Raw genomic sequence first — 144,179 nt, forward strand, 5'->3', positions numbered from 1 at the left:
ACTTTCCTCCCTTCCTCCCTACTAGTCTCCTGCACCTTCTACCCTCCCTCCACCAAATCAGTCAGAAGCCCTTGAAAAGCTAATAGCACTTTGTGTGCATTTTCTTTCAAAGTTGCCCTGTTCATTTCTGTTCCAAGCGGGCTCAACTACGGGAAAAAGTTTGACTCCTCCTCTCAAGCAGTTTGCCACACCTGGTTCCATGATCTGTTCTGGCACGGTAACTGGTGTTTGCTAAACAGAACTCTTACACTAGACTCTCAGGGATAGAAACATATCCTAAGCGTGCACGAGAAAGTTCCGGCAAGAGGCAAAGCTTAAGAGGCTGGCAGACCTGGGTCAGTACACTTCGGTCTCTGAGTTTTGGCTTTCTCACCCCTAAAATGGATGTAATGTCTACCTACGGGGTTGTTTGAGAGGAGAAAATGAGAACGTGTTTGGGAGGTGTCTAGAACGGTGCCAGGCACTGATGAATGAGGAGAGTTCTGTTCCCTTCCTCCTCTCTATGAAGTTATTTGAGATCTGAGGGAAAGAAAGTGATGCGTTGGAAGCGGGACCATGAAAGGATGGAGGCCCTTCTGGCCTAAAGGATACAAGTTTACTTAGCTCTACACAAAAGATCTGGCTCAAAGAAGCCTACGGATGAGAGAGAGAGAGAGAGAGAGAGAGAGAGAGAGAGAGAGAGACAACAGTCACCTGGGTTTTTGGATTAGCTGAACCCCGTATAAAAGATGCTTGTAAAAAGGAGTTGGTGCGAATCCAGAAAATTATTTAAAATGCCCAGGCTCTGCCATGGCACATTCCCCACTTTTTTCCGTACAGCACACCCAGAGTGAGCTCGAATTTGGCCGGAAGCCTTGACTGTTCCCAGGACGGCAGCAGTGGAGAGGTCAGACCAACAGGTGTGGGAAGCTGCAGGGTAAGGGAGGAAGAAGCAGGTGTCGGAGGAGGGGGCCCCCCTTTCTCGGGCACAGGGGCTCCAAGGCTGCCCCCCGCATCGAATGGAGGGGTCCTGCCCGCCACCTGCGCGCGTGGGGTCTGCAGCCAGGGAGGAGGCAGAAGGAGGCGGTGGATCAGCCACGGGTCAACCCTGGTGGGCTTCCCTCCCCTTTGCTGGCCGCAAGCGGATGCCTGGAAGTTGACGCGAACTCCGAGCCTCTGCGAAGCCCCCGGGAGCCAGGGCGACTCCCATTGCGGGGCAGGCCTCCGCCGGCGCTGCCGGCTCCGCCGGGCCTGGAGGAGGGGCCGCTTCGACCCTGCAAGGCGTGAGGGCGGGGACCGGGGCCAGAGATCCGCGCCGGGAGGGAGCGCTGCGCCCGCCGCCCTTCAATTGGCCGCGCCGCCCCCTCTCCAGAGACGCGGGAGGCGGCGGCCCTCCATTGGTCGGGCTAGTCGGCCAATCCCTGGAAGTCCGGGGGAGGCGGTGGGGGGCAGTTCGTGCGGGACTCCGGAGCCGAGCGGGAGCGTCTGGGGGACCTCGTCCGATCGAGTAGCCGAGGCACCGCCCGCGTCCCGCCGCCGCGTCCCGGCGACTCCTGCGCCGCCCAGGAGAGCGAGCTCCGAGCATCTTGTAGTGCGGCCACTCTTCGGGGCCAGGAGCGGGGAAACCGAGTGCAAGAAACCCCCGGACCCGAACTCAGCCTCTTCCCGCCGCGCGAATCATCATGACCCACTTCAACAAGGGCCCTTCCTATGGGCTCTCGGCCGAGGTCAAGAACAAGGTACGCCTGGGCTCGGATGGGGCGGGACCCTGGGGCCAGAGGTGGGATGCAGGGCGCCGCCCCGGCACCCTGAGACCCGGGTGGCTGGGGCCGCGCTTCTCCCCGCGCGCCTTTGCTGGCGGGCTTCGCGGATAGTAGATGTCGGGGCGGGGAAGGGGGTGCGCGACAGTTTCTGCGCGTCCCCGTCCTGTCCCCGGCTGCAAGCGCAGGCTCCCGGGCGCTCAGCTGGCTTTGTTCCAGCGCCGCGGGCCGAGGCTAGCGACGGGCGGTGGGTTCCCAGGCTCTTGGAATCCCTCAGCGCCGTCCCTTGGTTCCAGGAGCGGGTCCGCGGCTGCAGGACGCACCCCTCCGGCAAGGGGGCGCTCCTGCCTGGTCATTCGCCCTTAGGTGGGGCCCGTCGGCACGGCTGGGGACCCAGCGAGTAGCCTCCGCTATCCACCCCGGCCCGGGCCCCTGGCAGACCCTGGACCTTCACCCACTCTAGCCCCCGGGCGGAATTCAAAGCCGCGAATAAAGTTAGGCGGTTAGTGGGCAAACTGGGTCCCCATTGTTCCTCGCCTCTTGCGGGGTGGGAGACCGCTAAGCGGCCTGAGGCAAGGGCCCTAGGACCACCGGAAGGACGGGAGCCGGCCAGAACCCTTCCTGGTTTTCGAATCCCGGTGCCAGTTGCTGCTGCTTTTGCGGCAAGAGGAAACAAAGCCTGAGCGCGCCGCTTCGGGAATATCTGCTGTAGACTTGAGCTTTTTTTTTTTTTTTTTTTTCCTTAAAAGAAAACAAAACCAAAACACTAAAGTTTGTAGTACGTTAGACTTTAACGGTATCAAGGAAATCTTCGTGCGTTGCTTTTGTTCAGGGTTTATTTGCCGAGGTGGACTGTAGTTTGGAGTGATTGGGCTTTGGTAACCCTCGGTTTTGCCACTTTGCCCAGCATAAGAATGCGTTGAGTTTATCTTTGGGACTTTCGGTCTGGGAAAGAGATGAGAGGCGTCCCCCTCCCCAAACCCTCTCCTTCCTTCCTCCCTCCCTGCATTCCAAGCCCATGACATCAGGGGTTTCTGGGGGGAGAGAACAGCCAATCCGCGCGGAACTGCGCACAGAACGCTCATTGTCTCCTTTCTGCTGTTCTGGCCAAAGCGCCACAAAGGAGGGCTGCTGTGGTTTAATTCCCATTAACCTCCCGGGAGCCGAAGCATGTCAGGATTGCCCCCGAACCGTCCTACCTCTGGTAGAATTCACCGGCATTGTCAGAACTGTAACATCCCAGCGTTGGGGGTGTAGGAAGTGTGGAGGGAATTACCCAGGGACTATGAAGCGCACCATTGTCACACCCCAAGGGAGAATTGTGGCTCTGCCCAATCCCTGATATAGTCTCCACATCATATTATTAATTCAGTTGTTACTAAATTCTAAACAATCTCTGAAGCAAGTAGTTGATTTTAGTTTGTGTATCTAAAATTGAAATCTAGATCTTTTACCTTGTCAAGTGTGTTGCCTGTATTAGAAAGCGGTTTCCTGAACACTGAAGAACAGAAAAGTGAGTGGTTTGTGAGTACAAACCCCACCAACTGAAAACCCCTAGACTATTGTGCTGTTCTTTCCAAGGTTTGCAAGTGGACCTTTAGGAATCCTTTCAGTGGAATCAGCGTGTCCAATTTACTGGATGTAATAGCCTGGCCTGGCTTTGTGCACGTTAATTTTAATTTGCCCTTGAGATACTTGTATGGCAAACCTTAAGTCTCTACCTTTTCCGTTGTAAATGAGGTACTGACCTTGGCAGTCCTTCAAGTGACTGACTTTTCTTGGCTGTTAATATCATCTTTTTGCTGATTAATGAAGCAACTTCTGCCCCTTTCCTACTTATTATTGAGTAGACTGAAGGAAGTGCATAGACTGAGGCTAGATCATTAATAACTGTAATTATTATACATTTTTAAAAATAGTAAAACCTCAGCTTTCAGGATCTTTGGAAAGTTGGTTTTCACTTTTGGTTTGTATAACTGTGGGTTTATCCCTTTAAGCATCAAACCAACCTTTAATAACCCCTTTCATTTATATGGTTCTTTCAGACTGTATCCTTTCATAGGAAGTCTTTTGATCTCCATAGCAGAGCAGCCCTCTGAGATGGGGAGGATTCCTGGGATTATCCAACATCATTTACAGATCAGGATGCTGAAGCTCAGAGAGGTGTGATTTGCTCAAGATCACAGGAGAAAGTTGGAATATTCTAAGAATTTAAATTCGAAGAGTGATGTCTTAGTTCAGTGCAGTACTTAAGGCTGTTCTGTTACCAGTCACTATTGTCTATCCCCCTCCCTGCTATTTTTGCTGTCCACCTGTCACTTCCTGGCATCATGATTATTCATTTAATGCTGTTTTAATTGGGCTTGGAAATCAAATATCCCTGTTTGCTAATTCTTGGTATGAGATAATGCATTTCAGCTGAGGGCTCATAACCACCTGATGAGTGGGTCTGTGGAACTTGAACCTTGACACTGCTTCATTTGGATAGCTTTTGATTTCTTCTTGCTTTTTTCTCAATGTATTGCATAACGTAACTTGCTTTTTCTCTATGATAGGTTGCTTAAATGTCAGTTTTTTTTTTTTTTCCTTAAAACCTCATTTAACCATGTGGGGAGTGGGAGTGTGGTATGGACCTTGGAGTGAGGCAGATGTGGGTTCTAATCCCCCCCTGCCACTTACCTGCCTTGAATGATGTTGGGCAAGTTATTTGACATTTCTGTCTTAGTTTCCTAATCGGTAAATGGGGGAGTAATAGTTACCACCTCTAAACTCTGTGTTACTGAGATGTGTCTGGCTTGTAGTAAGTACTCAATGAGTATGTTGTGGATATTAATTCTTAATAATAGAAAATTAGCATTGGTATTATATGTCTTAGACTTGTATGTCACTGCCTCTTTAAATATTCCATTTTATTTTAAAAAGCCTTTAGTCTATTTATATTTGAGCTGCGAAAGCAGTTCATCAATGAATTGAGGAAGCCTTTGATCTTAGATAGGATGGGGAAGCCTGGTGGGCTGCTGTCTTTGGGGTCGCACAGAGTCGGACACGACTGAAGCGACTTAGCAGCAGCAGCAGCTTTAATTAATAAAATTTCAAGGGAAAATTTAAATTTTAATTTTAAATAATAAAATTTCAGTCAATTTAAGATACTTGTTTGAGAAGATAATACATGGCAGAATATACAATTTTTTTTTTTTGTTTTTAATTGGCTAAAAGATGTTTGAAAACAGCCTAAAAAAAGTAGAATCCTTTAGCCTGCAGTATAACAGTCTCTCTCTAATAACAAGAAAAGGATTATAACTTGCAATCTACAAAGACTATATGTAGTAGAAGGTCCAGGAAAACATAGAAGCTGCTGTAGATAGTTCAGTGAGAGACGGAAACATAAAGTAGAAAGGTCTTACATGGATCATACAAGTTGAGCCAGGCCCTTGGCTGCATCTAAGGGACCAGAGGTAAATACCCCTGTGCCTTATGAACCATGGAAACATGACAGGCCCCAAAGGGAAGCACAGCATTTCCGACACTTGGTTCTGATGTTGGAGTCAGGGTGCATGCATGCATGCTCAGTCGTGTCCAACTCTGACCCCCATAGACTGTAGCCTGCCAGGCTTCTCTGTCCATGGGATTTCCCAGGCAAGAATACTGGAGTGCGTTGCCATTTCCTCCTCCAGGGGATCTTCCCGACCCAGGGATTGAACCTTGCTTGGTCTCCAGCAGCCCCTTCACCGGCAGGCGGATTCTTTACCACCACGCCACCTGGGAATCCAGGGTACTTTCTTGTAAAGCTGAGGATTTAGTGAAGTATGCCCTCACCAGTCTTAGAGCAAGTGCTGCAGGGGGCACTTACAGTTCTCAGGGAAGGGGAGGAGTTAGCTGTGGGGGAGGAGTTAGCTGTGGGGCAGGAGTGAGTGGAGATGCAGTGATCTTACCTGGGTATGTTTTTGGGGAGGGGTCTAATTGAGATATTAAGAAGAATGGAATTGGAATGTACATTCTCACAGTTTCTGCTCCCAAGGAATGTCTGATTTGAGCAAAGTAGCTTCTCACACAGTCTTTTTGGTTTCAAGATGGTATCCCTCAACAGACAAAAACCACTTTGGATGATTTACTACTAAAATTGTAAGTCTTTAAAAAGTAAATTAACCAATCATAGAGTAATAATTAAATATCAGTTCAGTTCAGTCGCTCAGTCGTGTCCGACTCTTTGCAACCCAATCGCAGCACACCAGGCCTCCCTGTCCATCACCAACTCCCGGAGTCCACCCAAACTCATGTCCATCAAGTCGGTGATGGCATCCAGCCATCTATCCTCTGTCGTCCCCTTCTCCTCTTGCCCCCAATCCCTCCCAGCATCAGGGTCTTTTCCAATGAGTCAGCTTTTCGCATCAGGTGGCCAAAGTATTGGCGTTGCAGCTTCAGCATCAGTCCTTCCAATGAACACCCGGGACTGATCTCCTTTAGGATGGACCGGTTGGATCTCCTTGCAGTCCAAGGGACTCTCAAGAGTCTTCTCCAACACCACAGTTCAAAAGCATCAATTCTTCAGCGCTCAGCTTTCTTCACAGTCCAACTCTCACATTCATACATGACCACTGGAAAAACCATGGCCTTGACTAGATGGACCTTTGTTGGCAAAGTAATGTCTCTGCTTTTGAATATGCTGTCTAGGTTGATCATAACTTTCCTTCCCAGGAGTAAGCGTCTTTTAATTTCATGGCTGCAATCACCATCTGCAGTGATTTTGGAGCCCCCAAAAATAAAGTCTGACACTGTTTCCACTGTTTCCCCATCTATTTCCCATGAAGTGATGGGACTGGATGCCATGATCTTAGTTTTCTGAATGTTGAGCTTTAAGCCAACTTTTTCACGCTCCTCTTTCACTTTCATCAAGAGGCTTTTTAGTTCCTCTTCACTTTCTGCCATAAGGGTGGTGTCATCTGCATATCTGAGGTTATTGATATTTCTCCCGGCAATCTTGATTCCAGCTTGTGCTTCTTCCAGCCCAGCATTTCTCATGATGTACTCTGCATAGAAGTTAAATAAGCAGGGTGACAATATACAGCCTTGACGTACTCCTTTTCCTATTTGGAACCAGTCTGCTGTTCCATGTCCAGTTAAATATTATTACCAAATGTCCCATTGAGACCCTGCCGGCCTGCCAGCCCAGTGCCATTTGGACAAGCAGGTTGCTCCACCGATCAGAGTAACCCCAGGGTGATAGTGGACTCCTGCTGTAAATTGTGCTGTAACGTAGTCTGCCTCGTTTTGCTGCTAGAGAATCCTGATAAAAATGTATGGATAGGTTTAGCTTTAGCTTTTTTTTGACTTTACAGTTCAGTAATAGCTTTTTAATTTAGAACTTTTTGTTTATTATCTCTTTATACCAGCAGTAGGATCTCTGTCTTATTCATTGGTGAGATATCTCAAAAATCTATCTTTTAGAATACAACTTGGCACATAAATGGATGCCCAATAAGTATTTATTGATTTAATGAATTTATTCGTCAGGAATAGATTTTACTGTCTCTAGAAACTGGAAAGTAGCAGTGTTTGAGAAATCTATGTAAAGAAATTCTGTGGTACAAGTGTGAAGTTTTTGAAGGACGTGGAGATTTTTATAGTTCATTTTTCTTCAGTTTGTTTTCATTGTTAATACTACACTGAAAATTTATCACTGAGATAATTCCTTCTTGTTGAAGTTCTTTCTTAGGCTCCAAGGTTAGGGAGGAACAGTAGAGATCCCCTCTGCAAGACTCTGTCGGTCATCTCCCAAAAGGCCTCCTGTGAAGTGGCCCTTAAGCCCACTGGATATGTGCCAGTCCTGGTAGGGGTGTACCATTGCAATTTGCCTGCTTTGGGGGTTTGTTTTCCTGTCTTGACCAAAACAATTAAAGGAAAAACCGTTTGCTGAATTGAGAAGAGGTACCTACTACCCATTTAAAATGGTGGTTGGTGGTTTAGTTGCTAAGTCGTGTCTGACTCTTGCAACCCCATGGACTGTAGCCTGCTAGGTGCCTCTGTCCATGGGATTCTTCAGACAAGAATACTGGAGTGGGTTGCCATTTCCTTCTCCAGGGGATCTTCCCAACCCAAGGATCAAACCCAGGTCTCCTGCATTGCAGGCAGATTCTTTACTGATTGAGCTATGAGGGAAACCCAAAGAAAACACAGTTTGCTGAACTGAGAAGAGGTACCTGTTACCCATTTAAAGTACTCAGACTTGTTTACTCTGGAATATTAATGAGGATCATTATCAAACTCACTATCCTATGATCTATAGCTATTTACATTCTTTTCTTTGTGGAAATAGTGCTATTTGTCTACCTCTGTCCTTTAAAATTCCCAAAGTGAGCTTGACAGTGAAGACCTTGCTGCAACCATCATCAAGAGTCAGATCCTCTATTTCTGTAGGTGTTTTCCCTTTCCAGGTGGGATTATGAGATCAGTAATTGTTTTCTTTTCACTGAACAATGTATCAGGGACCCCAGTTAATATTATATATTACATTAAAAAAAAAAAAGGACAGTTGGGTGGTTTTGGTTTTTCAGCCAGTCATGACCATTATATCCAAGAGAGAGGGGAAATGCTTATTTTTCATCTCAATATGACTAGGTCATGGGAAGGAACTTGTTAAAATTTTTTCACAGGTTTGATTTTCTTCTAGGCATCCTTCTATGGTGTATACTATGTGCCTTGGCTTTCCTGAACTCTGAGCTCTAGCCATGTGGGCTCTTAACTGTTACTCATATGTACCTGTGCTCAGGTTTTTGTTAAGGGTTTTTTGAGCCTGCAGTTGATTCACGCTGTTTGTGGGGCCTGAAGCTTATACAATTTAGAGTTCATCAGTACAAAAAAAAAGTATTTTGCACATTTTATGAAAACATGACCATGGGAATCTTTGTGAACTTGAAGTTGTCAAGTTGTCCTCTAAGTTCTTCTCCATGAGAAAGTAGAACCTGGTGGCCCTGGAGGCTCTGACTGGCTCCTAATCTTGGTTCTGCCTCTTACCCTGCGACTTTGGGCAAATAACCTCTCAGTGTCTCATCTGTAAAGTGTGGGTATGCTAGTACCTATCTGTAGTGTTTGGGGTAAAATAAGCAAGATAATCTATGTAATATGTTTCAAATAATACCTAGAACCCAAAGTACACATTATGTACATGTTAGCAATTATTCCATTTTGCTCTGCTGGTTAGATTCAGTCCTGTGTTCTCCCCAGCTTCTTTTACCTTCTGGATTTTGAGATTATCTCGAGAACTCGAACATTCATGCACCAGTCTGTGTCTGAATGAGGCTTCTGGCAGATAGGGGGCTACAGAGCCAAGCAGTACCTCCCTATTTCTAACTCAGGACTGTGCTCTGCTCCCTGAGTCCTGAATCACACCTTCTCCCCCGGCAGCCTGTAATGGAGTCCTGCAGTGAACCCTGGGCTGTCTCTGTTCACACTGCCCTCAGGGCCGTAGACTTATGTGTAGAGCTAAAGGCCTCACTTTCTGGCTGTACCAGTACTTTGTTTTTTCTTCCTAAGAAATCGATTTCTGTTAGACAAGATACACCTTTCATTTCTGGATTTCAGACAGGGTGGGTATTCCTCTGCATGGACTGCTAAACATATTTATCTTGTAGCATTGTCGCTGGAGGCCTTGAGTCCTAAATGGTTTTAGGAAGGCTCTCCCTAGACCTGTGTGAAGCAAGTCCGTGAGGAGAAAAGACTTAATTACTAGCTTCCCCCAGGTCTGTAGGGAGGGAAGCTCTTCCCTCCCAGGACCAGGAAGCTTCAGGGTGTGAGTGTGAGGCAGGCATATCCGCCCTGGGAAGGTCAGGAATTAGGGATGCTAGTATAGAGAGGAGGCCTTCTGGGCAAGTCATAGTCAAGCATTTATGGCCCTTTCCTCTCTTCGCCCACACGTCTTCCAGGGGATCCCGGCTGCTAAGTGGCTAGGCACACTGCTATGATATCATTGTTGTTTCTTCTTTCCTCTTCTCAGATGTTTGCACACTAATCTTTCATCATTATCTTAAGCCTCTCTGCCTACCTAGTGCTGCAGAAGGCGCCTCAATTGGATGGGGAGAGTGCTTTATGATTGCAGTTTTCCCTCCCTCCTTTTGTTTCACGTGGGAGGAAATAGAGAAAATAATCAATACCATGTGTAGTGAGTCTCTCATAACTCCAACATGTGATTCTACTTTGGAAGCAAAAATAGCAACAGCAATCATACTTCTAATTGAGTATAGAAACTCTACTTATATGAAATAGCACATTTTGAGCTTGTTGGAGTCCTTGGCCCTTAGGAGCTGAGCTGGAACCTTAGGGCTGCTCTTCAGAGTGTTCCCACAGCCAGATCTCTTCCCCTGAATGGACATGCATTCGTCTCTGTCTTTCTCTTTCTTCAGAGGCCTAGATGTGGATAAAACCCCCTCCCCCAACCTCACCTCGGACACACGCACGCACGCGCGCACACACACACACACACACTTTGCCTGCCAGGTTTTGTTCCTAAATTTCTTCCTCTCTGGGCTTTGTTTTTTTCATTTTCTGTTTCTCCTTTCAGTGACAACTCTGCTGTTGACACCCTTTCCAGCATTTTCTAAAACATGCATGTCCACATGCTTGTGGAAGCTACTTTTTATAGGGGCCAGTGGAAGAACTGAAATGTTTTTAGTCTGAGGCATCTCTGCCAAATCTCTCATTATGAACTTTTGAACCACGCTGGCAACACCCTTCGAGACTGCAGATTCCGGGGCTGTTTTGAATCGAAGCCGCAGCAAGTTCACGGCGCACCAATCTGCTGCAGTGATGGTGCTGGTTGTTGTTGCATGCCTTCTCACATCTCCCTGAGTTGGAAGGACTTTTAAGCCACCGAGTCTAAGCCACCACCCTGTTCTCGGTTCTTAATCCTTTGTCTGCAGGCCGCAGAGTTGCCTGTGCTAGCTTAGAGAGTTCCTGTCTCAGCTTAGTTAGAAGGGTGGGAGTGGGAGAACATTCAGGGGTGGAAAAGACTCAGACTTTGGAGCCACACGTGGTCCAGATGAATCCCTGCCAAGCCGGTGACCTTGGCCAAGTCATCACTGCGTGAATACGATGCACCTACCTTGGGATGCCATCCTCTTTGCCTATGAGAAACTCTTTTCTTTTTTGATCCTTATTTTATGAATGAAATATTTGTCAGGAAGAATGCAAACTACCAAAATATGAAAGTAAAGAAGCAAAAGTATTCTGTATCCCTTACCCCCACCCAACTGCTTGTACAACTTTAAATATCATTTGGACATTTTAGAAATTGAATTATAGTCTATCGTGTGGACTTCAATTATGTATTTATTCATTACTTCCCTACTGGTGGATATTTCCTTAAAAAGGCACTTGTGTGGAAAAGTGTGTAACTTCTGATCCAACATTTAAATGTGCTTATGGATATTGCCAACTTGCTGCCTTAAAAAACAGTTGACTAGTTCTCACTAATGGTTCAAAAAAGAAGGGAGATCTCCTCTTGATGTTAAAAACAAACAAAACTATCAGAGAAACCTTGTCGAAATTCAAGTCTCTTGCTTTAGTTCTTTATTTTCAAGTCTTAAGTCAGTGACATTTGTGGCCCCTACTCCATCTGTCACTTCCACCAGACTCAAGTAGGAGTTGGCAATGAGATGAGGCTAAAGAATGGAGTGAGGGCATCTCTTTTTATAAATTATTTGACTGTAATTTTTTTTTTAAATAGCTCAGTTGGCATCAAAATGATAACCTTATCAAAATACCTACCAAAGAGTACCTGGACAGGAATGGCCAGCAAAATGTAGATAGAAAGTGAAGGGTTAACATTTATTGGGTTCTTAAGATTTATGTAAATGAAGTCATTGATTCTTCTCAGCACCTTCTGATGTGAGTGTTATTAATGATCTCTGATTTACAGGTGAGGAAATGGGCATGGCGGAGATGGGATTCTAAATAGAGCATTCAGTTTCCGGGGCGCATGCTCCTAACCATTTTAATTTGAGGTCAGAACTCAGGGCAAATTGGCATCTCTCAGGGGAGGAGGAGAAGGCAGACCAGAGGGGGAAGCTCCAGATCTTTTAACAAGAAGTCAGAAGGAAGAGAGGTGGGAGGGGGCCCCAGGAGTGCTGCAGAGAGGCCCGGAAAAGGAAACAGGCCACCGGACTTGGCCACGGAGAGACCACTGGTGAGCTTTTAAGAGATCATTTTCAGTAGAGCAAATTTCTGATGGGAGTGGAGTGGAGTTTAGGAATAAGTGAGGAAATGGGGAGGGTTGTCTTGATAAGAAGAGAAACAAGACAGTGTTCGAGGCTGGCAGCAGGTTCAACTGAAGATGCACTTGTTTCATTGCGCTTCCCCATTGATGGACTAGATAAAGGCCAGGGCTCAATACACATGGCGGGTGGGAGCAAAGCAGCACAGAGAAGAAGCTTTGCCATGAAAAACGGGGAAGGTATTGGGTTGGCCAAAAAGTTTTTTCAGATTTTCCCGAATGAACTTTTCGGCCAACCCAATATAAAGGATGAGGACCAGAGAAACAGAACCGAGGTGGATAAGACATCCCTTTTTCTGTTGCGAGTGCTGTGTTGCTCTTCTCACAGACCCCCTGATATCTGATGGCATACACAGCAGTAGCAGGAGAAGAGGGTCCAGGCCAAGGCCTACATGTGGAAAACACTGTTGATTCAGCCGCTTCTCTGCTCAGTCCTCCTGGAGCCCCCTTTGCAGCCTGGGCACTGCTGTCTCTTCATTCCCTTCCTTGGCCCTTGATTGGAAAGGATGCGAAGTTGGGCTGATTTTGTTATTTGTGCCTGGGTGACCTGCAAGCTTCATGACACAGCATCCAGGATACCTTGGTGTTTGGGTGCAGCCATCTGATGGAGGCTTCCGTGCTTCCAGAGAAACTCTCTTTCTCCCTCCCTTTCTGTGCTCTCAGATTGCATTACAATCAGGTACAATGTGAAGTTAGTTTTTACTGTTGAGATGCAAGAGTGCCCTCATGGAAAATTCCTTCCCTCTAGTTTTCATGGGGGAAAAAAAGGCAGTGATAGCTTGCACAGACAATACATCTTAAGACTCTCAAGACATATCTCTAGCCAGCATCTATACTACATGTAAAATAAGATGTGTCAATCCTATTCTGTGCTGATTGTATAAAGCCATTTCTCCAATGGGCAGACTCTATCATAGTAAGCAGAAAGGGACCCCCAGGAGGAGCTCTCCTGAGAGCTAATGAGATGGTGGGGTCTGTTTCTCCTTGGTCTACTTTCCACTGTTGTCCATCAGAAGCTCAGAGTAGGGGCAGTGTGTGTGTTCTGACTCTGTGCCAGGGTAGGCAGCTGGGAACACTTGGGTGTGCGTGGTCAGTGGTCTGGAAGTGGAGAGGGCTTCCAAGCTGGGGAGGGACGAGTTTACAGTTGACACTTGGGATGTGAGGGTGGATTTCATGCTTTCTGCCTCAGGTCATAATGGACTCCGAAACTTATCCTATGAAGCAAACTTGCCAATGAATAGACATTCTCAAGCTACAAAAAGACTACTGCCAATGATACTCCTTGTAATTACAGAAAAAGAAAGGAATCATCTTCAGTACTGTTCACATGCCCGACTCAGATTATTTAAGAGGCTTCTTGGGTAGCACAGTGGTAGAGAATCTGCCTGCCAATGCAGGAGATGTAGGTTCAATCTCTGGGTCCGTGAGATCCCCTGGAGTAGGAAATGGCAACCCGATCCAGTATTCTTGCCTGGAAAATTCCATAGACAGAGGAGCCTGGAGGGCTACAGTCCATGGGGTTGCAAAGAGTCGGACACAACTGAGTGGCTGAATACGTGTGTATGCACACACACACACACACAGAGTCCTATGAGGAGACAAGTGCCTGAAAATCTTGTTTGGTCTCTGAGTTGTGTCCTTGCCACCTGTGCTGCATTGGTGCCCGTCTCCTCCCCTCCTGTGGGCCTCTAGTCGGCTCCCCAGGATTTCTGTGCTTAATCCAGGGTCTGTGTGGCGTTCAGAGTAAATCACTCCCTCTTCTATACGACGTCCATCTACATAGTTAGACGGTACTAGTCTGTTCGTGGGCCCCCAGAGACCCTTCTAGGTCAAACGTAGCCGCTCCCAGCTGACGGGTCTCATGATAGGCTATATGCGGTTTTCCTAATCTTTTCCCCACCTAGTTTGCTCCTTCTAGAAACTGATCCTGGTTTGTCAATGTCTTCTTTTAGAGTGTGGCACACAGAACTGACTACCAGGGCACAGTGGGATTATTAACTAACTCTTTTGTTTGCCTACAGAGCACTAACTCATTCTGTTTTGATCAATGTCATCACCTGATGAGGTGGTTTGAAGGAAGATTCCAATCCGTGCTTTGGCAGGTTGATTTTTTTCAGTCTCTAAAGTAGGGGTGATGATAATTGCCTGAGGCTTTATAGTTCACATACTCCTCTCACATTTGTTTCATTTAAATAATCCTTTCCTTGATTTACCTCATGAGGCTGCTTTCATCAAACAAATAAGATGAGCAATAGTGTGTATTTTATAAATAATTGTAGACCTCTGCAGACCAAAATAGCATTCACTTTTCTTAGGATCACTGAGTAAGCATTACTAGTTAGTTCTAGAATTTGGGGGCAGGATTTTACATATATCTTAAAGAATTTGTTTATTAAGTTAGGATCTTTCAGAATTCAAAAGAATTTTAACTATTCCTGATTTATGTTTTGTAAGTTTAATAAGTGTGTCTAATAGTTTCAAATCATTAATTACCAAAACAGAAGAGCAGAGATCTCACTCTTAGCCTCTGGTTGCCTATCCCTGGGAGCCCCTCCCGCCTTGACGTAGATCAGCACAGTGGGCACGTTTGTTGCTTCTGACCTGGCCCTACTTCTAGGGTTACAAAACTGGGTTTCAGGAGTGCCATAGACATAAGGGACTTTTTATCAGAAAGTAAAACAGATACGTCCCTAGCGATCCATCTAAGATGACTAGATTGGTAGATCAAGGAGATGTGATGCCCATAAGAGCCAGCCATTCAAATGCTGATACCTTTTGGTAACAAGAGAGATTTTTTAATCTGTGGCATTTCCCTAGTCCGGTAATACTCTTGGTGAATAAAAAACCAATTTGCTGAGTATCCACTATGGGCAGGCACGGGCTGCAGATGAGTGAAGCCTGTTCTGCCATCAAGAAGACACAGGCAGGTGTTCTTAGATGTGCCTTGCATGCTGACACTGGCTCCTGGTGGCGACTGTCCTGCCCCCTAAGTGCCAACACACCTTTTCTGGAGTCCACTCAAGCATGACAGCCAGGCTCTTCAGCCTGTAAAGGAGAGGCCCTTGTCTCTGGGTGAGAGTGGGGAGGAGTGGGCTCCTCTCTAGGTTCCTATTAACTGTTTGCCAAGATTCCTTACATGGGAAGCTATTCAGTATGCACATCTTTACTCATCATTATTTTTGACTCTGGATTTTTCTGGGAATCCAGCCTCTATGATTACTTCCTCCTTGTTTTAAGTTTTAACTTTCTAAATCTACTTTTTAACTGTGTATATTCTAAATTCTGTAGTCTGATGGTCATTTTCTAGATAGAGAAGACAAAGTTGACATTCTGTTGTTTCTGCATTTTCCTGCCATTCCCTAGTTATACTGTTTGCTTTAGGCCCTGGATCAGGTCCTCTTATTTTAAAATCTCTAATTTTTTGTTAATTTCACAGTATTCATATGTTGAGTCATAGTATTTTTGTATTTGTTTGACTGTACATATTTGGAGGGGAAATTTTGTGCTGGTGCCATATGTTGCTACCCTGATCTGAAGGTTCAGCTGTACCTCTCAGAGATGGGCCCACATTTAAAACGCCCTTAGATGTTGCTCTGGTTTACCCCAGGCAGATGTGGATTTCCATAGCTGGGGAATATATAGTCATTTCCTGTAAATATTTAGTAACTTCAGGCCATAGGATGAGTCTCAGATTCTATAGTGAACTTGAGGAAGTTGCAGTCTACCTTGATATCAGTGTAAAGTGATTTTCTCTAGAATTCCTACCCCCTACTCTCCATAAGATATAAACTTGCCTTTAATTTAAGTAAAAAAAAAACTTCTTTTCCCGTTTAAAAAAAGTATGTTAAAAGTACAGTTGAGCCCCTGATCCCATGCTTCTCTCTTCGCTGGAGAAGCTGTTGTCTTGCACTTGGTATTTATCATTCCCACAGGAGCCAATTTTAATCCAGTGTTTAAAGCTGAGGATAGTAGACTGAACATTTGTACTAGCTACTTCTTTTTTTTTTCCTTCAATTTTATACTTTTTACTATTTATTCAAGAAATTTAAAAAAAATTTTATATAACTTTAAAGGTTATGTTCCATTTATAATTGTTACAGAATCTTGGCTATAATCCCCATGTTGTACAATACATGCTTGAACCTACTATACAACCAACAGTTTGTACCTGCCACTGCCCCATCCCTAAACTCTTAAATTGCTCCCCCCAAGGTGTTAACTACTAGTTTTGTTCTCTGTGTTTATGAGTCTGCTTCTTTTCTGACAAACCCACATAAAAAAATACTTTATCCCTTTTCACCAGCAGTAATCTGAAAAGAATGAGAATTTGGAATGCAAAGACAGGCAGGAAGAAGAGTGGAGATGTGTGGTGATGGGAATGGACAGGAGCCATGGGCAGTGTGTGGGATGAGCCTGTCTGCAGTGGCATGTTGTTTTTGAATTGTGAACGGTAAAGAGAACAGGTTAGTGTGGGATTTGGTTCATACAGGTCTGTACTCAAGCTTGAAACCGGAAGGAAGGGGGCAGGGCACACCTTTAAAAGAATGACGTGGCCCGAGGACACTACCTAAACTGACTAGAACCAAATGGGGTTGACTTCCGCTAGATCTTGAGCCTTAGGGTGTGTTCATTGTAACACATCAGCAAGCTAGATGATACACCCACAGGTGCCATGACTTACAGGCCTGCAGTCCCGCAATAAAGGTCAAAAGTGGCAGTGGCCCGATTCCTGGAAATCCCCACCCCTTCCCCAAAAGAGCTAGAATACTCTTTCCACTAGTTCAGTTCAGTTCAGTTCAGTTCAGTTGCTCCGACTCAGTCATGTCCGACTCTTTGCGACCCCATGAATCGCAGCACGCCAGGCCTCCCTGTCCATCACCAAATCCCAGAGTTCACCCAAACTCATGTCCATCGAGTCGGTGATGCCATCCAGCCATCTCATCCTCTGTCGTCCCCTTCTCCTCCTGCCCCCAATTCCTCCCAGCATCAGAGTCTTTTCCAGTGAGTCAGCTCTTCACACGAGGTGGCCAAAATATTAGAGTTTCAGCTTTAGCATCAGTCCTTCCAAAGAACACCCAGGACTGATCTCTTTAGAATGGACTGGTTGGATCTCCTTGCAGTCCAAGGGACTCTCAAGAGTCTTCTCCAACACCACAGTTCAAAAGCATCAATTCTTCGTCGCTCAGCTTTCTTCACAGTCCAACTCTACATCCACTCATTACCCTATGTAATTGTTGTTTAGTTACAGAGCTGTATCTGACTCTTTTGCTTCCCCATGGCCTGTAACCTGCCTGGCTCCTCTGTCCATGGGGTTTCCCAGGCAAGAATACTAGAGTAGGTTATGCCATTTCCTTCTCCAGGCGATCTTCCAAACCCAGGGATCAAACCTGCATCTCCTGCATGGGCAGGTGGATTCTTTACCACTGAGCTGCCTGGGAAGCCCGCCTTATGAAATTACCCACCTCTATAAAAACTGACAACCCCATATCCTGGGGCCACTCTTCACCTTCTGAGATAGCTCACACTCTGTCGAGTGAGTTTCTAAATCACTTCTTACCTATCATTTTGTCTCTCGCTGAATTTTTTCTGTGATGGGACATCAAGAACCTGAGCTTCATTAACTCCTGAGACCAGATGTGATCTCAGTTAAAAGATCAATTTGAGTCGCCATCTGAGTTGCACAGTTTCAAGCTGATATAAATGGCTAGTGTTAATTAGGAGATGTGTGTGTGTGAGGCATTGAGATGGGCTTCCTTCTCACAGTGATCTTGGAAGGAAGAAGACTACTTGTAAGAAATGAGGTCTCCAGAGTTAAGTTACTTAGGTCACTCTGGAATTGGAAACACAGTTTTTGGAAGTTGGACTTTTAAAGCATGTGATCTTTGGTCTGTTGTATCCCCGACGTGAATAAAAAATTTACCAAGGTGTTTTACATGCTTGGAGGATCTGTTGGGGGAGGGGTTTAAGGTAGGTAAACCCTGTTAAAGCCTGTTCATTGTGTTGCATGAGGTATCGATCAGAACAAGTGAAAAGCAAAGGAAGGGAAGCGGCATCTTGATACTTCAGGTGGAAGTTGGAAGGTGGAAATCGACTATTTGTTTCTTGTTTTGAGGCTGGTGGTCCCCGTCTTTCTATTCTCCCTTTAGTTTAAATACTCTATTCTTTTAAAATACCCTTCTTTATTCTCCATGGGGGCGCAGTGAGTCAGACACAACTTAGCGACTGAATAACAATAATTCTTTTTTTGGTGAATGTCTCAATACACCTTGTTTAGTCGCACAGAGTCAGATACGACTGAAGCGACTTAGCAGCAGTAGCAGCAACTAGAACTTAAGCTTTTAGGGCAGAGTCTCTGCCTTTGAATCATGCCTGTTACACAGTCACCATTTGAGTGAAAGGAAAAAGGAATACAGAAGGAAATTGAAGGAAGAATCCGACACACACTTGGATCACTTTAAAGAGGGAAGCTGACATTGAATGTGATTTTACATAGAGAGTTTGGGGTAATGCTGGATTGTCCTGGTGGCTTGAAACAGTCTAGTGAGAGTTCAGGAATAGCTGAAATTTGGGGGATGCTATTGTAACTACCAGAGATAGAAACCTGTCTGTCTACTTCAGGTTTTAACAACAGGGAAAGAATAGAGATGCAGACATAGAGAAACTGACATGTGGGCACGGACGAGGGGGTTGTGATTTGGGGAATTCAGTTCAGTTCAGTTCAGTTGCTCAGTCGTGTCCAACTCTTTGCGACCCCATGAATCGCAGCACGCCAGGCCTCCCTGTCCATCACCAACTCCCGGAGTTCACTCAGACTCACGGCCATCGAGTCAGTGATGCCATCCAGCCATCTCATCCTCTCTCGTCCCCTTCTCCTCCTGCCCCCAATCCCTCCCAGCATCAGAGTCTTTTTGATATATTTACACTACCATGTGTAAAATACATAGCTAGTGGGAAGCAGCTGTGGAGCGCAGGGAGCTCAGCTCAGTGCTCTGTGATGACCTAGAGGGGGTAGGATGTGGGGTGGTGGGAGTGAAGCTCAAGAGGAAGGAAAGTGTTGGTCGCTTAGTCTAGTCTAACTCTTTGCACCCCCGTGGACTGTAGTGTGCCAGGCTCCTCTGCCATGGAATTCTCCAGGCAAGAATACTGGAGTGGGTTGCCATTCCCTCCTCCAGGGGATCTTCCTGACCCAGGGATTGAACCCAGCTCTCCCGCATTGCGGGCAGATTCTTTGCCATCTGTGCCACCAGGGAAGCCCCAAGAGGGAGGGGATATATGTATACATATCGCTGATTCATTTCATTGTACAGCAGAAACTAACACAATATTGTAAAGCAAATATACTCCAATTTAAAAATAAAGAAGAAACTGTACAGAAAAATAGGAGTTTCCAAAAATATATATATATATTGTGAGAAGGAATATATGGGAAAGACACGCCCTTATTCTTTAGTCGATTCTAGGATATCCTGGGTGTAAGTGGGCCCTCAGACACTTCTTGCACGTATATAATCATCACTCTTCCTCATGCCAGCTACTGCTCCATCTTTCTACTAAATCGCCTCTTGGCTGAATGCTCCATAGTGCAGTGTGGGAACAGCACTTGCAGGTCAGTTGTTGAGATGCTTTTGAGGCTTGGTTTCCCTTGTTACTCATTGTCCCCTTGTAGGGATTCCGAGGGAAACTTCTCAGACTTCAGTGCCAGGAAGGGCTGGGCAATTCGTGACAGCCGGCAGGAGCAGGCGTTTATCTGATCTTCTGTCTCCCTTTACTATTAGGAAGTGTAGGCCCTCAGGGCCTGTGTTTTTGAAGGGGCTCTTTTTCTAGTGCTGTTTTGCACACTATTTATTGTAAGATAAATGCGATCTGGAAGAAGACTTGCAGACAGGACAGGCGCTTACCCCTGGGGAGGTGGGAAGGATGTGGGATTTGGGGGAGGAGTGAAGAGAGACCTGTACTTTTAATTCTGTGTGTGTGTGTGTTTGCGCTTAGTTGTTCAGTCAAGTTCAACTCTTTGCAACCCTTCAGGCTGTAACCCACCAGGCTCCTCTGTCCATGGCATTTCCCAGATAAGGATACTAGAGTTGGTTGCCATTTCCTTCTCCGGGGGATCTTCCCAACCCAGGGATCGAACCTGAATATCCTGTGTCTCCTGCACTGCAGGCAGATTCTTTATCCACTGAGCCAACAATTTGTTTTCCTCACCTCTTTCCCAAGGAGTCTTTTTAGATGTTTTTCCTAATTGCCTCCTAACCTCCCCCAAATTTAATACAAAGGAACAGAGTTTGTTGAGGGAGGGTCACAAATTATTGTAATATCTAAGAGAATGCATTGCTCTACATACTTAATTTTTTTAAACAAGTTATTTTAGAAATCCAAAAGAAAGCTCACACAGCTGGAGGGCTGTGCTGCCTTTGAACTGTAGGGTGACTCCACACTGGAGCTCTTGGCTGCTCTGTGGAGAGCGTGGGAAGGAGCAGGGGCTGGAGCCACTGTGGGCCTGGCCTGGCTCAGAAGCACTGTAACAGGAGGATGGTCTACACCATCAGATGCCCCGGAGGCTTTTTTCCAGTCTTCATTTCTGCTTTTTGATTGTATTTGGCAAGGTGGGGGTGTTTGGTGAGCTCCTGAGAGAAGCCTCCAACAGGTGTTCTCTGCAGTTGTAGGAAAGTCATTTGCAAGAGTGTCTTGGTGTGAGAAGAGTTTGTAGGCCCTGCTATAGAGAATCGGAGAAGGCAATGGCACCCCACTCCAGTACTGTTGCCTGGAAAATCCCATGGACGGAGGAGCCTGGTGTGCTGCGGTCCATGGGGTCGCTAAGAGTTGGACACGACTGAGCGACTTCACTTTCACTTTTCACTTTCATGCATTGGGGAAGGAAATGGCAGCCCACTCCAGTGTTCTTGCCTGGAGAATCCCATAGACGGGAGCCTGGTGGACTGCCGTCTATGGGGTCACACAGAGTCAGACACGACTGAAGCGACTTAGCAGCAGCAGCTATAGGGAATTCCTGGGTGTTTAGGGAAGGATAGGTGTTTAGGGAAGGAGGCAGGGCCATATGAGGAACCAGGGACTGCTGTGGACTTGAAAGGACCAGGCAGAAATTCTGAAAGCTGCCTAGGAAGGTCAAATAAAATAAATCTTAAAGACTAGTACAGAAGTCAATGTTTATAACCAACTTAGAGGAGTGATTTTTAAACAGACTAAAATAAAATTTCCATAAGGTATTAATGAGATAAGATTAAGTAATTTTTCAAGGTAACTTTTTTGGTGCAAGGGAAAAGAATGTCAGCATTTGCTTACTCCCTGACATTTAGAAATGAAAGATTTTTAGACAAAAATAGTAAGTAAATTTTATTGGCCAAAGCTTACTTTTTATTTTTAATTACTCTCAGTCCCTTGATTTTAAAAGATGTATATAATAGTTTAAAAATAACCTGTGTAGTTAAACAACATAAACATTAGTTTGAGGCGTATTCTAGTATACTTTTAAAGGAAATGTATGATTTCTGCATCCAGAGGAACAGAGCTGCAAGCTGCAAGCTAAGAGACAAATTGAAATAGATTTTTCTCCCTGGATGATTTCATAAATTTGTTATTTTAAACTTAAAAAAAAAGTGCACATTCCTAAGTTTTGAACTCTATTAAGCTGACATGACTGCAGAAAGCAGTCACTTATTAGCAGTATTTGGGCAGAAAAATCCTTGCTACTCCTTCACTTAAAGGAAAACTCTTAAGTGAAAACCAATCATTACATGATGCGGAAGCATACCTAGTTTTCTTTTTTAGTTTATCACTTGGGGTGTTGAGCTTTGCACATATGAGCTTATGATTTTTTTCTTTGCATGTGCTATTATTACATTAAGTCTGTGTCTCAGAGACAGTCAGCAAGTGGTCTAGAGCCCCACCTGTAACTAGTCAGAGTAAGGGTTTGAACCCAGGTCCCTCTAAGTCCAGTCCTTGATTTTTCTCTCATCACTCTCTTGATAAGAACACTGACTGCTGCTGCTAAGTCACTTCAGTCGTGTCGGACTCTGTGTGACCCCATAGACGTCAGCCCACCAGGCTCTCCTGCCCCTGGGATTCTCCAGGCAAGAAAACTGGAGTGGGTTGCCATTTCCTTCTCCAATGCATGAAAGTGAAAAAGTGAAAGTGAAGTCGCTCAGTCGTGTCCAACTCTTAGCGACCCCATGGACTGCAGCCCACCAGGCTCCTCCATCCATGGGATTTTCCAGGCAAGAGTACTGGAGTGAACAGAGGAGATAAAAATTTCTCTCTGGTGTTCCTTCTGGGATATTTCATGTTACATCTGTAACCACTCTGTGGTTTGGGACATGGCACCAAACCTGTCAGAAACATTTTGAAGGCAGGAAATGTAAATATGCTTTTATGTTTTTTTGGTTGAATAATAATTGGTCTGATTTGGTTAAGAATTACCACCACCACCCCACAAGAAAAACAAAACCCCTCCAACATAATTCCATCTCTACAATTGAAAATATGAAGAGAAAGAATTTCTTTTTAAATTTTATTTTGGAGTACATATAGTTAACAATATTGTTAGTTTCACTTGTATGGCAAAGTGATTCAGTTATATCAGTACGTGTATCTATTCATTTTCACATAAGAGAAAGAATTTCTTTACAAATTTTGCTGATTAATCAAATTATTTAACAGAAAGCTTAGCATGGGAGCAGACCTGGTTCACTTATTCAGCCTTCCTGTTGTATGGACAGGAAATGGTTTGGAAGTGAGATGAATTAACCAGTGGTCCCTAGCAAAATGGGTAGAGCCAGGCTTTAGCCAAGGTAGAGCCCCTCATAGCCGAGGATATTGTGTTTCTTTGATTCATTGAAATGCCTCTCCCAGTTGAGAGCGCTTTGCTTTTGAAAAAAATTCAACTCACTCTTAGATATTGTTTGTCATAGCTGTGCTTAAGGAGTACTACTGTCTAGCTTTCTTCTTTGCTTGTCCTTTTCTGTCCATTTTCCCCTTACTCCCAAATTTATATAGAGAGGACTTCTTTTCTAGCCACCTAGAACAGGATTTCAGTGTGAAAATAGAGCCAAGTCTTAAAATTTTCCCAATTTGTTATTTATTCCATTTTCTAAAGGTGCCATGCATAAATAGGTATGTTTGGTATGTTGGAGGAGATGCATTATCCAGGAATATTTGTCTGAGGTATATATAATAGGAGATGGCTCCTTCCTTCACACCAGAGGCTGTGTGTTCCCATGGCAGAATCTTTGAGCATCACTACCTCCTTCTCCCTGTTCACACCTCTAGATGCCCATGTAACTCAGACTGGCAGGAAGTCAGAATAGATAGATGTGTGATTTGGGGGGATTGGGGGTCCTCGTGCAGGAAGTTAACACACAGTGCTGTGCCTGAACTATCTCATATAAACTAATCTCCAAGCCAAACCTTAATCCAGGAAACACTGCACAGTGTTAACTTACCTTAACATGAAAATATAAACTCATTGAATTTCCATTTTCAATAGCTGGTCAAGTAAATCTGCAGCTTAAATAAGTTACTATTTTGTCAAAGGCTGTTGAGCTCTTTCTCTAGTTTGGGGAGCAATGCAGATGATAAGGACTGCTGTCTCAACATGTGTGCATGCTAAGTAGCTTCAGTCGTGTCTAACTGTTTTGTGACCCTATGGACTGTAGCCCATCAGGCTCCTCTGTCCATGGGATTCTGCGGTCAAGGATGCTGGCATGGGCTGCCACGCCCTTCTCCGGGGGATCTTCCTGACCCAGGGATCGAGCCTGCATCTCTTGTTGTCTCCTGCATTGACACTGGCACCACCTGGGAAGCTCCTGTCTTCCTAAAGGCACAGTAATTACTGGGGCAGAAGCCCAACTTGGTGGGGAGAGGGGAAAGGTTTCCTCTGTGTCTGGGATAGACTGGAACTTGAAGGGCCTCTCCATGACAAAAATGTCATCATGCCATCTCATTTCTTTCAGTCATATGTTATAGAAGCAAACATTTCTACCAATTCTTTCCATTTCCATCAATGCTGCAGCTCACTCCCAAGCTTACTGTGATGGCCATCCCCCTGGGCATTGTCTGTGTGCTGGGGGCACTTTTCACCTGTGCTAATGAGCAGAAAAATGACCTAATCTTTCCTTCTTCCCAGCTGTGTTCTCCTTAATAACTCTGATCAGCCTGTTTAAGGACTGACCCTGGGATAAGGAACAGCTTAAGTACTTGAGCATGTGATCTTTAACAATATTTACATTTAATTATTATTTTTTGTAATTGAGGTTTATGGTTTTATTATGAAGGGATCTTTTAAAACCTGTTCGTAGCAGGTATTTTTAGCATGTATGATAGTAAAGCAGATATCTGTGTTGGTAATGTTGCATTTATTGTTGAATTCTGTAAGTAGAGAGTAAACTTTTCTTTTACTTATTAAATGGTTGGGTGTTGGAGGCAGTGCTGGGTACTAAGAGTCCAAAAGTGAATTAAATGCTTTTCCTTCCTGTGAGGAGTCTAATATGATACAGACTATGCTTAAGCAGAATTTCAATATTCTAGTGTAAGTACAATAATTATTGTGAGGAAGGTGTGTGTATATGCGTAGGGTGCTGTGTATTTGGCCAGATAGACACAGAAACACCCAAACTTTCTAGGCAACAAAACTGTTAGACTGTTGGGCATTGGCCAGTTGCAGTACTGTGTAAAACAGTTGCACGTATCAGAATGCTGCCACCCGTACTCTCACTTCATGTGGTAGCTGATGACTTAATCTTCGACGTTTAAAGTTGCCAGTGCCATATCGAAATACACTGTTAGCCTTTCACTTCCTGTGTGTCATGAATGGGAATCTGTTTTAGCTTGATCCATATTTTCTTCCTCTCAGTCCCAGCTTCCCTCCATGTGTTGTTCATCGTTTTGTATGACACCTCCTTAATCACAACAGTTTTATTAGTTACTGAAGCTCAAATGGTTAGGTTTGTCAGTGAGCTCCAGTGAAGGTAATTTACTGCAGGTCACAGATATGGTCTGAATGAATAATTAATAAGAAGGAACCAGCAGCTTTGGGTGCTTTAGTGTGAAACTTCTAAAGTTAGGTAACTTGTATTTCAGATTGCTTCCAAGTATGATCATCAGGCAGAAGAAGATCTCCGCAATTGGATAGAAGAGGTGACAGGCATGAGCATTGGCGCCAACTTCCAGCTGGGCTTGAAAGATGGCATTATCCTCTGCGAGTAAGTCTTGGCCCTGACGTGGCTGCTCTTCCAGTCCTCCCAGGGTCACCTCCCAGGGTCACCTCTGTCATGCCCTCTTTCCCAGTCCAGGGTGGCAAACCTTGATATTCTGCAAATGTTTTTAATGCTTTCCTTTACTGATGTTGAAAGGACCAACTTTACATTCCAGTCCTGGTTTGTTCCAATAAGTATGCTGTCACTTAATGCTTTTCTTTTCAGACTCATCAACAAGCTACAGCCAGGCTCAGTGAAGAAGGTCAACGAGTCCTCATTAAACTGGCCTCAGGTAACAGCCAAACCAGCAACCCCTGATTCTAGTTGGTTACTCTTTATGCAGCAAGAACTTGATTACAGTTTTTAGACATTTTAGTGGAAATCTGTGTACATGACTATATTTAGTTCTCTGATAGTGTTACTTTTCAAATGTTTCCATAATTACTTAGAATTAGTTCTGTGACTCTTAGATGTTTAGCTTAGAAGTTTTCCTATTCTGTATTTAGTCTGTGTACTCTCAGGAGTCGACACAGCTTACACAGAGAAAGACAACCTAGACCACAAGATGAATAAGGGGAAAATCAAGGAATTTAACATAACCAAGGGTTGACTGTAGAACATGGTATTAACCTTAGTCTTAGTTTATGAATGTGTATGATTAAGTAAAATTGAATCTTTTGTCTTGAGCATGTTTTGAGACAGAATAATCATTTAGTAACCACACATTTTTTAAAAATTAAAATTTAAACACAATAAATTGTGCATTAATGTAATTTTGTACCATTTGAGAAAGAAAATTCCAGTCTTGGATAGCTCAGACACTGAATTCTTTAAAACATGTAAGGACGGTCTTGACTTTAAAGAAAAAACCTGACTGCTTAAAAAGACCATTATGTAATCCACTATGAAATACTCTTTCCCTTTTTCTAAGAGAGCTACACTTACTATGTATCTGGTTAAGAATCCTTGCCAAGTAGCTTTCTGCCTTGCATCTTGTATTTAGTCATAAAGACTTAGAATTCCTAGATAATATGAATGTCAGTGTTTAGCTCCAAAAGTTATATGCTTTTTTTTTTCAATAGTTGGAGAATATCGGCAACTTTATTAAAGCTATTCAGGCTTATGGCATGAAGCCACATGACATATTTGAAGCAAATGATCTTTTTGAGAATGGAAACATGACCCAGGTTCAGACTACGTTGGTGGCCCTAGCAGGTCTGGTACGTATATGTCTTTAATGGCTGGTTAAAGAAATCCCTACTACATTGGTGATTAATTGCGTCTTTGCCCTCATGGGAATTCAGGCTAGGCAGGGAGAAGCCTGTCTCTGTGGTAATTATTAGCTTTGGAGAAAGGCTGCTGACATCAGCTGCCTCATACTGGATAGCTTAATTAGAGTACTCACGTTTCAGAGGTCTCTAGTGTAGTTTGAATGGCCTTAGATATTTTTTTCACCACGAGCTTGGTCTTACCGAATGAAACCTTTATCTGTGGACCCTATAATTTCTTTGCTGTTCCTTCTGTAAAACTCTGTTGGCAGAATCTGTGTAAGTGTTCCTTTTCAGTTAGTGTGCATATTTCTGTGTAGGCCAAAACAAAAGGATTCCATACAACCATTGACATTGGAGTTAAGTATGCAGAAAAACAAACAAGACGCTTTGATGAAGGAAAATTAAAAGCTGGCCAGAGTGTAATTGGTTTGCAGGTAAGTAATGTGGTATTGGGGCTTCCCTGGTGGCTTCAATGGTAAAGAATCCGCCTGCCAATGCAGGAGATTTGGGTTCAATCCCTGGATCAAGAAGATCCCCTGGAGAAGGAAATGGCAACCCACTCCAGTATTCTTGCCTGGAGAATTCCACGGACAGAGGAGCCTGGAGGGCTACAGTCCATGGGGTCGCAAAGAGCTGGACACAACTGAGTGACTAATACTTTCACTTTTTCATTCTTGCCTGGAGAATCCTATGGACAGTAGAGCCTGGCGGGCTAAAGACCGTGGTGTTGCAAAAGAGTCAGAGCTGACTTAGTGACTAGACAACAATGATGTGGTATTGCTTATTATTTTTCACCATCCAAAGTGTCTAAGGAATATATATATATATATACATTTTGCAATGGATATGTGGCTTATACAATTTATCTCCATTTAAAGCCCATTAGACAATGATGGTTTTAGAAGAAACCTCAGACATGCCCTCTGACTTAGTAATTGTTTCTCCAGGAAATGTTTTTTTAGTCCTAATTACGTTGTCCTAGTTTCCAAGAAAACATATTTTATAAATTCCTAAATGTTATTGACCAAATGAAGCAATTTTATAAAACCTCAAAGCCAGTCATTTATTTACCCTAAAGCATGGTTTGTCAGTACTGGGGAGTTGTTCATTCAGGTATTTTTTTCCTTTATGTTGTTCTCTTAGAGAATGTCACAAAAACACCACTGCTAAATGCCTAGTATGCTAAGGGCTTTACTATCTGATCCTTTTGGATACAATGCGCCTCTGTTGATTGAGTCAAATGAGGTGGATCTGTTCATTAATTTCAGCTTTATTGGAGTATAACTGACAGATGAATTTGTTTTTTACACAGTACAAAATTGTACTGATGGCGAGAGATTACAAATATGAATTTCCAGTAATCAGTTATTTAAATTATGATAACTGATTACTCAAAAAAAATACGGTAACTCCATAAATGGAACTAGTAATGAAAAGATGATAATACAAGAGTTCAAAGATTAAAGAAAACAAATCAGGATTATAAAATACTGTTGTCAGCGTGATCCCAGTTTTATGTTTAAAATGCGCGTGCATATTTTTGTGTGTGTGTGTGTGTATTTGTAGGTACATGTGTCTGTGTATATACACAGAAACAAGGTAAAACTGAACGGTAATACACGAGTGAGTGTCTAAATGTTAGAACTATAGTGATTCCCCCCCTTGCTTTTTGCTTACTATATTTTTTATCTTCTCCAATACACAGGTTTAACTTGTAATGATACAGTTTTCCTTTAATAGATCTTTGTTTTTAAGGACAAAAGACCAACAGTAGAAATGTGTCCCCAACTGGAACAGGGTATGCTGGTTACCCCTGAAGCCATGTTATTCACAGTGGAGAAGAAAAGTTAAAATTTTCTCTCAATGTGGTTGAATTTAAATTCTTCATTCTGCCTCTCTGTGTCTAATGATACGTGAATTAGAGATATAAAATGTAGCTTTTTTCCCCTAAAAATGTTGATTTTAATGAAACTTAAGCCCTTGCTAAGCTGCCAGACAAGACACCTGACATTTACTATCACATTTTATACAAAACACATCTGGAGTAGAAAAGCATGTTGTTGAGCCAGAGATTGCTCTGTCCCTTTAAGTGGCTGAAGCAGGTACCCCTTAATTTGGTTGCCTGTGCTACAGAGTGTGGGAGAAAGAGTAGCATAGGAAATTAGTCACAATTCTGCCAGTGTCGTAATTTTGTGTGTGTCTGTCCTTCTCTTCCTGTGTGCACATTTTTATCTGATTATGTTGTGAGGTTTTATATCCAATGAAGTCTTTGAAATTTTTCTTTTGCAAATGAGCACCTTAAAATTTTATTTGTAAAAGCATAAAAGTTTTGTATTTAGTTAATGGCAACCTCAGCTCTGGAGGGGACTTGTCAATGGCGTCCCTTCTAAGAAATCTTTTTTTAGTTCAGTTGCTTAGTCGTGTCCGACTTTTTGCTAAATCTTTTTTAGCAGAACAGAAAGTTTGGTTGTGTCCTATAGATTGTTGACTTCTGATAATTAGTGATTTTATTTTTAACTTAAAAGATGGGAACCAACAAATGCGCCAGCCAAGCAGGTATGACAGCCTATGGGACGAGGAGGCACCTTTATGATCCCAAAATGCAAACTGACAAACCTTTTGATCAGACCACAATTAGCCTGCAAATGGGCACCAACAAAGGAGCCAGCCAGGTAAGTGATACCTTGATTATACTTGTTTCAGAGAGTACAAAAGGGCCATTTAAATTCACACTTAACCTTATTCTTATTAACCAAGTTCAAAGTGGTTATTTTTGTGCCATATATATATAGAGTATACTCCTTGAGGAAAGTAAGATTTGCTGAGAAAGCAAAAGGATCAAAGGACCTTTTCTGCAGCCACACAAGTACCGTGTGGCCACGGCTGTTATTGGCAGTAAGAACAGCTGGCGTTTCTACCGAACCGGAAGAAAAAGATACGTTTATTACAGTGTTCTTGCTCCGAATCCAAGTGAATTGCTCTGACTTTTTACTTATTTCTAATGCTTCTTAGTTTTAAAGGAGCCCTCAACAAACTTGGTAGGTAAAATTATCTGGTGTTTTACAAAGAACTCTAGCTAGCAGCCTGGTAAATGTGTGCATAAGTGGATGGAAATCAGCACAAGGAGAATGCTATGAATAGTATTCTAACACTATGCACGATGGAGGTATTTCCTGTGAAAAACAGATCACCAGTGCCTCGCAAGGAGGTGCACCCATGACTACATCAGAGCAGAATACGTCTTATATCCAGCAGGAGTGGGGATACGTTTTGAGAAAGCGTTTCGTCATGACCTCATGAGGCGTGGTGTTGCCCTTTATGGAGCTTGTCCTGTCACATGGGCTCTGTCTCAGGGCTGCCACTCAGGTATTTTTTACCGATTAAATCTGAAGCATGTGCTTGGCATCAAGGAAGAGATGAGGTGAGTTACCGGCCTGTGAAAAGGAGGGGAGTAGATGTTCTGAGATGGCTGGCTCTTTGGCACCTCAGAGCCTCAAGTCCTTAAGGACTGCTCAGAGTGAAATTTTTTTTTTTTTTAAGTTATAATATTTTGAGAAAGATCTTTATTTGCTTTACACAGCAGTAAAAATTTTATATTATACATTGCATATGTGCGTGCTCAGTTGTGTCTTGACTCTTTGCGACCCCAAGGACTATAGCCCATTGAACTTCTATCCATGGAATTCTCCAGGCAAGAATACTGGAGTGGGTTGCCATTTCCTGTTCCATCAGTGTGGTTTTTGTTAAATGTATTACAGACTTTTGAAGTTGGCAACCTGGAGAGCGTGTATGGTCATAGTAGGCATTCAGCTATAACTTTCAGCTATGCCAGCACTCGGCCTTGTTTCTCTAGTCTTTGTGTCCAGTCTCCTCCCTAATCCAAAGGAGGTGGTATTGTCTCCACCTTGTACATGAGAAACCTAAAACTGAAAGTAAATTAAGTTGTCTGAGGCCACAGAGCAACGTTATAGCAGAGCAAGGACTTGAAGGGAAGGACTGACCTAGCTTGAAAGCCAATGAATAGTACTTTGTAAGAGAGATTCAGCATTAAGATATTTTGGTAAGCTAGCTTTACCCCTGAACCGAATGAAAGTTACTAGTGTTCATGTTCAATGTGCATTTCATCATTTAGAGACAATTCACAGGAAAAGATTTTAGCTGCTGTTTTAACTTTGCTATGTTTTAATACTAGGCGGGAATGTTAGCACCGGGTACCCGAAGAGACATCTACGATCAGAAGCTAACATTACAACCCGTGGACAACTCGACGATTTCCCTACAGATGGGTACCAACAAAGTCGCTTCCCAGAAAGGAATGAGTGTGTATGGGCTTGGGCGGCAAGTGTATGATCCCAAATACTGTGCTGCTCCCACAGAACCTGTCATTCACAACGGAAGCCAAGGAACAGGAACCAATGGGTCAGAAATCAGTGATAGTGATTATCAGGCAGAATACCCCGATGAATATCATGGCGAGTACCAAGATGACTACCCCAGAGATTACCAGTATGGTGACCAAGGCATTGATTATTAGATTCACAGAGGAGCTCAGTATTTAGCCCATTGTTTTTATTCAGTGAGAACCAAGCTAGCCTTGAGTAATTTTTATCTTGTCTTCCTAAAACACTATTATGCTTATTGTACCTAAAGGAACTATTGCCTTACATACATTCCTTTTACCTTTTTCTGCCTCTTCCCTAAATAGTTGCCTTTTAGTGCTGTGACAGTTAAATCCTACAGCATAACCAATAACTCACATATGAAGTAAAAAGGAATACTGTGAAAGGGGAGTACTCTTGTACAGTCAATTCTTTCATTAAAAATCTATGCATTTTTACAGTCCTCTACTTAAACTGGTATTTTCAAACAATAGGAAGCTTTTTTTTTTTTTTTACAGTTTAGTATCTTGTTTCTACATGGAAGACTAAACATGCTTATAGCTAAATGTGGTCTTTGCCAACTAAATTTAAGATGCAGCGTTTTAGAAATTTACATATCAATGTTTCTACAGTATTGTTTGCTAATTTTTAAATAAAGTCCTGATCAGTGTGCATTTGTGATTATATGTGTACTTATTTTTTACCTAAGGCGACGAGATCTTTTCCGAGTGGTGTTTCAAAAGGAGCATGTACAAAACTGGCCTGCAGACATCAAAGTCTGGGGGTGCCTTTGCTCTTCCTGTTTGTGCCAATGTATCGATGTAGAATTGCTCTGTTTTCTTCCACTGTATTTATTGCTGCATTTCTCAGCATAAACCTATCCCATTGTATTTTTTATAAATAAATATTTTTTTTGAACATTGATACGAGCCACAGGCTGATTATTTTTCTGGCTAACTTCAGATGGGTAGAGTCAGACTTTTTTTTTTTTAAGTATTCTTTCCCAGCTATTGTTACAAGGTACTTTAACATTTCTTTACTGAATCTACACACCATTACACTGGGACTGAATGCTCTAGACGAAGCTTAGAAAAATGAAGGGACCTGCCCACTGCACACAGGAAATGCCAGCCAGGATTCAAACTATCACTTGACCCTTTGCTTATCCCATTGTGCTTCAGCTGCCTCTACCTCATTCTAAAATCCAATTTGGAATAATCTTAAAATCATCTTGGGAAACATTAGGGATGGGGTAGGGTGATTTTATGTCATATTCTAGGATGAATAGATACTAAGAAACATCTGGATCAGGGATAGGACATGCTGTTTGATAACAGATGAGGATTTATAGTGTTAGCAAAACCTAACCTTTGGGTATGACATGGAGGTCAAACATCTAAGTGTTATAATGATAAAAAAAAATCCAATCATGAAGAAGAGACAAGTGGTTAACATACTTGCGGATGTGTTCTCAGCCAAGTGATTTCATCCGATAGCACTGGCTCTCTCAGGCCTTGGGGGTGAACCGTGCCTGCTTGTTTTTCGCTGAGGCAGATAATGAGGACATAGGGGTGTCTGCACCCACAAAACCAGCCCAGTTGACTTGCTCATCACACAACAATGACCAAGTTTTATGCTTTAGAGAAACTGCTTTGTAAATCCTTTTCTTAAAAGGAGATGAGTTCAGCTAATTCAATGGTGCTGTTTAAGAGAAAAGTCGTAATCTGCATCTGTTACAGGAGACCTGAGCCTGCACGGAGTTTTCTGCCCTGCGTGAAGAGGGGTTTAGGGAAACATATTCACTGTTTGTCCTGCCAAATAAGCCAGACTGGCTGTCCTTTTAGGAGAGTGGGTAATTCTGTTCACCTGTTCATCTAGTTGAAGCACGGCTGACAATTAACATGTTAGATGTTTCTATTTGTTTAAAGCTTTAAAAAGGAAAAACATGGCACCCCACTCCAGTACTCTTGCCTAGAAAATCCCATGGACGGAGGAGCCTGGTAGGCTGCAGTCCATGGGGTCGAGAAGAGTCGGACAGGACTGAGCGACTTCACTTTGACTTTTATGCACTGGAGAAGGAAATGGCAACCCACTCCAGTGTTCTTGCCTGGAGAATCCCAGGGACAGGGGAGCCTGGTGGGCTGCCGTCCATGGGGTTGCAGAGTTGGACACGACTGAAGCGACTTAGCAGCAGCAGCCCAAGGACTCCCCTCCCCCCATTTCTCTGACCCACCACTGAATCTAAACCTGGGAATGGGGTCCAGGCAGAAGAACTTGAAATCTTCCTCCAGGCAGTTCTCAGGTGGGGCCGTGCTTGAAAACCACTTATGCAGAACGTTTGCTCATTTCTACGAGGTAGCCTTGTACTTTGAACAAAATTTAACTTCACATCTGATTAAGCTTGTGCCTATTCTATGCCATGCCCATCAGGTGGTATTTCCAGTTATACTTTTGGTTTTAATTGTCCCTAAATTGAAGAATTGTACTTTGAAAAGCTGTAACATAAATAGCTCATTTCCAGGAGTGGAGGATTAGGAAAAAGTTCTCTGTAGTAGGGCAATATTCCAGAGATTTCTGCTAAGGTTTATTGATTGTGAGTGAGGAAGTCCTTTTCAGGGTGCCCTGAAATGAGTTTTTACATAATGTGCTTTTTTTTTTAATTGACCGCATAAACAAAGTCTTAAAAGATTTTTCAGTCTCATTTGGTACAAAAAGGTTGCATACTTTTTCTCTGGTTCTAGTATTGTAATGTGGTCAAACAATGGGGACAAAAACAGCGGCGAAGAACTGGGACCACAATGGGACCGCACTGGGCCTTATCGTTTATTCTGCGCACGGCTCGTAGGAGAAGGAAACTTTTTCAGGTACAAATACCTGACGGGCACTTGTCTCACAATGGCCGGAGTTCTGTTCCCTCTTCGCTTGTTAATGAGTTCTTGTTTCTCTGTGCCCTTGTGTTTAATTTGTTGATCCTTTTTACAAAATTCTGAAAAATAAAAGAATGAGTTAGACCAGTGTTCTGTGTCCACACTGATTGGCAGTCATTTACTTGGCCATATCATTTTGGGAATTTAATCCTTAAAGTTTTCCCTGTTGAACTAAGATATCTTGGGGGGTAGATTTCAAAGTGGGTTTTTAATCAAAAAAGTGTAAATTGTAGAGACCTAGTTAACTTCCTAATACCATAAGAACCATAAGAAACATGTTCTTTGGAATACATACCAAATATGTTAAAGTGTTATTGTATTTTTATGTTCTTTTGGGAGAAGGATACACTTATTTATAAAACTATAGAAGTGTTTTTAAACTTCAGTGCCTGGTTGGACTAAGGAGTGCTTTGCATTCTCTATTTCAAAGCAGAAGGGCCTTAATGCCTAGATTTTATGGTAATCAAGTGAAAGAAAATTGTTAAAATGTTACTTGACAGAGACAAGGGAAAAAGATGAGAAGATTCATTCAGCTGTTAAAATATCCCTGTCTACACAGGATAAGGCAAATATGCAACAACTGTGTTGCAAAAGCTGTTGGGAACAGCTGCCTGCTATTTCCAGATAGGGTGGGGGCTCTACTGAGGGTGTGGCTTTTCTCAGCCTTGTTGTGCCCTGGTTAACAAAGGGCCTCACAATCAGAGATCTGTCAATAGTGGCCTTGAAGGTGACTGGTCTCCATGGGAGTGGGCGTTCCCTAAAATACAACTGGTATGACATGATATTTGGGGATGCAAAAATGCCTTAGAAAAAAGATCAACTGTGAAAGCTCCGGACCACACAACAGGCCAAAATAAGCCATTAAGACCATTAGGGACTTGGATGGCTACTGCATCCAAAATACCTCCTACCCTGGGTCATTTACTAAGTGTTAATCGTTCAGCTTCACTTTTCTCCAAGAAGAAGGTTTCAATAAGGGAGGTGGGATCAGCCTCAGAAAATACAAGGCAAATCTCACTCTCAGGACACTTGGGTCTTGTGGTAGAAGTTCACAGAGCCTGCCTACCCGGGAGAGAAAATAAGCTGGGTGCCAGCCTCCTTTATGTGTGAGTCTTCAACACTTTTGAGATTATGAGGATGGAGGTTGAAAAAGGAAATGAGATGTTTACTTACCAAAAACTCTTGGTCCATAAAGTAGGGCTTTTCTGAGGATCCATCATTTGTTTCTAGGTCAACAGCAAAACACAGGAAAAGTGCATCCAGCACAGTTTCAAACACAGATAAAAAACTGTGGGCTACTAAGTAGGCAAAAAAAGCGACCAAGAGCAGTGGGACTGCCCACACCTGAAGCACACGGTGGTAGTTAAATGCCATCAGTCCTCCAAAAACTGTGAAACACACCACCAACACCTGTCCAAAACAAGAGTTTGTTGAAAATGTCTATAAATTAGTTAGGATATTGTAGAAAAGATTTTTGTCAGGTATAATAGTTTCATATATGTGCATATGTGGGGGTGTATATGCCTTACTATAATGAGTACTTGTCAGAAAACTGGATACAGTAATATATGAAGAAAAAATGAAAAGCTATGATGATACCAAAAGAAAACCCAGTTAATCTGGAGAATGGGAAGAGTATATATACTTTCATTTTATTTATGCCTAATTTTTTTATTTATGTAGATGTAATGGTACCTCAGGGCTTCCCTGGTGGCTCAGTGGTAAAGAATCCATCTGCCATTGCAGGAGATGCACGTTTGATTCCTGGGTCGGGAAGATCCCCTGGAGAAGGAAATGGCCACCCACTCCAGTATTCTGGCCTGCAGAATTCCCATGGACAGAGGAGCCTGGCAGGCCACAGTCCATGGGGTCACAAAAAAGTCGGACTCAACTGAGCAACTAAGCAATGGTACCTCACAAAATTTTTTGTCTGTTTTTTCTTTTACTAAAAACTACAACAAGCATCTTCATTAGAACAGTTTTTTTTATACATCCTTATTTTTAAAAACAATGATGCATCAATCCATTGAGTGGATGTACTGCATTTAAACATGTGATTGCTTTTATCCTGGGGATTAAAGTGGATGGGCTTTCCAGTGCTGCTGTAGGGATAATAGGATAATAGGCTTTTGCTATATGTAATTACTATATTTCCAGGAAATGATTATAGGCCGTGAGGAACCTAATTCTTTACCAGACAAAATGGAACCCCCCAGAGCCCTCATCGTGCTTGGATATCCATAAAGATGGATGTGAATCTGCATGCCACTTCATTCAAAAAAAAAAAACCATCAGTAATTATGTGTTCCTTTTGAGAAATACAAGAAAATGAATTACTGCCTAAAATAAAACACAAGTCTGTTATAAAAATGAAACCTCTTAATAAAAATTTTTGGAAGTAGTTACTACAAAATGTATCACCCACAACCCTACCAAGCTAATGTAAACAATATTATCCATTTAGATATAACTACAACTTGGATTATTAGGCTGTTTTAAAAGGCATAATCAGTTTGTGCTTCTAGAGCTACTGTCACACGAAAAGTCTCTGGGACCCAGCTGTGCCCTAAAATATATGTGCAATTAGCACACATCTGTGCAATCCAAGCGTGTTCTAACTTGTTCCTGACAGCATCATGACAGTGACGCCCTGGAGACATACACCAAATGCCGCCGGAGCACACAGTGCTAAACAAGGAGTCATGAGTCCCTGTATTTGACACTGGCACAAGTGGAGACTAGAGCTTGTTCACTCTGGGGCTCCGTGAAAGCCACCAGCATTCGTGTCCTGTGAGGAGGCATGGCTGGAGGAAGCAAGGACGTCTAGCTTAGAAAAGTGAAGATGTGGAAGGAGGGTCAGGATGTCTGTGAAACTGTCTGTGAAATTTCAAGAATTTGAAAGGCAGTCCGGTGGAAGTAGGATGAAGCAAACTGAGGTGTGCAGAATGAAGCCCAGTGAGTGACAACTCCACGGAGAGAGACACCAGCCAGTATAAAGAACCTTCAACCTGAGGCACAGTTAAGAAGGGGCTGGAGTACTGCTACTTCAGGGACTCTAACCTACAACCCGGAAAGGGGATGTTATTTTTAGTTCGTAGGTAGGAAAAATGAGGTTTTCACAAGATGACATACAACTCCTTAGAAAAAGATGACAGCAGGAATGCAACTGGCTCCATCTGAGATATCAGTAATTCTGTATATTTAGGAAATTAATGCTCTTAATAATGTAGACATTTCATCAGGTTTTAACACTATGCCCATACATTTTTAAAAAAATATTTATTCATTTATATTTATTTGGCTCTTCTGGGTCTTAGTTGTAGCATGTGGGATTTAGTTTCCTAACCAGGGATTGAACTCAGGCCTCCTTCATTGGGAGCATGGAGTCTTAGCCACTGGACCACCAGGGAAGTTCCAATTTTCATATTTTTATGACAACCCCTATAAAACATTTATTCTCTGAAGTCATGGAGTCTTCATTCTAGATATGAAAAAGTGGGATCACAATGGTAGAATAGATCATTGCTAAGAATAAAACCAAGATTTGAATCCTGACTCAACCTACTGTGGAATCCTAGCCAAATTATTAAGCCCTAGTTTCTTCACCTGTGAAACAGAGATGCTTCACAGGATTGGTGATTAAATGAGAGGATGAGGCCCAGCACGGAGTAAATTTTTTGCTTAGGAAACAGTTCTCTGTCAAAGTCTTGTATGGTTTACTTTTTGGATTCCAAGTTACTTTATTATTTTAGTTAAGACATCCTACCTTTCCTAGAAAAATTATGAAGTCTCCAAAGCAGTTAACAGATGTAAAATGACTTGAATTCTTGGATAAGAGTTTGAGTGCATCTTTTGCTGATGTACAAAAATCTGTCCCATTAATGGCAGTTGTAGTGTATGCATTCTGAAATAAAAGACAATGGTTAAAAACATGATGAGTTTTACTGTTTTAAAGATAATACAATGCCAGTACAGAATATTTGCAAAATAGTTACTATAAACCCACTATCTCTACCCATAAAAGTCATTTCAAAGTCCCTTTCAGTCTCTGGAATATATGCACATACATTTTCACATAATTGTAGTAAATGGAAAAGAAATATTTCTGGTCAATACAATGGGTTAAATGACCAGTACTGCATAACTATCTTAATACACAGCAGAGTTTGAGGCCAAAGAAGTTTAGGTACTAGAAACAAAGCAGACCCTACCTAATGGTGACCACTGAACCACAAAGACTCAAGGGGCAGGGAATCAGTAAGGGCTTTAGGAGTGAGGGGCTGGGGGTTGGACCCCTTGTGGGTAAGAAACTGCTCAGGCCCATGCCAGGAAACTGAACTGTACAATCACAGAATTTATACTCAGTCATTCAAGGAAATTGGTCAAGAACTGCAACTTCCGCCTGGGAGCCCTGAAATGACTAGGGTCTGGGCAGAGGCAGAGGAAACCATATCCCCCAGGGCAGGGAGTGGTGGAGCCCCACAGATAACCCTACTTGAAGAAGTTGAAGTGTTCGTAGGAAAAATTTACAGGAGACTCAAGGAAATGAACAGCGCATCAACCAAGAGAATCTGCACCTTGAGAACAATCTGAAATAAAGCATTTGAAGAAGTATGTTTAAGATGTTAAGACGATGAGAGAAGGAAGAGTGACCATAAAGAATGAACAGCATGATATGAAAAATGAAGAGGAAATGGAACAGAAATTCTAGAAGTGAAAAGATATACAATTTAAATGGTACAGTGTCATTGTTATATATCTGACTTACTTTACATAGGAAATAAGCATCTTCATGTTGCTCCCTGACTTTTATTATTCAATTTTTAATAAATACATATTGTATCAGGAGTGTGTATATGCATGCACATATGTAGCTAGGACATATTTAAACTATTTCAAATATTTGCTATTATAAATAACTATGTAATAAACATCTTAATTTCATGATTTTGGATCATTTTTTAAGGATAAATTTCCAGAAATGGGATTACTAAATCGAAGAGGACAAGTGGGTGTATGTGTTCATATGAGATTTCTTGGGCCATTTTTCCAAAATACCTTTTCCTTATAACTATATGATAATTTCAAAGCCATCTATTTACATTTCCCCTGAAATCTTTAAAATGCTACTTGCACTGTCAGTTTACAATAATTTATAATCTCTCTTGGAAAATACACTGGAATGCTACCTGCTTCGGTTTTGCCTTTCCTTTTGGCTTAAAGGATGAAAGTTTTATTTCATGACATAAAGCTAATCCTTTCATACACCCATTCAAAAACACTGTAAAGAAACCAACTTGGAGTCTACTGCAGTAATCCAGCTCCCAGTGGTGCACGTCTTAATCAGAGCGAGTTACAGAGGAGAAGGGGAGTAAGGCCGTAGAATTATCTTTTATTTTTTGGCTATGTACACATTGCTATATTTAAAATGGACAAGCAACAAAGACTCACTGTATAGCATATGGAACTCCATTCAATATTATGTAACAACCCAATGGGAAAAGATTTGAAAAAGAGTAAGTCCATGTACATGCACAACAGAATCACCTTGCTGCACACCTGAAACCTAACTCACCCTCTCTTGGTAATTCCCTCTTCCCCACGGTCAACTAGAAAGGAATATTTGGTTCTCAAAGATGAAAGATTGGGTATTCACCTCCCCGGGGAGGGCACCCTGCCTGCCTCAGCAGGATATTCTCCGTCAGATGTCAGATGAGGTCCCTGCAGAAGTGCCTTAATGGTATTCCACAAGAACTTTGGATTTCCGACTTACAACGAATGCATGTAAAATTCACTTTTAAAATCTCAAACTGGCTGTTGGCAGACTTAAGTCCACTAGTTTGAGGACTTAAGTCTTGAGAAGTGATGTGAAAACTCATTGCTTATTATCTGATTAAGCATCTTTGATCATCTAAGGTTCTCAGAGCCCTCACCACCAACTCAACGTCCTGAAGACATATGTGCAGGGCAGGTAGGTAAATGACGGAATCAGTCTTTTACAGACTGAAAACCAAGGTCAAGGGCATTGTCCCAAGTGCTCTGGAACATCAGGGAGCTTTTTTTTTTTCATTCTAACTTTCTGGGTATGACACTATCAAAAGGCTATTTAAAAGCATGGTGCTTAAGGTAAGCACAGGCCCCGTCGGCAGGTAATCTCTGGGTTCAAGTCCCAGAGTCTTCACCACTGACTGGCTGTCAGTTTTGGTTGATTTACCCCCTTGTCAGACTTCAGTGTCCTGATCTATAAAATGAATTATAGCACCTACTGCAAAGGGACATTGGGAGGATTAAAGAACATTTTCCCTATAAAGCATTTAGCAAAGCACAGGCACATAGAAAACATGTAATAGAGGGTGGTTATTTCCCTCCAGACCTCACCAATGATGATCTCATTTACAACTGGGAAACACAGAGGCCATTCTTTAAGCACTGAGGAGGTGCGGAAAGGACTGGCGGTTTTTTCCTCTGCAGGCTTTAATCCCTCACGTTCGCAGGGACCCAGGAGAGGCAGGACCTGCTTCCCAGGTGACACCCCAGGTCCCCGCGTGATCTTGCTCAGCAGCAGGGCCACATGCCACTCGGCCTCTTTCTTTGGGTTCTGTCCCCAGCCCCCACCCCTCCACGTCTCCTCTTAAACTGCGGTCCTTGGTGGTCTCCCTGTTTCAGGCTGGGTATACAATTTCTGTGAAGATTTCCTTTTCCTACAGATCACAACCTCATAGTCAGTTTAGCACCACTGCTCATAAGCAATAAAAATAGATTTTATTCCTTGGCTAAAATAATTAAGTGTTAAAATGGTACTTTCTCACACATGTGTTGACTCCACAGATCTTGGGGGCCCGTAACCATTTATCTTTTCTTTAATGTTTCATGCTCCATGAAAGAGAGCATTAAAACCACTCTGACAGGGAAATTATATATATGCCTTCCTGCCACTACTGCACCGCTAGCATTTTACCACAAGGTTCAACCCTGCGTGCTGCAGAGAGACCTAGAATTAATGTCTGAATGAGGAGCTGGGGGAGGGAAGAATCACTCACGACACAGGATATGGATCGAACATTTCTGCAGTTTCAGCATTAGCTAACTTATACTTATTCTGAGGAGAAGTGCTTCCTTGTCAGGCAGCTGGAAGATGGACGGCAGTAAGTGTCCAGTGCTGTAAGTCTGGGCGTGGAGCACTGGCATCTTCCTGGGATGACAGAACGCTAAAGTGATCTGCAGACCCTAACACCACATTAGGAAAGAACTGATATGATAAGGAACTGAGAATAGATTGTGTTGGTGGTCAAGATTAATCATGGGATCCTGAAACAAGAAAAAAGGAGGTAGCCGCACCGGGCTTTTATTACCAGACAAAATTCAGTGTGCATGTTTCTTTAGCATGACTAAACAAGTGGACATGTCTATGCCTTGAGATGGAACCCACGAAAACCCAAAATCGATACAAGGCAGGTTTACCCACTTGACACCTCAACACTAGGTCCTATTGTCACTCTCTTGCCTGGGACTGAGGACTCCCTGCAGGTACAGGTGGATCAGCTTTCAGACTCTTGGACGGTCCACCAGGGTCTGTCACAAGCTGCAGGGGAGGGTGTGTGTGGGGGCTTGTATGGCTGGGAGGACTCGTGAATTATGAGCTACAACTCAAGCTCCAGTGAGAGAGCAGCATAGTAGAGTGGAAACCCAGCCGGGGGTCAGGGGAGGAGGGCTCATGTGGGAGGGGAAGGGATGGAAGATGTCATAGAACTGGCATTGGGCTGGCTTCCTGCAGGGAACGGGGGTAGATGGGGCCAGGCGGCAGCAGGAGACAGTGAAGTAAGACTCAGGGGTCAAGCAGAGAAGTGTGGTGGGACTCCCCCAGACCCGGACTTCAGCAGGGCTGAAACATCATGCTGTGTAGCAAGGGGGATGACAGGAAGGCACAGTCTGTGCTTCTGGAAGCTCCCCCAGGCTGCCCCGTGAAGGCTCAGGGCAGATCTCTTCTCACCGTCTTCTGTTGAGCCAGAAAGTCCTGCACCTCCCAAAGCTCATTCTCACCAAAGCCTTTGGGGGCCCCCCAGACACCTCCACTGTGCCTCCTGGGCTCTGCTTGAGTTGTACCTAATGCCCAGTTGTTAGGGGAAGCACACTGATTGAAACCGCCCACCCTGGCCAGGCACCATAGTAACCATTTGCACGAGTTGTTTTATGACAGGAGGTCCTGTCCTTTTGAACAAAAGGATACACCAACATGTCCAACCACCTCCCAGAATCCTCTCTGGTATCCATCTGGGCTGAACAAGGCGTGTACCTTGTTCACACGTGCAAGACACATGTCCAACCACCTCCCAGAATCCTCTCTGGTATCCATCTTGGCTGAACAAGGCGTGTACCTTGTTCACGTGTGCAAGACACCACATGTCTGACCACCTCCCAGAATCCTTCTCTCTGGCATCCAACTTGGCTGAACAAGGCATGTACCACCAGGAAGGACTCTGAGTCAGAATGGTTGGCTAAAGACAACCCAGAAACTAAGCCCATCACCGTAAAACCCGAGACTGCAAGCCATGTGACAGAGCTGCTCTCCTGGGTTCCCTTACCCTCCTGCTCTCCGCCCGGGCACCCTTTCCCAATAAAATCCCTTGCTTTGTCAGCACATGTGTCTCCTTGGACAATTCATTTCCGAGTGTTAGACAAGAGCCCAGTTTCAGGCCCTGGAACTGAGCACATTGGTATCATTAGCTATCAGAAGCCAGGGGCCAGATTCCCCCAAAAAGAACTCTTCTGTGGGAAGAAAATAAGAGTATGAGGGATTAAACTCATGCCAGGTACTCTACTCCCCTATACCCCACTTCAAGAGATGTCTTAGGGATATGTCTGCTTGCCAGAAACCTGGAAGCAGCTTCCTAATTTGTTCCTGTGGCCTTTTTTTTTTTGTTTTGCTATCAGTAGGCAGGTGTGCAACTTCTGTGTGTAAATAAATAATTGAAAATGGCAAGCACTCACGGAATACATACTATGTGCTAGACCTTGTTCTATATTCCCCTGAAAACATTTAATCCTCTTAACAACCACAAGTGGATGATGCGAACTAGAGCGCAGAGATGTTGGGTAGCATACCCCCGACACAGGCATGCAACCAACATTGCGTCACTTACAAGAAATGGACCTCTGACTCATTCAGGCCCATCAGGAAAACATTTACTTTGAGCTATACTTTGTGCTTCCTTCCAAAAGATTCAAAATAATAAAGTGGTGCTCTCAGGAGACATATCATTAAAAAGACCCAAGGATGTGGCAGGATGGGTTAGTAGAAAGAGGCTGGGTTCCTGTTAACGCTGCCCCCACAGACTGGCTCAACAGCCCCACTGAGTAATGTCACTTCACACTAACACCCGCTCTCAGGTTCTCGCTAGAGATGCTTCATGTTTGTGCAGTACTTCAGAGTGAACCAGGCACCCTCCTGCTATCATCTTACTTGATGTGCTTCTCACCTCAACTCAGTGAAATAATCACCATGGGTACATTATTCCCATTTCACAGAGAATTCTTATTTTTTGAAGAGAAAGGAAAGAGATTAAAGTGTAATTTTAGGCAACAGAAAAGTTGGATTATTTCTTTGATTTACTCTGAGAGTTGTCCAAGAATGTTAATTGCAGCTTTTACACAGAAAGCATATTTTCCCTCCTTAACTCAAGCCGGAAGCCAGCCCAGTCCACTCCACGTCCTTCATCAGCGAAGGGCAGCTATTAGTCCACCTATGAAACTGAAGCGGGCCCTTCTTCTGGTGGCGGAACTGTGAACCCGAGCTTCTGTTGACTCTTCAGAAAGGTAAACAGTTTCCCTCTGCACAGGAGGAAAGGCGTTTGCCAAAAGCCCTGCCGTGAATAGTCAGCTTTATTTCTGGAGTGCCTTCCTCACAAAATCCTGATATTTATTAACTCAAAATAAAACAAGAACTATGAAAACAAACCTGAGACACTGGATGATGAATAAATAACACTGGTGTTCATACTTTCCTAGGGACTGAAAGAAATACAGTGAAATCTGTGCCCAGAGCCATCCTGGTACATCCAGGGGTCTTTTCTGGTAAGACTTGCAGGAACCATCACCAGCGACTTTCATCTCAGCTCCATTTTTACCACAAACACATGCTGAGGAAGAAGGGGCACAGCCTCCAGGCCTGGCATCTGCCGCTCGGATCCAAGAGTTCACCGCTCACCAGTTACCCAAGTCCAGGGAGAAGGGGAGTGGGGAAACCTGCCAGACCCTTCGGGGTTGGGATCGGGAGGCGGGAGAGGAAGAAACTTGCCTTGGCTGGGGCCTGATACTGCCAGTAAAGCCGGGTGCTAGTATTCTTGCCTGGAGAATTCCGTGGACAGAGGAGCCTGGCGGGCTATAGTCTGTGGGGTTGCAAAGAGTCGGACACGACTGAGCAACTAACACACACACACACACACACACAGGCAGTGTGGTCCTGTTTGCTCCTTTAAAATGCATTTTCCTTTTGCTTATTTAGAAGAATGGCTCTATCATTTCCATGCTCGTCTTTAAAAAAAGATCAATCAACATAGAGACAAACAAGAAAGCAAGAAAAAGTTACTCTGACGCCTCCCCTCAGAAATAACCCTTGCTAATATCACGTGGACTTCACCCCAGTGTTTCCCCACAAAGCTACACAGCAGGGAGACAGACAGAAAAGAGGATGGATGGGCAGGGAAGCATGGGTCCTAAAACTGGAAACAAAAAGTACTGTAAAATGAAAGCACGAATGTGAATTCGACTTCAACAAAACGAAACTGAAACTGGACTAGTTGAATGTCAGACAAACGTATCTTCACACACAAGACTTCGGTTTCTAACAAAAAACAATCTTTCTAAAATTATTGTGAAAAACGTTAAGAGGTTAGAGTGCTTATTTTTTAACACCATGGCTTAAGTTTCAGCAGCACAGATGGTGAAAGATGAATCCTCCCCCGTTTTTTCCCTGCCTCCCGAGTTTAGTGTGTTTCGTTATTGCCGTGACTTTATCAGAAGTTTGAACACATACAGCTTCTTCCATAGTGACGGTCTTAGTTACTGAGTGGCATGTACGCAGCGCAGCCACTGTCTCTGCTGCGTGACACTCAGCTCTGGGCCAGCTGCTCTGACTCTGTCGGGCAGGGCACGGAGTAGGGGGGTGGGGGGAGGCCCGCAGCTGAAACGCCCTCTCTGTGAGGCTTTATGCACACTGAATGCATAAAGGAAGATGCTTTCTGCAAACCAAGAATGGCCTCCAAATAATACTTCATCCAAAGTCAAATTCAATTCATTGGTACATTTGTTCCTTCAGTAGAATGTTAGGATTAAAAGGTTATCCCAGACGCCACCCTGGAAAACCCTCTCATTTAACTAATGAGGAAGCAGAAGTCTCAAGAGGCTAAATGACCAGGCAGAGGTGATAAAAAATGGACACGAATCGGATATTCACAGTCATGCCCTCTCCTCTCCTCAAATCCAGAAAAAGCCTAGTCAGGCCCTGCCTCTTGCCGAACTTGGCCATCACTGATATGCTAGCAGAGTTCTGCGCCCCTCCAGGGAACCCGCCAGGACAAGGATGCAGTGCTCAGTGGTGAGCAGGCCCTGGATACAGGGCTGCACAGGAGCGCCACCTGCCTCCCCCAGGCCCTTTCGGAGGGCTCTCCCCGCGTCAACCTCATCTGACCTGGAAATCATTGGTGGTAGAAAAGAGGGAGGCAAAGGCAGGCCTGGGTGTCCATATGGCAAAATTAAAGTTGTGGATCTGTGCAAAGGGAAATACAAGGGATGGGAAATGCTCTTACTATTTTTTGACTTTAGGCTTTATTAGAAAGAAGACTAAATGGATTGGCTGTCTCTGGTGAGTGAAGACCATTGATCTCCTCCTCCTTACTCTTACCCTTGACAGGCAGCTCGGTGAAGCCAGTAGGGCTACAGACTTGAAGTCATAGGATCCCCACATAGCAGCTAGCACCCTGGGTAAGCTCTTCAGCCTCTGGCCTCAGCTTCCTCATTTGTACAGTGGCAGTAACGCCTGCACGGTGTCCTTGAGAGGACAAACTTAGACCATGTATGTAAATGTTTACCAGGGTGCCTGACAGACCATAAAAACTCAATAAATGGCTTCTTAGGTGGCACAGTGGTAACGAATCTGCCTGCCAATGCAGGAGACACAAAAGACACAGGTTCGATCCCTGGGTTGGGAAGATCCCCTGGAGGAGGAAATGGCAACCCACTCCAGCATTCTTGCCTGGAGAATCCCATGGATAGAGGAGCCTGGCGGACTATACCATGGGGCTGCAAAGAGTTAGACATGACTGAGCAACTGTCTGAGCTGAAATGGCTATGTTTTTCACAGACCCAAGAAGATTGGTTCTTAAGAGAATATCAAACATCTCTGATTTGAAGCTCAGGCCTGAGGAAATGGCAAGAGGGAGATGGGGAAAATAAATGGGAATGTTTACATGTTTTCATAGATTGCACATATGGGGGGAATAATTTCTAAGTCAGGTGCTTGTCCTTTCATGAACATGCTATTGATGGGAGTGGGGCGGGCAAAGCAACAGTTGACCTATGAGGCCTGCTGACAGAGAGCCTGGTAATCGATTGAGAGGTTGCTGGGGGTAATCACTGCTCTGTGCATGGCGTGGCCCAGCATGCAATGGAAACTCTCTTATAAGAAAAATGTATCTGTTTAAAGACACTGGCTGTTATAACAGATCTCTTCTTCCTGAAGCTCCAAAGACTACTTGCTCTTCCATTCTGGCCTCCTCTAACCACCAGCACTTCTGCTCAGAAAGCAGATTGCCTTGCAGTCAGTCCTAGGTGCTGTCAGGGCAGCTCCAACAAGCGAGGGCACCTCTTATGAGCTTGCATTTTTCTTTATTGTCTCCCTGATATCCCTAGCAGATGCTCTAGGCTGTGTGACGGCAGCACAAACCAGGGCTGGTGCTGAGAAAGCACGGGCTCATCCTTCCATCCAAAGACAAGTATGGAGGGTGTGCCTCTGCTGGCTCAGGGCTGGGCACCGGGCACTGAGCCAGGCTGACAGGTTTGTGTTCTTGGACCTCACGAAGTTTATTTATTGCTGTCTTGATGGAGGCAAGATGTTGGCAGGGCCAACAGTCCCTGAGGGCCCTTCTTGCCCCCACCAAGATGCTTCCTGATGAAGTCATCCAGCCTCAGCTGTCTCACTCCTTGGATGAATGCAAGTCTAGCAAATGCTTCTCCCTGTCCCACCCCTGTGCCAGCTGAGGTCTTCTGGAAAAGACAAAAGGAGGGAGAAGACAAAACTTGAAGAACTTCAAAGACTGGATCCACTTGACAAAACTTTAAGGAATTTTCTAGCCCTGCCTAGATAAAAATGCTAACTGTGCCAAAATGCTCTTAGTCACTTCCTCTCCTATTTTTCTGAAATGTTGGTAGAGATGAAACCTTAAATGGAAGGAGGACTGTCTAGTGGTCCCCAATGTGTGTGATGGTTCACTCTGTTCTCGACTTGTGTTTCTCTTCCTGCATCTGTTTTCTTGTTTTTGGTCTCTCTGTCTGCTTCATTCCCACAGGACTCAATCTGTGGCTCATTCCTGCAGGTGAGGGGAGGGAGCTGAGGGTAGGATACTAAGAAGACACTCAGCGTAAAATTCTTACTGGCTTTTGATTTCCAAAATTTTAGCTCTCTAAACCTTTCCTACCAGTGAAGAAGGTGAAGGAAGGGGGTTCCCAACATGACCCCAGTGTCTGGGAACAAAAGGTGGTCGTGGTCTTCCTCTATCCCCCAGTTAGAAAATGAGACCCCTCCTTGAACTGGGAAAGGAGAGGGAGAGATCTGTGGGTTCCAAACACATGTCCAGGTCTGCTTTTTTTCTTTTTAACAGAGCATGGAGAAGTGGCAGGACTCTAAATGGAAGTGTCCATTCCTAGGTCTGGGTTTGCTGGGCGGGAGGGGGTTTCAGAGACCTGCGGCTTTCAGAACTAAAATCAGAACAATCTCAGGCAAAGCAAGAGGGTTGGTTACCCTACCCACAGGCACATCTAGGCAGACAGGGCCATAAATGGCCTTCCAGAAGACTCCTGCTTCCCCAGCAGGGCCTGAAGGAGCCATGAGTATAGGAGGATGGACGAATCAAGGGCAAACTGTGTGTACTAATGCCCGGGGCTACCTGATACTTTGTATAACCCCATGGAGGGATAGCCCAAGAATAACGGATTAACTTTCTGCCAGTTCAGTGGAATGGGAGTTCACAGCCAGAAATTAGGTTGAGAGTCATGATATAATATTTCTTGCACATCTGAGATTGTGGTTGTGGTTCATCTTTGACTGTGTGGAAGTCAGTCAAAGCTGAGACTCACATGGTGGCAGCGGCAGCCCAGAACACCGTCAGGCTCTAGCTTGTAGCAGAATGTGAAATCAGTACCTGCCACATCAAAGTGGCTGTTACTCCCTCCACCACTGTGACTCACACCACCTTCCTTTTAAAAAAAAAAAAAAAATTTATGAATGCATTCTCTAGTCTCTGGCCAACAATCAACACCTTCTCCCAACAGGCCTAATGCCTAAGACAAAAACAGTTGGGGAGCGACAGCTGAAGACCATATTCAGTCCCTTAGAAGGGTCTGGCAGTGAGGAGGAGAGGGCGTGGTTTCAGAGGTGAGCAGTCTGAGCCTTGGACAACAACTCTGTTCCAGAAGCAGATGCAGATAAAGAGAAATGACATGAAGACACCTGCTCTCCATCATAAGGAAGATTAGATTTGAGGTAGGAGCTAGTTGATGGTTTAATTTCATTTCCCACACTAAATGAATTTGGGAAATGTCAAAGCTAATCTATAATCTTTCCGTTTAAGCACTTGGATAATGTTGCAAACTTGGATTGTGGAAGTTCTATCTTCCATCTGAACCATCCCCCTGCCCGGCCCCCACCCGGGCCACCACCACAGATGATGACCCAGCCTCAGTTGTAAGTGTGGTGCCCACCACAGGCACTACACTGCGGGCGTGAGGAACACAGGAGGAGTCAACGGGCGACTGCCTCCACCTCAGGTCACACACTGTTCCCTGGAGCTCAGTGTTTTCATGGGTCACCTGCCTCCTTATTTATAGGAAAACTGGATTTTGCTGACTCAAAAGTCAGTTTCCATAGATCAAAGTTAAAACCACAGGCCATCTCCCTCAGCATATTTGCAGCATACCTAGAACATGCCATGACGGGAAGGGACAAAGAACAGTAAGGCAACATGTCCTGAGAGTTTGGAGGGAGGGGCAGCGCACAGGCTGGCTCAGCACTTTGGGATCCACCTAACCCTGGGAACACACCTTCTCAGCTCACCCACTGAGTTTACAGGGGAGACTTCAGGAGCTGGGGTACGCTGTTGGCTGGACCTGGGAGAGAATGGTTTGGTCTCTTCGTCTCAAGGGTGAAACATTAATAACCTGCTTTTACAGCGCACTTTCCACCCCCAGCCATTAGATATTCAAGGTGGTATTTTTAATCTTCATCTGCTGTCTCTTGGATCTCTCTGTTCAGAACTTTATTAGGATGAGGGGGTGACTGATTAGGTCCCCAAAACCTTAACACTCAACTCTCGTACTTTCCTTCTGTGTAACCTGGAGCCTCTTGATCAAAGTGAAAAAGCAGAGAGTGAAAAAGTTGGCTTAAAACTCAACATTCAGAAAACTAAGATCATGGCATCTTGTCCCATCACTTCATGGCAAATAGATGGGGAAACAGTGGAAACAGTGACAGACTTTATTTTCTTGGGCTCTAAAATCTCTGCAGATGGTGACTGCAGCCATGAAATTTAAAAACGCTTGCTCCTTGGAAGAAAAGTTATGACCAACCTAGACAGCTTATTAAAAAGCAGAGACATTACTTTGCCAACAAAGGTCCGTCTAGTCAAAGCTATGGCTTTTCCAGTAGTCATGTATGGATGCGAGAGTTGGACTGTGAAGAAAGCTGAGTGCCGAAGAACTGATGCTTTTGAACTGCTGTGTTGGAAAAGACTCTTGAGAGTCCCTTGGACAGCTAGGAGATCCAACCAGTCCATCCTAAAGGAAATCAGTCCTGAATATTCATCGGAAGGACTGATGCTGAAGCTAAAACTCCAATACTTTGGCCACCTGATGTGAAGAACTGACTCACTGGAAAAGACCCTGATGCTGGGAAGGATTGAAGGCAGGAGGAGAAGGGGATGACAGAGAATAAGATGGTTGGATGGCATCACCGACTCAATGGACATGGGTTTGAGTAAACTCCAGGAGTTGGTGATGGAGAGGGAAGCATAGCGTGCTGCCATCCTTGGGGTAGGAAAGAGTTGGACACGACTGAGAGACTGAACTGAACTGAACTGAACCTGGAGCAAGTTGCTACTTAACCTCTCTGAATCTAAGTGTCATCTTCTACTAGAAAAAGAAAAAGGGTGATAATTGTACCTTTCTCATAGGATTATTTGTGAGGATGAAGGAAGTTAATACATGTGAAGCAGTTACAGCTTGGTGCTTGGCACACACAGTGCCTGATAAGTGGGAGGTATTCCTGTCTTGAGGAGCGGCACACCTTGTATGTGCACGTGTGTGTGTGCACATGTGTGTGAGTTCAGTTCAGTTCAGTTCAGTCACTCAGTCATGTCCGATTCTTTGCGACCCCATGAATCGCAGCATGCCAGGCCTCCCTGTCCATCACCAACTCCTGGAGTTCACTCAGACTCACGTCCATCGAGTCGGTGATGCCATCCAGCCATCTCATCCTGTCTTCCCCTTCTCCTCCTGCCCCCAATCCCTCCCAGCATCAGAGTCTTTTCCAATGAGTCAACTCTTCGCATGAGGTGGCCAAAGTACTGGAGTTTCAGCTTTAGCATCATTCCTTCCAAAGAAATCCCAGGGCTGATCTCCTTCAGAATGGACTAGTTGGATCTCCTTGCGGACCAAGGGACTCTCAAGAGTCTTCTCCAACACCACAGTTCAAAAGCATCAATTCTTCGGCACTCACCCTTCTTCACAGTCCAACTCTCACATCCATACATGACCACAGGAAAAACCATAGCCTTGACTAGACGGACCTCTGTTGGCAAAGTAATGTCTCTGCTTTTGAATATGCTATCTAGGTTGGTCATAACTTTCCTTCCAAGGAGTAAGTGTCTTTTAATTTCATGGCTGCAATCACCATCTGCAATGATTTTGGAGCCCAAAAAAATAAAGTCTGACACTGTTTCCACTGTTTCCCCATCTATTTCCCATGAAGTGATGGGACCAGATGCCATGATCTTCATTTTCTGAATGTTGAGCTTTAAGCCAACTTTTTCACTCTCCTCTTTCACTTTCATCAAGAGGCTTTTTAGTTCCTCTTCACTTTCTGCCATAAGGGTGATGTCATCTGCATATTTGAGGTTATTGATATTTCAGTCGTGTCTAATTCTTTGTGACTCCATGGATAGTAGCCTGCCAGGCTTGTCTATCCATGGAATTCTTCAGGCAAGAATACTGGAGTGAGTTTCCATCTCCTCCTCCAGGGGATGTTCCTGACACAGGGATAGAACCCGTGTCTTCTGCATTGTCAGGTGGATTCTTTACCACTGAGACACCTGGGAAATTGCTGCATACCTTGGAGGGAGCCCAACAGTTGTCTCCCAGGAGCATTTTCTGATTAGCTGAGGGCCCCCTACATAACTCACCCTTCCTTCCCTATAATAAGGCCATCTTTCATTCAACAAACAGTAACTGCTTCTCTGAGAAGGTAGAAGAATTTCAAGTTAGGAAAGACAGATGGCAACTGTGTACTGGGCCTTTCCCCAGGAGGATAGAGGCTGCTGAGGCCCACTTGGGGCAGAAGGCTTTAGGGCCACACCCTCTTGATGTCTGAGCCTTGCAACATACCCACGGCAGGTGGGAGCCGGGCTCCAGCAAGGCTGCTCCCCAGGAAGCCACATAAAGCCAGGGCCCTCAGCCCAGCAGGTTCTGAGCCACACATCAGGAAACATGAGGACACAGTCAGTTTTCTCCCAGACAGTCTGGGGCCTCTGATAGATAGGTGTCTCAATTCCTTTCTATCTAAAGTCAGAACAGTAGCATTTGGCACAAAACAGCTGGGCTGTGAGGATTACCATCATCTATAAATGGGCCTTAATGTAAATGATCATATTGACACACGTGTGTGTTTCCTTCTACACCATGCTCACACAGAGGAATCTCTCCAGGGCTCTCGCCGTCAGCTGGCCACCCCAGAATAGCTCTAAGCCAGTCGGCGGGGGTGGCAGGATTCGGAACCGCCACTGTCACGGAAAGGACAGCTGTCTGGACGCTCTGTGATGAGGCAATGTCAATTACCCCAAGAACCACGTCCTCTTAAGAACCTTTACATCATTTTCATAATCAACGCAGAGGAATTGCACAATATTCATTACTTTTCTTTTCTGAGCTGCACATGCTGCTCTGGGGAGTAGAGAGGAGTCCCTGGAGGTTTGCCAGCTGGCTAAGGATGAACCAAAACCAGACACAGAAAAGTCACAGAGTGCCTTCGCTCTTGATGGACTGTGAGAAAGAGAAGCATTTGAAATTGAGCTAACTTCAAGGGAGGTGGCGGGGGGAGAGAAGGTTTTTGGGGTATTACAGAGTTAAGTCTGCCACAAAGCCTTAGAAGACAAAGACCAACTTTCTGTGCCCTGAAAGACAAGCAGTGGCAGGCAGTGTGGGCTGGGGTATGAAGCAGGGAGGGGAGAGATGTGTATGTTTGCCAAGTAGCAGCAAGTTTTTCTCCGTATTGGATTCGACAGGATTATCTGGAGTTTTTCTGACCAGTATATTTGTTAGTCAGAAGTCAGGAAGCTATGGGCATTTCCAGTCAAATGCTAAGAGGCAATAATCTCTGCATGCATTTCTTGATATTTCATATCTAGACAGACGTCACAGTAAAGTGGGCTGGCAGCTTGATGGGCTGCATTAAAGCAGATCTGAGTCACTCCATCCTCTCAAGTCACTGACCAGGAGATACGGCAGAAGATTCACCCAGCTACCCTGCATAGTGGCCCACAGTAGAAATGGGGAGTAATAGCTTCTGGACACTACCCTCCACTGTTGAGAATGACTGAAGTGACTGGCACTTTACCGCATCCAGTCACCAGTTGGATGTACTTGTTGCTGTCATTACAGCAGCAGTGTTGGGAGAACTGCCATAAGGGGATGAAGATAGCAGTTCACTCACATCCTCAATCCACCTGACAAGATTCTGGAGGCTTGAGATCCAGGCAACATAAAGCGTCACTCACCTTTGTGATCCCAGGGTAAGTCCTCACTATAGATAAGAATAACAACATGAAAAAAAAAGATTCAGGACTGTCCTGGTGGTCCAGTGGCTAAGACTCCATGCTCCCATGCAGGGGTCCTGGGTTCTAGAACTGGTCAGGGAACTAGATTCCACATGCTGCAACTAAGACCCAGTGCAGCTGAATAAGTAAATAAATAAATATTAAAAAGAAAATGATCCTGCTGTTCTGGACACAATGGGAAGACACACAGTTCAGGTTTTCCAACCTGCCCCACATTCCACACAAAGCGTGTCACAGCTGCAATGTGCTAACATGGTACCTGTGTGCCCCAGCTCTCCGCAAGCCACCAGGACAAGGCTGAGCACTCCCAACGAGGACCTCAGGTCATTCAAACTGACTCTCTTCTTCTGCAGAAGCTCAGTGAGGTGGAGGGATTCACCCAAGTTCCAGCAAGAAGGCAGAAACCAACTGCTGCCATACTTGGCCAGGGGCTGCCTTTACTTAAGAGCTCCTTCCAGGAAACAGGTTGGAAATCGTTTTCTAACCTGTTTGACCTCAGCCCATAGCTCACTTTCTACAGCCATTCCCACTTCTTCTGGAAGAGCAAAGAATTGAAAAGGAAGGCAATGCTCAACATGATAAACATACAATGCATTAAACAACAGCCAATACTCACCAGAAATGAAGTGGGAAACAAGACAAGTAGGACTGTAGTTGAACAACACAGCCACACCAAGGGGACTCTGGTGGTACCCACAGTGAAGGTTCCTTCCCCAGTCTGCAAAATCCCATCTCTGCCTGGGCTCACTCACAAGCCTTGAATGCTCATCAGGCTTCACTTTGGCAGTCAGACATCTCAATAGAATTCTGAATTTGAGACCTCAGGAAATTAAGTAAAACACCACTTCTGATTCCCAAATGACACACTTGAATAAGCTTTAAGGTGGTTCCACAGCAAAGAATCTGCCTGCAATTCAGGAGATGCAGGAGATGTGGGTTTGATCCCTGGGTTGGGAAGATCCCCTGAAGAAGGGTATGGCAACCCACTCCAGCATTATTTTTTTCTTAATCCACTCCAGTATTCTTGCCTGGGAAATCTCACAGACAGAAGAGCCTGGTGGGCTATGGTCCATAGGGTCCCAAACAGCTGGACACAACTGAGTGACCGACCATGCATGTGCAAACATACCAGGCACTTTACTGATTGGTAAAAAGCCTTTAGTTGTAACGTGAAAATGAAAATCCATGAAATTCTACCATTTGCCTATAAGAATTGAAGAGAGAACATTCTGGAACGTTTAACCAGTTTGGAACCCTCAGGAAGATGAGGTCCAAAACCAGTGAGCCCGCCAGTTGGTGTCAAACCTAGAGGAACACTGATCTAAAGCCACCATCAGCACTAGTTCAGATGTCTGTGTCGTCCGTGGACAAGATGTGCACTCAGGAAGGCATTTCCATGGGGAACCATGTGTGGACCATAAGAATAAGGGCAGGCCTCCTGCTGATGGGCTAGCCTGCAAGGTCCCACTTGGGGCCTTCTCAGTTGGGCTCCTGCAAAGTGCTAGAAGGGAGGGGGAGGCTGCAGGATCTCATCTGAAAAACTCTAAGAACAGCCTGGCCAGTCAGCCTCCCAGAAGCTCTGACACAGGCATGCCTGAGGGGAGGAGGTGGGCTTAGACCACCCTGACTGGCCTTTTCTGGGTTTATAATTGCCTGATCCAGCCTTCACCCCCTTCATTGTTCCCATACCTTTCCTGTCCTCCTCCACAAAAATCTGCCTTGAAATCAGCCTTGCTTCACAGCCAGTCTGGACTCTGGCTCAAGCAGGTGCTCAAGAGACCCACCCTAGGCAGTGGCTGTGACTCCCTCTCTGGCTGTTTTAAAATGCACAGTGTTCAGGGCTTGGGTCCCAGAGGCAACATGGATAGGGATTCAACTCCTAGTTCTGCCACTAACTAACTACAGGCCCTCTCTAAGCCTCGGTTTCCTCACCTCTATGTTGGAGATAACTATCTCAGGGGACTTCAGTGAAAACTCACAATTGATCTACTGCAGGAAAGTGCTGAGCACACAACTAGCCATACAGTGAGGGTCAAGTGCATGTGTTATGTGCTTAGTCATGTCTGACTCTTGGTGACCCCATGGACTGTAGCCTGCCATGGAATTTTCCAGGCAAGAATACTGGAGCAGTTGTCCTGTCCTACTTCAGGGTATCTTCCCAAACCAGGGATTGAACCCGTGTCTTTTGCATCTCCTGTATTGGCAGGTGGATTCTTTACCACTGCGCCACCTGGGAAGCCCGTGAGTGCCAAGAAGCCGCGGCTACTGTTGTTGCTATCAGCTGTGACCTCCGGTGATGCTCTATGCTCATGCCTGACAAATCCTACCTCTTCAGTGCAAGCTCTCCTAATCATCAAGTCAAAGCACCTCCCCATACCAAGACTCCCTTTCCTGAACTTCAAAGACCTCATTCCAGCACATGCTGCTGCTGCTAAGTCGCTTCAGTCGTGTCCGCCTCTGTGCGACCCCATAGATGGCAGCCCATCAGGCTCCCCCGTCCCTGGGATTCTCCAGGCAAGAACACTGGAGTGGGTTGCCATTTCCTTCTCCAGTGCATGAAAGTGAAAAGTGAAAGGGAAGTCACTCAGTTGTGCCCGACTCTTAGCAACCCCATGGACTGCAGCCCACCAGGCTCCTCTGTCCACGGGATTTTCCAGGCAAGAGTACTCGAGTGGGGTGCCATTGCCTTCTCCGCATTCCAGCACATACAGTTATATAAATATCTCATGCAAGTGTTTCACAGTGCCCCCATTCCCCACACTAGTTTGTCTGCTCCTTGAAGCCCTGACCTGCTTTATATAGACTCTGTTTCATCACAGTCCCCCCCTTGTTACACCTTAGTGGTTTGAATACAGCATAAATAGATGTTGGATAAATAAATGTGTGGGTGTACACACACTTGGGATTTAATGTAGAGAGGCAAGTAATGAGAAACGATGAGATGTGGAATTTCATTCCCTACCCTGCAGGTGAATTACCTCGTACTCTTAGGCTGGGTATCAACAAAATGCGGCAACTGCCACTAGCCTCCCTCCCAGGGCTGTGGAAGACGGATTAGGCTTTTAAGCACCAAAGCTGAAACACAGCCCGCTCCTTGATGTTAAGTAAAGAAGAGCATCTGGGTTCTGATGGTAACAAATGGATCTCATTCCCCTTTAGCATTTCCCGGCTCTTTCTGCACAAAACTAGCAAAATTAAAAAAAAAAAAAAAAAAAAAAGCCTCAACTCTTTTAAATCGGATTTCCAGAGAAAATCTTTTCCTAGCAACTCATTCCAGTGCCAGGAAATTTTTCAAAGGCTAATCTAAACTCCTTCTCTCACTTTAAGCTCCCTTTCCTTTGTCCACTGCCAAATAAGATCGACAATAGCTCTGGCCACGACTCCACAACAATCATCTTTATTCTTACAAATCTTTTTTTTTTTTTCCTTACCATGCTGCATGGCATATGGGATCTTGGTTCCCCAATCAGGGATCAAACCCGTACCCCCTGCATTGGAAGCACAGAGTCTAAACCATTGGACTGCTAGGTAAGTCCCTACAAATCTTTATTTCACTCTGCTTTCCAGGAGTTGTTTAGACAACAGGTGACCTTTCCCTCCTCATCAGTATTCGCTTTGCTTCTTTCTCTTTTATTCTTCCTCCTCTTCTTTCTCAATCTCCTAAACCTGAGACGTCCCAGCAGTGCCCACATCACCTGGCAGTGCCCAGTCCTATAGGAGTCACCCCACGTTAAAGCTGCTCTAGGGACTTCCCTTGTGGTCCAGGGGCTGAGACTCTGAGTTCCCAATTCAGGGGGCCTAGGTTCCACCCCTGGTTAGGGATACAGATCCCATGTGCTATAACTAAACAGTTCAAGTAACACAACTAAAGATCCCACATGCCACAACAAAGACTGAAGATCCCATAGCCTAATAAGTGAATGGAAAAAATACATATGTATACATGTTTTTTTAAAAAACCTGCTCTGGCAGCTGGTTTAGGCCCAGGCACAATCACTGGCACCAAGATCAAAATTCAAAGACCCATCCCTGTTTGCAACACTGATTCACCATGAGCTGGATCCTCGAGGCTAGCTGAGTCTTTTTGTGATTCAGGGACAATCATTCCCATTGTACATCTGTTAAAAGGATTTCAACAATTTATAATAATTATACTGCGATTAATACTAACACTGCTTATGATTTTGGAAACATTTTGAAATCCCAAAAGTAAAGGTACAGGGTTAATATAAGATGCTGTAACATCAGAATGCAGAAAGTATATCCCTTAGGATAAGAGGGCAGAGAAAACAAGCAAGGACATAGTTTGAGACAGTGGCTTTCAAGTGTGTTCAAGCAGCAGAGCCTGTCTTTAAATGAAACCTTCAGTGGAATCTCACTCCTCAACCAGATAAAAGTGGAGCTGCTCTGGTTGGAAGGCAGGAGCGGGAGGTGGTGATGTTGATATGAGCCCAGAGCCCATCCTTCCTCCTCCTCACCCATTTCTCTCCTCTCCTGAAGTGGTGGTCCCTGCAGTATTCATAGAGCCCCAGGGTGGGGGTCTATGAAGCAGTGAAAGAGGGACATGGAAAGAACCTGAATTTACTGACACTGTGAGGGAACAGCAACTCAGCTTTAGGGCCCTAAAGGACCATGTGGCCAACACATCGGTATATCAAAGGTTCCACTGCTTTCGTCTTTCTAATCCGTCTATGTGTATCTTAGCTTGATTTTCATGTATATGTATTTTATCACAGTAAATATTTGTAATGCATCTCAATAGCATCTTCATAGAATAAGTTGGTGTCTGGATGTGTACACAGAGTTCTAGGGGAGACAGGCTTGTACATTACACTGTGACAAGACATTCACAGGGTCTGGCTTGACTTGCTACGGGACCTACCATTCTGAAAGGTGCAATAGTATTTTACTGTGCTTTATACATGCTTGCTTGATGTGATCCAAGTGAAAGCTAAACACACTCTAAAATGTATGCCGAGTGTCTTAAGAAGAGCTTTAAATATAGGGTTTACTACAAGAAGACTACAATCTCCCCCGAATAATGAAAGGTATTCTTAACACCATTTATAAGACATTAAACATAGATGGTCTAATTAGTCCCTTTACTTCTACTGGTACATTTATTAGGAAGAGGGGCAAAAATAAGAAGTACTTTTCTAAGCGAGTACTGTGAACATTTAAATTATAAAACAGCCTGCTGACTTACAAAAATACTGCTTTGTGTAAATTTGACTAAGGATTATTAAAATTTCCTAAATTATCAACAGAAAAATAAAATACATATCTAGTTTTCCACCGGTTTGAAAGACTCAGGAGGAAAAAAATCTGAAATTCAAACAATCACAGTATATAATTTTTCTGATTTTTAAAGGAATATTTATAGCTTGAAAGTGAAAGGCTGGTGAAATACATAAAAATTAGGGAGGCAGTCCTTTTCCTATTTCAGGAAAATTATAGTTCTTGGAGAAGACATTGAAAATTAGCTCTCAGTTGACACATATGCATTGTATTAGAGTTTCTAAAGCCTCCTTTTTTTTTTTGAAAGAGAGACACATTTCTTCCAGAATTTGAAGACTTGTATTAACGACCTAAGGTTCTAAGGTAAAGGACTGCAGATGACAGCCAAGGAACCAGATCCATCCATCCATCTCTGCTTCCCTCAGGTCAGAGCTAAGAATAATTCTGTTAAAAAAGTTGGAGAAATTAAAAATAAGGAGAATATGTCTTGACACATAAAAAATATAAAATTCAGATTTCAGGCACTTCCCTGGTGATCCAGCAGTTAAGAATCTACCTTCCAATGCAGGGGATGTGGGTTTGATCCCTGGTCAAGGAACTAAGATTCCACATGCTGCAGGGCAACTAAGCCCTCGCACTACAACAAAGACACAGGGGAGCAAAAACAAAAAATAAAATTCAGATTTCAGCGCCCATAAGTTCTGCTAGAACACACTCAGGCCCATCCAGTTACATCCTGTCTGTGGTTGCTTTTCTGCTGCGGCACCAGAGCTGAGTAGCTGTGACCGAGACCCAAATGACCCAAAACCTGAAAACTTTTACACAATTTGGCCTTTACAGAATAACTGGCTAACCCCTGGCCTAAGAGACAGTACCCACTGGCAGGCCCTCACACCATGTCCCCGGCGCAGGAGACGTACCTGGTTGAGATGGCGCAAGCACTTGTCCAGACACCAGAAACAGCAGCAGCAGCACTGGGACACGCACCTGGACAAGGCACCGTCCTGCTGGGTCAGTTCAGAAAGAAAGGAACAGTGTCACCAACAGCACAGGAAAGAGGCAAACAGAAGTGTCTTCCAGCACACCCTGTTCCTACTTGGAGATCTGTGTACCTGGAGAAGCACCACAGCAATTCTCATAGGTACAGAAGTTCTTCTATTCTGTATATGCTACTGCTACTACTAATTACTATCATTACTATACTGATGAGCAAGGGTTCTCTTCTGTGGGCTTACCTGTTAGGAGTGCTGTTGAGTTCAGCAGAAAGGGAAATGGATTAGCCTGTTTTTACTAGCAAAGGTGAACCAGACCTTTTGGTTCTAGTAAAAAACAAACAAACAAACAAACCTCTCTTTCTTCATGTTTTCCTAAGTGTCTTCAATCATAAACTCTGCTTTTTCAAACCATAGTTTATATTCATGAGAAATTCACATCCCACAGACAATAAAACTAATGTATTGTAGATACTAGTTATGTGTCCACACACACACAAAAATCAGGTTTAATTTTTTGGAAAAACATCCCATATTAAGACTTTCAGGGTTAAATTTTGGGGGATAAGTTAGTCCTTTGAAATATAACTTGAACTTGTGTATAACTCAAGAATGGATGAATTAATAAAACTTGTTGGGGAAAGGGGTGATTAAATGTATCTTACTGCCCAGACTGGGGTGGGGGTAGGGGAGAATCCCTGAAAACAGTCCTGAAATAGTTTTCTATTAGGACCCCAGGGACAACTTAGCCTTATATAGACATTTTCTTGTCCCAGTGTTAATTCCACTGGATGAAATCTGACCTGCATCCTTTTTAGCCTGGCTATGGTTGTGAATGAGCCATTTAATGTAAGAAGGATCTCAGAGTGGCTGTATGAAATGCTTATACTGCAGGTACAGTATTGGGCTGTATGGCTGCTGAGGAAGACTATTTTTTTTAACCTAAGAAAGGACACATGTCTCCAACAGTGACATCACTAAAAGGGAGTTTGACCCCTTAGTCCTTATGGGATCTAGGAAGTGATAAATAACCTCTTAGACTTCTGCCAGAGAGGCTGACCCATTGACTGTTAGATTTATGGAAGCTGTTTCCCCAAAGAGTTTAAGGTGCCTAGCTCTGGGGGGTACAGTGAGTTCCCTGATGTTTATTAACTTATGATTATCTAGTACTAATGCATCAGATCAGATCAGATCAGTCACTCAGTCGTGTCCGACTCTTTGCGACCCCATGAATCGCAGCACGCCAGGCCTCCCTGTCCATCACCAACTCCCGGAGTTCACTCAGACTCACGTTCATTGAGTCAGTGATGCCATCCAGCCATCTCATCCTCTGTCGTCCCCTTCTCCTCTTGCCCCCAATCCCTCCCAACATCAGAGTCTTTTCCAATGAGTCAACTCTTTGCATGAGGTGGCCAAAGTACTGGAGTTTCAGCTTTAGCATCATTCCTTCCAAAGAAATCCCAGGGCTGATCTCCTTCAGAATGGACTGGTTGGATCTCCTTGCAGTCCAAGGGACTCTCAAGAGTCTTCTCCAATGCCACAGTTCAAAAGCATCAATTCTTTGGCACTCAGCCTTCTTCCCAGTCCAACTCTCACATCCATACATGACCACAGGAAAAACCATAGCCTTGACTAGACGAACCTTTGTTGGCAAAGTAATGTCTTTGCTTTTGAATATGCTATCTAGGTTGGTCATAACTTTCCTTTCAAGGAGTAAGCGTCTTTTAATTTCATGGCTGCAGTCACCATCTGCAATGATTTTGGAGCCAGAAAAATAAAGTCTGACACTGTTTCCACTGTTTCCCCATCTATTTCCCATGAAGTGATGGGACTGGATGCCATGATCTTTGTTTTCTGAATGTTGAACTTTAAGCCAACTTTTTCACTCTCCACTTTCACTTTCATCAAGAGGCTTTTTAGTTCCTCTTCACTTTATGCCATAACACATGCATATATACATATATGAGGGCTTCCCTGATGGCTCAGAGGTAAAGAATCCACCTGCAATGCAGGAGCCACAGGAGATGCAGGTTTGATCCCTGGGTCAGGAAGATCCCCCGGAGGAGGAAATGGCAACCCACTCTGGTATTCTTGCCTGGGAAATCCCATACACAGAGGAGCCTGTTGGGCTATAGTCCATGAGTGAGTGAGTGAAGTTGCTTAGTTGTGTCCGACTCTGCAACCCTATGGACTATAGCCTACCAGGCTCCTCCATCCATGGGATTTTCCAGGCAAGAATACTGGAGTGGGTTGCCATTTCCTTCTTCAGGAGATCTTCCCGATCCAGGGATTGAACCCAGGTCTCCCACATTGTTGGCAGATGCTGAGCGACTAAGCAGAGCATGATATACATATATGAATATATTTAATATATATAAACTATATGAATCTACTTGAAATAAAAAGTTGCTCTGTTCTTCAAGAAATCTTTCTCCAAGTTTCCTAAAATTGAAGGATTGATTTCAAAATGCAACAGCCAGAGTAGATAGATTTATCCTGGATGGTGAAATGTCTCTTTAAGTCACAAACATGTAGTTAAGCAATATTTAACAGAAAATACTCTCTGATCAGGGGTGATGGCTTAGTGTGCATTTCAAGGTAAGGAAGCTAGATAATTTTATATGAAAGCCAATCAACTGTTCTTAATTAATATACTAATCTTAAATCTTGATTTACAATTAAATCTTGTTTGGGCTTCCCTGGTGGCTCAGATGGTAAAGAATCTGCCTGCAATGCAGGAGACCTGGGTTTGATCCATGGGTTGGGAAGAATCTCTGGAGAAGGAAATGGCAATCCACTCCAATATTCTTGCCTGGAGAACATGGACAGAGGAGCCTGACAGGCTACAGTCCATGGGGTCACAAAGAATCGAATACAGCTGAGCAACTAACACTGACTGACTGAAATCTTCAACAATTCAGATTTCTGCTCAAAAGAGCAACAAAAACAATTCTAAAGTATCATTACGAATCCACATGTAAAACTTTCCCCGTTTACTAAAAGCACATACCTATGCCCAAATGGCTGGACTCTGTCAAACTCTGACCAAGTCACCAACACAGAGGTGGGAATGGGAGGGTGGGGAAACTAACATTGTGTGAGAACAGAAAAGTTGGGAAAAATCCAACCTTTCCTTATTTGGCAGGCCAGAAATACCACGAGAACAGCTGTTTTCCTGGTGTTTTGGTTTCCACTGGCATTCATAACCAAATGTGCATGGAAATAAAAACCAGGGAGAAGAAAAACCCCGAGGCACAAAAGCCCCACAGTTTTCTGTCTTTTGAGCTGAGATTTAGGTCAGTTTGCCCGTTTCTCACTATTAAGCATGAATGCACACACAGGCACATGCAACTAACTTCCCCTGACACCATCCAGGAGACACAGAAGCTGGGGAAATCTCCTCATCTTACGGTATATTTTTCTTTCTTTAAAAAAGCATGATAAATATCCATAAAACCTTGCTTAAATTTCATCTTAAGAATTTCTCCCATTTGTTCAGCATTTAAATAGGAAGAAAACCCAGCAAGCTAAGAACTATGTCCTCCCTACACCACCTGTGCCACCATGTTGGAGAAAATCCAACAAACTTAAACAAAACAGGGAGCTGGACAGGAAGGTTGGTGGGGGTGGGGTGCGGATGGGACCTGAAGCCCATTGGAGCTTTCTGAATGGCCCCTGGCACAGGTCACATTCCTGTCCTGGGACCCAGTGCAATTCTCCAGTGATTCACTTTTCTGTGACCCAAACACAGAGCACACTCTGTTTTAACGTGTTGCCTTACCTTCTCTTTCAGAGTGTTATACACGTACATGAGAACGGCTCTTGGAATCCTCACCACAGTGATTAAAAATGACCCTTTGACAACTGTTCCCTGATGGTAGCAGAAAAGAATGGAGAGAGATGAAAGGATCGGGCGATCAGGAGGGTCACTTTTATTTCTGGGAACAGGAGGAAAAAAGACAGCATTTTAAAAAACACTATTTAGAAAGAAACAAAAAAACTTCTCTCTGGTTCAAATCATCTATGGTACTAACAATTTAGAAAGCAGTGACGCCATCTGCATTTGGCAAAATTTTTATACTCCTTGCTAGCTAAGGCTAAATTTTTTCTTGGACTAAGTTAAGAAATATTTCTGGTGGTATTCAATGTTACAAACAAAGAAGAGAAAATTTTAAAACATACTGATGAGGTGAACAAGTTTTCCTCTTTACAACACCTAACCACTTCCACCAATACATTAAATTGGGTATTGATCCCATTTTCAGTTTCAGAAGTTTAATTATATAATAATCCCCTAGGTTTAAATTACACACTTTCATCTGTAAATATTGCCAGTACTAGCTTGGTCATGAAAATCACTACCACATCACATGACCAGGATTGGCAGCCAGAGAGTATCCGGCTCACAGCAGAGGGAGGAAGAGTTCTGGCTTCTCCAGCTCCTGAAACCCAGCTGATTTCTCCTCCGTTCTGTAAAGGTCACCTCACTGTGAATCATTTACGGGACTTGTCATGACACAGCTCTCAAGAATGCGAAAGTCAGTTTCACAGGCAGGGAAAAAAAGTGAAAAAGAACAGAATGGGCACATCTTTCTTCCCCCTCCCCCACACCTGAAAGATAAAACAAAGGCCTGAGGGCTGATGTCACCCCTCCCCTGGCCCACTGAGGCCAGTTCTAGAAAGTGAGGCCCTTTCCGAGAAGCTCCAAGGGAGGCTTGCTTTCTTCATAATGGATTATTCTACAGCTCGCTCTGGTTGCTAATAAGTCACTATGAATTAAGGTTTTGACCAGAGCCTAGGTTTTCAGGGAGGAAAAGGAATGCAGCCAGAAATGTTTCAAGAGCTGGCAATGGCCACATTTTGCTGTTATTTAAATCATCCAGGAAGGAAGAGAGAACATGAAAGTAATATTGGGAGCAGAGTAGCTGCAATCCAGTCGTCCCACAAAAAGGGCGATGTGTGTTTCAACTCAATATTGTTGAAAATAGGAAATGCCAGGGAAGCTATTGCTGATATGAATTCACTTAGATCTGATAAACTAGAAAAGTAGCACAGCCAGGAAAATCTGACACATTTTTTTTCCCTTTCCTCAGTCCTTTTTTTTTTTTTTTTTAAGAGGAAGACTGTTTACTTTCCCATTGAGGAGATCCATGTGCCTTAGAACTGACTGGTTCTCAAGCAGGGATGCAGGCAGACGAGGGCAGTGCTTGCTCTCCATCTGATACAGAAACAAGTGATTCACAGGCCTCAAGGGCTGGTCCTCCAGGTACTGAAGTTTGGGCTTAGGCATCCGTTTTCTGAGGTTTCACAGGGATGGAATTGACCACTTAAGGCAGGGTGGTGTCTGCACTGTCTGGATGGCGCTCATCCGTGTCACATCCCGGTGATGGCTCCAGACGCTTTTGGGCTTGGCTGGAAGAAGACGTAGATGTTCCAGAAGCTGACTTACCACTTGGGAGAGAAAATCTGAAAAGAGGGCCAGCTCACAAACCAGGCCAGCCTGTGGAGCCAGAACTCACTCAACACCCCACCCTAAGAACTAAATACCACCTTACAGGAAAGGGTCAATCATTGGGGGCTCTCGGAGACACCATCTTCCTGCCCTAGACTCTTATCCACATTCAAAGGTTATATTACCCTGTCACCCCTTCTCTGCTGTGCATGTCCCTGGGGCCTTCATCTCTTCACAAGCAGCAAAACCTGCCTTCAGGAAGAGGCTTTGGTTACACCTAGTGAAGCTTAAACTAATACTTCACCACATTTTGAGAACTGGAGTTTGGGACCACAGTGCCGCGAGGGACATTACTGAGCAGCTCAGTGATGGGCGTATGAGGATGCCACAGTCTCCTGGTGGGCTTCCGCTTCTGTCTACAGGGAGTACTGCATGCTGGGCACCTTTCGCTGGGTTCTGTGGGTGGCGGCACTAGGAAGGCCCCGGGCAGTTGGGGAGAGCAGGAGACTCCAGGATGTCCCCGACACGCCCAGCTCCTCTAGGTTTAAACTTGTGGCTGCTCTGAGTGCTGAAGGTGCCTGGCTCTGTGTGATGGAGCCAGGAGGTCCCAGGACACAGTATCAGCTCAAGTCCCTGGGCAAACCATTTTTTTTTTTAAGCACTACTTTTTAAACATTTTTATTTATTTATGGCTGTGTTGGATCTTCAGAGCAGCACGCAGGCTTTCTCTAGTTGCGACGAGCGACTATGAAGGGACCACTCTTCATTGCGGCGGCTTCTCTTGTTGCAGAGCACAAGCTCTAGGCACCCAGGCTCATTAGCTGTGGCACACAGGGCTCGACTCCTCTGTGGTACGTGGGGATCTTCCTGGACCAGGGATCAAACCCACGTCCCCTGCACTGGCCAGCGGATTCTTAACCCTTGGACCATCAGGGAAGTCCTGTGCAAAGCGTTTAATGCTCTTGTTCACCTATGTCTGTAACGCCTTTGGGTCATGGTATCTAAGTGCTATTTTGCAGCTATGATTTGCTTCAACATAACTTACTCCAGAAACTTAGGAATCTTGGAGGCACGTTTTAGCTCTGGTTAGATCCAGTCGAGTGCTCACTGAGAACTCTTCAACAGCATGGATAATTCACTCTGTGTTGCGGCTCCTGGACAAGGATCAGGCTGCACAGGATGCTTGGCCTCCACTGTCAGTCTGGTCCTGGGCAAAGGAGCGTGGTGTGTCCCTGAAGAGACCTCGTCCTTTCCTGACATTTCTTTCAGCAGAATCACTGCAAGATGGAGTTGGGAGGACTGTGGGGGAAGCTGTGAGGTCCATTTATCCAATCCCAAAGAAAAGGGAAACTCTTTGTTATGAAGAACAGGTCCTCAGCAGCTCTTGTCAGGGTTAGCAAACTCATGTGTCTCCTACCGAAATTCCTTAGGCTCAGCTGTGAATCCACTTCCTCACTTCCTCCTCAGCAAATCCAAAGCAGCTGGAAACCATCTTCTGTATACTTGCAAGCGATGAAGTCATGACTCAAGCGTCCCTTCTCCAAACTGAGCAGTGCTGGCTCCTTCCTATCCACCCCAGCCCCATCTTTATGGCTCTCAGTTGACCTCTCTGAAATTCAAGCAAATGGTGGTAAAAGGGAAATTACACAGGATGCCCATGTCCTGGTACTTGATGCTCCCTGGATGACCTCTTCATCCCTCTTACTGCTTAAATGAATGACAGAGATGAATGCACTCTGGCTATATTTAATTCTCACCCTGCATGCAGACTGGAACATGAGATTAAAGAATTATAAGCCCTGAGATAAGGGAAAACCTTGAGGTTTCAAAATTAGCACACAGTCAAAAAGAATGCAGAACTCTTTAATAAATGAAATAGCAGTGCTAAAAATAAGTCAGTATGCACTTTATTTTAAATTAGTTTATTTTTATCAAATATGTGAAATATCTTAAAAAGTCAAATAGCACTGCTAGGTGTAACAGGAAAAACAGCAGTTTTTTTCCTCCACCACTAATTGTCTCTCCCTAGAGGCAATATTTTAGCTGTTTCTTCTGGAACCCACCTTCACACTCCTAAATTACTTGTTCTTACTGAAATTTCTTCATTTTTTTCATTCTCAGAGAATGTCTACTGACTTCCCACTACAGAAGACACAGGTTTCATTCTCCTTGGCAGCTTAAACTCCCAAGTACACTCATTTTCCCACTCCTCTTTTTCTCAGTATAATTATACTGAAGCTCTAAAAGATTTCTCCCCAGTTTTATTGAGATATAATCGACATGTAACAGCATGTAAGTCCAAGGTGTACAATGTGTTGATTTGATCCACATATATTTCGCAAAATGATTACTATCTTAGCATTAGCTTATGCCTCCATCACCTCATATAATTAACCATTTCTTCTTTTTGTGGTGAGAACATTTAAGGTCTCTTCTTTTAGCAGCTTTCAAGTATATAACACAGTATTGTTAACCACAATTATCATGCTGTAGTTAGATCCCCAGAACTACTCATCCTCTAACTAGAAGTTTGTGTCCGTAATCCCTACCTCCCCTTCTCTCCTACCCCACTCCCGGGCAACCACCATTCTACCTGTTTCCATTAGTTCAGCTTTTTTAGATTCGACATGTAAGTGGTATCATCCCTTTTTGTTTTTCTATGACGTATCCCTTGGCATATTGGACTCAAGGTCCATTCGTGTTATTTTAAATGGCACGATGTCCTTCTTTCTCACGGCTAAATGACATTCCATTATATACACCAAATCTTCTTCATCTATCACCCTTCGATGGACACTGAGGTTGTTCCCGTGTCTTGGCTATTGTGAATACTGCTGCAATGAACACAGGCGTGAAGACATTTCTTCAAGATTCTTTTTTCATTTCCTTTCTATATATACCTAAGAAGTGGGATTGTTGGATCCTATGGTTCTGATTTTAATTTTTTGAGGAGCCTCCATACTGTCAGTTTCCATAATTGCTGTATACCAAATTTGCACACCCCACCCCACAGTGAAGGAGGGTTCCCTCTTCTCTACATCCTTGCCAACTTTAGGCACCTCTTGTCTTTTTGATGACAGCCATTCTAACTGGCATAAGGTGGGATCTAATCGTGGTTTTGATATGTATTCCCTGATGATTAGTGATGTCGAGCACATTTTCATGTGCCTGTTTTTTGTATCTTCTTTGGAAAGGAAGTTCTGCTTCTCTGCCCTTTTTTAACTGAATTTTTTTTTTTTTTTTTTTACTGTGGAGTTATATGAGTTATATATATTTTGGTATTAACTCCTTATCAGACAAATGGTTTGCAAATATTTTCTCCCATTTCATAAGCTGTCTTTTCATTTTGTTGATTGGTTCTTTTATTGTGTAGAACTTTTTAGTTTGATGTAATCTCACTAATTTTTGCTGTTGTGGCTTGTGCTTTTGGTGTCATATGTGAAAAATCATTTCTAAGACTGATGTAAAGGAGCTTTTCCCTTATGTTTTCTCAGAGGAGTTTAGGGACTTCAGTTCTTATGTTTGAGTCTTTAAACCGTTTTGAATTAATTCTTGTGAACCGTGTAATACAGGGGTTTAATTTTATTCTTCATGTTGTTATCCAGTTTTTCCAGAACTGTTTATTGAAGAGATTATCCTTTCCCCTCTCTAGGATCTCGGTTCTCTTCCAATGATCTATGGGTCTATTTTTATGCCAGTCCCATACTGTTTTGTGGTATAGTTTGAAATCAGGACAGACGATGCCTCCAGGTGTGTTCTTCTTTCTTAGAATTGCTTTGGCTATTTGGGCTCTTTTGTGATACAAATTTTAGAATTTTTCTATTTCTGTGGAAAATATAACTGAAAGGTTGACAGGGAATGCACTGAATTTATACATGGCTTTGGGTAATAAGGATATTTTAACAATATTAATTCTTCTGATCCATGAACACAGGATATATTTCCATTTGTTTGTGTCTTTCATCAGTCTTATACTTTTCAGGATACAGAGCTTTCATCTCCTTAAATTCATTCCTAAGTATTTTATTGTTTTCAATGCCAGTGTGAATGAGACTGTCTTCTTTATTTCTTTTTCAGATATTTTGCTGTTAGAGAAATGCAACTGTTTTCTGAATGCTTTGTATCCTGTACCTTTACTGAATTCATTGATTAGTCTAACAGTTTTTTTGATGAAGTTTTTAGAATTTTCTTTATATATTAATAAAGTCATATTACCTGCAAACAAAGGCAATTTTACTTCTTTCTTTGTGATTTGTATGTATTTTTCCCTCGTTTTCTTGCCTGATTGCTCTGGCTAGGTCTTCCAGTGCTATGTTGAATAGGAATGGTAAGGGTGGGCACTCCTGTCTTGTTCCTGATCTTAGAGAAAAAATTTTCAGTCTTTCACCACTGAGTATGTTTTAATTAATGTTTAGGGCTTACATTATCAGTACATAAATAACATTCACAACTGTTTGAAACCGTGTATTCTGATTATATTTTCTTTATAGCTTTTGACTTTTAAGTTAATATTTCACAAAATTAAATTAAAAAAAAAATATATATATATATATATAAAAGAACTACAGTGTTTTCACATCAGAATGTAACCTACTCAGAGCAGGGATTTTGTTTCTCTATCATTTTATTCTTAGCTCCTATAATACAACACTACCTGGAAGGAAGTAATACTGAATAAAAGTACTTTCTATTTAAAAAAAAAAAAAATTCACATTTTTTATTTGCGTGGTTTTCCACATGCTTCACCAAATGCTTCATCAAAGTATAATTCTTTTTCTCCACATATTCAAACAACATATCTGATATTCTCTACGTTTCCTTTTTATTTTTCCTTGGAGACATCCCTCCTGGAGCCCACTGCTCTCTTGCTCCTCCTTGGACTGGACATTTTCTGTACCTGCTAAATACCTACCCTCCCGGAAATTCCCTTCTCTTCCTCACAGTGTTGGAGCCCATTTCCTGAAACTCATGTTTTTTCCCACCTCGTTTACTCACTAGTTTCAGAGGAGAAAGGATATGGGGAGGAAATCTTTTGAGATATTGCATGCCTGAATAGGACTTTATCTTCCTTTATCTTTGACTGATGGTACAAATAGGTATAGAATTCTAGGTTGGAAATAATCTTTTCTCAGGATTTTGGTAGTTTTGTCCTACTATCTCCCTGGTTCAGAGTTGCTGTTGAACATCAGATTCCATTCTAGTTCTTTTTAAATTTTATTTTTTATTGAAGTGTAGTTGATTTATAATACTGGTTTCAGATGTATGACACAGTGTTTCAATATTTGTAAAGATCATACCTCACTTGAGTTATTTTAAAATATTGGCTGTATCCCCTGTATTGTACAATATACAGCTTATTTATAGTATACACAGTATTCAATACACAGCTTATTACAGTATACACGGTAGTCAATATACAGCTTATTACAGTACACACAGTGGTCAATACACAGCTTATTATAGTACACACAGTAGTTGTGCCTCTTGGTTTCCTATCCTCTCCTTGACTCTGTCCACTTCCCTCTCCCAGATGGAAATCACTAGTTTATTCTCTAAATCTGTGATTCTGTTTCCATTTTGTCATATTATTTTTTAGATTCCACATTTAAAGGATAACATATAGTATTTGTATTTCTCTAATTTATTTCACTAAGTCTAATGCCCTCCAGGTCCAACCATATTGTTGCAAAATAGCAAAATTTCATTCTTTTTTATGGTTAATATTCCATTGTATAAATATACCACATCTTCTTTATCTATTCATCTACTGATGGACACTTAGGTAGCTTCCATGACTTGACTATTGTAAATAAAGCTGCCTGAACACTGTGGGGTGGTGAGGAGTATATATCTTTTTGAATTAGTGTTTTCATTTCCTTTGGCTGTATACCCAGCAGTGGCATTCATTCAAACAGCAATTCTATTTTCAATTTTTAAGGAACCTCCACACTATTTTCCACAGGGGCTGCATCAATTTACACTCCCACCAACAGTGTACTCGGGCTCCCTTTTTTTCATGTCCTTGCCAACATTTGTGGTCCTTGTGACAGTAGCCATTCTGACAGGCGTGAGGGGATATCTCATGGTTTCGATATGCATTTCTCTGATGATTAGCAATGTTGAGCATCTTTTCATGTGTTTGTTGGCCATCTGTATGCTTTCTTTGGAAGAATATCTGTTCTTCTCATTGTTAAATTGGGTTCTCTTTTTTTATACTGAGTTGTATGACTTCATTAATAAATAGTTTGGATATTAACCCCTTATTGCTCGTATCAATTACAAGCATTTTCCCCATTCAGTAGGCTGTCTTTTCATTTTGTTGATGGTTTCCTTTGCTGTGCAAAAGATTTTAAGCTTAATTTGTTTATTTCTGCTTTTCTTTCCTTTGCCTGAAGCAATAGATCCAAAAACACACTACTACAACTTATGTCAAAGAGTGTCCTGCTTGTTTCCTTCTGGGAGTTTTATGGTTTCTGGACTAACATTTAGGTCTGTAATCCATTTTGAGTTTATTTTGGTATGAGAAAATGTTCTAATTTCATTCTTTTACACATAGGTGTCCATTTCCTGGCAACACTTATTAAAAAGACTTTCTTTTCCCCACTGTATATTTTGCCTCCTTCACTGTAAGTTAACTGAACATAAGCGCATGAGTTTATTTCTGGGTTTTCTATTCTGTTCCATTGATCTCTGTGTCTGTTTTTATGCCACTGTAGCTTTGCAGTTTTGATTACTTCAGCTTTGTAGTACATTCTGAAGTCAGGGCATGTGAAACCCCCAGACTTGTCCTTTTTTTCAAGATTACTCTGGCTAGTCAGGGTCTTCTGTAATTTTGTATAAATTTTAGGACTTTTTTAGTGCTGTAAAAAATGTCATGGGTGTTTTGCATTAAATATGTAGATTGCTTTGGATAGTATGGATATTTTTACAATATTAGTTCTTCCAATCCATGAACACTGGTTATCTTTCCATTTATTTGTATCATTTTCAATTTCCTTCATTCGTGTTCTATAGTTTTCAGAGTATAGACCTTGTACTGGTTCTAGTTCTTGATATTTTACCTGTGGTCTTTCTCTCTAAAGCTTCTGGGATCTTCTCTTTACTCATGTCCTCCAGCTCTGGGAAATTTTGACAATTTCCTCCCTTTTTTCTTTGTTCTCTATTTCTAGAACTCATATTAGTCAGGTGATGGGTGTCCTAAATTTTATCTTTTTTCTCCTATTTTCCATCTCTTTATCTTTTTGTTCTATCTTCTGGAGGAGTTCAACTTTATATTTTAATCCATCAGTAGAAAACTTTCACTTTTGCAATCATATTTTTAACAACAAAGAGGTCTTTCTGTTCTCTCACTATTCTTTTTTTCTTGGTTCTTATTTTATGAAAGCAACATTTTTTGGTTCTTTCTGAAGATATTATTAGAGTTGCTGTTGCAGTTTTCTTTTGCTGCCTGCATTGCCCCTATTTTTCCTAAATTTTTTTGGTTGCTTGTTTTGTTCATTTTGATCTTTTTCTTTCACAACAGGCTTCTTCAAATTTTTAATAATCACTGGCTATAGGTTTACATTTAAGCATGAGGAACCAAAGAGTGAGTTGGAGGTTCTATACAAGGCTGACTGCTGACTGGTGAGTTTCACCATCTGCTTCAGAGTCAGGGCATCAGGTCATTTCATTGGGGGATCCCCACATGGTACTATCTGCAAGTCTTTGCTTTGGGTTATAGTTTCTCCAAAGAAGAATCCGATAATCTCATGCCTAAGAAATATCAGCCTGGCTGTCAACATCCTGGAGACTGAGCTGTGGAGTGTGGATTGGTAGCAAGTAGAATGAAAGTGAAGCGTCAATCGCTCAGTCGTGTCTGACTCTTTGTGATCCCATGGACTGCAGCCTGCCAGGCTCCTCCATCCATGGAATTCTCCAGGCAAGAATACACTAGAGAGGGTAGTCATTTCCTTCTCCAGGGGATTTTTCCAACCTAGGGATCAAACCCAGGTCTCCTGCATTGCAGGCAGATTCTTAGACTTCCACTTGCTCTTCCTTCTTTCAGGGTAGAGCTTTGTCCCAGCCTTGGCTGTGCCAGATACCCTACATCCAGGCCCTCTCTGATGACTTCTCCAGCGAGCAAAGCTCCCAACTTATATCTGCTGGTATGAAGGATGGGCCGTGGGGCTTAACTGCTCCTTAGTAAGACCTTTAATCTTTGCAAGCATGTTTTACACCTGAATTCCTGAATCTCTCTAGATTTTCATGGCTCAAATTAGCCTCCTCTCCCACCAAATGCACAGAGATAGGTTTTTTGAGGCTTCTCCAATCTGCTCACCGCTCATTCATCCTGTCTTGAGTTTTCAAAATTTGACTGATGCTTCTTCGTTCATTCGTTCGCGCTCAGTCATGTCCTACTCTTTACCACCCCGCGGACTCCTCTGTTCATGGGATTATCCCGGCAGGAATACTGGCCTGGATTGCCATCACATTTCTCAGCTGCTGTCATTGCCTGCTTCCTGCTGCCCTTGTGTGTTTATGCTTTCTTCATTTTTTCATGATTTTGGGGGAGGGGAGTTAGAGTTGGGAAGGCATTAGGAGATACATACATACACTTCACTGGAGGTTAAATCAAAAGTCCTCACTGAAAATGTTTTGATTTTGTGTTACTAAAATAGAACAAAATCACTGCTGTCAGAGAGATGTGACATGCTGCTGGCCAATTTGGTTAAATAATCTCTGCTCATGTACTCAGGAGCAAGCAGCACACGCCACCTCCTCCGAAGGCGCAAAGGCTCTCAGTGCCAAGGGCTACAGCCTTTCATGTGTCTGACGGGGTCTCTAAAGAAGGAGGCTCCCAACAGCACCACTGTAATAAAACCCATAGCACTGCTTATCGTTGGGAGGTAATTGTTCTACAGCATGAATCATCCCTAGATGACTTTCTTGCCCCCAGGAACTCTCATGTTTTTCTGCGCATTTAGTCTGCGACATTAGAGGAGGACCAGCCCCATCAGAAGTAAACTTCCTGTTCTGAGTCCAAGCCTGTCATTGCACTGGCCGTGTCCTTCTTGCCTGTGGTTTTATCTGCCTCACGGAGAACCTCACGGAGAACCTCACGGAGAATCTCACAAACACAAAAGAGGTAGAGAGTCGAGACGTACGTGCATGTGTCCTCAAGTATTTTGATGAGGTAACGGAGGATAAACACTTAAACAAGCATCATAGTGAACAGAAAAGCAAGTAATGAATTCACTAGCATTTAACTATAAGAACATGAATTGTATTTTATAGTCACGTACAATTCCCTTAGGATTTAAAACTGCTTTCAAAGAAAACATTCTCCTCATTTTACATAGGATGAAATGATGCTCATAGGACTTACTGAAGTGTGTTCCAAATAGATCAGTAATTTTTTTAAAGTTTGAAGTCAGTAAGAATGGATATTTACAGGAGAAATCAACCCTTTCTTTTGAATATCTTTCAGTTCTAAGCAGTTTGATTACTTCTGTGTTTGGCTTCTTTTTGGGTTTTCTAGCTTAAAGCAAAAGAGGTTGGAAATGTGACAGATTCAAGATATAGTATTTCTTTTTGCTACTAAATAAACATCCTGCCAAATTTTTTTTGCCTAACTTTTTAAAATTAATTTCTATTGGAGTATAATTCCTTTACAATGCTGTGTTATTTTCTATTGTACAGCAAAGTGAATCAGCTATATGTATACATTTATCCCCTCTTTTGCTGGATTTTCTTCCTATTTAGATCACCACAGAGCACTGAGTAGAGTCCCCTGAGCTATACAGTAGGTTCTCATTATCTATTTTATCATAGTATCAATAGTGTACATATCTCAATTTCAGTCTCTCAATTCATCCCACCATTCTGCCTAACTTTGAGCTTAGTCTTTTTCTCTTGCCAATCTCTTTTGAGAGATCATGTCAAAATTCCAAAATATCTTTTGAGACACACAACATGAAGCACATAGGCAAATCAATAGCAGTAACATGCTAGACCTACCTGTTAAAATAACACGTCACCACCGTCCCAGCTACAGCCATTTGTTGGCATGCAAGGATGAATTCACTAGTCCAGATGAGGCCAATTAAATGGTACCACCACATATACCGAATGCCTGAAAGAGGCTTATATTCCACTTGGCCACCTTCAACGACCTGTGCAGCTCCTAAAGTTTAAAACACAAACATGCTTTATATCTGTGTTTTCCTAAGTATGGAAGAAAGTTCAAGAGGCCATTCTTCCTCAGTTCTAGACTTTGGCATCACACGAAACACAGATGTCAACGTCAAGTTTGAAGTTCCCACCATAACTTAAGATCTTCATAGCAAAACTAAAATTGAGAACCCACATTTAACTTATGAATAATATTAATAGTGATAATTATGATAACTGGTAGGCAACTTGTATAAGATGATACTTGATCTATCTTCTAACGGCCACCCCACTTTGCAGATATGAAAACAGGTTTGGAAGAGTCAAGTAACTTTTGCAAAGTCTCACTGCTCATAATTAGCGGAGGGAGAATATAAACCTGGACACAGTGGACTCTAAAACCCATGGTTTTTCTATCACAACACTCTGTGATGCAAACAAAACTTATGTTGATGAAAGCTGTGTTATAGAACCTTATGTTATAGAACCATGCTTCACCAAAAATTTAGACTCAATAAAGACAAGAATCTTCATTTGTTCAAAAGGATTAATTTCAGATTTCAAGAGCAAACTCTCCTAGTACATTTAAAATGGCTAGTGGGCCTCAGTGTTAATCTCCTAGATTCAGATGTCAGCTTTATCCTTTTTTGGGTAGCCTGGGGCAAGTTATTTGGCCTCTTGGAGTGTTAGTATCCTTATCTGTAATACTCATTTCCTGATGGTCATTCAAGAAAGAGTAGAATGGGATTACCTGGTGAGTACTGGCCCATAGAAATATCAGTCCACAAGTGATGACGATTATTACTTAAATTTCAGGAGCACAATATTATATTAAACTGAGGCCAGTGCGATCACCCCAGCAATGCTCTGCCAGTCACTGACTATGTCCCGCTTTATTTGCTCTCATCTAAAGAAGCCCTTGAACTGGCTCTGCAATTCAACTCAATTCCATACCAAATTTCAGTTCCGCAACTATACTTGATTTCTAGATGTTCTCTGCTCTGTTTCATTTTATTATTATTAGATTTTTTTATATGGACCATTTAAAAAACCTTTATTGAATTTGTTCCAATATTGCTTCTGTTTTACGCTTTGGGTTTTTGGCTGTGAGGCATATGGGATCTTAGCTCCCCAATCAGGGATTGAACCCATACCCCCGGCACTGGAAGGCAGTCTTAAACACTGGACCACCAAGGAAGTTCCCTGCTGTATGTTTTAAACAAACTGCAAGAAAGAAGATGCACTTTAGTCTCTGGCAAAACCTACAACTTGAAGAACATTTAAAGAGAGTTTCATACTAATATTTCCTTTCATAGCTATAAATTGCTCTCAGGTTCATAATTCGTGTCTTTAGACATTCACAATAGGGTCTGGGCAAAGGAGGTGGGAAAGATAATCATGCTGTAGAAGAAACTGATTCCACAGATGAAGGCTGCTCTTAGTAACTCCTGCTCTGTGTTCTGCCGAACAAGAGTCACATTGTGAGAAATACTAGATCAGCTTGGTTCAGACAGAAGTTAATATTTTATTGAACACTGGATTCATTCTGGCTTGGAGGCAATCTCTATTTCAGGTAAGGCGCTAATAAATGCTTACGCATTTCCAAAATGGATGTGTTTTAGAAAAGCATTCCCAGTCCCAAAGGAGGCGGCCCCTCATGACTGACAGGCACACGTATGTAGTAGATCAGGTGAGTGGAGACTTGGAGAGCCGCTTCTGGAACAGCAGAAGTGATGGGGCCAGTCAACAAGCATGGGGTCACCAGTGACGGGGACACACTGGCGTTTGCAAGCACAGGACTACCATATCACACGTGATTTGGGGATGGATGAAGTTTCCAAAGAAGAGGAGAGATGATTTCCTCAACAGACAAAAGGCAAGTAAATACAAAGGCCTTGGGTGCTAAGGAGGGATTGTGTCTCCGTGGGGCTGCCAATGGCACATTCACACACACCCCAGCTTGGCACACTGATGGCAGCAGTCAGCAAGTGGAGGATGGCTAAAAGGGATACATCAGGACCCATACAGGCCACCACACTGCTGGCATTCCTCAAAGAAGCACAATGGGTAAAGATATTATTCACTAACCACTTGACTGTTTTTGACCATCTTTACTGAAACCATCAACTATTTATTCTTCTGGTTCAGTAATAACCAGGCTATTTACAGACTTTCCTTTAGGGCAGGGTTTTTCAACCTCTCAACATAGCAATTGGCATTTTGGATCACATGAGTGTTAGGGGTGCGAAGTGGGGGAGTTGCCCTATGCATTGCAGGACATTAAGCAGCTTTCTTGGCCTCTACCCATTAGATGCCAGAAGCATCTTCCCTCCCCTCCTCCAGTTAAGACAACCCAAATGTCTGTAAACAAACTGCTGCTTGATAACCACAGCTTTAAGCAAACGTTCTGTGAAGAAACTGTGAAGGAGCTCTGGCTTCAGGGAGAAGCTTAGAACACGACTGTGGGTGGGGCAGATGTGTTTATGCACACACGACTGCCCTCTCCTGGATAGCTAGGTTAGTGCAGGCAAGAGCCTCTCATCAAAGTATCAGTTGCTTTGTTATTAATACTAACACATTACAATACTGTTACCACCACGTGTAGCTAACAGATGCTAGGGAACTGGATCCCAAGATGAGATTTGATCTGGAATGGTAGTGAAAAGGGCACTGAACAGGATGAAGGCCTGGTCCAATCTCGGCCTTGACATTTGTGATAAGCCACCTGGGCCTCCGTTCTCTAACTGTAAACATGAAGAGGGAAGACAAGATGAACTCGGAGCAGGGGTTACAGAGTCTGAGTCACACAGACTGAAATTCATATATCTCTTCTGTCTCCTAACAGCTGAACAACCTCAGGCAGGTTATGAGGTTGCAGGGCCTTTTAAAATCTGAAGATACTAATACCTACTTTTCATTTCCTTGTTGATTCCAACCAGTCTCGTGGCTCTAAATGCCATACGTATAGCTGTTATAAGGATTAAACAGGCAGTTGCTTAGCTGTAATTGAGGTATAAGTAGATATGATTTCAGCTGTGAAGTTAAGAAATATTTATTCAGCATTCTAGATTTATGCTGGACGTCAGCTATTACGGGAAAAAAATGAAAAAAGGCAAGCAAAAAAAAATCAGAAAGAAGATACAGTCAGAGTGAATATCAGGAACTCACATGCTGCTACTTTAGTTTATTCGCCTCCCCTTCTTCTGAACTGTTTATAATTGCTCCTCCAATCGTCTAAGAGTTTTTTTCCTATCCTCATGCTCAGTCAGTGACCTCATTTTTGGTTTCTCTGAGAAAACGGAAGCCATGGGAAAGTCTCTGGGAGCATCTACCCCATCTCTACCCCTCAGCTGCGTGTGTCCATAACTGGACACCCCACCTTAATACGATAAAGTGTCCGTGGTTCTAAGGGGAGCCCCTGCACTAGATCCCCTTTCTCATCTGCTTGAAGACACCACTTCAGAAAATTTCCCTCTGTTTCTTGCTTCCTTAAAATACTCTTCTTTACTGAATCATTTTTAATAATTTCCTATCTTAAAACCCCCTACTTTTGAACTCCCTTTACTCCTCCAGCTTCCTTCCTACTTCTCTGTTCCTCTTCACAGCCAAATTTCTCGAGGTTGTCTCTTACTCTTTCCAATTCTTTTTCTCTTTCTCTTAAACCCGCTCTAATTGTGATCCACTCCCCCACACTGCTCTGAAACGGTTCTGTTTCACTTCCGTGCTGCTAACTTCAATGGTCAATCCTTAGCTCTTACCTGATCGGCAGCTTACGACACATTCAACATTTCACCCCAGTTCCGTTCAGCACATTATTCTCCTGCTCATTGGTTGCTCCCTTTCAATTTCCTTTCCTTTTTCTTCCTCATCTCCAAGACCTCTTAACATTTACATGGCCCAAAGCACAGTCCTTGGATTTCTTTTCTATCTGCACTCACTCAAATCTCCTGGCTTTAAATACTATTCATGTATTCCCCAATTCCCAAATGTAGACCTCTAGCTGGGCCTCTCCAGAAACTTCAGCCTCAAACCATTAACTCCCTGCCCGACATGTCCACCTGGATGTCTAAAAGATATTTCAATAAACACAACTAAAAATGAATTTTTGCTCTTCCTGGAAGATGTTCCACTCAAAGTCCTGTCCTGTCTCAGCTGATGGCCATCTCATCTTCCAGTTGCTCAAGCTAAAAAACCTCAGTGTCATCCCCAACTCCTCTTTCACATCCTTAATGTAATATTAGGAAATTCTTCAAAATAGACACAGAACCTGTATGTCACGGCATTTCCACCATTACAACCCTGTTCTAAGTCACTTACACCTCCTCCTTGAATCACTGCCATGAAAATGTGAGTCAGACCACGCCACTCTGCTGCTTAAAATGCTGCAATGACTTCCTGTCTCAGAAACAAAGTTCTGTAATGGCCCAGGAGGCCCAGGATCTGACCCTGTGACCCCAGCCTGAACCATGCTCCCCCTCAACCACCCTACTCTGGGGAGCGGCCCTCCTGTGTCCCCAGAGCCGCTGCCTTTGCTGGCCCCTTTGCCTAGAACACTCCCCTTCCTTCACATAGTCTCAGGGCTCTGCCCTCACCTCCTTCAAATCCTTGCTCACAATTATCTTCTCAATAAGGCCTTCCCCAATCATTAAATCCCCTCCTCAAGCATTTCTTGTTTTAAAAATATACTATGGAAATATAATAAATGCTAGAATACATTTAAGATGTCTGAATTTTACACAGTTTGAGGGTCCCTTGATAAGACGAAGAATACAAAGTTAGGTAGTTAGGTACTGAACCTTGCAAGAGTCCTTGCAAATGAAAGACCCTGAAGTTTAAGCTTTAGGGGCTTGAAGGTAAACTTGTCTCGAATCTGATTTAAAGTGTTATGATAAGTTAATCTGATAAGTGTTATGGCAAAAAGTAGAACAGGTTAATTGGGGCTCCTTAAGCATTTATTCTGGAGTAGGAAATGGCAACCCACGCTCGTATTTTTGCCTGGAAAATTCCATGGACAAAGGAGACTGGCAGGCTACAGTCCATGGGGTTGCAAAAGAGTCAGACATGATTGAGCACACACAGTACAACACAAGCATTTATTATTCTTCTCTGCTCTATTTTTTCCTTACCACCTATCAAATTTGAATATACCATAAAATTCACTTACTCATTTTATTTAATGCTTATCTCCCTGTAGCCTTCAAACTGGAAGAAAAGCTGTATCTCCAGCATCTATAACAGGATCTGATATAGTAAATGTTCAATAAATACTTGTTCAATGAACGACTGCTTGAATGAATGAACCAATCTTCCTCAAATAATACATCCAATCAAAGAGATTTGAGACAACTTTCAGGAAGTCTTCCTAGAGATCATCGTCATAACCTGGAGGAAATGCATCATGCAGCTAGCTGTAAATTTGGGTATTACAAGCAAGTTTTAAAGCAGTTTGAAAGACTGACATGTTACTAATGATTAGTGTGAATGGCAGTTTCTCAAGGAAGGCAGTGCAGCTGATTGGGATAATCTCCCAAATGATGCAGGCCCAACTTAAAACAGTCCGATGTTCTACCACATTCTGTGCACTTGGCCTCTTCCAGCCAACTGGCTTGGTGTCCTGCTGACACCCAGCCTGCCTGTGCCTCCCACTGGCTCAGCTTCTGCTCTGACAGCACGGGGATCAGGGAAAAAGAGAAGAAAATCGCATGGCCATCATGCCTGGAGCTTACCTAGGTCTTTCTGTGTATACATCACACTCAATACAACATGGATGTGAATTCACTCCCTGACTCGGCACACGCTGAACTCACTCGAGGGCTGTGCAGGGACCTTAGAGACAGAAAGAAAAAGACACAGTCCCTGCCCTCCAGATGCTCATTCTCCTGAGGGGGGACAGCACACAAGTCATTATCTTGTGTGATTGTTTAGAGGCTTTGTCATCGACTGACATAACACATTTATGCTCCTTTCCCCATTCCCTGTGTCTGGTTCACTGCTGTATCTCTAGTTCCCAATAGGCATTCAATGAATAGTTCTTAAAAGAATGAAGCATATACAAAATGTAAGGAAAAAAAAAGAAGAAATAGCTCAGTATGCTTAGGCAATTTATAAGAGAGTTTCCAAGAAATATATTGAAAGTGAAAGTATTAATCGCTCAGTTATGTCCAACTCTTTGCAACCCCATGGACTGTAGCCCGCCAGGCTTCTCTGTCCATGGAATTATCCAGGCAAGAATACTGCAGTGGGTTGCCATTTCCTTCTCCAGGGGATCTTTCTGACCCAGGTATTGAACCCAGGTCTCCTGCATTGCAGGCAGATTCTTTACTGTCTGAGCCGCCAGGGATAGTTCCAAGAAATATATTACTCAAAACAAATCTTGAATAATGACTCGTTTTCCAAGCAGTGATGGGCAGAAAGTTGGGGTGAGGCTTAGGAAGGGGAGAGGATTCTAGACTAAGATCACAGCATGTGCAAAGACAACTAGATGTTCATGGAGGCTGTCTCCCTTCACACTTCCCCACGGGTACATAAACTTCGGAAAAGCAGGAGCTGTTTCAAATCTCTGCAGAGCTACCTCTCTTCCCCCTGTTCCTAGGACAGGGCTGGGCTACTAGGAAGCTTTTGTGAAATAACTTCAATTATCTTCTAGATCTCTGATAACCTAAAAAGAGGACAGTTTTCTTTTAGACTGTGTTCTCAAATATGCCAGGCAGAGAACAAACCACAAACCTGAAGTTAGTACTAGACATTCCTTGGTTGACATTAGTTCCTAATATAAGAAACACATACAAGCCCCCTATTTGCAAAGCAAAGCTCAGGTCCCATCTCAGCCTCCTAACTTCTTTATGAGGCAGCCTGGGGAAAGCACAATTTATCTACTGCAAAAATGGGAAAAAGGAAGCCCAGATTAACATTCAAGGAAGGCCAGAGCCAGCCTAGATCCCAGGTCCCTTGACGGGAGTCCCTCTAGCTGACCCTACTTCTTCCTTTCCAAGCAGTCCTTTGCCTTTCAGCACGCTAGGCACATTCCTGTGATGACAGATCTCTTCTGACTGTAGTACCACTGGGAGAGAAAGCCACCCCCAGCCCAAACAGGCCCCTTTCTTCTACTGTTTCAACTCTGAGGCTTCCTGACCACCTAATGATAACTGAGGGCCATCAGGTCATCTGGGCTCTTTCCAACCTGCCAACCGCACCTACTATTACTGTGTTCCTGTAGCTACTTCTTCCACTGGATTCTAGTAATCACTGTCACATTGCTGGTAGCATACAAGTCCCAACTGACTAATTACTGTCATTTCTGGGGGGCCTGTCATTTCTTCTGCTCCACTGAAGGAATTCCCAAACAAGCCCAAGTTTGTCAACTAGTTAAGGGACTTATTAACAGTCACTAGATAAACAGCTCAGCAAAAAATGGCAAAAACTTATCAACCTAAGTTGACTTTTTCTGCATTTTTTCTGTTTTACACAATAAAGTATTAACTATTCAGTCATGTGACACAATAAAAATCTCATAGTAGGTACCACTGAGGACACCCCCACAACACTGGGGACCTTGGGCGGAGACTGGAGAAGGGGCTGAGGGCTCTGTGACTGCCTGAGGGGACATGAGATGAGACAGGTGCTGTGCGGGCGTCCCTCACCCGCCTATCACATGGGCATCTGCTGAGGATCCAAACAGCAGCAGATGACCCACCCAGGCCTGGGGCTTGTCATCCTGGCACTGCATGAAAAGGCCTTTGAAGACAAAGGGACCTCTGTGTACCACGCTGGCCCACAGGTGAGTGGAAAGGAGAGGCAGGTGGCCTGGTTTCTATGCTGCCCAACCCTGGGGAGGAGGGAAGGCAGGAGCTCTGTCAACACCAGGCCTCCTGGAAGCCTGGTATCGACCTGCTCACAGATTCCTGCAGCACGTCCTGGGCACCCAGTTTCCTTTCTTGCCCTTCATATTTATTTTTATTTATTTGGTCTGGTCTTGGTTGCGGGATCTTGTAACTACAGCACGCAAACTCTTGGTTGTGGTCATGTGGGGTCTAGCTCCCCAACTAGGGATTAAACCCTGGCCCCTGCCTTGGGAGCAGAGTCTTAGCCACTAGACCACCAGGGAAGTCCCTCCTGCTCTTCAATTCATCTCACTTTTGCTCATTTATCTCCTTCCAAAATGGCCATGCTTTAATACATAACTTTCCAACACGCTGCCTTCTACCCTACAGAGCAGCCCACTGTCCCCACCCTCTTCTCAGCCCTGGGGCCCAGGCTGTTTAATGCTTCCCAGGCCTTGGACCCAACTGGGGCCTAAGAAGGAGAACTGGAGGGGCACCCTGCTAGCAGATCAAGTCACCCCCTGCCAGAATTGGCCTTGGGGCATGTTCCTTTCCGACTGGGCCCCCAATTCTCAGGACCAGCTCTCGCCTGTCCTCTATGACCAGGTTCTCTCCTATGCTTGGACATGACCCCACTAAACCCCTTTGCTTCTTTCTGTACTTTCTGATCATCTGGTGATTTCCAGCCCATCCTCTGAGAAGCCTTCCCTGTCTCACCAAGTCGGCTGGAGCCTCGCCATGGTACTCTCACAGCTCCCCAAATTTCTCCTCTAGTGATGTCCCTCTACCTTTGCCATCCTCACTGTGGGCAGAGGCCACCTCTCTTCCCCAGTGCCTTGCCAGGACCCTGCCCCACAGCCCTCACCTAACATTTGTGCATTAAAGAAAGAACTGAAGAATGTGTCCTGCTCCAAACCACAGAGACAATTCCCTCCACCCAGACTCACAGCCCATAATGACAGCAGAGTGGGCAACTGTGCCCTGGAGGCTGGAGGAGGAAGGTCCCTCCCTGGTCCCAAGTCATGCTTCCCAAGGCCCCACCTCGTCCCTGTGGTTCTGGAGGACGAGGGCTCAGCACCACAGTCTACCACCCAGGGCGTCAAGTCCTGCCACCCCCTGCCACACCTCACTCCCAGCCCGCTCTGGCTTCAGCCTCTAGCCTGCCATGTTGCCCTCTAGTCACAGGCTGCAAACACCACAGTATGGGCGAAGCCCGCATCTGCCAGCCAGTCTCTGTGGTCACAACACTGCTTTGACTTGAACGAATAAAGCTCAGGAGGCCTAGTTTGATTTCCTAGCCCCGTATCTGAGACACAGGGACATGTGAGGCAGTGGAAAGAGCTCAGGTTCTAGAGCTAGAGCTGTTCTAGAGCGCTGGTGTCAGCTAGCTGGATGGCCTTCAGCAAATTACTTACTAGAACCTCAGTGTTCTTGCCTATAACTCGAACATAACAACACTGGCATAAAAAGGGGGTTGCGAAGCTTAAAGAAGAGAACACAAGGAAGCACCTAGTACAGAGCTCAGAATTCAGGAAATTTTCAACAAGCGTTCACTTTCCTGCAGGCACTGAGGCCACTGCCTTCCTATCCGACCGGGACTAAGACTGCGTCGAGGAAATGAGCTAGAACGTGATTGTTCAATGTTGCCCCAGTTGAGACTTCCAACTGTCTCATGATTTCTGTTCTTTCATCTTTTCTTGGTAACAGAACCTTTTATTTTTAAACTGTGCACGGCTGCCCCCAAATGAAACAGCCTTGTCTTCTCAGGAGCAAGGCAATGCATAGGTCTGTGTGCACTCCTGTTAAACTTAAACTGGTTCTTCTGAGATAGCAACAACATTTCAGAAGGGTCTTTTTTTTTTCACATATTGATACAGTAGAGGGAAAAGAATTTCCTGCATCCCCCCATGACAGAGCCTCAAACACTATCACGGCTGCCACCAGAGGCCTTGAGCTGCATGGGAAGTCTGGTCCCTACAAAAACAGGCCAGTGGTTCCAGAATGCTGGGGCCTCTGTGCCTGACTCCAGCATCGTGGACCCCATCCCCACGGCCCTTACCTGCAGTCCCCAGGCTCAGGAGCACAGCCACCCAGAGGACCCAGAAGAAAATGAGGATGGCAAACGTCCACAGCGGCTGGAACAGCAGGAAGGGAGAGCTGCTGATGGCTTTATTGGTGACTTGGAGAAGTTCAACTGTCAATTTGATCCTCTTTCTGAGGACATAAATCAAGATGAGTAGAACTGCCTGATGAAAAAGGGATTAAATTATTCAAAATAATGAAGAACTGAGACGAACTTAAACCCTAATATTTTACTGACATCTCAGCAAACAGTTCTTCCTACTTTTATTATAATGGAATAGACATGGTCTCAAGTACTAATTGAGCATCTACTATGTGCTGATATTCATGCTAGATTCTGCTGCTACAACAGTGGACACGATAGAGCCTCTGCCCTAAATGAGCTTGCAGTCTGGTCAGAGAGAGAGAGAATAAGGTCCTTTGGCATCAGGGAACTATTTCTTTTTCCCAATAGCACCTCACATGCCAGAGAATGCTGAAGGACTGCAGAAGGGCAAGGGACCACAGAACAACGCTCTTTCCTTTGGGTCTCCTTCTTCTTCAGTTGCTGCTCCTTGGGATCTTTTGGGTAGTCCTTCCCGCTCTTTTGTGGTTATAGCATCCTTCTTAGATGCTTGAAACTTTCAATTAAAAACCTCCAGGGAGTTCCCTGGTTAGAACGCCATGCCCCCACTGCAGAGGGCACAGGTTCAATCCCTGATCAGGGAACTAAGATCCTACAAGCTATGCAATGCTGTCAATTTAAAACAAAAATCTCCAACCTCACCTTTCTCTACATGATGGATGAGTAAGCACATCAGTTACTGACCAGGCAGTGGGCATCCTCCAGTGTGCCAAACTCAACGTGTCCAGAACTGACTCCATCATCTTCACACAAAAATCTATTTCCCCCATATTCCCTACTCCAGCAGTCCTAATTTTTCTGCACTCTCCAAGAAAAAGTTAGGTTCCTCTCTTGCGGGCTTCCATCCTCCCCTACTGTAGCACTCAGCACCCTCTGCTGTGGATGTTTATTGCCTGCGTGGCACATTACTTGACGTCAAGCTTCTTGAGGGCAGGGCCATCCCTTACTGTCAAGGGCTGGCAAAGCGACAGCCATAGCACAATCTCAGTTTGCTGGCAGAGCTCCCAGTCTATTCTCTCCTCCCCACGTTGATGCCACAGCTCAAATCTCATCTTCTCTCTCCTAGACCCCTAATAACCTCCTCATTACCTTCTGCTTTTAATTCCCTTAACCCCCTACTCCTGACCTCATCCCTGCTCCAACACAAGCTAAAGGCATCTTTGTAAAACGTGCAGTCAAGGATGTCATCTCCCAGATCAGAATCCTTCGACCTTTCCCCAGAGCTCCTGGATAAAGACTGAAATCATCACCACCGCAAATCAGGACCTCCCCGGTCTGGTCCCTTCCTAACAAGGGAACATCCTACAGGCTCCTCTCTTGTCCACGTGACCCAGCACACCACTCCTGGAGCCCAAGATGCCATTCCTCTTCCCGCTGGACTCGGGTGTTGCTGCCCATGTGGATCTCATAGTCAAGTGGAGGGAACTCAAGGGACAGAGGGATAAAATGTGCAAAACTGCTCCCGGGGCCTGAAGGGCCCAGCTGTGACCCAGCTGTGGGGACTGGCCTGAGGACCCAGGGAGAGATGCCTGGAGGAGACGTGAGACTTGTGAAAGCTGAGTAGGAATTTCCATTTCTGTGTCCTCAATGCCTAGCACAATCAACAAGGAAGAGGGACTTCGTTTTTTACTAAAAATTTTAATGAAGCAAGATGATAGAATCTTTAGGCAAATAAACTGGGATCTCCTGAGTGGCTGGTAGCTCCTGAATGGAATGCTAAAATGTGTGTATTTAATATGTGTGTGCTTTTCAACTTAAATATGTGTGTGTGTATATAAAAGACTCTCCTCATGTTCAAAGTACACCACGAGGGTACTGACCAGAACTGAAGAGTTAACTATCCCATTATTCCCTAGTCTCAGGGAGATCAGCGTTACCCACTGGGGACAGTGCTGGGGTGTGGGGTGGGCAGCAGAGCTAAGTCACCACAGGGGTCAAGCCTCTACTCCCCTTTCTGGGCTCTAGGCTGCAAACTGCTGCATCTCAGCCTGCGGCCCTAGGCTGACACCCTGAGGTGGGCAGCCAATGCCATTCATCCCCTTTTCTTCTTGCTGCTACTGGGTATATTGAAACCACTGAAATGATATTCCTAGGCAGCTCCCCTCACGGCGGGAATCTTGCCCTGTGCATCACGTCATGGCCTTGCTGGCTTTGTAGTTCATCTTATGGTGGGGTGTGTGCTGGCTGTGTGTTTTTTCTGGCCAGCTCCATTGTCTAGGGCAGGGCCCTGTGCAAAACAGGTGCTCAGAAATGGTGATGGTGACAGAGAGTCCTAGGGATCTTATCAGAACAAGCTCACCAGAAACTGGTACCTGGCAGAAATGAAGTAGCAGTGACACACATGTCAATGAATGGTGTGTGAGCTGTGGTGCGGTTCCTCCCTCTCCTCTCGCAGCCTCCCCTGTCTCTATCCTTACACCCAATGAAGAGAATCCCCTGACCTGGCATCTGACGGCCACTGATGGTTCAGTGTGAGAAGACAAAGGGAGCCCTATGGAGGGCTGGGAAGGATAATGGCCGTGGGGGAAGTGGAAGGAGGTGAGCGCCCCTGGCTCCCAGTCCTGCTTCTCCCTGCCTCTTGTGCCCGACAGCCCAGCACCTGGCCTGGGGTGTGGGAGCCCTTTCTTCTCCAGCCTCCTGTCCAGGCCCCGGCTCAGCCATGGGCCTGGACCCAGGACAAACCAGGAGCTTTGCTGTATCGGATACTTGCTCCCTGAGATGCAGTTCATGTGAGGAACACAAACCTGACACCTCCCTGCTGCTGCTGCTGCTAAGTCGCTTCAGTCGTGTCTGACTCTATGCGACCCCATAGACGGCAGCCCACCAGGCTCCCCTGTCCCTGGGATTCTCCTGGCAAGAACACTGGAGTGGGTTGCCATTTCCTTCCCTAGAGAAGAGAAAATGTGAGGCCTGTGTCATATGTGAGAACTCAAGTATTTCCTTAAAGGAGAGAGCTGAGTCAGTGAGAGAGTTTGAGGCTCTTATGAGAACTGAGTTGCTGAAACATTTAATGGGCATGTGAAACCCCCCCCCCCACCCCCGGCCCCGTCATGCCTCCATGACATAACGCTTAGGAAGCAACACACTAAAGGATGCCCATGGGCCGCCTGAAGCCAACCCCAGGGCCTGTCCAGGCCTGTGATGTCAGCACCACGATCGGCATCCAGGAAGTGGCCTGAATGATTCTCAGTTGCCAACCATCCTCCCCCAACAACCTATATCTCCAGGCTCAATATTCTGTTTGCCCGCTCTCAGCCAGAGAATTCACTGGGGAGGCAGCAGGCTCCCTGCAAACCAGATGAACCTAGTGGCCGGCAGGTTTGGAGACAAAGGGCTCTCTGTGTTCAAGGGCAGTGGGAACTGTGACGCCTTTGGGAGCAAAGCATCCACTGGCTGGAGGAGGTGGTGGGGCTCTTCTCAAACCAGGAAGTAGGAACTGTTACAAGTCTGCCTCCCTCTCCACACGGTAGTGTTCACCCTACAGCTGCCTGGGGGTGAAAGCGGTCCCGCTATAGCAAGGGTGACGGATCAGCAAGGGTAACGAGTCAACTGCTGAGATGGCAGAAATGACTTGGAAAGAGGTAAGATTGTTTTTTCACTTTTTGAGGCTGCATTGCATTCCTACACAGGTATCTCAAATGAAATGTGAAGGCACTAAATGTGTATGTACAGTCACTACATTACTACGTACGCACCTTCTGCAGTGAAAAAAAAAACCAAATGCTCATTGTTTGGGGTTAAAATGCAACTGTTTGGACTTCAGAGTTCTGGCAGGCCACCTGATCTACTGCTGGAAGAGTGCTTCTTACCGTGATTACTGTAGATACAATAGCAAATCCCAGCAGACACTTCATATTTTCCCTTTCTGTGTCCAGTTCTATGCTGAGGTCATTGGTATAGTCATAGTACAGCCACCACAAGACACTGCAGACAACTGGAAAGCAAAACAGCAGTGGAACTCAGCACACATGCCACGAGGTAACCACCCTGCCCCCTGACACTGGGTGGCCCTGCTCAGGCAGTGGGTCCCAAATCCCTTGGGCTTTACAGGCAATGACCAACCCTCTGAAGCAGCTAGGCAGGGCCATGGCGGTCCATCGAGGAGCTGCCAGGCCTAGGGTGGCTGTGGATCTCTGGGAGATGTAGGAAGGTGACTCCAAAACACAGGTGTGTCCTGTGAGCCTAGCCCACAGGTGGGGCTGGGTGTGAGCATTGGAGGAAACCTTACAGACAGGATGGTGAGAGGAACATTAGAGTCCAAAGGCTAAAATTTCCAAACCAGCTCTGCGGGTGACAACTCCAGAGGAGCCTGGATATCGGCCTTGCTCTTGTTCCATTGCCAAGTCATGTCCGACTCTTTGTGACCCCATTAACTTCAGCATGCCAGGTTCCTCTGGCTTCCACTATCTCAAAGGAGTCTGCTCAAATTCATGTCCACTGAGTCTGTGATGCTATCTAAACATCTCATCCTCTGTTGCCCCCTTCTCCTTTTGCCTTCAGTCTTTCCCAGCATTAGGGTCTTTTCCCAATGAGTTGGCTCTTCATATCAGGTGGCAAAAATATTGAGTTTCAATTTTAGCATCAGTCTTTATAAAGAATAGTCAGAGTGAATTTCCTTTAGGACTGACTGGTTTGATCTCCTTGCTGTCCAAGGGACTTTCAAGAGTCTTCTCCAGCATCATAATTCAAAAGCATCCATTCTTTGGCACTCAGCCTTCCTTATGGCTCAACTCTCACATCTGTACTGGAATGACCATACCTTTGACTATATGGATACTGGCTTGACACCTACAAAACTGGCAGATGTCCTAACATCACAAATGCTCTGCATTTAGGGACCTGGTGACACCTGCACCACCTCCACAGTGGCTTCAGGGAGGGCATCTTTACCACTTGTAGGTGGGAAAGGGCATCCCTCACAAGCCGTCCTGCATGTCCTCCAGCACAGGCACGCCGGGCACCTGTGAGCTGCAGGGCTGGGAGGTGCTGAGGACAGAACTGATTGTTCAGAAGATGAAACACTATGGTCATGCCAAGTATTTATTTGGTCATACCAATTAATAAAAATTAAAATATCCTATACCAGGATACTATACTGCTGCCTTGATCTTCCTGCCTGCGCCTGTCCCTCAGATCTTCTTCCCTGACAACTGGATGGACCCAGGGTGCAGCACTGAAAAGGAAAACAGTGGGCATGGGACATGTCTCTGGTACCCTGCCCAGCTCAAGGGCTGTGTCTCTTCAGACTGGCCTGAGCCTTTGCAGGGCAATATGGGCCCCTACGTGCCAATGGGGGATATGAAAATTCAGAAAAAATTCTTTAAAGGGCTTCCAACAGGCACTGGCAACCCACTCCAGTGTTCTTGCCTGGAGAATCCCAGGGACAGGGGAGCCTGGTGGGCTGCCATCTCTGGGGTCACACAGAGTTGGACATGACTGAAGCAACTTAGCAACAGGCACTAGAATTGGCTTATAATGGATAAAACCAGTATCACTCACTGGGCTGGCTCATCTGAGAGTGCAGAAGAGATGGCAGGCCAGGCAGGAACTTTGCTGTTAGCTGTGAGACAGAAGCAGTCCTGCAGTCCTCCCTGTCCTCTTTGGGCCTGTATTTCCTCTTACATAAAATGAGGGGGATGGACAAGAGCTTCTCTAAGATCCCATGTAGCTCAAAAATGCCAGCTTTTAAGTTCTACATGTAACAGAAAGGTTTTTCATTTGATCAAGAAGAAACCAATCAAGTGGAAATACTTACACAACAATCCCAAAACAATCAGTGCAATGAAAATGTGAACCAGAAGGGTGGTGATGAAGCGGAAGGTGAACATCATGGCCAAAGACAAGGCTAGAAAATTAAGCAAAACATACAAATTCTAACGACAATCAAGGCATGAAGGTGATGACGATGGGGCTGGAATGACTAAACCTTCTGAAAGAGTGAAGGCTGAGGACTTTCTTCAATCTCAAAATATCTTGGACCTCTATCAAACAGAAAAACAAGACATACCCAGGCCACCCTCTGAAGCATGTACAAGTTCAGCCTGTGACAGTAAGCCATGTCCTGAAAGCGCTAGCATGCTTCTTGAATTATAAAAATGTTTTCAAAGCAGGTATTATTCCCAAATACCCTAAACTCTTTTTTTCTTTTATGTCCAAATGAAACATCTAAAATTTTTTTATTAAAATTAACTCTTTTGATTTCATAACTTAAGAGTTCTAATTTTGTGTTCTCAGATATCCTCACTAAATATGAAAGATGAATGCCTTTAAAAATGAAAAATTTAAGATAATTATATGATAAGATATATGTATAAAATTTTGCATATCTGTTTCCACTTTGGGGTTTTTTAAGCTTATGAATTTATTGAAAATGAAACTGTTAGCCACTCAGTTCTGTCTGACTCTGTGACCTATGGACTGTAGCCCACCAGGCTCCTCTGTCCATGGGATTTCCTAGGCAAAAATACTTCTCCAGGGTATCCTCCCAACCCAGGGATTAAACCTGGGTCTCCTGTATTGCAGGCAGATTCTTTACCATCAGAGTCACCAGGGAACTTCAGTGAATTTATAGATACTATTTTACTTTTTTTCCGAACCAGAATTCAAGATTACATATAGGTATTTCAGTGTAGTGATTAAGATCACGGGTTTGAAATCAGACAGATCTGGGCCGAGTCCCAGCTCTGCCACCTCCACTAGATGTGTAACCTTGGTCAAGCCTCAGACCTCTCTAGGCCTCAGTTTCCTCTCATACAAATGGTGACAGGATTCTGATGAAGTTTAAAGAGTTAACAATAAGCACAATGCCTGGCGCATGTGGGTCATAAGAAGTCTGGAAGTTACACAATGGTGGCTAGTTAAGCATCCCCAAGCACTCAGGAATTAGTAACCTTTGGGTAATGAAATTATGGAAACCTCAATTTATAGACTGGAAACATGATGTTAATGGATGATCAAAGAGCTTCTTTCAACCTTCCAAGGTTGGGAGGCAGCCATTGTAAACGACAGGGGTAAATAACAGGCCACTAACTACTATTGCCTAGAGCAACAGAGAGTATTAACTCATTCAAAGAGAAGGCTGACTCCTAAAAGGACTCATCAAGCTAAAATAGCAAAAGGGAAGTTAAACCATCAGGAGTGGAGAAGTGGCTGCTTCCAGAAAGACCCGGAAAAGGCAGGATCCGGCGCAAAGCCTTGACTTGCCTGCAACCCAGCAAGCCTGTTCCTAGGAGGAGCTGGGTCCACCGGCTCAGTGTCCTCTGGCGCTAACATAATGGACACACCCTCCTTCTCCTCCTCAGTAGGCTCTGACCTGGCTTGCCTGCAGGAAGAGGCGCTACAGAATGTCCACACTTGCTGGACCTGCATTTCTGGCACTTTCCATGGCCAGTTCACAAAGTGGCAATGTGCTCTGCACATCCATCTTCAGGCAGAGCTGAGGAGCAGACCCTGGAACATCATCAATGTCTAAGGCAACCTCCACCTAGTGAGGCCTCTAGGCAGGATCAGCTGGCCTTTTCCCAGTCTTACTACCCCTCCCCCACTTGAACTTGAAACACTGACAATATCTACAAAGAAAAGACATGAAGTGAAGTTTTTCATTGTACAGCACACATAAGTGCTAGAAATTTTGGTATAAATAGTCACTGAAGAAAAATTAATGAAAAATTACCAAAGGCGAGGATACAGAGGCCGAGGACTGTGTCTCTTCCTGACATTATTCCACTTAGAATTCGATGGAGGGAGTCCACATCATTGATCAGAACAGATGCAAACAGAGAATAACACTCAGGAGTTTGAGGGATGCATCGATTAAACAAGGGAAAAGACTTGCTAAAAAGAAAAGATAGAATAAGTGGCAAAGATGTTGATTTCATTTATCTTAAAAAAGATACTTATTTAAAATTCTCAGCAACCAAAATGTATAAGATCTAAAGTAATAAAAAGAAGGTTAAAGCCCTGTTTGCAATGTACACCTTACAAAGCCAAGCATCTGTGCTGTCAGTGTTTAGCTAATGCCTGGCTGGGAAACTGATTATAGGGACCCACAGACACCCAAAGCCTAAACTCGGGGAGTGACATTGCTGAGTCTCATATCTTGGCCCTTCCTGGATAACAACAACCAACTCCAACACAAGAATCACATTTCTTTAGGGAACTTTTACAGCTAAAGACTGGCTCAGTCAGAAGGTGTACTAATGAAACCACAAGCTTTATTTCTATCCTCTTTATGAAGACATATAAAGCTTGAGAGTTTTGTTATGAACAGAATGAGTGCTTTAGAAATGAGTGATAAATATATGAGTGAAACTGTGGGTGGTACCTGTCTTAGGTAGTTGAGAAAGCTGACCTCTTTTAGAGCCCTTCCTGAAATGGAAAAATGCCCAGGAATGTTCCTCCTAATGAATTTAATGTACCCACAAATATCTTCACAGCATCGCGCTCTTCTTTCCTTCTGTGGGCCCCAAAGAGTGGAAATAATCCCAACCCATGAAGTCCCTAATTATCTGACAAATTGCTAAAGTATTAGGCAGTTACCGAATATTTTGTGAAATGTGTGAAGATGAAGCAAGGGGAACTGTTGGGGGCCAGAGTGAGGTACTCCGCCCGTGACAAAGGTCATGAGGAAGGAGGCTTGACATACGCAAAGGTGGGATCGAGCCTCAGGAGTCCCCCTGGAACTCCTCGAGCATCTACCCCCATTACCAGAGCCTGCCTATTTTACTACTTTGTGCTCTCACCTATATCTCTGACTTTAAGGGGGGCTGTACCCCACGACCTCTTTCGGAGAAGGAGTTAACCTAGAGCTCCAGTTAATAATAATTCCTGGGCGTGATAAGAGTGTTTTAACCTACAAACTCCTCTGAAGGTTCTCTAGCCTGCCTGACAGGCTTGTTCGGCCACATGTGATTGCTCACAGCCTCCCAACCATGAGAGACATGAGATGCTTTAAACCTTCTAAAAACAGGTTCCTTAGAAAAGTTAGAAAACTATTAGTATAAGTATAATGGGCTGATTAGAAATTGTATTGGTGAAGGGTTTTTCATTTGTTGAGCCAATGTTTGTTGCTAAGTCTCCACATCCCCTGCCCTTACACACATTAATGAATATATAGAAGAAATAAGTATTAACCTTTGATATTAATCACGTTATACCTTAGGCTAAGTAAATTCTTTCCTTAACTAAAACCCACTACACCCTCACCCTATAGGAATGTAACTCTATTTGGGTGGTGTCTGTTTTAAAAATAATCACCCCTGGAGAAATAAGTGTCCTGGTTGACTGACCGTTGTCACAAGGAGAGGGTCATAAATTGTCAGCAGGCCCCCCTGGCCAGAAGATGATGTAACACCCCTAAGACCTCTGTATATATTTGTATGAAGCACCTGACTTTGATAAAAGTCAGGACTGCTGACCCCACGTGACTTTTGCATAACATCTCAGTGTATAAAAGTAGACCATGGAAAATAAAGAATTGGGATCAGTTTCTCGAAATACTGGTCTCCCCATGTCTCTCTCTCTTTCACTCTGGCTGAGTCTCCATCTGGAGCACGGAACCCACCATGCTTACTAATTATGCCTGGGCTTCTAAGATCCGACCGGGGAGGCCTCAGTGTCTCCTCTCCTTCGGGAGAACGGAAGGACGCCTGCGGCCTACGTAAGTGGTGCAAACTTCTTGTCTTGAAGTTTTTTTGGTCTCCCGTGTAAACCAAGCTACTCAGCCTCTTTTCTCCACTGAATTTTCCTACTGAGCTATCCTTATTCTATTACTCTTTATATCTTTGATAAAATATTTAAATAAATAGGTCGCCGACGCCGTCCCCGCTTCGAATACCCTGGATCAGCCGGGGCAGGACCCCGGCAGGGAACCTAAATGCAAATGACATTACAGCATTATGAAGGAAAAATGGCTTCAAAACACCCAATGAATCTCAACATAGAACATACAGAAGGATCTTTCTCAGGAGGCACAAGAGTAGAAAAACAGTTCCTGAGTCATCAAATATTGATTCAAGAGTAATACAACCAAGCCATTTTTTTAAATTAAAAATTTTACAGATGTGATACATTGACATGGCTCAGATTCCAGAAGTATATCAGAATAAACCGTAAGAAATTGCTCTTTCTTCTCCTTGAGCCACTGAAGTACATTTGTCCACAGGCCATTAGGTTTTAGTTTCTTGTACATCACCATAGAGATATTTGTTAGCATATATGAACATAACAGGAAATTTAAATAGCAGTCTGCAGCTGAGTGTCAAAAATAGTAAAAATTACATCCCTAAATGAGATACCAGACCCCACCAAGCTGGGATTTTCAAAAAAGAGGTAGGAAATAAAACTGTTACTCTCATAAATCTTTTACCTACACATTATAAGGGGCTTTCCTGGTGGCTCAGTGGTAAAGAATCTGCCTGCTAAGGCAGGGGACTCAGGTTTGATCCCTGGGTCAGGAAAATCTCCTAGAGAAGGAAACTGCAACCAACTCCAGTATTCTTGGCTGAAGAATTCCATGGTCAGTGGAGCCTGGCAAGCTACAGTCCATGGGGTCGCAAAAGAGTTGGACACGACTCAATGACTAAACAATAACAACACATTATAAGAGTATTTGAGGCTGGAGAACAGTAAAGCATTTTAAAATAGAAACTTTCATTCTGGAATATCTTTAGCATTACTGAAAAATCACAAAAAAGGTACAGAGAGCTCCCACATACCTTCCCTCACCTCCACCTTGTGTAACATCCAACATAACCACAGTACATTTGTGAAAATTAAGAAATCAATGCTGGTACTACATTCTATACTAAACCACAGCCTTTATTTGGATCACCATTTTCCACCAATTACTTTTTCTGTTCCAGCATCAGATCAGATCAGTCGCTCAGTCATGTTCGACTCTTTGCGACCCCATGAATCGAAGCACGCCAGGCCTCCCTGTCCATTACCGACTCCCAGAGTTCACCCAGACTCACATCCATCGAGTCAGTGATGCCACCCAGCCATCTCATCCTGTGTCGTCCCCTTCTCCTCTTGCCCCCAATCCCTCCCAGCATCAGAGTCTTTTCCAATGAGTCAACCCTTCGCATGAGGTGGCCAAAGTACTGGAGTTTCAGCTTTAGCAGCATTCCTTCAAAAGAAATCCCAGGGCTGATCTCCTTCAGAATGGACTGGTTGGATCTCCTTGCAGTCCAAGGGACTCTCAAGAGTCTTCTCCAACATCACAGTTCAAAAGCATCAATTCTTCGGTGCTCAGCCTTCTTCCCAGTCCAACTCTCACATCCATACATGACCACAGGAAAAACCATAGCCTTGACTAGACGAACCTTTGTTGGCAAAGTAATGTCTCTGCTTTTGAATATGCTATCTAGGTTGGTCATAACTTTCCTTTCAAGGAGTAAGCATCTGTTAATTTCATGGCTGCAGTCACCATCTGCAGTGATTTTGGAGCCCCCCAAAATAAAGTCTGACACTGTTTCCACTGTTTCCCCATCTATTTCCCATGAAGTGATGGGACTGGATGCCATGATCTTTGTTTTCTGAACGTTGAGCTTTAAGCCAACTTTTTCACTCTCCACTTTCACTTTCATCAAGAGGCTTTTGAGTTCCTCTTCACTTTCTGCCATAAGGGTGGTGTCATCTGCATATCTGAGGTTATTGATATTTCTCCTGGCAATCTTGATTCCAGCTTGTGTTTCTTCCAGTCCAGCGTTTCTCATGATGTACTCTGCATATAAGTTAAATAAGCAGGGTGACAATATACAGCCTTGACGAGCTCCTTTTCCTATTTGGAACCAGTCTGTTGTTCCATGTCCAGTTCTAACTGTTGCTTCCTGACCTGCATACAAATTTCTCAAGAGGCAGGTCAGGTGGTCTGGTATTCCCATCTCTTGAAGAATTTTCCAGTTTATTGTGATCCACACAGTCAAAGGCTTTGGCATACTCAATAAAACAGAAACAGATGTTTTTCTGGAACTCTCTTGCTTTTTCCATGATCCAGTGGATGTTGGCAATTTGATCTCTGGTTCCTCTGCCTTTTCTAAAACCACCTTGAACATCAGGAAGTTCACGGTTCACATATTGCTGAAGCCTGGCTTGGAGAATTTTGAGCATTACTTTACTAGCACGTGAGATGAGTGCAATTGTGCGGTAGTTTGAGCGTTCTTTGGCATTGCCTTTCTTTGGGATTGGAATGAAAACTCACCTTTTCCAGTCCTGTGGCCACTGCTGAGTTTTCCAAATGTGCTGGCATATTGAGTGCAGCACTTTCACAGCATCATCTTTCAGGATTTGGAGTAGCTCAACTGGAATTCTATCACCTCCACTAGCTTTGTAGTGATGCTTCCTAAGGCCCACTTGACTTCACATTCCAGGATGTCTGGCTCTAGGTCAGTGATCACACCATTGTGATTATCTGGGTCGTGAAGATCTTTTTTGTACAGCTCTTCTGTGTATTCTTGCCATCTCTTCTTAATATCTTCTGCTTCTGTTAGGTCCATACCATTTCTGTCCTTTATCGAGCCCATCTTTGCATGAAATGTTCCTTTGGTATCTCTGATTTTCTTGAAGAGATCTCTAGTCTTTCCCATTCTGTTGTTTTCCTCTATTTCTTTGCATTGATCACTGAAAAAGGCTTTCTTATCTCTTCTTGCTATTCTTTGGAACTCTGCATTTAGATGCTTATATCTTTCCTTTTCTCCTTTGCTTTTTGCTTCTCTGCTTTTCAAAGCTATTTGTAAGGCCTCCCCAGACAGCCATTTTGCTTTTTTGCACTTCTTTTCCATGGGGATGGTCTTGATCCCTGTCTCCTGTACAATGTCACTAACCTCATTCCATAGTTCATCAGGCACTCTATCTATCAGATCTAGGCCCTTAAATCTATTTCTCACTTCCACTGTATAATCATAAGGGATTTGATTTAGGTCATACCTGAATGGTCTAGTGGTTTTCCCTACTTTCTTCAATTTCAGTCTGAATTTGGCAATAAGGAGTTCATGGTCTGAGCCATAGTCAGCTCCCGGTCTTGCTTTTGCTGACTGTATAGAGCTTCTCCATCTTTGGCTGCAAAGAATATAATCAATCTGATTTCGGTGTTGACCATCTGGTGATGTCCACGTGTAGAGTCTTCTCTTGTGTTGTTGGAAGAGGGTGTTTGTTATGACCAGTGCATTTTCTTGGCAAAACTTGTCTTTGCCCTGCTTCATTCCGTATTCCAAGGCCAAATTTGCCTGTTACTCCAGGTGTTTCTTGACTTCCTACTTTTGCATTCCAGTCCCCTATAATGAAAAGGACATCTTTTTTGGGTGTTAGTTCTAAAAGGTCTTGTAGGTCTTCATAGAACCGTTCAACTTCAGCTTCTTCAGTGTTACTGGTTGGGGCATAGACTTGGATTACTGTGATATTGAATGGTTTGCTTTGGAAATGAACAGAGATCATTCTGTCGTTTTTGAGATTGCATCCAAGTACTGCATTTCGGACTCTTTTGTTGACCAGATGGCTACTCCATTTCTTCTGAGTGATTCCTGCCCGCAGTAGTAGATATAATGGTCATCTGAGTTAAATTCACCCATTCCAGTCCATTTTAGCTCTCTGATTCCTAGAATGTCGACGTTCACTCTTGCCATCTCCTGTTTGACCACTTCCAATTTGCCTTGATTCATGGACCTGACATTCCAGGTTCCTATGCAATATTGCTCTTTACAGCATTGGACCTTGCTTCTACCACCAGTCACATCCACAGCTGGGTGTTGTTTTTGCTTTGGCTCTGTCTCTTTATTCTTTCTGGAGTTATTTCTCCACTGATCTCCAGTAGCATATTGGGCACCTACTGACCTGGGGAGTTCCTCTGTCAGTATCCTATCATTTTGCCTTTTCATACTGTTCATGGGGTTCTCAAGGCAAGAATACTGAGGTCGTTTGACATTCCCTTCTCCAGTGAACCACATTTTGTCAGATCTCTCCACTATGACCCGCCAATCTTGGGTTGCCCCACAGGCATGGCTTAGTTTCATTGAGTTAGACATGGCTGTGGTCCTAGTGTGATTAGATTGACTAGTTTTTTGTGAGTATGGTTTCAGTGTGTCTGCCCTCTGATGCCCTCTTGCAACACCTACCATCTTACTTGGGTTTCTCTTACCTTGGGTGTAGGGTATCTCTTTACCGCTGCTCCAGCGAAGCACAGCCATTGCTCCTTACCTTGGACGAGGGGTATCTCCTCACCACCACCCTACCACAGTGCATTTATTTGTTGTGTCTCCCTTGGTCCGGGACAATTTCTTAGTTTTTCCCTATTTGTCATTACCTTGACACTTTTGAAAATTCATGGTCAGGTATTTTATAAAATGTCCTGCAAGCTGAAGAATGACCCTCATGTTCTCTCATGATTAGATGCAGTTACAGGTTTAGGGCGGTGGCCTGCTATAGGGTTGGGAGCACTGAGTGTAGCAGTACATGCATGGGATCTTTCGAAGGAGGTCACCATTATCTTCATTATTTCCACCATGGTTGGGCCCCAGGTAAATAGCAGAGAGGAACACAGCTACAGAAAATTGGATTAAAGATTTACTGAGCATGGCCCTGCCCATCAGAATAAGACTCAGTTTCCCCCTCAGTCAGGCTTATGGAAGCTTCCATAAGCCTCTTATCCTTCTCCATCAGAAGGCAGAAACACTGAAAACCACAATCACAGAAAACCAACCAATCTAATCACATGGACCACAGCCTTGTCTAACTCAATGAAACTATGAGCCACGCTATGTAGGGCCACCCAAGACGGATGGGTCGTGGTGGAGAGGTCTGACAGAAAGTGGTCCACTGGAGAAGGGAATGGCAAACTACCTCAGTATTCTTGCCTTGAGAACCCCATGAACAGTATGAAAAGGCAAAAAGATAGGATACTGACAGAGGAACTCCCCAGGTCGGTAGGTGCCCAGTATGCTACTGGAGATCAGTGGAGAAATAACTCCAGAAAGAATAAAGAGACAGAGCCAAAGCAAAAACAACACCCAGCTGTGGATGCGACTGGTGATGGAAGCAAGGTCCGATGCTGTAAAGAGCAATATTGCATAGGAACCTGGAATGTCAGGTCCATGAATCCAGGCAAATTGGAAGTGGTCAAACAAGAGATGGCAAGAGTGAACATCGACATGTTAGGAATCAGCGAGCAAAAATGGACTGGAATGGGTGAATTTAACTCAGATGACCATTATATCTACTATTGTGGGCAAGAATCCCTTAGAAGAAATGGAGTAGCCATCATAGTCAACAAGAGAGTCTGAAATGCAGTACTTGGATGCAATCTCCCAAACGACAGAATGATCTCTGTTCATTTCCAAGGCAAACCATTCAATATCACGGTAATCCAAGTCTATGCTGCAACCAGTAATGCTGAAGAAGCTGAAGTTGAATGGTTCTATGAAGACCACAAGACCTTCTAGAACTAACACCCAAAAAAGATGTCCTTTTCATTATAGGAGTCTGGAATGCAAAAGTAGGAATCAAGAAACACCTGGACTAACAGGCAAATTTGGCCTTGGAATACGGAATGAAGCAGGGCGAAGGCTAATAGTTTTTTCAAGAGAACACACTGGTCATAACAAAGTCCCTCTTCCAACAACACAAGAGAAGACTCTACACAAGGACATCATCAGATGGTCAACGCCAAAATCAGACTGATTATATTCTTTGCAGTCAAAGATGGAGAAGCTCTATACAGTCAGCAAAAACAAGACCAGGAGCTGACTGTGACTCAGATCATGAACTCCTTATTGTCAAATTCAGATTTAAATTGAAGAAAGTAGGGAAAACCACTAGACCATTCAGGTATGACCTAAATCAAATCCTTTATGATTATACAGTGGAAGTGAGAAATAGATTTAAGGGCCTAGATCTGATAGATAGAGTGCCTGATGAACTATGGAATGAGGTTTGTGACATTGTACAGGAGACAGGGATTAAGACCATCCCCAAGAAAAAGAAGTGCAAAAAAGCAAAATGGCTGTCTGGGGAGGCCTTACAAATAGCTTTGAAAAGAAGAGAAGTGAAAAGCAAAGGAGAAAAGGAAAGATATAAGCATCTGAATACAGAGTTCCAAAGAATAGCAAACATCTATTTCTGCTTTATTGACTATGTCAAAGCCTTTGACTGTGTGGATCAAAACAAACTGTGGAAATTCAAGAGATGGGAATACCAGGCCACCTGACCTGCCTCTTGAGAAATCTGTATGCAGGTCAGGAAGCAACAGTCAGAACTGGACATGGAACAACAGACTAGTTTCAAATTGGGACAGGAGTATGTCAGGCTGTATATTGTCACCATGCTTATTTTACTTATATGCAGAGTATATCATGAGAAATGCTGGGGTGGAAGAAGCACAAGCTGGAATCAAGATTGCCAGGAGAAATGTCAATAACCTCAGATATGCAAATGACACCACCCTTATGGCAGAAAGCGAAGAACTAAAAAGCCTCTTGATAAAAATGAAAGAGAGGAGTGAAAAGTTAACTTAAAGCTTAGCATTCAGAAAACTAATATCATGGCAGCCGGTCCCATCATTTCATGGCAAATAGATAGGGAAACAGTGGAAACAGTGGCTGACTTTATTTTTTGGGGCTCCAAAATCACTGCAGATGGTGACTGCAGCCACGAAATTAAAAGACACTTCCTCCTTGGAAGAAAAGTTATGACCAACCTAGACAGCATATTAGAAAGCAGAGACATTACTTTGCAACAAAGGTCCATCTAGTCAAGGCTATGATTTTTCCAGTAGTCATATATGGATTTGAGAGTTGGGAGTATAAAGAAAGCTGAGTGCCAAAGAATTGGTATTTTTCAACTGTGGTGTTGGAGAAGACTCTTGAGAGTCCCCTGGACTGTAAGGAGATCCAACCAGTCTATCCTAAAGGAAATCTGTCTTGAATATTCATTGGAAGGACTGATGTTAAAGCTGTAACTCCAATACTTTGGCCACCTGATGTGAAAAGCTGACTCATTGGAAAAGACCCTGATGCTGGGAAAGATTGAAGACGGGAAGAGAAGGGGATGACAGAGGATGAGATGGTTGGATGGCATCACCAACTCAATGGACATGAGTTTGAGTAAACTCCGAGAGTTGGTGATGGATGGGGAGGCCTGGTGTGCTGCAGTCCATGTGGTCACAGAGAGTCAGACACAACTGAGCTGAACGGGTTTAGGGGAAGAACGTCACCGAGGGGGGGTGCTCTCAGAGGACTACATTGGGGACATGGCAGCAGCCTGACTTCACTGCTGAATTAGACCACAATCACTCAGTTAAGGTGGCTGGGTCCTGCCAGATTTCTCCACTGGAATGTGAGTATTTTTTCTCTTTCTACACTCTGTTCTTAAAAGTGAGTCCAGCCTGCTCTCAAGAGGAAGGAAATTAACTTCCACATCCTGGAGGATGAATATCAACACACATTATCAGAGATCCCTCTGTAAAGATTTATCCCTTTCCTCCCCTTTATTACTTAGTCTCTTATTTACATAAGTATGGACTCATGGATATATATTCTTTGGGTTATAATCCAGTATGATTGTTATTTAGTCAGTTGCTCAAATTGTTCCATCTTTGTCCACTGGGAGGTATTTCAGGTTGGCCCCTGTGTCCTTTTGACATGGCCAATCCCTTTTTTTCCCCTTGAGCACTTCCTTACTTTCTAATTTGACAAGATGATGCCAGGCTTATCTGGTATTTCTCTCATTCAAGGCCTAAAATCAGACCTTCTGGAGAACAGTACTTAGAAACAAAGCTCTGGACATTGGGTATGTTTATTGCTACTGGAGAATCACTGATCCTAGGTCCTCTTATAATCAGCTGTAGTATGTAGCTTCAAAATGGCTAGATAGTCCCCTGTGAGAAGTAGGGAGTGGGATCAAGAGAATGTGGAACACATCCCACCCCCACAAACACATCAAAAATACATCTACATGTGGAACAATTCTCTTAGAAAACTAACTGGAAACCAGCAGAAGAACTCCTATACAACCAAACCTGCAAGAAAAAGTGGTTCCATGTAACTGGCTGGGACAAAAAGGCATCGCATTGGGACCTGTGCCCCTGAAAAGCAAGCTGTCAAGCCACAATCTGGGCATCAACATCCTGGACTCCTGTGTGGAGGAGACTAGCCCCCTTGACTGCTAGAAAATCTGCAGAGACAGACAGAAGGACTAGAGAAGCCTAGATTCCACTTGCACAGAGTGTGTGCATGCTGGCTTGCTGACAATCAGGGTGGAGAGAGCCATGCACTGGTGGCTGCCACCTCGCCACACTCAGAAGGGGCAAACACCCTGGCCCTGCTCACTCCAAACCACAGCCTGGTGCGAGATCAGGGCACAGATTCAGTTCAACTATGCAGAAATAGACCAGGGCACCTGTGGTGTGATCCAGGTGAAGCCACGCAGGATACTGTCTAGTCATGCATGGGGTGAGTGCAACCACATTGGCCATTGGCAGGGTGAGCACAGGGAGGTGCCACAAAAGTACATAGAGGCCAAGGGCTGGGCATACAGGCCCTGGGACTCATCTAGCTACACAGAAAGAGTCCAGAGGGCCTGGAATGTGGTCTGGGTGGGGCAGCGATGGCCATTGTCAGTGCATTCAGAAGTAGCAAGTCCTCTCCCAGTGAGAGCTCCTCAGCTTCGCCCACATCACACCACAGCCTCGCCCTGGATCTGGGGCAGACAGGTCCTGGAGAAGACGGGCACAGAGGCAGCATAGATCCTGGCGGGGGCGCCCAGCCACATAAACTTGTGCAGCCACAACATCCAACCCCTAGCCCCAGCCCCCTCCACGCCACAGCCTTGCATTAGATCTGGGACGAACACAACAGAGAGAGGGATGTGACCTTGGGCTGCTTCCAAGCAGAGCCAGGGGGCCCGTAGGTCCTTTGTGACCACAGAGGCCTCACTTGCTTCAGCAATCACCTCCGTAGGGGCAGGGGCACATTCTCAAGGGCAATGCAGCCTCACTGATCCTGACCTTTAGGGTTTCTAATTCAACAGCTGAGGAGCTGACACTGCTCCTAACAGAGTGACAAGAGCCACGGAGCAAAAGGGAAGCCCCACCTCATATCCTGCACAGGTTCTAGAAACAACCCTCCCCATGAAGGGCAAAATGACCAGCAAACTCTGAGGAAAGACCTGGCTGGCAGCCATATGGAAACCAGCAACTTACACCAAAGACATTGGACATGCAGAGGCTACACAGGGATGCCCCCACATAAAAACTTCTCTTCAAGACCATAGTACATAATTGCTTCTCCTAAATTTATAAAGAAAAAGAAAGTTAAATAGAATAGAAAGGCAGCGGAACTACTCCCAATTAAATGAACAAGAGAAATCCCCCCAAAGAACAAATAATGAATAATTAAACAGGCCTTTCTAATCCACTAGACCCCAAGTTCAAAAAGGTGGCAATAAAAATGCTAACTGAATTAAGAAAGATTATTGACAGAAACAGAGATCATTGTAACAAGGAACTGCTGCTGCTGCTGCTGCTGCTAAGTCGCTTCAGTCGTGTCCAACTCTGTGCGACCCCATGGACAGCAGCCCACTAGGCTCCTCTGTCCCTGGGATTCTCCAGGCAAGAACAATGGAGTGGGTTGCCAGTTCCTTCTCCAATGCATGAAAGTGAAAAGTGAAAGTGAAGTCGCTCAGTCGTGTCCGACTCTTAGCGACCCCATGGACTACAGCCTACCAGGCTCCTCCATCCATGGGATTTTCCAGGCAAGAGTACTGGAGTGGGGTGCCATTGCCTTCTCCGAACAAGGAACTAGAAACTATAAAGATGAACTGATCAAAAAAGGACAATTCAACTGCCAAGATAAAAACCAACCTAGAGGTAATTAATAGCAGAATAAATGTTATAGAAGAATGAATAAGTGATCTGGAAGACAGCATGATGGCAATCATCCAGTTAGAACAGAAGGTGGACATACAAATGAAAACAAATGAAACCAACATACAATACCTATGGGATAATGTGAAATGTGCCAACCTACACAAAATAGACATTCCAGAAGGAGAAGGTGGTGGGTTGTTGAAAATGTATTTGAAGAAATTACAGCTGAAAAATTCCCAAACCTAAAGAAGGGAACATATATTCAGGTATAGGAAGCCCAGAGGGTCCCAAACAATAAGAACCCATGCATATTCACACCAAGACATCTCATAATTAAGATGGCAAATGTTGAAGATAAAGAGGATTCCAAAGGTAGTGAGAGAAAAACAAAGAGTCAGTTACAAGGGAATCTCCTTTAAGCTATCAGTTGATTTCTCTATAGAAACGGCAGGCCAGAAGGGAGTGGCAAGATAAATTCAAAATCCTAAAAGGGAAAAACCTGCAACCTAGGATGCTCTATCCAACATGATTATCACTTAGAAGGAGAGATAAAGAATTTCCCAGACAGGCAAAAGCAAAAAGAATTCAGCAATATTAAACCTACCCTGAAAGAAATATTGAAGAGTCTTCTCTAAACAGAAAGGTAGCAAGAATCTATAGGAAAGGGAAAAATTATAATAGGAAAGGCAAATCATAAAAGGATTGAAGATCACTTAAATACATAGACTTACACATAGCCAGTATATAGACTAAACAACAATTAAAAAATGTAAAAAAAAATATAACTACATTAAATAGTAAAAGAGGGCTTCCCTGATAGCTTAACTGATGAAGAATCTGCCTGCAATACAGGAGACCTTGGTTCGATTCCTGGGTCGGGAAGATCCCCTAGAGGAGGGCATGGCAACCCACTGGAGAATCCCATGGATAGAGGAGACTGGCACACTACAGTTCATGGGGCTGCAAAGAGTCGGATACAACTAAATGACTAAGCAAAGCACAAATAGTAAAACAATAAACATGAAGATACAAAACACAACATCAAGAAAACAAAACGTGAGGGAAAGGAGTATAAAAATGTAAATCTTTTACAATGTGTTTGACCTTAAATGATTGCTAGTTTAAAACGAGTAGATACAGTTGTGAGTTAATATGCTTGAACTTCATGGCAACCATAAATCAAAAATATAGACTATGTTCACAAAAAACAAAAGGAAAGGAACTCAAACATACTACAACAGAGATTCATCAAATCACAAAAGGAAAAATAAAAAGAAGAAATAAGCAAAGAGGAACTACAAAACAACTAGAAAACAAAGATTAAAATGGCAGGAAGGGAACTTCCCTGTTGGTCCAGTGGCTGAGACTGCACTCCCAGTGCAGGCGGCCTGGGTTTGATCACTGGTCAGGGAACTAGATTTCACATGCTGAAACTAAAAGATCCCATACGCTGCAACCAAGTTCAAAGATTCTGCATTCTACAACCAGGACTCAGGACAGCCAAAAAAATAAGTAAATATTTACAAATAATAAACACAAAATTAAAGGAACTTGAAAAAGATTGTTAAAAATGGCAGTAAGTACATACTTATCAGTTATTACTTTAAATGTCAATGGGCCAAAGGCTCCAAACAAAAGACACAGCATGGTAGACTGGATAAAAGAAACAAGAATCTACAATATGCTGCCTACAAGAGGTTCACTTCAGGGCAAAAGGCACACACATACTGAAAGTGAGGGTATGGAAAAATTTAATGCAAATGAAAACAAGAGGAAAGAAGAGGTAAAATAAAGGCCATAAAGGAAGATAAAGAAGAGCATTAAATGATGAAAAGGGGATCAATACAAGAAGAGGATATTATACTCATTGATATATATATATACACCCAATAGGGGAGCACTTATGTTCCTTTTACCCCACTTTGTAAACCATTGGTGGAAATATAAATTGGTGCAGCCTCTAGAGAACACAGTATGGAGATTCCTTTAAAAAACTAGAAACAGTGCTATCATATGATCCAGCAATACCACTCCTGGGTACATGCCATAAAAAAATGAAAACTCTAATTCGAAAAGACAGAGGCACTTCAATGTTCATAACAGCACTATTTATAATAACCAAGTCATGGAAGCAACCCATGTCCATCGATAGATGAATGGATAATGTTGTATATGCATATAATGGAATATTATTCAATCATGAGAAAGAATGAAATATTCCCATTTGCAGCAACATGGAGAGGCTCAGAGAACGTTATATTTAGTAAAGTAAGCCAGGCAGATAAAAACAAATATTATATCATTTATAATGCAGAATCTAAAAAGTAATGCAGGTGAATCTGTATACAAAACAGAAACAGACGCACAGACATAGAAAACAAACTTGTGACTACCAAAGGGAAGAGGGAGGGAGTATGGGGTTAACAGATAAAAACTACTCCACATAAAATAGATAAGCAACAAGAATTTACTATATTATACCAGTCATTATTTTCAATATTTTGTAATAAGCTATAATCAGAAAAAAAAACAACGGAATCACTATGCTGTACACCTGAAACTAACACAATACTGTAAATCAACCATACTTCAATGCAAATTAATGAATGCATGTATTATACATTAATGACTGATGAATACTGATGAATTACCCTCCTTAGAATCCTGCTTCAGGATTGTATAAAAGTGCCTATTTCCCTACCCTTTTGCAAGGGGTGCTTTTTTAAAAACAAAAACAAAAACATGTTGCCAGTCTAAGCCTGGTGTGCAGCAGTCCATGGTGTCACAAAGAGTCAGACATGACTAAGCAACTGAACTGAGTCTATGAGGTGAAAACATCAGAGTCTTAAATGGAATTTTCCCTATCATAATGGAGGTTCAGTCTTTTTTAGTATCTTTAAAAAATACTGCAAGGCAATGGCACCCCACTCTAGTACTCTTGCCTGGAAAATCCCATGAATGGAGGAGCCTGGTGGGCTACAGTCCATGGGGTCGCTGGGAGTCGGACACGACTGAGCGACTTCCCTTTCACTTTTCACTTTCACGCATTGGAGAAGGAAATGGCAGCCCACTCCAGTGTTCTTGCCTGGAGAATCCCAGGGACGGGGAGCCTGGTGGGCTGCCGTCTATGGGGTCGCACAGAGTCGGACACGACTGAAGCGACTTAGCAGCACCAGCACTTTTCTTTGAAGCATCTATTCATATTCTCATTTCAGTTTTATATTGTGATACTGGTGTTTTAAAAGCTGATTAGTAAGACCTTTCATAAATTAGAGATCAATCTTTTTTTATATGAATTGTAACTTATCTGCCTGTTAATTTTGCTTCTACTATTTTGTCATGCAGAAATGTTTCTTTTTAATGTAGCCAAATTTACTGACTTTTTAGTTTTATGTCTCCTGAATTTTAAGTCATAGTGAGAAGCCTTCTTTACTTCCAGCTTATAAGAGAATTCTCCCCTGTCTTCTAGTACTTCCTGATTTCACTTTGTAAGTTATGATCTTTAATCTATTTGGAATTTATCCATATAAGCCATGAGGTATAGATCCAGTTTTTCCCTCTGGATTCCTACCCAGCTGTCCCAATACCACTTGTTGAATAGTCCAAGTTTCTGTCACTGATTTGAGATGCCATTTTTTATCATGTACTAAATTCTTGTAAGAATTCCTATTCTTGGATTATATAATATCTTTCACTGACCTTTCTACGTATAAACTAGTACCACAGTATTTCAATTATTAAACATTATGTTTTAAAAACTGGAAGGACTGGTTTTCCTTCATTGTTTTCTTCAGATTTTTCATGGTCACTTAAGAGAATTTTTTTCCTTACAGACATTCAAATCAGCTTATCTAGCTACTGAAAAAATCCTATTATATTTATTTTAATCAATGATAAACCTGTATTTTTCAACTTAGAAATAACATCTTAAATACTGTAGAGGGAAGTAACATTTTTATCAAGTTGAGCCATACCATCAAGAAGCCATTCTATCTTCCTATTTGTTCAAGATTACTTTGTACCTCAGAAACACATGTAAGCTTTCATCCTGTGGTTCTTACACGGTCCTGTTAATTTCTAGGCATTTTTTTTGTATATACTTTTTCTTGCTGTGATAAAAGCAGTCTTCTCAAAAAACATATGAATGCTACAGATTTCAGTATATTAATCTTGTTCCCTGCTACCTCAGTTCTTATCATTTGTTGTTTTTCTTTTTTCTTTTTTTTTCATGTCTTGTTTTTCGGGGCCGCAGACTTCGCGGCTCCCTCGGGGGGGCGGGGGGAAACGAAAGTTGTCACGGCGTCTCCCCGCGGGGCCCCCTCGCCTCCCGGACCCGCGAGGCGCTGCGGCGGAGCCGGGAGGGCTTGCTGCGCTCCCTCCCGCGTCCGTCCCGTCCTGTTGTTTTTCAATTAATTTTCTTACCACATTGTTCTTCAGTTGCTAAGTCACATCTGACTCTTTGCAACCCTTGGGACCTAGGGCATATATAGCAGTATGTATATCTTACCACATATAAATTTTAACTCCTGCTTTCCAATGTTTAAATTTTGAATTTTTTTCTTTTCTATTACTAACCAGTCTTAACACCAAAGAATCTGAATTGTTTTGAAAGAAAATGCTTTCTGAATTTTTATTTAGTGTTTTCAAAAAATAAGATCAGATAAAGATTTCATGTCATTTTATTTGTTTTTCCCCAAACAGAATTCTCCATAAGACCCTAATTTTGACAACGTGGCTTGTTAACTATTGTGCTTTTTAGGCATTTAATTGCCCTATGCTGATTCCATCTTAGTTCTGAGAATGATGGAGGGAGGCATGTAAAGTGTGGATCATCCCTGGTAGGTTGCGGACCAGCCAGATGCATATTAATGAGTACGTCATTGGCTGGGGCAGGGGGTGTGTCTATTGGTCCACAAACGCTGGTTTTTTCCCTGCTTCTGTTTTTCCTCCCCAACCAGGAAAGCCACTCAAATACACAGGGAACTATCTAGAAAGCTGATTGTGTATTTAGATGACCCTATACATGGAATTTATTCAAGCAAACAATGCAGTGACATGCACAGGCTCCTATGTGAGAGGCTAGAAATAGAATTTACTAGAGGGAAAAACCCAAGCCTTTTAGATTTTAAATCTAAAATCTAATGGGGGGTGGGGACTCAAAATACAATATTACATTGGACACCAAAAGGAAAAAGATATGCTTGCTTGTTATCTGCAGTATTTTTTTACTGCTCTTAGCAGCTTGTTCCTAGGTATACAAACCTTCTCAATACTCAGTCATTGCTCCAAAAGGGTATGTTATACCTCACATGATCAACCCCGAAAGAAGAAACAATTGGTTTAGTCAAAGAGAAGTATTTAGAAAACGTTCTTTGGCTGTATGGTCACACTTCTCATGTTTTCAAGCTTTTCACTCTTGGCACTGCTCTTCCATGATAAAATATGATAATTTCCATCTTAAAACAACTACTTGCTTGTGTAGGAAAAGGAAATGGAGCCCTCAAGGCTACTTTTTATCTCCCTAACTCCATCCAAGAAAAACCAGTCATCAGCAGTTTTGTCTTCACTTGAAAAGCTAAGCGTTGGAAAGGTCTGCACTTAAGGGGTGAAAGGACTAAGACTGGCTTGGGACGTAGAAAAGATGGTGTTCCGGGGACACAGGTACAGGACCAACCCCGCCATCCCCTCCCCAGCTTGCTGTGAGCCCTTTAGGCTATTTGCCAGACAAAATACAACCAACAAAGACCTGTTTGCTTAGAGTTACAGGAACCAATGTGGATGCTGTCTGGGTTTGAATGCCAGCTCTTCCACTTGTATAACTTCAACCTGCCTCTGCAACAGCTTTCTCAGCCATAAAATAGGGATGGAAATATCTACAACACACAAGTTTTATGAAGTCCCAGTACATTAACACAGGTTAAGAGCTTAGAAAAGTATATGGTAATTTTTGGGCAAGCATCAGACTCAATAAATGTTTGTTATTATCACCAATATCAAGATATAAGCTTCCCAGGGAATTACAGTAATCATCCCATTGATAGTAGGAGGAGGCTTTATTCAACTATGGTTAAATTACAGCCTTAAATATTCTATTCGCTTTCAATTCCTTCTTCAGGCCCAGAACACAAATAGTGTTCCTTAAAAAATCCTTCTCAAAAGACAAACATTGCATGACTTCACTTATATGTGGAATTTAAAATAGTTTATCTCAGAAGCAGAGAACAGAATGCAGTACCCACAGGGTGGGGGTGGAAGGGGAGATGTGGGCAAAGGGTATAAAGTTGAAAAAAACCTTCTCTCCATATATTAAATCATTTTTGTTTGAGTTACTGGAATATGTTAGTTTTTTCTGGATTTAGTTATGTTTCATTGAGATATGTTTATGACATCTAATAAGAAATCAGATTTTTAAAAATAAGGTATTACAGGTATTCTCCTCTGGAAATAATTCTCTCCTCTTTCAATTACTTATAACACAAGTATTTTGGAAAAGGACACAAGGACGGTTACCTATATTCTTCCCCCTGTTCTGTTAAAATCTACTCATTTGTCTTAGAACCTGCTATCTCAGCATTTTTCAAGCTGTTAGAAGATTATAAAATATATTACTTTTTAAAAAACTGAAACAGACTAGGAACTATTAGTAAGGAAGAAGTCTTGTTTTGTGAGACTTTATTTGTTTCCATATACATCAGTATGTATGAAGATATGTGTATACTGGAGTTGTGATGTAATACATTTCTTACCGGGAATCCTGACCACAATTGATGAACATTATCCGAGGGAGCTGGCATAATGCCTTGGTTCTACTTAAATTGTGATTATCTTGAAGGGATTTTGCACAAAGGTCTCATTCACTGTAAACATATAATTTTCAAAAGAATGGTAATGCAAAATAAACCCAAGTCCTCCTTCAGTACCTCTCAGCATCCCGATGGTGGTGGTGGTAATTAATTGCATTCCCCCCCTCAGCCTTCTCCATGGCTCACACGTGAGCCATTAATCACAGCAGGGCAACTACTGCTTCACCCTGAGAGCTTTAATTACAGGAGCCCTCCTCTGTGCCAGGGATTGCCCTAGTCGATAGGGATGAATAAGACTGTGAAAGCAGCTTGCTGAGTGATGTTCTCGAGAAGGACCTGTTTTCTATTCTCACTGAGAAAAAAGGTGTGTTGACCATCTGGCCTTGCCCCCCAAGGCCTGCTTCTTATGGAGAAGAGTAAGAGACTCTCACCAAGTACCCAATAAGTTTTGTTAATGGATAAGGAAAACGTTTGAAAGCTCTTACCTTGGGGGAACTGGTAGCCTGGGGCACAGCAAGTCTGCATTTGGAATCTGGGTGTAGTTGAAGGAATTCAAATTATAAACACACAGGAAGGACCCTGGAAGCAGAAAACACACAGCCTATACCATTTTCCTACATTGTACTTATCTCTTTATGGGAGCTAGTAAAGAAACCATAGTCATTTTACCCAACTTTGGAAAAGATAGAATAAACCACTCAGATTTAGAAAACAGGTCTCTGGGTGACAAAAACAATAAGCATCCAGTTAAGATCAAATCAGGTTCTCTCCTTTCCTCTCCCCAAAATGCCAAATTCAAAAGTTATAAAATGATTGGTAACAAAATGATTTGAAGATGATTTATTATATAGGCTTGATATTTTTAACCCAGTCTTGCAAATAATTTTTAAAAATCTGGCACCCCACTTCTCAGGCAGATGAAATTTGCAGTGGGCTGCCTCGAATTTCTTACTTCCCTTTGCTTGTTTAATCCTTAAAATATAAATCTGAAAAGCAGGCTCAGAGCAAGTTACATAAGTGCTTTTGCAACAACGTACAACTGTCCCACTGGTCAGTGAAACTACCCACAGCCCAAATATTTTAATGAAAGAACATACTTGTCGGCAATTCAACCTGAAGCCTGTGGGTGCCTCTCTAGGACTCGACCTGCCAAGCGCACTTCTCTGACCTCCGTCTGACCCTGCCTTCAGGCCCTCAATGTCTGCTGTTTCCTCCCACTTTCAACAGCAGACCAGACCCTGGCAGTGAGCAGAGAACAGCTAGGGTTTCAGATGAATTCCAGATAAACCTGAATGCAATTAAGCTCAGGAGAAAATGTTTATGGCCCTTTCTACACAAGGAGAGGCACCCACAAGGAAGGACAATTTCCCACTTCGCAGAGAAGCAGAGGCAAGGCAGATGATCTCATCTATGTCTATACAGGTTACCCTGCCACGATCCCCAGCCTTAGGGGGAATAGAGGCCCCATCCTTTGGTACCCACCACTGGTGTTTGCAAAGAGCTGGACCTCTTCCAGGGTATCAAGCTGCTCTTCAGGACAACTGGATACACAGAGAACGGTGGAACTGAGCCTCACATCCTTGACTTCCAGGTTGCAGGAATTCATAAAAAACACGTGCCTAGGAGGTAGATGAAACAGAAGGAGAATGTCGTAGAGCATTTCCTGTCGTTGAGTTTAATTGTGGGACTTAAATGATACCCACACGCTATCAAACATGGGAATAATTAAGGCCAACTTTCATCATCAAATACTTCCTGCATAATTTAACAAGTATTATGCCCACCTGGGGTCATCTATGGAGTTGTACAGTTTGGGAGCTGTATTCAAATGTTAACAAAACTTCCCTCTTTCAGATTCAGCATTTTCTGGGATGCTGATAACACTAGGGCATTCTCCGAGGAAGTCGCTGAGAAACAGAAAGGACTGATAACACTACCCCGGCTTTGCTAGGTGAGGCCAGTGCATGAATGACTTGTGACGTCCACAGAAAGCATAGTGTATTCAACTATATCTCAGAGAACAGCTCAACCCAGGGAAGTGAGAAGGGGAGAGGAGGAGGCCGAGGCTGTGAATTAAAGGCTTACCCCTCCCCCGCCTCCCAGTTTGAGCCAGGAAACTCGAGACCCTTCCTGCTGCAGCTGCCCAGCCACTGGGCACAAGAACAAAACTGCTTGTTGCCATTAACGAGGTCACGTGAGGGCAGGCAGCGGCAGCTCCCAGACCCATGCCCTACACTTATCCGGGCTGCTGAGATCAGAGCAATGTCAGGTCAAGAGCCCTGTAGGCAGTCCCCCAGCATAGAGACCTGGAGAAGGGTTCCCAGAAGCTTCTTTCCCCTCAACTGGGGTTGGGGGGGTGGTGTAACAGGAGATGGGGGAACAGATTTCTCAAGTGTATGATAACTATACACTTTATTCTACTTATTTTATTAAGTTTTAAAAATTGCAGTAAAATACACATGAAATTTTACCATCTTAAAGATTTTATGTGTGCAGTGGCATGAACTACATTCACATTGTTGTACAACCATCACTACCACCCACCCCACCCACCGTCCCACAAGAATCTTTTCATCTTGTAAAATAAGCTCTGTACCCACTAATAATAATTCATCATCCCCAAATCTTGGCAACCACCATTATACTTTCAGTCTCTATGAATGTGACTACTCTAGACAGCTCATATAAGTGCAATCAAAATATTTATCTTTTTGCGATTGACTTATGTCACTTATCATAATATCCTCAAGATTTATCTATGTTGTAGCATGTGTCAGAATTTCTTTCCTTAAAAAGGCTAAAAAATATCCCATTATATGTACATACATTTTGTTTACTATTCATCTGCTGGACACTTGGTTGCTTCTACCTTTTGGCTATTAATAAAATATATACTTTTCATTTCAAAGAGGATGACTATTTCCAGCACTGCACTATGAATAGTGTCCAAAGAGAAGCACAGGTGTATCTGGGAAGCCCCATCCTCCCTGTGTTCTTTGTGAATGACACCCACAAATGTGGGGGGAAATGGCCCCGGGGCAATCCATTTCCAGCAATCCAAAGCCCCTTACTCGAAAGCAACATTCAGGGGTAGAAGAGGCCTGCTCTGGGATCTGTATTTGGTGACTCCAAACTTATACCCAGGACCTTACACACTTAAGATGTCTTTCCTAGGAGCTGCTTTTGATTATCAAGTCTTGAAGTTATTATAAGGCCTTACCCATCTTAGAAAATCAAGGCCAGGGATTTCTCTCCCCTTGGGGGATTCCTGTCTCTTCTCTCCCCTTTTGGTTTCCCTTTTGGAGTCTGGGGTATAAGAGTAGGCACCACAGAGCCACACAGCTGAGCGTGTAGGCTGGGGAGGGAGTGGGACACAGGTTCTCAGCATCCCCAGGTGGGACTGAGAGGTATTCCACATAGAAACAATACTGTGTTTGGTGTATAGTTAGTAACATGATTCTGATACATTGTAGATAATAATGCTTCCTAGGTGGTGCTAGTGCTCAAGAATCTGCCTTCCAATGCAGCAGACTTTAAGAGATGCAAGTTCAATCCCTGGGTTGGGAAGATCCCCTGGAAGAGGAAATGGCAACCTGCTCCAGTATTCTTGCCTGGAAAACTCCACGAACAGATGAGCCTTGTGGATTACAGTTCATGGGGCTGCAAAGAGTTAGACACGACTGCATGACTAAGCACACACGCACACACACACACATAATGGATAATAATAGTGACAATTAACACTTATTAAGCCTTAGCTCATACAGTGTCTCAGTGGATCCTGAAAACAGCCTTATGAGATAGGTATAATAACTGGTTTTAAAAGCTAAAAATTCAGCTCAGAGAAGTTAAGTACCCTGCTCAAGGTCACACAGCTGAAAAGCAGCAAGGATTGAATTTGAACTTGGGACTGGCTGGTACTAAAACCTGTGTCCTTACTACCACTTCAAAATTTCCTTTTATGAGTTGGGTTGATAGAGTTTTGAGCAGGAAAACAGTTTCCAGGCTCAAAATGACTAATTTATACGAAGTTGTGAAACCTAGCCCCTCTGTAGGTTGAGGACTTACTTCAACACTTACTTTTTTTGAGTCATATCCTGCCCTGAAAGAGGAGCCCCTTCTACTGGGGAGTTCTTCTTGCCACACACATTCCCAAAGCTGTCGTAGCCGAAGAGGAGTCTTCCTGTGGCTCCAGCCGCCACTGAGTAGCCCATGATGAACACCTGGCAAAACCCAAGTGGCACGTGAAAGCCTGGCCAAAGGGCTGGAAAGCAGCCCCCCACATCCTTGAATGCTGATATAAAATGGAACCTGGTAAAATCAAATCTCCCCAGCACGAATGCACTTCCCTCCTTCAGCAGTGACACCAGCAAGTCAGATCAATTAGGGGTCCCCAGCCTCCATGATCTAATGCCTGACGACCTGTGACGGAGCTGATGTAATAAGAGAAATAAGGTGCACAATAAATATACTATGCTTGCATCATCCCCTAACCATCTCCATCCCCGTCCGTGGAAATACTGTTTTCCATGAAACCAGTTCCTGGTGCCAATAAGGTTGAGGACCGCCGATGAGGGTGCTGCTTCTCTAGTACTTGCTTTAACAGGTTACGGAGGGACACTATTCTAAAACTCTGAAGCAGATTCCTCTCTGCCTTCTCCCCTTCTTCCCCAAGAGTCTGTCATTTTCTCTTTTTGCCTAAGATCACCAGGATAACTCAAACGTTTGCCCCTTGTTTTATCTAAGGCACTGGGGCTCTGCTTCTTTCCCTGAGGTTCTATCCAGCCATGCACCTTTCCTCCCTTCCACCTCTCTCTCCTCCTACTTCCTCTTCCACTTTGATTTTTATCTTGTATTTAGGGGACTCTGATCTTCAGGGGTAGAAGCAACACAGTTGAAAAATACCAAAATACTGTCTGTAACAAGTGAGAGAATGGTGCTTTGGCATAAGTGCTTAAAATACAGAAGGAATCTCAGGAATTTTGCTGGACAAGAACATCATGCAATCTGTAGTCACTTTTGTCCAATTTTGTAATGAATGTGGAATATTTAAAATTTCAGCTTAAGTGACTAGTCCCTTAATATGCATTGATGGGCCCTCTACTCAGATTGAATCTGTATCTTCCCATAATATAAGCTTAGTACCATAAATTTCTCAATCTGTAATACAGAAAATACCATTCAATATTTGGAAAAAATAACTGTGGTACCAGATGTTCCAAAAGTACATATTCCCAAAGTCAATTACGTGTCAGATACTTTACATTCATTACTAATTCAGGAATCAAAATAACAGTCTTAAAGTGCCCACTAAGGGGTATGGAAACAAAATCGAGCCTCCAGGGAACTCAGCCTAGAAGATGGGCAGGGCTCAGGGCTGAGAACCTTCTGATGTCCCAGGGAAGGAGGGCCTCTGCCACACCTGTTCTACCAGCACCTCCTCAACCTTGAGGTCAGACTCCAGGACGAGTGCGTCACCTGTGCACGCGGACAGGTCCCTCAGCCTTTACTCTCAGGCTTCAGGTGGGGGGTGGGTGTGTGCCCCTGTGGCTGGCACTGTCGGCTGACCGAGTCCTCAGTTGGTCCCCTTCCTGCTCTTCCTTTCGGAGTGTGGTCAGATTCTGATTGGTTTTAGACTTAGAGCGAGGACAGGGGTCCTGGTCTTCCACCCAGATCAGCAGAGGTCTAACAATAAAGGGGAGCTCCTGCCCAGGAGGCGAAGGGTTTTTTTGGTGGGAGGGGCTGGTGGCTGGAGGGAGGTTTGGATAATCCTGAGTCCCTGTCACACTACCACATTAAACCATTAAAATTTTCTTTCAACTTCAAACACACAATTGCAATTCCAAACAGTAGGTGGGTATACCAATTACGGTGGAGCTATCAAGGAGGTTTCAGTCAATTGTGGGAAGATATGGAAAAAGGAGTCTTGGTGGAAGAGTAAGAAAAGGCAAGGTGGGAGAGGACACTGGGGAGGGAGCACAGGCAGAGATGGCCCAGAACTGAGCGGGTTCTGTTCTGTCTATGCACATATAAAGAAAGGCTGGCACTCATTCTGTTTGCAATAGACTGTCCCGGTTCATAATTCTGGTCCCTCACCCCAAACCTCCTTTGTTCAGCCCCAGCTCAGGACAGCACCATCAATAATTCCATCCAGCATGGGCTGTGTTCCTGGTCAGGATGTCATAACAAAGACCAGAAAGCCGAACGGCAGAGGCAGAATAACATCCTTGCCCTCTTGGCTGTGGTTTAAAAAAATATTGCAAAAGATATAAAAGCTAGTCACCTAAGGAAGAACTATCATTACTCAAATTTAATATAGCAAAGAGAACATGGGTACATTGAAGTTTTCAGATTTATTTTGCAAATGATATGTAAATTTGAAGCCATTTCCAGCTTTGTGCCACCTCTCGGATGGTTCTTAGTTCTCTGGGCTGTGATGGGCCATCTATAAATCCTTTCCCCAGACAACTGCTGGCTGAAGGTTTGATAGTTAGGCACTGGGTTTGAGCTGTGGAGAGGCTAGGGAAGATCATTAACAGTCCAAGTTCAAAGTAGCCAGGAACTGGCAGAACAGCTGCTCCCTGCATTTATACAACAGCAGACCCAGAAAGAAACACCAGCATCTGTGGAAAGTTTAAGAGGAGGTGTTATAGTTTTTCCCAACTCCTAGAGAAGAGCTCCAAGGGTCATTATAGAGGCAACACAGAACATTTGATTATGCCTTTAAGGTCCAGCCTTCCACTGTGCCTATTATTCACCTATCTGTGTGAAACCAGTCGGTAAGTCAAGTGAGTAAATGCCTTTCTAGCTTGGAAAGAGATTGATATTTTAGGGTTTATTCAAATTTAAGTCTTTTCAACAAAGGTAATTACGTGGTAGCCACCGTCAGGCTTTAAAATCATTTACCATGAAGAAACAGCATGCCTCCATCTGAAATGGATGATTTCATGAACATGATCTTTTAAGAACTCGAGTGAGCCTTTTTCTGCTGTTACATACAACTGTAAAATAAGTTATAAAAGCATCAAGGTTCAGCTTCCAAGAGACTCTTCCAGAACTAAAATGGAAGGTCTATCAGCAATCACACACACCTGGTAACTAGAGTGGGCAAAAACCTTATTACCTATCCAACTAGAGGGTTTATAGCAAAGGCTTGTTTACCTATTAGCTGCTAAACACAACATTCCAAGAGCATGTTACACTCAGCTAAAGTAAGAGGAATTTATTTCTAGGCTTACCTGGATATCCCTTTGTGAGAGGAACATTTTATTCGGGGGACTGAGACCAGATGGTAAAAGAACTTCCCCCTCAGTGGGCTGGTACTAAGAGGCCTATTGAATGGCAATCCCACTGCAGACGGTGGTTCTCATTTCCTAATGGCGTCTTGTGTTAGAAGTGGCCCATAGTAATAAGCCCACCTCTCCAATCTACTGAGCCTAAAAGGTTAAGAGATACCTGACTGGTACTTCTGAGAACTGCTGTTTGCTCTGTGGCAAACGTCTCTAGCCGCGACACAACCTGTTACCTGGTACCACCTGGAACCCTCACCCCCACCTCACTTCACCCCCGCCCAGGGACGCGATTTATATTTGGGGCACAGCTATTTCGGGACACACACACACACACACACACCCCACACTCTGGCCTCTTCCCTGCCAGGCACCCACACTTACCAAACCAGTCCAGAAGAGAAAGAACAGGAACAACCATGCCGTATCTGTGCATTTCCTATAAATCTGAGGTCGCCACTGTCTTTGCGTGGGGATTCTTTCTGCGGAATCCTTCCAGAAAAAGAAGGAAGAGTGTTTAGGAAAAGAGGATAATCATATATTTAGGTCCCGAGCTAGAAAATGAGCCCAAACTTACTCGAAGACTGTTCAAAGTAACTTTTTTTTTTTTTTAAACGTGGCCGCCTGAAGCGTTCGCGAAGCCTTTGCAACACCTGCTGTGTGCGGAGCGGATAAGTTCCCAGCCGCCGAGTCCTTACCTGGAGGCGCACCTAGAGGCAGCCCCAAGTTGGCGCCTGGAGGCCAGCCTCTCCCGAGCCTCCGCCCCAGCAGCCGAGTGGGTCCGAGGTCTACCCCGCTAGGTGCCCCCGGGACGCGGCGGCGCAGGGGCGGGAGGTCGGTCCGCGGGATCCCGGGAGGCGGAAGCGTCCCCGCGGGGCAGGTGCGTGGAGGGGCCCGAGCCTTCCCCGCGCGCGATCCCTCCCCTGGGGCCAGGTGCGGGCCTTACCAGGTGCTCCGCTCCGAGGCACTGCATGTTGCCCTTCGCGCCGGGGGCCGCGCACTGGGAGCCCTCGCTGAGCCCGCGGCGGGCCGGCTCGGGGCCCGGCGGCTGACCGGCGAGAAGGGGCGCAGCGCCGCCCCGCGGCAGCCTCCGGGCGCCACGGACTTCGCCCTGTGCGCCATCCTGAGCGGCCCCCGGCCCCCGCGCGCACCCGGAGCCGCTCGGGTGCACCCGGCGGTCCTCGCGAGTCCCCTCGCACCTCCCCCGAGGCCGGGGCTCTTCGCCGCTCGCCTAAACCACCGCGCGGTGCGACTCCCGACTTGCCCGTGTAGCCCGCTGAAGTGTGAGGGCCCCGCTGGCCCCGCCACGACCCTGCGCGCGCCCCCGCTGGGGCCTGATTAGCTTGCGGCTACGCAGAGAGCAAGAAAAGTCTCAGGAAACCATTGCAGAGGGCGGGCCACGGTGGAATGCCGAATTACATCTACATAGCTAACAGGTGAGTGCCCTTGCCCTGTACCGGGTTCTGTTCTAACCGCTTTCAAAGGCACTGTTAAAGAGTCAACCAGGCAGAAACTACCATTGCCCCAATCTACAGATGAGGCAAAACGAGGCACGGACAGTAGCCATGTAATTTGCTCGGGGACACACAGACAGCAAACTGTAGAGCTAGGAGAGCTGAACCCCGAGACTCGAGGGGTTGTCACGGTGGTTCTCTTAACACCAGGATGCGGCCCAGGGCTGCTCTCCCACGACGCGTGGAGAAACTAAAGCAGCTGGAGGAACCGCAGGTTCTGGGAAGTAAAAAAGAAATTAAAAGGCTGGGGAATCTAAGGATTGCCTTAGTCTGTGAACATGTAGAAGGTGGGTGGCAGGAGGAGACGCCACAAAGTTAGGTGGGATGAACCAGACTTCAGGTTCTGCTTTCGCCGCTCTGTCCCAGTGATCGCTCTTCACAGAAGAAATGGTAACAACTCAGAAGCCACTGGTGGGAGTCCTCCCTGGGAATAGCTGACCAACACAGAAGTGCTGTTGGGGTGGGACATTAAACACTGAAGGTGGGCCTCTGCCCCCCTTTCACTCTCTCCTCCCCCCACGCACACACCCAGGGCTGCCAGGTTAGGGTTTCTTTTCAGCCCTGCTTCTCCCTGAGGGCAGAAACCTGGCTGGGGCGTGATCTGGTGTAGCCAGGGAGTGGGAGGGACACACAGTGGCTCTCCTGTGCCTGAGACTTTGGTTCTGGGCTCATCAGCGGCCTCCCACTCCTAAGTCCTGGGCCTTCTGGATACCTGTTTATCAGAGGAGCTGAAATTCCAAGAGGACATGAATTCACAGGCCAAATAACTAGACTACCATATGGTAGTCTATGGTACACCACCATAAAATGACAACAGTTGGACAATGTATGCCATCTGAAATACATTGAATAATTGAATAATAATTGAATAATTAAAACGGATGGACCAAGATTTTTAAATAAGCATGATAAATATATTTAAGAAAGTGAGAATGACAATAGCAATATAGGTCAGGAAAAAATCATGAAACTAAAATGAATAGAAACATTAAACATGAAGAATATGATAATAGAATGAATATTCTTTATCAATAATATGGATAAACCATAGACTAGATGTAGCTGATGGAGGAGGAAATGGCAACCCACTCCAGTGTTCTTGCTTGGAGAATCCCAGGGACGGGGGAGCCTGGTGGGCTGTCGTCTATGGGGTCCCACAGAGTCGGACACGACTGAAGCGACTTAGCAGCAGCAGCGGCAGCAGATGTAGCTGAAGAGGAATCAGTGATTGGAAAGAGTAGTTTCAGCAGTTTGCCAGCAAATAAGGCAGCTATTTTTAAAATTTCTAATTAATATCAAGAATAGAACTAGAATAGAAAGGGAATGATATAAAAACAGAGGGGAAGAAATATTTGAAGACAATGGGAATAAATTTCAAGGTGTAAAGAAGGAAATAAACCTCAGATTTAAAGGGCAAGTCTCAAGCCAAATATTTTTATTGTTTTAGGAATTTCTTAAAAATCCACTTTTTGGAGCAATAGATTGACTACTCAAGTAATTCTCATCAGAATTACAGCTTCTCCTCAGAACCATACATCAGTCAACTGGTTGCTCACAGGACTGTGCCATTCACAGCTCACTTCAAACCTGCCCCCTGCTGGGTCCACCCATCCTCAACTGTTAAAGGACAAACCTGCCAGTCTAATCAGGCTGCCTGCATTGAAAGGCCCGTCTTATACCAGACCTTAAAGATCTTACAAACATCCTATCCTTAAAATACATCAAATATATTCATGTTCATAAATTCACAGTAATACTCAACAAAAATAAAGCCTCATTGATTGCCTTTAGAAGATTCTAGGGAACTAACTCATTATCAAAAACTGGTAAATGAAAGAATCAAGCACATATCCTGTCTCTTCTACCTGAACCATTCATCAGGGTAATCATGTAACGGATGAAGGAGGTTTCTCTTTATAGAAGTATTCTGGCTTTTAAGTGCCAAAGGAATGATAGAATTTAGGACCTCACAGTTTTCTGAAACAAAAAAAGGTACAACCCGACATCAGCATCCTCTCAGTGAAGAACACACTGCACCTGTGAAAGAGTTGTGTCAGAGGAGTTCGCGTGAATCTATAATTCATAAGAAATATAGGGAACAGAGAAAACAAGTCAGATGACACCACAGGGATACCATCAGCAAAACCAAGAATGGGACCTCCTGCATACACACAACCTAGTGTTTTAACAACAATAGCAGCAGCAGCAAAATAATTTTCAGAAACAAGACAGGGAAGGAAAACCTGTAAATTAAAAGAGACTTGGGGAATATTTTAACTAATGATGTATGGACATTATTTAGACCCAGATTAAACTAACTGGAAAAATAAAAGGAAAGACAACCATTCGGAAGATCATCTGGGAAATGTGAATCCTGATTGGATATTTGGTAACTTGTATTTCTGTTAAGGAATTTGGGGATCTGATGATGTCGATGGTGTCATTGGGGTTAATTCATAAAGGAAAGTCCTGGGCTTCCCTGGTGGTTCAGTGGTAAAGGATCTACCTGCCAAAGCCAGAGACATGGGGTTTGATCCCTGGTCCAGGAAGATCTGATATGTGGCGGAACAACTAAGCCCTTTCGCCACAACTATTGAGCCTGTGCTCTGCAACAAGAGAAGCCGCCCCAATGAGAAGCCTGTGCACTGCAACCAGAGAGTAGCCCCCACCCGCCACAACTAGAGAAAGGCTCGCATGTGGCAACGAAGACCCAGTGCAACCAAGAATAAATAAAATTATATAAAAAAAGGGAAGTCCTTATCTCGTAGATTTACATACTGAAACTTTAACAAAATGATACAATATCTGGGATTTGCTTCTAAAAATTCAGGGCAGAGGGCAGTGGGTGGAGGTGTGGGGGGAAGATGATTGACCAGCAGTTGTGCAGAAGTTGGGGGAAGTCTCCATGGATGGAGGTTCATTATTTTCTCTACTTTTATATGTTATACACTGACACACACACACGTGCACACACACACCACATCCTAGCCTCCAGTTAGGAAGCTTCTAACATGTACTATATGCATGTACCTGTTTTTGAACATACTTGCCTTCTCTCCATTTTAACTCCCTACTGCCTCGCCCCGAGGCTCAGCCTGACCCCTTCCATTCCTCAGGAGCAACATCCCCTGCTGGACCTTTAAGACAGTTATATCTCCAGACACAACCTATTAGTATAGCCAAGGTGCCAGCTCTCATGGCTCCCCTGCCCCTCAGTCTCCTCTTCGACTCCATTTGGACCCCCAGTTTTTCTGTAGCACTTTGGGCATAGCATTTTCTCCTCTTCTGTGTGAATCTATGTATCCCCTCCCTCACGCTGCCTCTTCACCCATCTAATCCTAGGTTTCTCATGATTGTCTTTCCTGATATTCTGCTTCTTATCAAAGGCTTTGGCACCTGCCTGAACTTCTAGCTGCTCTCCACAGATGCTGGGCTCTTGCTCCTTGCCCAGTCAGCCAGAGATGCAACTGGAAGCTCTCAAGTAGCCTGCTTTACTTTCAGGTGTCTGACCTGAAAGGAGACCCTTTAGGTCAGGTCTCCAGGTGCCGACTAAGGCTTGAGCTAAGCTTCAGCTGGTGTGTCTTAGTGATCCTGTGCTTGGGGGCCAGCACCGGGGAAAGGTCTGGTTTCCCACCCTTCATTCCTCTTTCTCAAGCTTCCTCCCTCTCCTCACCAGCTCCTGTGGCCGAGTTCCCAGCGTCCTTTAAACCATAGTCTGACACCCTATTGTTAAAATACTGTGGTGTTAGACTATGATAACGAAATTTCTTTTCTAGGACTTAGGGCTCACCTTAGAGAGGCCTGCAGTGCGGGAGACCTGGATTCGATCCCTGGGTTGGGACGATCCCCTGGAGAAGAGAAAGGCTACCCATTCCAGTATTCTGGCCTAGAGAATTCCATGGACTATATAATGCATGGAGTCGCAAAGAGTCAGACACAACTGAGCGACTTTCACTTCACTTCAATTAAAGAGACAGTTAGTAGAGGCTCCAGAGGGACCGTGACCATCAACTCAGGCTTGAGGGTCCAGATCATTCTTCATCTTGCCTCTCCTATCAGTTGTGAAGACATCCCTCAGATTAGAAGCCAGAAATAAGATGGATACGGGGGGTCTTGGGTTTGAACTTTGGTTTTTTAGTTTGTCTGGGAATCATTCAAGATGCCCTTGTTAGATAAGGGGGTTGCAAAAGGCCATTTGGCCAGGGGGCTGGGAAGGGGATTGGGGAAGGGAGCCAAGAAAGGTATGTGTGTAAAGGAGTCCCAGCCCTTTGGAGCTGGATTGAAGTAGTTTCAGGATAAAAAAGTTGGAGGCTCAGAAAAGTCTTTCTTTTCTCCTTGAGAGCTTTGCACTGACATCTGGTCTCTGGGATCTTGACTAATTTTAGCACATCTCCTTTCAACAAGGATTGACTGAGCATTTGCTTTGTACCAGGACTTGGTCAACTCCAGGTGTGCAGACACCAAGCAGGAAGATTTGCCCCTTCAAGGTCATGCTCACTTGGGGTTGGTGATGAGATATGAGACAAATGATAAGGGTTCTTCACCCAGTTGACGTTACCTGAAGCCTTCCTGAAAAAGGCTGCCTGCATGGAGAGGCGAAGGATGAACGAGATATGGCAAGGCGGGGAAAGGTGAGGAGGGCATTCTAGGCAGAGGACACAGCAGCGACAGAGGCTGGATGCATGGGCCTGCACAGACAACCCCAAACAGTGTAGCAAGACTGAAGGAGGGGTGCCAGCCAGAGAAGGAGGGAAGCAGAGGGGGTGTGGTGACTAAGGGCAGACTGTGTGGGGCTGGGCTTGCTGCAGCACGCTGTTGCTTGTCCTGCTATGCTTCTGTCATTCCCATTCACCCTCACTTAGGACAGCTTTTGGAGAATGCTCCCCTGCCTGCTCTGCTCTGAGGACTGGAAGGAAGAGAGGCTGGTTTTATCCTTGTATCTCTGAAGAGCTGGGAGCAAGAGTGACAAGTTTGCGGCCGGGCTTGGTGGAGACAGCAAGAATCAAGTGAGAAAACTCTTATGGGGAAGTGAGCCATGGAGACCGCCAAGCCGCCAGGTTTCCCCCTAAATGTGGTCTTTGGAACACAGTTGTCCTCAAGCCCTGAGGGGCTTTCAGTTTGATTTTTTTCTTGTAAAAGGCTATATATATTTTGTGTGTGTTAGTCGCTCAGTCATGTCTGACTCTTTTCAACACTATGGACTGTAGCCCACCAGGCTCCTCTGTTCATGGAATTCGCCAGGCAAGAATACTGGAGTGGGTAGCCATTCCCTTCTCTAGGGGATCTTCCCGACCCAGGGATCGAACCCAGGTCTCCCACATTGCAGGCAGATTCTTTACCATCTGAGCCACCAGGAAGCCCTTATATTTTAGGTTAATATATTCTTTCAAATGTATCAAGTATTGCATAATAAAGTTGTATATAACACATATGTTATATATGTCACATATATGAGTTATAATGCACGTTAACATGAACACTCTGAGCCCACCAGCCAATCTCAGAGTTAGAATATTACTGTGCTCTTCCTCCTTGAACACAACCCCTGCCAAACCTTCAATCTCAGAGGTAACTGTTTCTCTGAATTTTATCAGTCTCTTGCTTGAGCATACTCACCTCACATTGTCCTGTTCCTTTGTATAATTTACTTTGCTTTTTAGGGGATGTTACAAAAATGGTGGTATATGATATAGAGTTGTTCGGAACTTTTTTCACTCATAAAAATTTTTTTTCATGCTTGGTTTTAAAATTGAGACTGGTTCTTCATAACAATCAATTTCAGCACAGACTTTCTGACTGTAATATGAAAGAGCAGAAGGATCAGATCCCAGGGTTCTCAAATGTTGTGGAAGATAAAATGCTTGTGCTGCTGGGGGCTGACTGCTCTCATTTGTTGACTTTCACATAGTCCAATTATAATGTTATTTGTATATTAATCAGATCTCTCACCTCCCAGTTTTCTGCTTTTGTGCAAGGCAGAGCCTTCCCATGAATGACTTTGAGACACTTCCTACTTCCTCTTACCAAGCAGTTGTTCCTGTCTCTAGGATACCTCTTGCCAAAGCCTATTATGTCCACGTATGTCTTCAGAAACCATTTTCTTCTTTTTCTGTCTTACAGTGAATAACGAGTTCTAATGGCAATACCGTCAGAAAGCCTTCAGAATGGTTCTTTGATGGGGCTGGAGACTGAGCAGAAGGAAGTCTATGAACTGATTCCTCTTGCATGTTCTGGGGGAATGTTAGGCCTTGTGTTACTTCCCCAGGCTGCTGCAATAAATTACCACACATTTGGTGGCTTAAAACAACAGAAGTTTATTCTCTCACAGTTATGGAGGCTAGAAGCCTGAAGTCGAGGCTTTGGCTAGGCCATACTCACTCCAAAGGCCCTGGCAGGGGAGAGCCCTTCCTTTCAGCTTCTGGACTTCAGCGTCCCTTGGCTTGTGGCTGTATCTTTCCAACCTCTGCCTCCGTGTTCATGTGGCCTTATTTTCTGGGTTGCCATGCGTCTTTTTTTCTGTCTCTTGACAGGACACTCATCATTGGATTCAAGGCCCACCCTAATCAATCCAGGATGATCTTATCTCAAGATTGATGTCATAATTATCTTCATTCCAAGTAAAGTCACATTCTGAGGTTCCAGGTTGAGGCATCTTTATTTTGGGGGGAGCAGTGACATTATTTAACTCATTACAGACCTCCAGATGCTACTTGAAGAAGATGTCTCATGGTTGAATATGTTTTAGAAGTATTATTCTCCATATCCCTCTCAGAGCATCACACTGTGTACCAGTATATTAGAGACTAGACCACACTGTGCGTGTGTGTATGTGTGTTAACAACTCTAATGCTACTTTGGGAAGTGCTTTTGGGGACTACACATTTTTGGAGGACATGGCAAACTTGTGTTGAAATATTCAGGGTCTTGGATGGAATTATTTCTGAGCACCTGGAAACCCCTTGTCCCCCCATACCTACGTCCTTGATCAAAGCTACCTCATATTTCTTAGACAAGAAAACTCACACTGAAGGAGAACTTCAAATACAAACAGTCCTAGAGAGGGCACTTGAGCAATATCGCCTTACTAGATGTAAATGACTAACCTCATAGTCTTTCTTATCCAAGATCTTGGCAGAGGGAGGAAGATACCTGGCCCTCGAGGCCACCAGGGCTTCTGAAGTTCCAGGGGTAGCAGGACGTGAGCCCAGAAGTAAAACCTCAGCTCCCTTTTAACCCTACAGGACCAGTGTTTTTACCCACAATTCAATACGTTTTATGGCTAGAAGTGCTCATCTGTTTAACCTGGAATGTAAGACTACCTTTGCATTTTGACACTGATACCCGATTCATTAAGATACCATCAATTTTTGCTTCTTTCCAAATAATCTAAGTATCAGAATTTTTATAAATACAGCATAAACTTCTAGAAGGCAGATTGAATTTTGTTTTATAAAATTGTGCTGTGTTTGATTACTTGTGACATTTCCGTCTTCTTATTCAATCAGCAGCCCTCCCCTTGGATTGGGCTTCCCTGGTGGCTCAGTGGTAAAGAATCCACCTGCCAATGCAGGAGCTGTAGGAGACTCAGGTTCAACCCTGGGTAAGGAAGATCCCCTGGAGAAGGAAATGGTGACCTACTCCAGTATTCTAGGAGCCTGGGGAGCTCCATGGTTGGAAAGGGTCATGGGGTTGGAAAGGGTCCGTGGGGTTGGAAAGGGTCAGACATGACTGAGCACGCACACACCCTTTGAACTGAACGCGCTGTGTTATAACAACAGGAAACCCACCAACACAGATGTGCTCTGATTTTTAAGTTCTTACATGCGACTCTTTTGAGGAAGATATTTATCAATTTCTTCTGAATTTTATCAATCCAAAAATCTTATCTTTTTCTCTTCTGGGCTGAGGGAGAGGTATGGGAGAGGAGAGAGAGAAGGAAGGAGAGTGGTGGTGTGAGAAGAGAAGCAGTGAATGGAGAGTGTGGAAGCTCTGTTCCCAGCTGGAGGATTTTAGGCAAATGCCCGTTCCCTCTGGGCCTCTTTATAAAATGAGAGGGGAGGGCCAGGTCTTATCTCCTTCCACTTTGGAATTCTGTACTTTAAAATTACATGGCAGAGGTGTGGAAAGTAAGAACCCAAAGTAAGTAGAAGGAAGCAAATGACAAAGATGAGCAGAAATAAGTGAAGTAGAAATGAAAATGTAATAGAGATGGTCAATAAAAACAAAGCTTGTTCTTTGAAAAGACTGAGAAAAGAAAAAGGCAAGACGGTGTAAGATCAGAAATCAAATAGATTGGAGATCAAACATGCAGAATACCTGATGCATAAGAAAAGAGATACTAATGACACAGTGATTCGTGAGGAGGCACAGCCTCCCTACTTTCGTTTCCTTTTTTCTTTCCATTCTCTTTAGTTTTCCTCCTTTAAAATTTTATTTTTATTCTTATTTTCACCTTTGTTCCACAGCCACATATTATATCTGATACTGGCACTTACTGTTAGAAACGAGGTGATAAAGAGATAACAACCCTCAGACCAGTGTGGACATTGAGGGCCCATGCAGTTGCCACTTTTTTACAGCAGGTGGCGCTGTAAGCCAGAGGCTGCATAGTAAACTAGCCATAAATTGTAGTATGTTTTTTTTTCCCCCACAGATTCTACCCTCTCTTCCTCGTTGTTATTTAGTTTTGCATTTTCACATTTCCAAAATTGTGAGGCTTCTTACACTCAATGTACGGATTTACTGTAGAGTTTTATGCCGCTGAAAACTGTTATTCAAATGATGTTTCTTCTTATTAAATCTTAATATTTTCTTAGAATGGAAGACATTTAGTATGTTATGAGCCTATGAAACTGGAATGAATGAATCACCTGTAAAGAATATCCGAAATCACTGGACATGAGTTCTTACAGAAGAATTGAAAATGATGCATTATTTAGTTGTCTGGAATAGCTTTTTCTTTGGGGTTGGACAGACTTAGGAGTTTGAAATCCAGCTTGGACACTTACTCACTATGTTATCTTGGGTAAATTTCTTATCTTCTGTAAACCTATTTCCTCATCTTTAAAATCGTGATATCAGTGGCTAATTTGAAAAATTGTTACTGTATGCCTACCAAATATCTTGGCTCAAGACAGTTTCAGTAACCTCCATCTGTGTGTGTTAGTCGTTCAATTGTTTCCGACTCTTTGTGACCCCATGGACTGCAGCCCACCAGGCTCCTGTGTGCATGGAATTCTTCAGGCGAGAATACTACAGTGGGTTGCCATTTCCTCCTCCAGGGGATCTTCCTGATCCAGGGATTGAACCTGGGTCTCCTGCATTGCAGATGGATGCTTTACCATCTGAGCTACTAGGGAAGCCCCAACCTCCATCGAGTATTATGTAATTTTGAAAAGCCGAGGTTAACAATGAAATGTGAAACAGACTTCTGTTATTTTATAGCAACTGAGGAGAGTGTACCTGTGCTATTCCTTGAATTAGCTAATGGACTTGGGGACTGTGGGTATTGGACCACTGTTTCGTACTCAACCCAGGTGGCATTGCTTTATCATCTCCAGTGGCTCCCAGAACAGAATCCCCTGGGATGTTTGTTAAACAAATGAGGAGTTCCTGGGCCCACCCAGACCCACTAAATTAAAAATCTTCGGAGGTAGGGCGCATAATATGTCTTTAAAACAAGTTCCTGGGACCTCCCTGGTGGTCCAGTGGTTATGAGTTTGTACTTCCAATGCAAGAAGTGCAGATTCAGTTCCTGGTTGGGGAACTAAGATCCCACATGTTGCATGGCATAGCCTATATATATATACCTGAGTTCTCCATATTGTTTGTAGGGAGATAAAAATATAGCTCTGACCTAGAGTATGATTTCCAACAGACTAGTGTTGGAATCGTACTAACTTAGCTTAATTTCTGTAGTACTTGAGTGATATGTGATTGTAATTTGTCTGCTGGGTATTGGGAAAACAAAACGAAAGGGCAGCTCTGTTTTTTTCTGTTTCCCCATGTGTGGCTCATCTTTCACAAGCCAATCACACTTAAATAGGTCATGAACTTGCAACTAGAAGATGAATAGATCCTGGGGATCTAATGCACAGCATAGTGATTATGAGTGAGTGAAGTCTCTCAGTCATGTCTGACGCTTTGCAACCCCATGGACTGTAGCCTACCAGGCTCCTCCGTCCATGGGATTTTCCAGGCAAGAATACTGGAGTGGGGTGCCATTATATATTCCAAAGTTGCTAAGAGGCTAGGTTTTAAATATTCTTATCCCCTAAAAGAAATAATTTTGTGACTCGACAGAGTTGTTAGCTAATGTAATCATACTGCAATATATAAATGAATCAAATCAGCACGTTGCACACCTTAAACTTAGGCAGTGTTATATGTCAATTATTTCTCGATAAAAACCTATAACCCATTTTTAAAAAGTGAATGGGTTGGCATGACAGTGATAAGGTATCATCTCTATTGTGTGAAATAGAAAAGGATAATTCTGGATTGGTGAATGACAGGTCTAGGTAACTGAAGTTTAACTTTTTTAAGTGTCAACACTACTTTAACATGCCTGATGGGAATTATTTATTCAGCAAATACATGCTGATGACCTCTTGGTCCCAGGCACAGGTTTCCCTTGTCTGTACACTGAACACACAGAATAGAGCACATGGTATTTGGAACTGGGAGACCCAGCTGGACCAGCTCTCCACACACAACAAACTTCCTGTGAGGAGGGCCTCCCTGGCTGTCCGTTCCCTCCGTCAGGACCTGTCGGATGGGTGTTCTTCCTGCTGCCCTTCATGAAGTTGTTGGTCAGACTTACAGGGTGCCTCCAAATACCAGATTACCTGCTGAACTTAACATTCTTCTCCTCTGCTGTTTTCACTGAAGGCAACTCAGCGTACCCCAAACCTTGAATATACAGCTCTCTGCTTATCTGTAGACGTGTATACACACATACATATGTGTGTGGCAGGTCGAGCACACTCTTCTGCACATTTGATCAACTACTATGGGTCAAAGAGGTTTTCAAGTAACATGACAGAAGACAAGGTCACAGCTGGGTGAGCCACACACAGGGCTGGATGAGGCATCCTGGGGGTGCTCCTGGCCAAGAGCTTCTGGAGATGCGGGTCAATGTTGGCTGCCAGAGAGCATAGCTGTCACATCACAGAGCTTATGACAGCCTGGAGTGTGGGAGAAGGTAGATTGCTGTCTCTTGTATGACTTGACATCTCTACTTACTTCAATAGCCTCCTATTTTACAGACAAATGGTATACTGAAAAAAAGTAGCGTGACTCCTTCAAGCAGGGGCATGTGTGTCTCAACTTTCTTGCAGACAGAAGGTCATTGCTGCATGAGTGTTAGTTTCTCAGTCATGTCTGACTCTTTGTGACCCCATGGACTGTAGCCTGCCCAGCTCCTCTGTCCATGGAATTCTCCAGGCAAGAATACATAAATTATTGTACTGCGAGGTCACCTGGGGGCTCTTTGTGAGCAATATGTGTGGTTGGTGTGGTTACCCTGCAATGAGTGGCCCTGCCATGAGCTTCCAGATGTTCAAGCTGGTTTTAGAAAAGGCAGAGGAACCAGAGGTCAAATTGCCAATGTCCGCTGGATCATTGAAAAAGCAAGAAATTTCCAGAAAAACATCTATTTCTGCTTTCTTGACTATGCCAAAGCCTTTGACTGTAAAATAAACTGTGGAAAATTCTGAAAGAGATAGGAATACCAGACCATCTGACCTGCCTCTTGAGAAATCTGTATGCAGGTCAGGAAGCAACAGTTAGAACTGGACATGGAACAACAGACTGGTTCCCAATAGGAAAAGGAGTTCGTCAAGGCTGTATATTGTCACCCTGTTTATTTAACTTACATGCAGAGTATATCATGAGAAACACTGGGCTGGAGGAAGCACAAGCTGGAATCAAGATTGCCAGGAGAAATATCAATAACCTCAGATATGCAGATGATACCACCTTCATGGCAGAAAGTGAAGAAGAACTAAACAACCTCTTGATGAAAGTGAAAGAGGAGAGTGAAAGAGTTGGCTTAAAACTCAACATTCTGAAAACGAAGATCATGGCATCTGGTCCCATCACTTCATGGGAAATAGATGGGGAAACAGTGGAAACAGTGGCTGACTTTATTTTTCTGGGCTTCAAAATCACTGCAGATGGTGACTGCAGCTATGAAATTAAAAGACGCTTACTCCTTGGAAGGAAAGTTATGACCAACCTAGACAGCATATTAAAAAGCAAAGACATTACTTTGCCAACAAAGGTTTGTCTAGTCAAGGCTATGGTTTTCCCAGTGGTCATGTGTGGATGTGAGAGTTGGACTAGAAAGAAAGCTGAGCACTGAAGAATTGATGCTTTTGAACTGTGGTGTTGGAGAAGACTCTTGAGAGTCCCTTGAACTGCAAGGCGATCCAATCAGTCCATCCTAAAGGAGATAGGTCCTGGGTGTTCATTGGAAAGACTGATGTTGAAGCTGAAACTCCAGTACTTTGGCCACCTGATGCAAAGAGCTGACTCATTTGAAAAGACCCTGATGCTGGGAAAGATTGAAGGCGGGAGGAGAAGGGGATGACAGAGGATGAGATGGTTGGCTGGCATCACCAACTCAATGGACATGAGTTTGGGTGAACTCCGGGAGTTAATGATGGACTGGGAGGCCTGGCGTGCTGTGGTTCATGGGGTCACAAAGAGTCAGATGCGACTGAACTGAACTGAACTGAGTGGCCCTGCCCTTTTTGCCTGGCACCTCGTCCTGCCGTGACCCTCTCCCCGTCCCAGGATCTTCTCACTGTGTGAGCCTCTTGCCCCTCCTGGTAGCTTTCTGCTCTCTGACATCCTCTTCCATCTTCTCTTTTCTCTTTCCTTTCCTCTCTAATTCTGAATTTTATCTCAGACTTTAGAGCCTTTTCTAATTAATGAGAATGTGTCCTGCATAGCTAAGATTGTTAAATAAATTTCCCCTTGCCCCAAACAAAAGCTATTTTGTTGTGTTTGAATAGCATACCAAGACTATGGAATCAGGCCTCATATATATGTAGCCTCCTGATGTCCATTTTACAGTGCATTTGATCATAGTTGATTTCCTCTGCTTATCTCCAACTCTTCTTGGGTTTTTAACTGGCTCTCGTTCCTGTGTTCAAGGATTATTTGGTTCTTCCAAGTGAGTGGTGGTTCTGGACAGTTAAGGGTGGCAAAGGCCAGAGTGCAGATCACAACTCCATTGACCTATAAAGTGGTTCAGACAAATGGTCATGGACCCTGTAAGAGCATTCCTGTAGGTGTCAGGCTGTCACACTGATCTAGTGTTTGTTTGTTTGTTTGTTTGTTTGCTATCAAAATGCAAAAGTGACCTGGATAAGCAAAGATGGGGGCCATCTGTCAAGCAGGACTAAGAGCTCTTCACAGATGGTGACGGGCCCACCCCTGCAGGCCCCTGGCAGTGCTATGGGGGTGGTCTTCTCTCCCAGGTGCAGGCCATCACTACCTGGCACGCAGCACCTGGACTTCTGGGGTGGAACCAGGACAAGGGTGAGGAGAGGGAGGCACCTCCAGAAATGTTGAATTTTGCATCATGGACACCGCACCTGCCTCATTCTTGTCCCGGCTCTGGGGACTCCAAATGTCTTCACTCCAAATAATTGGAATTCCACCTCGAAGATGGAGCCAAGTAACTTTAAAAAGAACTTACGACTCTCCTGTTCTGAGTGGTTATTCATAAGATTAAAAACAAATGGCTTAGAGAATGCTACGCTTCTAGTATAGCTCATGCCTCTTAGGCAACACATTGTTAGCTAATTGTTTAAGTAAATGAGACCTGATCCAGGATTTCTCATCTGTAGTAAATGAAAGTCCTATTGTGTTATGTTTGGATGTGCATGAGGAAACAGGAGAACGTGGAGTGAAACTGAAGTGGGGTGGAAGAAGGAGACCAGATGTGACAGCGATCAAAGCACCAGTTTTACTGAGCAAGGCAAAGCAGGATGGAAGAAAGGGAAGGCCCCCACGTGTTGAAAAAAAGGAACCACTGTGGAGATGAGACTGTTTGCAAAAATAATTCATAGGCTTGATGCATTTTCAAGTTGAACCCAGTAGGATTTTCTGTGGGGGAGAAGTCTTGGCAAATTTAAAGTCTCAAAATTGATCTAAAAATATATTCAGACAAGACCACCTCATATTCTAAAGATAAGGGGGAGGATGAGACTGCCTTCTTAAGGGAGCACTGGTATCATCAGAGGGTAGCACAGAAATAGTAATGGGATGGAAGGATACAGTTCCTGGAGCAGAATCTATGGCCTAACAATGGTGCATGTTATGTGTGCATGAATTCAATATGCAGTACAAAGAGAAGGAATAAATAATAATAAATAAAATTAATCCTTGTTGGAACAAGGCTGCACATAAATGAATATATGTAATAAATAAATAATAGTCATAAATAAAGAGTATAAGTTCTCACCTCACACCATGACCCCAAATACATTCTTGATAAATTAAACAGATACTATATTGCAGAACAACTTTATTGATGTAAGTTTTAATATTTGTCAGACTTCTAATAGATGAAAGACTGTTTCTAAGTGGTAGAAAGAAAATCATAATGAAAAATATTTGACTACAGAATGTAATATAAAATTTCAGAGTTAGAAATTAAATAAATTGTCATATTTGCTGCAAAGAACCTGGTATCCTTATTCTAAGGTATGATCATAAAGACTGTAGAGAAAAAAAGGAAAAAGAAATTACCCAATTCACAGCAGAAGACATGGAAATGTAGAAATAAGCACACATATGGAAAAATGCCACATCTTGATATTAAAATCGGCAGGGATAGACCATTCACTGATGTGAACATTTTAAGTATATGCATTTTAAAAATTAATTTATTAATTGTTGATTGCACTGGCTCTTTGTTGCTCTGGTTGTGGAGAGCGGGGGCTAATTCTAGTTGCAGTGCATGAGCTTCTCATTGTGGTGGCTTCTCCAGTTGCTGTGGAGCAGAGGCTGTAGGCATGATGGCTTCAGTAGTTGTGGGGCTTCCCTGGTGGCTCAGAGGTTAAAGCGACTGCCTGCAGTGTGGGAGACCTGGGTTCGATCCCTGGGTCGGGAAGATCCCCTGGAGAATGAAATGGCAACCCACTCCAGTATTCTTGCCTGGACAATCCCATGGACGGAGGAGCCTGGTAGGCTACAGTCCACAGGATCGCAGAGTCGGACACGACTGAACAACTTTGTGGTACATGGACTTAGTTGCTCCACTGGCCTGTGGGATCTTCCCTGATCAGGGATCAAACCCATGTCTCCTGACTTGGTGGGCTGATTCCCATCCACTGTACCACCTGGGAAGTCTTTAAATATATGCTTTTAAAAATAAAACAATCCATTGCTGGAGAAAGGGTGATATAACAGGTATGTTCACACTTAGAAGAAATTGATTTGTGTTTGTCTTTTGAACACTATGAATTTTCTAATGTCTCCTGTCTCCTTGTCTGCATAGACCCCTGGATAGCAGACTTTTATTTTGGCTTGAAGGCAATGGCAACCCACTCCAGTACTCTTGCCTGGAAAATCCCGTGGACGGAGGAGCCTGGTAGGCTGCAGTCCATGGGGTCGCGAGGAGTCGGACACGACTGAGCGACTTCACTTTCACTTTTCACTTTCATGCATTGGAGAAGGAAATGGCAAGCCACTCCAGTGTTCTTGCCTGGAGAATCCCAGGGACGGCACAGCCTGGTGGGCTGCCGTCTATGGGGTCGCACAGAGTCGGACACGACTGAAGCGACTTAGCAGTAGCAGCAGCACCCCTAATAAAGATATCTCTGTGTAGCCCTAAATGAAGTATTGTGTAAGAGCTCAAATTTTGGAGTTTAAAGTAACTACTCTGTGCCTTACTGGTTTGGGGCAAGTTACTAACTTTCCAGGCCTCAGTTTTCTTATCTGTAGAGTGGGCATATTATTACCTTCCTCTTTGCTGTGAGAATTAAATAAGATTATATGTGATGGACCTAATACAGTGCCTGATCACAATAAGTATTCAATAAATGCTGGTTGTTACTTTTCTTATTTTTACCCTTCTATCTCACTCTCCCGCTTTTAAAAAATACTTGATTAGATGTGTTTGCTTTTGTAAACGGTTTAAATCCTCTTTGGAACAAGGCTGCATATAAATTAGTAATCTATATTTTCAGTGCCTTCTTTAATAGTTGTGTAAATTTATCCTGCCACCTCCAATGTAGGAGAGTAATTAGACATAAGGTCAACTGCAATATGCCAACATCTATCCTAAGACTTAAAATACTCATTAACTTTGACACAGTAATTTCACTTTTTGACTGCACATGTGGAAAAAAGCTGAACAATTTTGTATACATAAAAAGCTCCTTCACAAAATTTTTCATAGTTCTCTCTATAGTAGCTAAAACTTGAAAAGAATCTGAATGCCATTAAAAAAAGACATGGTTAAATTTTTCACTCAAGAAAACTTTATGCAGGCATTGTTTTTGAAAACTGCATGGTATCATGGTAAATGCTTTTGATATAAAACCAAGAGGAAAAAGCAGTTTACTAAATTGTGTCTGTAATATAACTGCAGCAACCTATGAAAACTTATGAAGAAAATGCCTGGAAGGAAATATATTAGTATGTTCACTGTAGATTTTGAATGATGAAACAATGGATAATTTCTAAATCTCTCTCTTTTTTTTTCCCATTTGTTTTGGTTAATTCCCGGTTTTCTCTCCTAATGAATCTCCCCACCCACACACAATGCCATATAAGGTCCGTGTTCATAACTCACGGATCAACGCAAGGACAGCTAAGTTTGCGCTGTTTTCTTTGGGCATGATGTCATCTTTGTTTCACTAAAATGCAATTGCCTAAGGTATGCTTTTGGGACAGAGGAGTAGCTCTGGGGGCTGTATAAGGGGGCAATTTAGTGTGGATTCCTGTCATGGCCTTGCTTGGACTGATAAAATGAGAGAAAGCAGAGCACCTGTAGAGAAGGGAGTGCAGAAGCAGATTTCTTGGTACCAGTCACAGAAGTTACAGAAATTCCAAAATCAGGAAAATGAAATTCCAGAGCAGAATTCTTTGCCTGATTGGGCATGAAATCACTCAAACCTCATTTCTTTAAAGAAGTAAGCAAAATCTGATTGAAACATGTTGTTACTGTCATTACTATATTAGTTATACTTATCATCTTTTAGTCTGAAGTCATCAAATTAAAGACATTGTAGAATCCAAAGATAAAATTATATGCTTTTAATTTTATGCCATGAATTGTCTTTTCTGATTAAAAATTTCAAGTATACAAAATGTGTAAATTAATGAATGAAGTTCATTAGTGATCCTAGTGTTAGTTAGGACTTAGAACATGAGTTTCTTCATTCTTTCCCTGGTATAGATAGAGCTCACATTCCTTGAGTGATTAACAAGTGCTTGGCACTGCTTGGAGAATTATTAACTAGGCTCATTCTCAGTGAAGTAGGTACAATAATTATCTACATTTCATTGGTGAAGTTGAGCTTCTTGTCCATGCAACTAGGATGCGGTAGAGCCAGGATGTGGAAGCCAGGCAGTCTAGCTCTGAGTGTGTGCATTTAACCTCTCTCTCCAATATCTTTATAAATACATACTAACCGCAGTGGGGTTATACAGTGCCTAACCTTGTAATCTGCTTTTTCTTTCTAATGTAACTGAACATCATTCCAAATCAGTAGAGATAAATCCACAGTCAGTTATTTTTAATAGAGGCATTGTATTTTATTACATGGGTAACTCATAATGTATTCAATCATAATCCATATGGTTGGGTATTTAAAAAATTTTTCCCTACTGTAAACAGCAAAGGAATGTACATTCCCACATACAAGTACATTTGAGAGAGTATTTCACTAGGATAAGTTCATAGATAAGGAACATGTAGGTCAAAGTGAAAATTTTCAAGGCTTTAAACCCCTGTTGCCAGAAGGCCCTCAAGAAATGTTGTGCACATTTAAATTCCCCCTTAACAGTACAGGAGAGTGTAAGAAAAGCCTTTTATGTAGTGATTCAATAGTCACATATTAAGTTTTCTATTTTCTTCACTAGATGCAATGACCTCTTTTTCTCTCCTCTCTTTCCTTTCCTTTTAAAAATTATCTTAAGTGCCAGACATGATTCATTAAGTTAATTACATGATCCATGAATGAGTAGTAACAACAGTTTGAAAAAAACACTATTCAATGCTTCGATACTAGCATTCTTTTTAGTGTTTGCCTGTCTGGTAATCTCAGATAATGGTAAGCTATTGTTTCTATCTTGACTTCTTCAATTACTCAAGAGGCTGACATTTTGGAAAATCATGTTTTTGAACAGAGTAAACTATAATTCACTATTTCTCAACTTATAGTGCATATTAGAATTAAAAAATTATATTCTTGTATTAATTGCTGTGCTAAATAATCTCTAGAGATTGAGCTCAGGTATCAAAATTCATAGCCAAGGCTGAGAATAAGTGTTGTAGATAGTTCTAGTAGAGGTTTGTGCGATGGTGCTGTTCACAAGATACCTAGACTGTTACCTTATAAAACTGCACTTGGGTTAATATTCCATTGAACTTGATACTTATTTCAAAATTTACTCCACAGGCATTTAAACAAATAAATATGATTAACTTTTTAAACAGTTTTGTTCAATTGCAAGAGTTCTGACTATTAAGCACATGTCATTTCTAAGAGTCACTGTTTAATTAAATTTAAATCCCCATACCCTAACCTAGACATGCAAATAACTATAATACCTGGAAGACAGTGGAAATTTTATGATCATATGAATTTATAAATAATACCATTAAAAACATATGTTTCTACCCTGAAGATACTATCGAACAACTACTGGAACTAATCAATGAATTAAGTCACAGGATACAAAATCAATACACAGAAATCCCTTGCATTCTGATACGCTGACAATGAAAAATCAGAAAGAGAAATTAAAGAATCAATCTCATTTACTACTACAACAAAAGAATTAAACACCTAGGAATAAACCTACCTAAGAAGACAAAGAAAAAGTGAAGTCACTCAGTCGTGTCCAACTCTTTGCAACCCCATGGACTATAGCCCACCAGGCTCCTCCATCCATGGAATTTCCCAAGAGTACTGAAGTGGGTTGCCATTTCCTTCTCCAGGGGATCTTCCCAACAGCAATCGAACCTGGGTCTCCTGAATTGCGGGCAGATGCTTTACCATCTGAGCCACCACGGAATCCCAAGAAGACAAAAGACCTATATATAGAAAACTATGACACTCATGAAAGAAATCAGAGATGAACAAACATATCATCTTGTATATAAACAGAGATACATACAAGAATATGATATATCTCTCAGAAATTGAGAGATATATCATGTTTTTGGACTGGAAGACTCAATATTATGAAAATGACTATACTACCCAAAGAAATCTACATATTCAATGCAATCCTATCGAATTACCAATGGCATTTTTTCAAAGAACTAGAACAAAAAAATTCACAGTATGTATGGAAATACAAAAGACCCCGCTCAAGTAGCCAAAGCTATCTTGAGAAAGAAGAATGGACCTGGAGGAATCAACCTTCCTAACTTCAGATTTACTACAACTACAAAGCTAAAGTCATCAGATGGTATGGTACTGGCACAAAAACAGAAATATAGACCAATGGAGCAAGATAGAAATCCCAGAGATAAACCCACCCACCTATGGGCACCTTATCTTTGACAAAGGAAGCAAGAATATACAATGGAGGAAAGACAGTTTCTTTAATAAATGATGTTGGGGAAACTGGACAGCTACATATAAAAAGAATGAAATTAGAACACTTCCTAACACCACACACAAAAATAAACTCAAAATTGATTAAAGACCTAAATGTAAGACCAGAAACTACAAAACTCTTATAGGAAAACATAGGCAGAAGACTCTATGACATATATTGCAGCAAGAGTAAAGGAAATAACAAAAATAAACAAATGGGACATAATTAAAAACTTTTGCACAGCAGAGGAAACCATAAACAAGATGAAAAGACAACCCTCAGAATGGGAGAAAATAATTGCAAATGAAGCAACTGACAAAGAATTAATCTCCAAAATATGCAAGCAGCTTATGAAGCTCAATATCAGAAAAACAAACAACTCAATCAAAAACTGGGCAGAAGACCTAAAAGACATTTCTCCAAGGAAGACATACAGATGGCCAACAAATACATGAAAAAAGTGCTCAACATCACTCTTTATTCAGTTCAGTTCAGTCACTCAGTCATGTCCGGCTCTTTGAGACCCCATGGACTGCAGCATGCCAGACCTCCCTGTCCATCACCAACTTGCGGAGTTTACCCAAACTCATGTCCATTGAGTTGGTGATGCCAGCCAACCATCTCATCCTCTGTCGTCCCCTTTTCTTCCTGCCTTTAATCTTTCCCAGCATCAGGGTCTTTTCAAATGAGTCAGCTCTTCGTATCAGGTGGCCAAAGTATTGGAGTTTCAGCTTCAGCATCAGTCCTTGCAATGAACACTCAGGACTGATTTCCTTTAGGATGAACTGGTTGGGCCTCCTTGCAGTCCAGGGGACTCTCAAGAGTCTTCTCCAACACCACAGTTCAAAAGCATCAATTCTTCAGTGCTCAGCTTTCTTTCTAGTCCAACTCTCACATCCATACATGACTACTGGAAAAACCATAGTTTGACTAGATGAATCTTTGTTGGCAAAGTAATATCTCTGCTTTTTAATATGCTGTCTAGGTTGGTCATAACTTTTCTTCCAAGGAGTAAGTGTCTTTTAATTTCATGGCTACAGCCACCATCTGCAGTGATTTTGGAGCCCAGAAAAATAAAGTCAGCCACTATTTCCACTGTTTCCCCATCTATTTCCCATGAAGTGATGGGACTGGATGCCATGATCTTAGTTTTCTGAATGTTGAGCTTTAAGCCAACTTTTTCACTCTCCTCTTTCACTTTCATCAAGAGGCTCTTTAGTTCTTCTTCACTTTCTGCCATAAGGGTGGTGTCATCTGCATATCTGAGGTTATTGATATTTCTCCTGGCAATCTTGATTCCAGCTTGTGCTTCATCCAGCCCAGCGTTTCTCATGATGTACTCTGCATATAAGTTAAATAAACAGGGTGACAATATACAGCCTTGACGTACTCCTTTTCCTATTTGGAACCAGTCTGTTGTTCCCATGTCCAGTTCTAACTGTTGCTTCCTGATCTGCATACAGGTTTTTGAAGAGGCAGGTCAGGTGGTCTGGTCTTCCAATCTCTTTCAGAATTTTCCACAGTTTATTGTGATCCACACAGTCAAAGGCTTTGGCATAGTCAATAAAGCAGAAATGGATGTTTTTCTGGGACTCTCTTGCTTTTTCAATGATCCAGCAGAGGTTGGCAATTTGATCTCTGGTCCCTCTGCCTTTCCTAAAACCAGCTTGAACATCTGGAAGTTCACAGTTCATGTACTCTTGAAGCCTGGCTTGGAGAATTTTGAGTATTACTTTACTAGCATGTGACATGAGTGCAATTGTTGCTCATTATTAGAGAAATGCAAATCAAAACTACAATGAGGTATCACCTCACACCAGTCAGAATGACCATCATCAAAAAATCTACAAATAAATACTGGAGAGGATGTGGAGAAAAGGGAACCCTCTTGCACAGTTGGGAATGTAAATTGATGCAGCTGCTATGGAGATTTCTTTAAAAACTAGAAATAAAACTACCATATGACTCAGCAATCCCACTACTGGGCACATACCCTGAGAAAACCATCATCGAAAAAGACACATATACCCCAATGTTCATTGCAGCACTACTTACAATAGCTAGGACATGGAAGCAACCTAGGTATCCATCAATTGAATGGGATAAAGAAGCCGTGGTACATATACACAATAGAATATTACTCAGCCATAAAAGGGAACAAATTTGAGTCAGTTCTAGTAAGAGGGATGAACCTAGTGTCTGTTACACAGAGTAACGTAAGTCAGAAAGAGAAAAATAAATATCACATAATAACATACATAGAGAATCTAGGAAAATGGTACTGTGGCACAGTGGACAGTCGTGTGCTTTGCAGTAGGACAGAGGTTTCTTTACATTTCTAATGCAGTCTGCTCAAGTTAGAGCTATGGAAACCAAGCTAGTGTGTTGCAAGTGGTCTGTGGGGCTGACTACTGAGGTTCCAGCTCTTGAAAGCCCAAGAAAGCCAGCCTTCCCACACCTTGTCCCTCCAGCTTCAGGCTTTTGCTTCTCTCTTGTATATGGAGGGAGCTTCAGGAAATGGGGGATGCTCACAGGAGGCTCTCAGAGGGCCAGTGGGACCAACCTCTGGTCACAGGACTACCTCGGACAAGTGAAACCAGCAAAGTAGCACGACTGCCTTGGGTGTCACTCTGAGAGCAGGCACTGATGAGAGATACGAATTCCAAATGCACTCTACAAATTGGTGAATGGCAGGCGACTGAGAGGAGCTGGGGGGTTGAGGTAAAGAGGTGACCTTCATCCCTCCCTTGGTATCTGTCTTTAGCCTGTTATTGGCCATACTTGGCAATTCCTCTACTGGTTCCTCTACTGCTGCCCCCTTAGAAGTATGCTGCAGTAGAAAAAGCTTTGCCTGGAATAAGTTACTTAGCAACTCTTTGCGATCCCATGGACTGTAGCCCACCAGGCTCCTCTGTCCATGGAATTCTCCAGGCAAGAATACTGGAGTGGGTTGCCATTTCCTCCTTCAGGGGATCTTCCCAACCCAGGAATTGAATATGGGTCTCCTGCATTGCAGGCAGATTCTTAACTAACTGAGCCACCAGGAAGTCCAAGAATACTGGAGTGAGTAGCCTATCCCTTCTCCAAGGGATCTTCCTGACCCAGGGATCGAACCAGGGTCTCCTGCATTGCAGGCAAATTCTTTACCAGCTGAGCTACCAGGGAAGTCCATGCCTCAATTAACTCATTTATAAAACTGGATGAATGACAGCTGTTTAGAAGGAGCCAGCCCTGATGGCCAGGATCAGACCCCCTTCGTGCATGCAGCTGATCTCAGATGATCATATGGAGTGTCCAGTGAGGGGACTGGGAAGCAGGTGTGGGCTGTGAGTTCACATGTGGTTCCCGCTATCTTCTCCTGCAGGGTAAAATGATCACCCTTGGGGGCAGCACAGCCCTTGGCAGAGATATAGCAGAACAGTTATGGATCCAGTCAGATGTTGGATCGGCTGTTCAGTTTTTTCCTGCTCTTCACCTGTTTCAGGAGAAGAGACTGCTAGTCATCTAGGAAAAGTGTAGCAAGTTCAACAGTCTTCAAGCCTCAGATGATTGGAGTATGGATTTTGCCCTTGTTGGTCATGGTTACTAGAAGTCACTGATCAAGTCATCCAACCCAGGCATCAGGTTTTCAGAGCTGGAAAGTTGAAAACAGGGAGAGCTGCATCCTGTTGGGTCACATCCTGTTCACGAAGGCAGGAAGTGGGGCAGCAGACCAAGATGGTTAGAAAGACATGACGCTCGCAAGGCCTTTGCACCCTGTGTGTGTGTACATGGGTATTGATACATAATGTTTTTTAAGACCCTGTAAATCAAATCTTATCATGATTTCAAAAGACCTCAAGATTCTTGTGAAATACTGGCTAAAAGCCAGCTTTTTTGTTGCATGACTCTGCTCAATCTGTAGCCATACCCATCAAAGAAGTAGAAAAAATATCCTATTTGCCACCTGAAAACTGGTCACAA

The 144,179-nt window shown here is 43.5% G+C and overlaps 2 protein-coding genes across 8 annotated transcripts; one reads left to right on the top strand and one right to left on the bottom strand.

The window, feature by feature from the left end:
* The first annotated feature begins 1,411 nt into the window (after window positions 1–1,411).
* Window positions 1,412–31,785, top strand: CNN3 (calponin 3). Its single transcript, XM_070786070.1, has 7 exons — window positions 1,412–1,718; window positions 25,096–25,217; window positions 25,437–25,503; window positions 26,294–26,431; window positions 26,800–26,916; window positions 29,008–29,154; window positions 30,675–31,785. Exons 1-7 carry the CDS (start codon window positions 1,662–1,664, stop codon window positions 31,014–31,016), a joined length of 990 nt encoding a protein of 329 aa, XP_070642171.1. The 5' UTR covers window positions 1,412–1,661; the 3' UTR covers window positions 31,017–31,785.
* Window positions 31,786–33,671: 1,886 nt separating this feature from the next.
* Window positions 33,672–119,995, bottom strand: SLC44A3 (solute carrier family 44 member 3). 7 transcript variants are annotated; one of them, XM_019957022.2, is made up of 15 exons: window positions 119,855–119,994; window positions 119,293–119,400; window positions 115,700–115,842; window positions 113,102–113,238; window positions 112,105–112,198; window positions 92,634–92,794; window positions 90,717–90,806; window positions 88,771–88,895; window positions 84,815–85,001; window positions 74,783–74,948; window positions 63,116–63,272; window positions 59,263–59,346; window positions 37,555–37,692; window positions 34,962–35,198; window positions 33,672–33,847 (listed from the first exon to the last, which is right to left on the bottom strand). In XM_019957022.2, exons 1-15 carry the CDS (start codon window positions 119,879–119,881, stop codon window positions 33,752–33,754), a joined length of 1,950 nt encoding a protein of 649 aa, XP_019812581.1. In that variant the 5' UTR covers window positions 119,882–119,994; the 3' UTR covers window positions 33,672–33,751. The 7 variants fall into 7 exon arrangements, with proteins under 7 accessions (XP_019812581.1, XP_019812580.1, XP_019812582.1 ...); XM_019957021.2 differs by having other exon boundaries at window positions 59,263–59,349; XM_019957023.2 differs by lacking the exon at window positions 119,855–119,994 and adding an exon at window positions 119,607–119,769 and having other exon boundaries at window positions 59,263–59,349.
* Between the last annotated feature and the right edge of the window lie 24,184 nt (window positions 119,996–144,179).

This window comes from Bos indicus, chromosome 3 (assembly GCF_029378745.1).
Source record: "Bos indicus isolate NIAB-ARS_2022 breed Sahiwal x Tharparkar chromosome 3, NIAB-ARS_B.indTharparkar_mat_pri_1.0, whole genome shotgun sequence".
NCBI lineage: Eukaryota > Metazoa > Chordata > Mammalia > Artiodactyla > Bovidae > Bos > Bos indicus.

Coding starts and splice junctions, on each gene's coding strand:
- CNN3 (XM_070786070.1), top strand. CDS start 1,662: ATGACCCACTTCAACAAGGGCCCTTCCTATGGGCTCTCGGCCGAGGTC. Junction 26,432..26,799: donor TGGTGGCCCTAGCAGGTCTG/GTACGTATATGT, acceptor ATTTCTGTGTAG/GCCAAAACAAAAGGATTCCA. Junction 26,917..29,007: donor AGAGTGTAATTGGTTTGCAG/GTAAGTAATGTG, acceptor TTAACTTAAAAG/ATGGGAACCAACAAATGCGC.
- SLC44A3 (XM_019957021.2), bottom strand. CDS start 119,881: ATGCAGTGCCTCGGAGCGGAGCACCTG. Junction 115,843..119,292: donor TTCTCTTCTGGACTGGTTTG/GTAAGTGTGGGT, acceptor GGGTTTTGCCAG/GTGTTCATCATGGGCTACTC. Junction 35,199..37,554: donor TCATAATTTTTCTAGGAAAG/GTAGGATGTCTT, acceptor TGTTTTGGACAG/GTGTTGGTGGTGTGTTTCAC.